Here is a 123,049-nt window from a genome sequence, read left to right on the forward strand (position 1 = left end):
TTGTAGAAATTTGTGTCTCATTATTTCCTATGGGAAAAAACATTATCCATCATATTTCATTCACAATTTTGCGTTTCATAGAAGCAAAAGCAGCAGGCATCAAATGGCACATTCCAACATGAATGTCTTGTCGTTTGCAAAAACATCTTCTTCTTTTTTTTTTTACTTTGGAAGACCTTCGAGATTTATCACAACACACACACACACATGCATGCGTATACAATGAGGCCAACTTAATAGTGTGTACACTTAAATAGCAATTAATTCAATCCCCAGTCGTCCTGATTATACATTTGGGTTACATTTGAAATGTATCTTGATGAATAATTGAGGAGGACCACTCTCACGTTGCATGTCTTTAATGTTTCACTCTTCCTCGGAGGCTTGCGATAGTCGCTCGTGCGTGTGCCAGTGTGTGTGTGTGTGTGTGTGAGGGGGTGGGCTGAGGCTGTGCCACAAGTGATATGATTCGTTAAGTGGCTGCGGTCTATTTTTAAAATTCCAAAATGTCATTAAGTGACTTTGATCAGCGGTAACATTATAGTACAGTGAATGACTCTCATTTGATGGCATGATGTTGAGAAAAAAAAATCCGCAATCTGTTCTCCTACACTCTTGATCATATTGTAATATTGTTACTTTAGCAAGTCATCAATTTAAGTTAGACTAATGCATACTAATTATGACCATTTTTTTTATGGTCATCACTATTCATTATGATACTTGATTGCCACACAACATTCCAAGAATTCCAAATGATAATGGGTAACTGTACATGAAAAATAACAAGTTTCAAAATATTATTACAGTGTTCAACTTATTTTGATTGTTATGTCCTATAGCTATGTGTTACTATGATACGGTGATTCACTTATTTTTACACTTGTATGATAGTTAAAAATGCTAAAAACTTAACAATCTGTGCAGGTTTTTAATTTATGTGTCTGTATGTATAACAATTATTGAGGGAGCCAGGAAGAGTTATAACACATGACATCATCAAGGCTGGGAAACTACAAACGAGCCCGGAGGGGAGGAGTTTTGAAAAAAAAAATAAAATTAGAGTGGATCATATGATCTGTGAAAAGCTGCTGCCCTATTGCATTGTGGGAAATGTATGGCTCTTACATTACATTACAGTTTGTAATGATGAATGAATAAAGAAACCCTTCTCCAAAAAGAAATGACTGCTTACATTATTGTCATAGAGCCCCAAAAAATCTTTAAATAACATATTTAAAACATTGTTTATTCTTGAATTAAATGTAAACAATCTTTTTTAGGGATACAATTACATCCACCATGCTTGTATTTACACAAATAACCCTTAAAAAGTCTTTAAAATACATAATGGATGGATATAATAAAGCTAAAAAACAACAACTATTATTAAATATTGAAATACTTTAATTTTGATTGCATTTTAATTGAATATAGGAGCACCAACGTAGCGCAAGATGGTGACTCCATATGCGTATTTACAACAAAAGTTTAAGAATTTATCAAAATTCATAAAGTAAAAAAAAGTAAATATATTTAATCATTTAAAAATGTTTGAATTGATTGCAGAGATGCCATCATACTTAGAGATGGTGGCATACAATAAAACCAATTAAAAAATTATTAATAGACTTTATATGAAGTAAAAGTTTGATAAATTAATATAATATAGGAATAACTTTTGTTTGCATTTGAATTTATTTGAGGGATCCCGTAGTAAATAAAGACAATAACATCCAAACACATAACATATTAAATAATAAATGATAGGCTATATTTTATATACTGTAGTAAAAAAAGAATACCAAAAAAGTTTCCATTTAAATGATTGCAGGAAAATCAAGTGACATGTAAACTGATATTTAATAAAATAACACATTAAAACAATAATTTCATAATTAATAATAGTAATAATAATTTAGTTGTATTTCAAATAATTTCCAGGAAGGCAATTTACATACAAATACCATTATGTTAAAATAGTATAAAAATAAAGTTTATATATATATATATATATATATATATATATATATATATATATAGTGCTGCTCAAAAGTTTGTGAACCCAGCAGGCATGGTCAGATTTTTTGTATAAAATATTAAAATAACCTTATTAAATGTTTAGTCATAGTGACGTCATCCATCCATCCATAGAGACGGTGATGTCCGAGCGCGTTTCCATCCTGAGAACTTGGGGAGTCTGTCGCAAAACTGACAAAACTCCCCCAAACTGGAAATTAACTACTAAAATATAAATTCGGTGTTTATCCAGGTGTTCTGGTGAATGTTTGTTTTATTTTTTTAGGGAATGCGCACCCGAGTGTGCCTCTACTGTCCGACAGCAGCCTCACTGGCACACAGACCTGACCTAGAATTGCTACTTAGAATTCGGAGCAAACCATTTGAGCGCAACGGAGAGGGGTGCTCCCGTCGGCGGTAGTGCTAGTAGACCGACGTCAGGAAATCTTGACTGAGACGCAATGGAGTAGGACCACTGGAAAAACTCGGGTGAAGGGGGGGGGAGACGTGTTTGTATTTTATTATGGTGCCGCGACCATGTTGTGATTTTGGCGTGCCGCGAAGGAGGAGGAATTAAAAGTCCCAGGTGAGTGTCATGTTTTTGGTAGTCCTGGACCAATCCAGGTGGACAAGAAAAAAAGAAAAGTGTCGCCAGTGTAAGGCACACTTCGCCTCCTGGCAACGGGGCACACGCGGGGTCCTCCTCCCGGGGACAGCTCACTCCGGTATCCGTCCGTCTCCCTCCCGAACGACACCCCCTCCCCACACCACCCACCCGAAGGCTCTTCGGCTGCTGGCTAGCAAAGCCCCGCGTCGCGTCCACAGCCGTGGCGGACAACCGAGGCGCTCCTTTTCCACGTTACAGAAGCCCCATTTTTTTCCCTCCACTCCCCCTCCTCCTCCTCCCATTCCCACCAAGCAACCAGCGCGACAAAAGCGGATTATTCACGATGGTCTCGGCATGGCGCAAAAGCCGTGGAGAAATGCTGTTTTTTTAGCCGCCGACAGCGGAGGACCGCCCGTGCTTGTTGGTGAAAATGGAAAAAAAGGATACAATGCCCGCCGCGCGTGTTGTGCATTCCACGGGAGCTCCGCGGACGTGGGGTATTGTATTTTTTTGTTCTCATTCAAAAAATTGCTCTTTGGTGTGATTCGTACACGGCCGCGGTGAGAGATTATAAAGGCCTTGAGCCTTCTCATCTTAATTGTTACATTGTTAACGGAGCTAGCATAACTTGAACAACGCACGCCCGCCGACCGAGGGCCCTCACATTTGGGGCTTTTATCTTTGTGAAGCCACGACGACACCGTGAAGGCACCTCTTGTGTTGCGTTTGGGGCCGCCCGAGACGTTGTTCTCTCCGTCCACTGGCCTCCCTCTTTCGGGGAAGACTTTGTTTGCGCTGGCCGAGAGGCTCCATGAATGCTCAAGTCCTCCTTCCACCCCCACCCCCACTTCACCCCCCACCACAGAAGCAGCTCTGTGGCGAAACAGGAACAACTTCTTTTTTTAGGGGAAAAATGGGAGAAAAAAAGTTGCTGGAGTTTTTCAAGCGCCATTGGGCTTGAATTTTTTTTGGTGTCCGCCAGGAGTTGTCCAAGTGGGGCGCTGAGATTCAATGGGGAGGTGGGGGAGTCTCAACACTCGAGACTCAAGACTGATGCGTAGCCGATGTGTGCTTTAAGTTTATTTATAGTTTGGGGTTTGTAGCCGTGTGTGTGTGTATTTTAGGAGGCAGTTTGTGAGGAACTTTGTGCGGCTTTGTGCTGTGTCACACACACTTGAAACACGCCAAAGTGTGTGTAGCTTTGTTTCTGTTGGACCTGAGCCACAGGTTCTTGTAGTGCTAGCATACTTTTTCTGATGTCCACAAATAGCAATAGTTTACGTTTATATTGTGTAACTATTTGGTCTTCATTTTTTTTTTAAACTCGCTTAAAATCTTGTTTTTCTCACAATTCTAGCATTCTGGGTGATGCTTTTATCAGGTTGGGGGCAGGTATGGGCTTTTAGTGGCATCCACAACTTAACATGCTAAAGCTAGTTAGCTTCCAAGAAGATACTATCCACAAGTTCTTAGAGTTTCTGCGCACTTAAAAATGTCCCTTTGTCACGTCTTGCTCAATAAGGGGATACACCAGTATTGAAATTGACCTTAATAATGTGTAGCCATATTTCGAGTAAATCTTGTAGGTCAATATAGAGCAAATCTGGACTCTTTGCACCCAGCAGCTTCATGTTAAAACTAACTTTTTAAATGGACACTAGTAACAGGTTTTTCTACCTTTAGCGAACATCAAAAATACTCCCCTTCATTCCTTTATAAAAATACATAAGATTTAAAAAAATTGTATTTGTAAGGTTAAAGCTTTAAGTTTGATCATATCAACATGCGCTCACCTAGAGCTAAATGCTAAAGTTAGCTTTCAATTCAATAGTATCCACAGCTTCTTATGAAGTTTTAGCACCTAGTTAGAAATGTTCCCTTTATCATTTGTTGTCTTTACAAGCATACTTAAATGGGGAGTTTGCAGCAAAAACAAAACAAAGCACTTTTAGTCTCATGTGTTAGAGTTTGTCTGTATGACCTAACAGTATAATATAATTAAAAAGATCTTGGGGTGGGCAATCATTCCTCACTGTCTTCATCTTTTATGCCTCTAATTTTATTTTAATTATTATTTTTAAAACGCACCACAACTTCTCTATAATAGACCAGAGACAGAAGGCCTGACCGAGGGGTGTTGCCAATCATTTGCCGTACCCACACAGACACACGCTGCAGCCTTACAGGACACCCAGCAGCCTCACTTTTCTTGGCTGGATTAATTACATCCAGTTAGCAACGAAAGTTAAAAAGAAGGAATTGGACAGCACTTGAAACTAAACAAGCGTAACATCACAACACTCCATCATGAATAAGTCATGCTAGCAATTTACGTTCTTACAGTGCACGTTCATGATGGTGAGGAGCGTGGTTTTGGGAGGAGTAAAAGTGAAGTGAGGCTACATTCAAATCTTGGTAGCATTTTGGATACATTGCAATACAAACTTATATGGTTTAGACTGATATTTTAGCTGTTATTTCCATTAAGAGCGACTTTTAGATTTGGACAGGTTAAAATAGCAAATCTGTGCTACCCAGAACTAAATGCTGCCAGGGGCGAGCTAGCTTTCACTTGGATAAGCAACAGGTTATTTTACGAATTTGTACACTCTCCAATCTCCATCCTTTTTCTGCCTTATAAGCATCCTGATTAAAGGGAATTTATTGACATAAAAGGCACAGCCATGACTGTTATTTTCAGCATATTTTGGGCTTACATAAGCCCAGGTCAAGATGCCACATATGGCAGCTAAGTATGCTAAAGCTAGCTTTCAGTTGGAATACCAACAATTACACTTTTTTCCCCTTGATAAATGGTTTCCCTTGTTGTTTTGTTACTTTCCAAAGTGTTCACAGGTATTGGAATTTAGTGTGTGACCTTTATAGCTATTATTGTTAAGGGCACTTTTGGGTTTATTCTTTGGCTCATTGTATCTAATCTTTTGTGTCCTTATGCAAGTGTGTTGTCTTCTAAAAGCCTACGGATAATGGTATTTAGAATACTCAGGTGTGTGTGTGTGTGGTGATCAGCCAATTTGGAAACGTACCTGATCAGTATATGTGTGTCAAATTATTAGTGCCTTTCATTGCCGATCACAAAAAACGCTCAACAGCTTGTACTTTGCAGCCTGCATCCAAATAGAGCCTGTGTGCAGTGTAGCGTCCCCTCCCCATTAATACTGGACGTGACAGACCAAACTAGTAACTGAATCATATCTGGGATGTATGTCAATTTGAAACTTAAAAAATAAAATAAAAGGGTTAGAATGTTTTTTGAAAAAAACAAGATTGCCAGACAAATCGAACGTGATTGGTATCGGCCAATCTCACTCATGGAATATTGTATCTGAATCTGCAGCATAAAACCCTGACCAAAACACACATTATTATTATTACTAATTATTATTATCAAAAGCGTCTGTGTGACTTTTGTAACTGTTTTAGGGAAAGCTGCTATCGATCAACTTAGTGCCTAAAATAGCTGTGCATTCATCTTTCAGTAAAAATAAAATACAAAAACACACTGTACAACCTGATGATACAAGTGATGGCATAGAAAAGCATCTTGACAAGTCAGTTGTTAGCTATTTAGCAGCTAACGCTAGTCCCCCATTGAGGCCGGTACTCCTTTAGGAATAAAGTGTCACACCTGCGCTGGGTACAAGAATTGATGTTTACTGAACTCATATTCCAAATAGGGATGCACGATAATGCTAATTTTAACCGATAAACCAATAATTTAGAAAGTGATGATGTCGATAACCGATAAGTAAGACAATAAGTATTTGCAAAATTAACTTGAATACAAATATACTTTCGAGTCCTATTATATGACTAACATGTACAAATACATTGTGTAAAGCACCATGAAGCTGAATTTTATTGATATCCCTGCTTCAAAGACCACCGGTAACTCATTTTGAGTTTGCCCAAACAAAACAGTCATGTTTTGAAAATGCAACAAAAAACTGCAACGGTAACATTTTGGGGAAAAGAAAAGAAAAAGAAAGTCCACATTGGAGACTGCCAAGTCGTGATGATGCATCTTCTGTGAGCATGAGGTCGCGCACATTATGACGTTACAAATATGCGACACTACCGTAGGAGAGGGGAAGGGTTGAGGAATTGGGCACAACTTGAGCCACAACTACAACAGATGGACCAACGTGGCATGTCTATTATTATTGGAGGATTTCTTTATTATCTGGTTTATCTGTATGACATAAAATTGGTCGATAATTATTGTGCATCCCTAATTCCAAATTTTCCAACCTAGGAGATGTTCAGATTTTGAGGTATCACCAAATCAGCATTATGCCGCCTAGTTGTTAAAAAGACATGTTTGTAACCCAAATCTACTGCACAAGAAAGTTTCCCTTGTGACATTTTGTTACATTTCTAGGAAGAAATAGGTATATTTGATTGAATTTAAATGTCTAAAACCCCTTTTCATGTGACCCTTCTTTGTGCCGCATTTTATGGACTATGTGTATGCTCTGTCCAAGCTTGGTTTCCATGCGCACAAGGCACACTTACTTATTTGAAGACTGAGGGCCCCCTCAATTGCTAAGCAACACCGCTGTCTGCTTGCATCATTTATTTATGTGATGCACACAGGTTCTTATTTATCTCTTCTTCCAATTCGACGCTGTCGTCTTTTCATTATAGCGACCTGTCAAATGTTTGTTGGCAATAAACTGGTAGCCGTCCCGTGAGGCTGGTGGGCTTCTGATTTGGTGAACTTTCAAAATAAAATTTCCAGTTGAGATGAACTGTATCAAAAATTTAAGGGGTCCGTGGTCTACAACTGTCTGATATATGACATTTTGAGGTTACAATGGCACACTATCAACTAGTTTGTGCAGCATCTTAAGAATGTGTGTTACATTGCCGCTATATGAACGGAACTCAACGTAGCAGGCTCGTTCTTTATTTGGACGGCATCACAAACAGATGGACGCAAATGTGCTTGCATTAGTCACAGAACCAAACTGAAGCCTTTTGTTTACCAAAAAAAAAAGGTGAATACTGGCTCCTCGAGAATTGAACACAAATGGGAAGCAGAAACCTCCCAAAATAAAACTAGTAACAGCGCTTTAAATTGACTTACCAGAGGCAACACTCGGACCCATCCCCAAAACTACATGACTCCGGGCGATCATCTCTGAGTAGCGTGACACCTAAAAAAAAATTCTCGTCTTTAAAGATGCGGGACTTTTGAGGTATCTCTGTATACAAGATGGAGCACGTGTAACCTGTCACAGGCTTTCGTGTGGTCCCTCATCGCTTGAAGTTTAAATAAGTGTTTGGTTGGAAAAGGAGCGTAAACAGTCGGTGACCTAAAACTTTGCACCGCTTGTATGTTTGCTCCATGTTGTCATGTCAACACGAGCGACTGAGTGCTTTTCCTTGCCGCTGCGCTTGTTTGCTTGTCACCCGGTGAAGCAAAGTTCTCTCTCCCTGTGTGTTGCAGGTGTGAATGACTTGTGGCTGTAGGGTGTCGTGAGTGGGCCAGCTTCCTGCAAGTGCACACGCTCGCGCGCACACACTCACACACAGCCTCCAGGGGGGAGGGGGCTGACTGCGAGGGCTCCGGCGGAGAGCACACATCAGTGCCCAGGAGACCCAAGGCCTGGTCTTCCATATGAGGCCCTGCTCAAGGGGCAGGGGGGGCTTCTGAGGTAAGTCCAATTTGACTCTGCTGCTCTCTTTTTACACCCATTAATAAACACACCTTCTCATAATGATTTTCAATTTTTTTTCTCCCATCTTTTGGAGAAACTACGATAACATTTTGCAGTGGCCAGATGTTTTTTTTTTTTTTTTAATTGTTTTAATGTGTGGTTTTTTTGTTTGTTTTTTACATTGGTTTCTTAAGGGTAGAGCATAAAATCAAACTAAAAATGCCCAATGGGAAGTAATGGAATTAATCACTTCCAAGGTGCCTGTCACCATAATAAATCATTTTTATAACTGTACAGGCAATGTTTTGAATAACTTTCTTTGCTGTCACAACAATACGTTTGCTGCTGTATAATAAAATTGTGTAATCACCCTAAACTCTGACACGCATTGGGGTGGGGATTACAGCTTTTGCTAGGGTAGAGTCTTCGTTCTTAATAAACACAAAACACAGCTGGTTTTCTGCTCTTTTTTTTTCGGTTAGTTTGATCATATTTTACTGAATAGCCAGGACAGAGAAGTTTCTATTTTTGTCATCTTCAGATTTTTCCTGTATGGTACCTTATGTGGTGGTATCACAAAGAGGCAAAAGACAATAATAGTGTATGGGCATTTGTAGACGCCTTTCATGGCGCCCAAGATCACCTTACAACAGTAATAAAAATGTAACGATAATTAGGAATGCCATAAAAGATAGGTCATAAAAATGTGTGAAAGTCAGATGACCTATGCAGATTGAGGAGCTTTAAGACCGGATTTAAATTGTGCAGGGAAGTCGATCTCTTCGAGTGATTGTGGAAATGAATTCCATGGGCGAGGGGCTACATTGCTTTTAAAAACTTCAGACACAAAATTGGGTACAGTGAGAAAGAGGCATTGAATAAGTTTTTCATGCAGTCAAAATTCCGGTTCTGAAACATTTGGGATAACACGTTTACATGCATAAAGTTACTCCCATATACATGGTCATTTTGCTCAATTGGAAAACATGATTGAAATCCCGACGCGCAGAATAGACGCAAATAGACGTCATTTCTGCTTTTAACTTTCTACGGTCAATATAAGACCTTATATTCATGTCAATCACCATGCTAAATAAAGAGGTCGGTTTCCTCCTCCTCTGCTGCGTCATCATGTTTGTTTACCTGTATAGAATATGTGGCATTGTTGTCGTAGAGACAGAAAATAACGTAAAAACAAATGTATTAGGCTCGTTTAGCAAGTACTCCAAAGACCCAAGATTCCTTGCGAATAGAGCATGCACTGAAGGCAAACCCAATCTTGTCATGTACTTAATCACTTTATAGAAACAAATGTGACTTCAATGTGAATGGAATGCGTCTGTGAATTGACACCAATGCCGGAAAAACATGTCACATGGTGCAATGTTTATGGAAGTAAATATGGTCTGGTGTGTAGCGTTCACCTCAGGTCTTTATATGAAGTCTGTGACTACGTTTACAGGCAGTCATTATTCGGGTTAAGGTGAGAATTCCGGTTTCTGAAACAATTGAGGTAACACGTTTACATGCGTGGTGGAACGAGTTACTCTGGTTTACATGCTCATTTGTGCTTGATTGGAATAATAACCCGTTTGGACCGCGACATGCGGACAACGTAATTCTGGAAATGACTTAATTTCCGCTTTTAACTTAGTATACGTTCAATAAAATACATTATATTTGTGTCACTCAACACGCTAAATAAAGTAGTGAGTTTCCTCCTCGCTCCTTTAGTGTGGTTCTTTGTTGCGAGCGTCATTTTTGTTGACAACGGCTTGAGTATTTCCGGTGGGATACACGGCAGAAGCACGGACTTGTATACTTACATAAAAAATAACGTGAAAACGCAGCGGAAAAATCAATGTATTCAAGGGAGGCTCCTTTAGCAAGTAGGACGTAAGTCGTGACTATATAGACCAAGATTCCTTGCGAATCAAATAAGCGAAGAAGAGAAGACAAAGAAGAAAATAGCGATCATGCGCACAGCGAAAAACATTGCCCCGATCGATCGAGAGATTCCGAATGCATTTATATGAGCAAGAATTCTGGTTATGAAAGGAGTAACCCAGGGTTCTTATAGCATATTCGGGTTATTGCACGTTTTTACATGGCCTTACGAAACCTGAATATTGCTAATATTCGGGTTTTAAAAGGTTTATTGACTGCATGTAAACGTTCCTCGTGCCTCCCACCAGAAATCCCATTGAGTAGTTGAGGAGCTTGACAGAGAAGCATGACGGGAGGAGGGACAAATGTTTTCATAAATGAGACAATGGTTGATGTCATTTACCAACAATTGTCATTTTGGTTAATCCCTAATCATTTGGTAGTTTTATGAATTGTTGCACTTCAGGACATTCAGTTTTGGAAAATCCACTATAAAACACAGAAGTGCAGGATAACATCTTTGTCCTGCTATATCCGATTTTGCCCGTGTTTATTCAGGTTGTCGAGTCTTTTTTTTTTTTAATGAATTTTTTTGCGTATTTTCCTGGACTGTTCAACACACATTTCCTGATGCTTTTTTTGTGTAACCCTGCTTGATTGTCGTTATCTTCCTTACGCTAGTAAACAAAGTGGTGCCTTTGTTTGATAGCTTAACACTTCTCTGATGCAACTGTGACGACTGTGGCGCATGTTCGCTCTCTTTTGACATTTATCTGCAAAGGCATCTGTAGCATTGTCGTGATGAGAGGAAGCCCTTGAGTTGTGGCATTACTAATTATTCCCCGGGAATGAGGACGTCATAGCTTGCGCTCACTTGGCTCTATCTGCACGTTGTTTGGTCTTATGCTATGATTTGGACACAATCATGGGACAAAACTCGGTCATGCTGCTCTTCCTCAAATCTCTGTCCCGGCAGTTTATTTATCTGCTATCTAATCCCTACGCATGTTAACCGAAAACCGTGGGGAGGTGGAGGACACCCGGGAAATAGATATTGATGGAAGGCAGCAGAGGATTTATTTTTTCTTCTGTTCATTGGCCTCTCATCTTTCTTTTTGTATTTGTTTGCTCTGTGGGATTTCTAATTAAAACTCCAAAGATTTGTGCTATGTTAGAGGCGGTTTGCTCACTTCCCTACGGAGTGCTTTGTGGGGTGCTCCTCTCAGTCATACAGATAATATGTGTAGAAGCCCACCATATTGATTTCCGCTCTCTGGACTCACTTTTTTGCTGTTGCCTTTGATCCATGTTAATAACATTCAAATTCAGCAGCACCAGGTCGTACACTTGAGTTATGGCTCAGATCAGTTCAGTCCTGATCAGGCTTCTGTTTACATTATGGGGTGCGGTACATCATAGCATAAGCAGTAATTCATCAACTACTGTTGAATGTTTTCTACAGTGTTTATCCTCATAAGGGTCACAAGTAACTGGAGTCTATCGCCATCAACTTTAGGCGGGACAAAGGGTACGCCCTGGAGTGGTCACCAGTCAGTCGCAGGGCACAGATAATTCACATTCACACTTATCATCAATTTAGAGTCTTTGGTTAACTGAGAGTACCGGGAAAAGACCCACGCAAGGATGGGGAGATCATGCAAACCAGGCCTTTCCCCGGCAACCCACCAGTCTTTCTTTTGCTTTGAATCATCCCCTCGCAATGCAAATCATTTTTTAAAATGTTTGCCTTTTTGTTTTCTTACCATCAATTACTGGTAACTTGATCCTTTCATTTGACATGAAAGAAGTCAGACAATTTTCTATCGACCAATCAACAGCCGACATTGTGTCTCACTCCACCCCCATAAGTGGACCGAAGTGTACCACTGCATGCGACATCATTGAAGCAAAAATTAAAAGTCAGTCTGGTCTGCTATGTCTTTACTCATACTCAGAAAAAAAACAAAAAAACTTTTACCGGTAGTATGGATGACAACACTTTGTTTGTTGTTTTTCAAAAATAAAATAGCCCACCTGTTCCAATTCTTGAGGCAATTGTACCATGAACCCAACTCGAATGATCTGAACATTTATATCTGCGTATGGCTAAAATTAGTCATTGCTGTTCCACCGTCTGTCTCAAGTGTTAAAGATTGGTAGAAGTGATAAAAAATGCTAGATTTAAAGCTTCTTTTTTTTGCGTATTCATAATATGGATTATTCCTTTGACTGTTACCACCCCTCCCAAATATTTTTTAGCAGTCTTGACATAGCTGTGCTGACTAACAAACAAACTGGAGAAAATATAACCTGCTTGGCAGAAGTAATGATCCCAAAACCCGTTAATACAACTCCATGGCTCTCCATTTGCCGGTTCACCAAACTCGACTGTCTGACCACATTCAGTTATTCAGTGGCCGTGGTCTGACAGATTCAACTTAAATGGTAACGATGCACTTTAAGACTCGGCGGGGCATTTCTTTTTAGTGCCCGTTATAATTTTTCTATGTAAACCAGCACACCCCAAAAAAAATGGCCACCTATTTTGTCAAATTAACACGTTGTGCGTCAGAGGCAGAGGCAGTGCAAATTGGCAACAACACACACTTGTGCTCACACGCACACTTTCATACATGCAGTGTAGTTGCCCACAGTGGCGACTTGCTTGTATGAAAGGCATCAAATTTGAGTTTTGTAATTCAGTGAGGATTGTATTTGATCCAGTTCTTTGCTGACCATGATGGAAATATCACCACTTTAAAACCCAACATTTGTAAATCATAACATTAAGGGAAAGCGGCCACATGAGATGTCACTCCAAACAAATGTTTTAGGGCTCTAAGGACCAGCGTGGAGTTCTTTTTATACAGTTGAGCATGCCGCTGTGAGCGGTTACATCAATAAGTAAAAATGTTTTCTATGGCAGCATTTTGTAGCGTTTTTGTGCAGGTCTCATAAGCCTATTTTTCGCCACGAAAATACACTTTAGTGCAGTGTGTGTTCTTTTTGTGGTTCCATTGTCATGTATTGGTGCCGGTGGTAATTGGAACAAATGTATTTATTGATTCTCTTCTGCAATTACATCAATGGCTAGGTACAATATGTGCATTGCCCTTTTAACAATTTATTCATTCTATCTCAGTGGTCTCTAGGCTCTGTCTACACTACTTATCTAAATGACCAATAAAATCCTGTTTATTATGTTTACCAACTGTTATGGAGAATAATTATTTAGCACGTATTAACATAAGTTTATACTGTTTTGCGGACACCTGTATATTCCTTAACAATGGGCTTTTCACTTGTACATGAAGCAATATCAAAGTGACCTTGACTGATGAGCCTGAACATGCTACTTGCTTTCCTGTCTAGCTGACCCTCCCTTTCTCCTCTCCAAGAAACTTAACCAGGCTGCATAAAAATCTTCCCATGATAATACTACTATTCCACAGCACAACATTATGGATATACAGTATGGGAGCCCGACACTCTGCCACCCGTTGATTGTTGGTCGACAAAGACTTTGTGACAACAGGAATGGAATGGAAAGAACACAAAGCATGTCATCTTGTAGTGAAGACCAATATGCTAAAAAGGAAGAACACTGGGAGATGGATGTCCTCCGTTTACTGTGTAGTGTGCCTCTCTACTAAAATCATTGGAGGTTTACACTATCTTGCTGCTATGATGTCACACTATTTATGAGCCAATTTACCAGATTATGGTTTACCAAACCAAACCATACCCTGACGACAGGCTGAACAGAATGAGTTTTACCACTTTGTGGGAACATGACTATACAGACGCTCCCCACCTTACGAACGAGTTACGTTCCGGACGATCGTTCGTAAGGTGAATTTGTTCGTAAGTTGCTTCAGTGCTATATTTTGTATTATAATTTATGTTTAAAGCCTATATAAGTATATTGAAGGTTTATATAAGTATGTTTAAGGCTTGTACAAGTAACCTGCATTGGTTTGTACTGAAAAAAACTTAATAAAATGGAGAGAATACGTACAGTACTGTACTGTACTACGTATGTTAGAGAGAGAGAGCGAGAGACACACACAGTATGTACATGTATGTAATAAGATAAATAAAATGAAGTTTAACTTACTTTTGGAAGATGTACTCGATGCTTAAGGAGATGATGGAAGAGGAGGATTTTATATCATGAGAGATTCTTCGTCGTCGCTGGAATCGGCTTCAAAAGTTATTTCCTGCTTCATGGGGACCGGCGTTTCTTCCTCCTCCTCCTCGCCACGTTGCTCAGCCTCCAATGAGCTCTCACAGCGCCAATCGTCGGTATTAGTGGCAGAAAGAAGCACTACGCGCAATACAAAATCTAACTTACAGCATTTCTTTCCAAACATTTTTCGACATACTGTACGCGCAGAAATGTTCGTATGTACCGTTGTTCGCAACTCGAATGTTCGTAAGTAGGGGAGCGTCTGTACTCAATGAGCGCATGTCAGTCGGGAGGGGTGGGCTCCGGATCTGCAGGGAAGTGACGGATCAGTCGGAATGCACACCCATCCATCATTCTGCTTTCATGTTTCTCTACTGTGATTGACAATTGAGTGACAAGCAGACTTGCCCACCTGCCCCTGACAGGAGTGATCTTCTCATGCTAGGCTGTTGTCATGTGGAAGGTCCCGTGGCCTTTGGGATCTTTGCAATAACTGCCTGTTTGATTTCGGTGATTCAGTGGGTATGATAAATTACTCAATAAGAATTCCGTTGCTTGTTTGGAATTGTATTGTTCATTATTCTTATCTTGAAGGAACAGAGACAAAATTGAGTTTGCAACATGCAGCAAATTGAGGAATTGATTGTTAGTAATTTTCTCCTTTGTTGATCAAGGAAACTTGTGGAAATGTCCATCCCCAGATTGTAGACTGGGTTCTGGTCTCCCTCCAGTTGACAATAACAAGGAATGAATCAGACTGTGGACATTGCGACAGTGTGGCTGACTCTTTAGCACATCCACCGTTCCCAAAATATGCATGGTAGGTTAAGACTCTTAAAATGTTTGTAGCGTGAATGATTGTTTGTTGATATGTGCCCTGCGATTGTTTGGCGACGTGTTCAGGGTGTACCCTACCTTTCACCCAAAGTCATCTCTGATTGCTTTCGGTACACCTGTGACCGTAGTGAGAATTAGTGGTAAATAAAGTGGATGGATGACTATTGCCATTATATAATTATTCTCCATATTCTCCATCTCTATTCCATAATGTCAAGAACAATGATGGTTCTTTGATATTTTTTTTGTCCAACTTTAGAGGTATATTTAACCCAAAAATGTAGGTTGAACTCTTACCATTTAATTTGGATTGCTTATTTTTACTGCCAAGTACAATTATCTCCTTCATACCCTCACTTACTTGGCTGTTCACAATTACCATCTTAATGACATGACGTAAACATGGAGTGACTGTTGATCGATACGGGCACATTCATACACACGGCAAGCACACCACTTTCCCACTTTTGATTTAATTTGTGGTTTTAAAACTCATCACTCCACTGAATTAATCAAGCTACCGTCAGATAAAATCATATTGATCCGTAAGTGCTGATTTGACATGTGTTCCTTAAGTACTGCATTCATTTTTCATGTGATGACATGAGTCAACTGCAATGCCTTCTGGTGTCCATCTTGATTACGGGTGCTGTTATAAGCAGCTAAATGGCGGTGGGCAAAATGTGGACTAGAATCAAACGTCTGGCAAATCAACATGTTCAAATCTTTATGCTGTCCTTTCATTCTTTTGCTACTGACTGATGACATCCAAAAGGGTGCCACTCCTTCATTTTCAATCACTCACGTCATGTCTAAAACCAGCATGTTTCATCCTGTTTGCTTTTTTACTGACTGTATATATTCAAGATGTTTATTTACTGTGCAATTACCTTTTAGTATAAGAGCATGTATTTAATGTCAAGAATCTGAATACTAATTTAAAGTTATTCCAAGTAAAAGAATAAACCCGCGTTGTCATTATCACATCCACGTGTGCTGACATGATTGATTGATTGATGGGATGACAAATGACAATCATGACACTTAGGCTACCGAATTTTTATTGTCAATAAATGTACTTAATGATAAATTGCCAGCCAGTCTAATTAGCATTTTAGTTCTAAGGTTGAGTGGCAGCTTTCTTTTATGTTGGAATTGATTATAAACCATTGTTGCTGTACTATGTTGTTAGCACATTTAGCATGTGGCGCTAATGGCAGAGCAGAGATGCCATGTTGTCGAAGAGTCTCTCAGGAGAGAAAAGAGCACAAGCTGGCAAACTCCAAGTTGCAACCATCAAAGCCATAAAGCGGCGGTACAGTTTTCAGACGTTATTAGGACAAATAAGTACCGACTCGTGGGTGTCGTGGTATGTGTGTAAGCACGCATATATTTATCTGTGCCTGTATATTTAATTGGGCAGGTCTTAGCCAGTGTGTTTAAAATTCCTCTTGAATGACACACTCGTGCAAACTGGGGTAATTCAGGGACACAGTCTGGCTCTCCAGAGTGGTGCGTTTTATGATGGCTAGGAGGTTGCACATGGCCTGCATTACTACATTAGCTGGGTTCCTTATTCTCATGGCAGTTGCTCGATAAATAATAAACACGCGGGGACATAATGGCGAGTGGCAGTAATCTGCGAGGTGCTCCGATAGTGTCCTCCAGGATCAAACTGTTGCACAACTACTGTTATATTTTAACTTAAAAATGTTTTTTGAATTTATTAATTATTGATTTGAAAATGCATACATTCTTGCGTCTACCCATTTTTGTGGTTGACTTAACCAAGTTAGCCAACTCTTTGAGCTCAAGTTGTTATATAGTGGGGGAGGGGAGACTCATTCCAGACCTCCATTTTAGCCACAGCCCAAAAATTAGGAAGAGAAAAGAAATGGTGAAAAACAGTTAAACGCTCAGTACTCAGTTTTCAGTGTTTTCACATTTTTTCAGCAGCATTTTCAAACATGTAAAATGTATTCAGAAACAAATCTTTGATTTCACTTTACAGGGACTGTAATTGATCAGTTTCCTAACTGTACTTACCTAGAAACGTTTGCATGTAGCAGTACCAGACATTAAGGTGGTTTAACAAAGCATTTCCGTCCGCTGCTTTAAGTAATGCTGCATTTTCTAGTGCGATCAGTTGGAAGGTCAACTGTTTGCATTGCATTTTAATGCACATAAATAAGCGATGATACAAGGGAATTCCCCGGCCCTCCTGTCCAAAGTGGCTTGGCAAAGTGGAGTGCCGTCTTCAACGCTCATATTTGATGCTTCTTTGTGATTTGATATACGCTGAATCAAAAACATTAACGTAAATGAATTAAGTAGCGGTGGCATGAATGTAAACTATTGACTCATGCTTCCAAGAGGTCTGGAGAGTCCCTAATGGGACTGGCTGTTGGGTTTTCTCACAATGCTTTTAGCCATCGGGAGACATCCTTCCAGCATGAGCGGGGGGAGGAATGTGGTTGGAGTGTGGGAGCAACTGTGAGGAACGAGGGAGGGAGCACGGTCAAGAGGCATGAGGAAAGTACGGGTGTGGTGGGGGGCAGGGAGATTTTCTTTCAATCGGGTTAGCAATAACTACCCAGAGCAATGGACTGAGGAACCGTGATGCATCATCTAAGTGAGCCTTACCTAGATAACGAAAGTCCAAAAAGAAAGCTATTTAATAAGTCGCAAAACACTGTTACTTGCTTAGAATTATAGCTGAACCTTTATGTTTGTTCAGGTGTTTGTTTAATTACCTCCTCTTCCTGTCTCTACAGAGAGCACTACCTGGCCAGTTGCACTGTGTGAAGGGTGCGTTGAGCCAAGAAGAAGGAACCTGTTTAAATTTCAGAGCAGATTGCGAAATTTAGTTTTGCCTCACTTAACTTGCTTGACTTGGATAGACGATTATACTTCAGGGGAGTTTACACATATCATTATGTTTTATTTGCATGTTCCTGGCTTTATTTATTTTTTGAGAATCCGTATTAATTCGATGCGATTCTCGATCGTAGAGTACATGTGATTCAAGGATGTAACAATTTAAAAGGGCAACGATTCGGTTTGATGCAATGGGATTACGATTCCATATGGTACGACTGTAGCTTTTGTCATGTTTATTAATATTTAACATTTTGTAAAAGTTCTCCAAACCCCAAACTATTCAATTTTAATTAAATTCAAATAAACATCATCATCATCATCCCTCATAAATAAACGTGGTATTTTTTAACCTTCTCCCAGGGTTTCCCCGAGTGCTTTTTAGGCCTGGCGGATCGCCAGGCTTTTCTTGACGCCACCGCCATGCTAAGCATCACCCCCTCAACCCCGATGTTTTCTAGGGCAAATCTTGTATCGCGGTGTAAGGAGTTAAGGTGTTCCGGGTTGCTAGTTTTGGAAGGAATTGGAATTGAATATTAGACAGTAGCTTTAACATGTTCAGACAGCCATTTTCCACCAAGTGGTTCAGTTTGCCATGGTTCCGTGTGAATCCAGTAAACCTTAATCAGGCTTGTGCTTCCACCGCAAGCAGCACCTCAACAAAGGCGTACTGGAAAGTGGGGCCAGATATTGTGTGGAGATGAATAATAGAAATGTGATGAAATGTATACCGCGCTGAACCATTCCGCATGGTGGAAATTGGAAACAAGGTGTTGTATCTCTTCAGAAAATCTTATAATCAGTTGTGCTAATGCATGATTTCATTACATTTCAGTTTCCTCTTTTTAGATTGATGAAAATCCTTCAAGTAATTATTTCTCATTCATTTTGGAGGTGTTTTTGTGTTCACAAACAGTTTGGTATGAATGGATGGTCTCATTGACATACGATTCAGTTTGCTCAATAATTTAACTCCCAAGTGACTGCGAGAAGGAACTGGCACTTTAAGTTGGACCGTGTTACACATGTTCGCGTTGGGCTAATTTTCCACTCGACATGTAAGGGATTCTTTGTCTTGTGTGAAGTAGCGGTGCTGGGTCCTAAGAAGAAGCCAGCACTTAGCTACAGATGCAGAGAAGGGATGCAGATGGGCAGAGATGTGCAGGGTGATGTGTGCATGTGCATGTTTGTGTGTGTGAGAGACACGGATCAGAGTGTCTGGCAATGCCAGCCCGGCTGGCTGCTGGAAGGGGCCGCCGCTCGTGGCGCCGTGCCCGGACTCCGCCAGCAGATGTGTCACTTGTGAGTCAGCTGTGCACCGCTTGTATCGCCGCGTCTGAGACACAGGCGCCCACCTGGGCTCTCAGCAAAGAGAGCAAATGGTGTAATAACCCCTCTCCTCCTACGGGGACGTCTGTGTCACACCTCCTCGCCAGTCTCTCGTTTCCCTCGCCACTTCCATCATGTTGATGGACGCATTGCAGCTTCTGTCACCATGAGATGACAAAATGTGACACTACACACATGTCTTCTCCCCAGGGATAGAAGAGCATTGAAAACCCACCAGTGATAGGCATGACCATGGGGTTGGTGGGTGGGTGGGGGTGGGGGTTCTGACAAACGGACCGAGGTAGTTAGCTAATGCTATGTTTGCGTGACCTTGCTCATGGCTTTGCTTTTTGTTATCTGTGCAGACAGCATTGTTGTTAACACACATCATACCATATTATGCATGCCAGGCCCATAGTTGGTGCTGTGACTTTGGTAATGAACGTGACGCTAATGGAATTAGCATTGGTGTAATAAATGTACGTTTTGTGATGCTTCAATAGCTCTGTGGGCCGTACTCGCACACGCCCAGACTAAACACTCTACACACATGCAGATTCTCTCGCCGGTTTCAGTATTTACACTCCATTAGCATTATAGTTTTCAAAACTCTCATTTACAAGTATAGTTTCAAATGAAAACAAGTGTACGCCTCAAATATAAAGTTGTCATTTTAATGGATTGCCAGGACAACCTATCTGTTTTCAGTTGTAAACAACCCCTCGGATTTGAACAAAAGTGATTTTCTTTTAATGAATGTTTAAAAGAAATGCTATGCGATTGTCTTACTTGGTCAGATGGACTTGTTCATTCATGTAATCCATACCTATTCTTTCATAAATTCATTAGCAAATAGTTTGTAAGGATTTCCCTGTCAATCGGGGATAATAGATTATTTTATTTAAAATTCTCTCGATTGTGTGGGGTTGATTGTTAAAGAAATTGAGGGAAATATGGCAAATTGAGAAGCACTGTTGATTGCTGTCTGGTAATAATAATTAAAAAAAAAGTAAGTCAATTAATTTCCCCATCGGCCATTAAAATATTATATTAAAATCAAATCCTTATCAGGAACTGGAAGATCTTACAAAAACAAAATGAGTATTTTTATGAACTGTGCAATCTGGACAGAACTTGGTGCAACATTAAAGCTTGTATTGCTGCATAGCAACTTAGCAAGTACTGTTCAAATAGGATTTGATGGCAAGTGCATTGATATTTGTATCCTCGTTCAACTTTATCGGGGGCAAAATCATCTATCTCTGGCGTTTTTTTTATTTTATTTTATTTCTTTTTTTTTTACTAATTATTGACCAATCTAAACTGTTGAAAATGGCTTGCTCTTTTTGATGCTGCAATGTTAATGGTTGAACAAACATTACATTTTTGGGGGTCTCCTAAAAAGTACTGATTTTGGAGGTACATAATGGATATGAAAAACGTGAAATCCATGTCTCTTGATATCTTACTATTTATCATATTCCTTTTTTTCCCAGAATGTTTGAAGCAGGTAGGCTTCAGTAGGGCTCAGGCACTTCCTCCTACTCATGTCAAGTTTGTCATGTGTGATCTCCCATAAATGTGTGTTGCTGTCGGTGTCTATCAGCTCTTCTGCCGGCATTCTTGACATTCTGTGTGTCACGTTTGAGTCATGATGCCGTGTGCAGGGTGTGGCATCGCCTCCATGGATGAGCTCGCTGCCGTTCCAGAGTTTGGTTCTCAAGTGACTTTTAGTGTGTTTCGTGGTGTCTGCCATCAATTGCAAAGGAGGAATGTGGAAAAATAACCCCCTGTTGATGTACTTGTTTTGCTAAACAGATAGTCGTCAGTCTGGCTAAAAAACAAGAAGCAGTTTGCTGTGTGTTTGCCATGGAGCTTGATTGTATTAGTGTGAGATGAATACAGGAAGTCAAAAGCATGGAACAAGGAGGAAGATGGTCTTTTTTAGCATTTCTTAATGGTGGCTTTGCAACTTATATACTATAAATTCTCAGAAAAGCCAAATGTAGCTGATTTGCCCTAAACAAATAAAGGACCTAAAGAAGAAATTGTTGATGGCTACAGAGCTTATTGAGCTGGGATGGGAGCAATATTTCTTTGCGGCTGAATTGCAAAGCGGGATTTGCATAAATAAGGCTGACGACGACAGCTTTGAAAAGAAGGCAAACGCGTTTTTGGTTAGGCCTTGCCATAAGAAGTGTCAGAAAAATTCCAGGCAGTGAGATGAATTAAAGTCGGTGGACAGTGGGTTTAATACAAGGCCAACGACCCCCTCCTCCCTGTCGATCCCACACCATTAACCCCAAACACGGGTATAAATCCTCCCATCTCCCCTCCGGAGCAAGTATGGTGACGTAGCTCAGATGGGTCGTGCGCCAAGCCCAGGATTGCTGTGACATATGCGTGTAATGAAATGCTACCATTTAGTGAAAACCCACTCCAAAGTGGAAAGAGAAGTGTGTGCGCGGGGGGCGGGGGGGTATAATTTGTAGACATTAGTTTCATTTCCCCTTAACTTGTATGCACCGATGCTCTGGTGTCTTTTATTGGAGATGAAGGAAGCAAATGCACCTTTTTATGCTGCTTTGTTCTGTCCTGTACTTTTACAGTAATTTATGACAGAGTTCCTTTACAATTTGTCAGCCACGGGATTTTTTTCAGCCAATTCAGAATTCAGCAGTTTCAGCCTTGAAGCAGCGGAGACGTAGTTGAGATGCCCACAGCAATCAACCGAATGCAATGATTTGAAATGGGACAAATTTGGGCACTTGTGTGAAAATGATCGATTAATCGTGTCTTCACAGTTCACACAACTGATACTAAATAGTGCACTGCTGAGTTCTTGACTAATTTGCTGTCTATAGACAACCAACGCAAACCTCGGCACAGCTCCACTGTAGCAACTCCTCCATGCAGCGTTATTATGCTCAATACGACACTGGCGTTATAACAGGTATTTAGAACATCCAGTGGGAGATTCTTACATGCGAAAAAAAAAAATCATAATACACTGCCTAATTCAATGAGTTAAAGGAAATTTTGTCACATGTCTATCTATAAAAGCAACAAGCAGCATGATTATTTTAAGCAAAATTAGTTTAAGGCCTAAATACTGTTGCATCCATGAATGTGCAACATAAACAGTGAGAGAGGGTGACATTTGAATAGGAAGAAAGTGAAGTTTTGTAGTAGATATTTTAAGGTTCCCCAGACTGCTGAAGTTAAGCATGTCAATACGTCTTCAACGCTGCTATCTTAGAAGTGTGTGTTTTCAGCCGTTGGACTTGCCAGTAGGCTGCTTTCACTTGTTGACATGCTCGTATTTCTTAACAAGAGTCTGTACACTCGAGTTAACTTTATTTTGTTAGCGTTGGCTTGTATATTAGAATATTAGAGGTTTGGTTCAAGCCTCAGGCCCTGATCTTCTGCCTTTTTGTTTGTTTAAGCAAAATATAAAATGGTTGTACACTGTATTTGGAATTATTGAAAAACAAACTGAAATCATGTAAATGAATATAAAAGCAACAATTCTGCAACCATTATATTGCCAAGTTAAAATCATACTTGTTGGTCACTGAATATTTCTCCATAATGCTAACATGCAGTATTGTCCAGCAATAAAAATGTCAACATAGGCTTCTTAAACGGCACTGACACAATGACCCCGTCGTGACAGACTCTAAACTTGGTCCTGGCATTTCAAATACATGTACTTATTGTTCGACAACTAATGCTGAATTCTGACCGTGATAAATGTAAGTTTTTGATATGTCTGAGGAATCTAGTCTGCATCATTACCCATCCCTCCTTTTTGAATATTCTAATCACGAGACACCACAGAGGGTGAAATATTGAAATTGCCTCCCATCTTTCTTTGAAGATCATGATGAACCACACTTCTATTTAATTATTACCACATTAAAAATTCTAAATTGCCTCTACACGACTTTTGTTCCGGACTAGATTAAATGCATGTTGACAGTGACATTAACAAACCATCGATTTTTTTTTTGGAGTTTGTGTGGGGGCATTTTGCATACATCCGATTCACTACTGATTTGTAAATAATTGTGCAACTGTATCACAGTGTGCGATCTGTATTGAGCACACTGAGGAACTTTCACTCACTGCCGCATCTCATGGTGTTTTTTTTTTTGCTTTCCTTATTTCGAGGTTTGTCCAAACAGTGTAAATTGGACACATAAGGGTTCTCTGTTCTTGTGCTCAAGCAGCCGCCTTATGCTCACGTGCCTTTGCGATACGTCCAGCGTAGACGTAAATCACTTTGCTTGTAGTAGACTGTTGAGAGATTAGTGCTGCTGCTGCTGCTGTAGCAGGAGTCTTGTTTTTCTTTCTCCTCATTCCCAGTGACAACCCCCACCCCCCGACAGAACCCCCCCGGACGCTCAAGCGTTCCACCTCCTCTTCTTCCCCAGGAGAACTCTGGTGTCGAACGTTTGGAAGCACTCCTAAATATTTTGGGGATGACAATGTCATTTCACTGACTGGGTTTGCGTTCTCATGCGATCCTTCTGCTTGCTCGCAAGTACACAAACGCTAACACACACACACACACTGAAAATATGAAAATGACCATATTGTGCACATAAGTTTCCACCTTAACAGTAACAAAATTTTATTTTATACTCTCAACTTTTATAGATATAAATAGACTTTTTTATGTCATGATTAGTGGAAAGACTTTTGACCCCAAAGAATGTTGAGGCTGTGCAAGTACTGTGTGATCTAACTTACTACTTGCTTAATGCAAGTAATCGCTTGACTCAACTTCCTTGATGTTTGCTACACTAACTTGGTAGGCTTGTTTGAAATTATAGGTTAACATTTGAGACATGCATGTATAGTTGCCATCAGACAGAATCTTCAAAACCATTATTTTGTTCCCCAGGAAATTATTACTTTTGACACGATCGGTTAATAATTTGTTAGAATAAATAAATACATAAATAAAAACGGCTCTTGTGGGAACTGGCCAAAATTTTTGACTATGCACAATAGAGGGCTTCTGACAGTCCGACAATGACTCACTCCTCTTCTTGGAAGCATGTATTGTACTTTGTCAGTTTGTCAGAAGTTTTCATTGTGTCGACAAACTATTCGACATCATTCTTAGCAGCTCTGGCTGCTTTTGTAAACTAGCTCCACCCTATTCACAGCCATGTTTGTTCGTACAAGCAGTGTACTGTATGTCAGGGAGCTATCAAAAAAAGTCTGTCAAATTAAGACATTTTAGTAATTGATTATAGAGGGGAGTTTGTAGAGTTTGCAAGATTTGAATGTAGCCTCACTGTAGTCTCAAAGCCGCACCCCTCTCACCAACATTGTGCACTGTAAGAATGTACACGGTAAGAACAAGCCGTTCTTAGTCACGACTGCTGCGTTGCTAACATGCCTTTTTAATAATGAAGTGTTTTGTGTTGTTAGCTTTGTTTTGGCTCAAGAGCTGTTCAATTCTTTCTTTTTAACTTTTGTTGTTGTTAACCGGAGGTAAGGAAGCCACAAGTGCATGGCAACACACCTCGGTCACATCTTCTGTCTCTGCAGTCTTCTCTGATTATGGTTATTCTTGTCAAGGTGCTGTGCGTTTTACAATCCAATCATCCAACCATTTTCTGAACCGCTTATATATAATTAAAATAAAATTTGAGGCATAAGATAAGGCCAGAGGGAGGATGACATCTTAACAGTGGTCAAAGTGGTCTAAAAAGCCAAAGAGAAAGCATTTTTTTTTTTTGAATTCTCTGAATGGTTGTCGACATTAGTGTCTCACATGATCTTCATGCTGAAAGTGTTATAATAAAAAGCCATAGAAAAAGCAAAATGCATGCTAAAAAAATAATTTTGATGCTTGCTTAGGTGTTGTGTGACATCATATGGCGGCCTGTCAAATCTATTTTCTTTCATCTTTAGAAGCATATTTGTCTGTCATGTTCCGAATGCAATGTTCTGTATCAACTTGAGAGGTTCTACTACCGTTGTATTTAGTTTTGCTCAGACTAAAGTCTCCTTTTCCATTTTTGTTAACAACCTCTTTTTTTCTCCCTCTCTTTCTCAACAGTGTGCCCAAGGGCCATTGAAAGCCCCCTTGAGGAGTTTCATAAATACACAGTGAACGAGAAAAGACTCCTGGACTATTGTTATTGTTTTTACACATTTTCTCTTTCGCACAAACACACCACACACAAACAAACAGGGGCGGGCGCACACACTCACATAGACAAGGACGTGAGGGAGAATGTTGGAGGTCCAAGAGGAGAGGCCAGCGGCGGCAGGTACAGCAGCGACACATTTTAGCAAGAAGGAGCGCGGCAAGAAGGAGCGAGAGGAGGCCAAGGACGGACGGGGGAACCTCAGCAACCTCGGCAATCCCGGCTCCAGGAACGTCCGTGCCAAGGCGCCGCTCGCACACGGGGGCAGTCCCCACCAGCACCTCACTTCGCCCTGTTCGGTCGTCCTGGTAACCCCATCAATGCACTCCAATAGGCTAAAAAACTCCCCATCCACCAACACACAAAGGTGAGTGGGGCTCGAGCATTTAAGGATGCTGGGCCATGACTTTGACTTTATAACCATGCATTTCTTTTTATGAAATTTAGCATAGCGTATTTATCTGCTAAGTGCGTTGAGGAAGTACATGTAACATATTTGAATTTTCTTAAACTGAAAATGGAAGAAATGTGGAGCTGGTCCACGTTTATAGCAGTAAAAGCATCCATTTTGGGGTTTTCTTCCCACATCCCTACATACATGTTAGGTTCCATTGTACTCAATTGTTTGTAGGTGTGACTGTGAGGGTGAATGCTTGTCTGTATGTGCCCTATGATTGGCTGGTGGCCATTTTAGGGTGTACCCACAGCTGGGATAAGCTCCAGTTCACCCGTGGCCCTAATCAGGACAAACACTATAGAAAATGGATGGATGGACATCAGTGAGAGTTCACTGATGTTGCAGGGCTCTAGACTGAGACCAATTTGGATGCTCGGGCACATGCAATTCTCAACTGTATGCCTTAAAAAATATGTAATTTAGGCCTTTTGTAGACTGAACAAGCAACATTAGCATGATCATGTTTTTGTTCATGTTATAGTCCCTTTCTAAACACTGAAGAAAATGTTGCGTCTCAAGCTCATGTTATGTTTTATTTAAAAAAGGACAATCTATCTTTTTTTCATTGGCAATTTGCATTGTTTTTTTGTTTCGAAAAGAGGCGGGATCAGTGCCATTGAATCTAAAAAATACCAACCGATATAATGTGCTTTATCTTTGACCAAATGGCAAGTTTTGCTGTATCATATGGCCTGGAGGAAAGTGCTCTAAATTGGAGTATTTAAGGTCGGAAAAAAAGACAGTTGTGAGCAATGAGTCAAAAGGGCTCTATGGTATTTTCTTCTTGTAGGATAATAGTAGTAAAATTGAGTTCAGGTCCAACCTCAGCATGTCCTTGTGGCCTCATGTGTGATCCGGAGATGTCCCTGAGTTCAGGGAGTGCATTGTCGTTGGAACTTTTCCCTGCAAACTCATGCTTGAGTCTCTGGAAACAGCTGTCTGGACTGCCAAAACTCTCCCTGGCGCTCCCCTGCTTTTCTACTCGCAGCAGCCCCATGTGTTTGTACATATAGTGAGCAAGGCTGCGGTTGTGCTTTTTGGACTTGTTGGCATTCGTTTCACACTGCTTGTACAAGTGTGTACGAGGGCAAGCGGGAGGGAGGGATTAGGGTGTGGCAAGAAAGTTCTCTGAAAGTTGGATTTGTCCTGCTCGACGAGACTGAGCTGCTTTCATAGTGAGCTAGTAAGACAGCAGTCATTTCTACAGGGCCGATGTCTGCAATGTTGTATTCTTTCCATGGAGCGCTGTAGATGAGGTAGAACATAAGCTTTTACGGTTAGAAGCTTTATGTACCGTATGGAAAAAAAAAAAACGACATTGAGCCCTCCACTCCATTCAGCTGGCCGATTTAATCGATATATTTAGCATTCAATGACCCAAAAATAAGTTACATGTTTTTTTATTAATTTGCCATTTAATCGGTTATCATAATTTTGTTCTGCCCAATCTCAGGATCAGGTTTAAAAAAAAAAAACCTCCATATCGGTCAGCTCCTATTAATGACTAGGTAACCTCATGTCAATGTAGTGGTTATGATGTCTGCCTCCCCTTTGAGGGGTCACAGCTTTGAGTCTCTGTTCAGGCCAGCCCTTGTGAAGTTAGCATTTTTTTCCTGTGCTTGTTTGGGCTTTCTCAGCTTCTTCCCACATTTCAAAAATATGCACATTACGTCAGTTGAAGACCCTAAATAGTCCAGAGGTGTGCCCTGTAATTGTCTGGCGATCAGTCCAGACTCCAGGGTATAACCCAGCTATCACCCAAAGTAATCTGAGATGGGTTGCCAACATAAAATAGATGGATTGGTTAGAGGGCTGTACATCTCTCCAATAAATGACTATTTGATATGTACAGCATCTTGACACTTCGGGTGTGATTCAAGGGCGGTTTATTTTGGAACTATAAGTGGAATTATTGGATTCGGTTGATTCAATAGGATTACAATTCGGTTTGATATGGTATGACTGAGTTTGAGAGGGTATGATTGAATGACATTCTTGTCATTTTACAATTTCTATGAACTTGTCAGTAGGCTACTGTAAATGTGGCATTTCCTTCACGGATATATCTCTCCAATAAAAGACAATTTGATGTGTATCTCAATATATTTTACACCCCTAAAGAGTTACCTTGCTTGCTTTCTACCATCTTTGTTTTTGTTAAAGTGACTTGAACACAGTCCTATCTGGAACACTGTGCAATCTCCTATTTTCGAATAGACAATAATCTAACTAGGAATAATCAATCACATGACTCACACAATATTTTGCTATTTAGACTCTGGAGGCGTTACGTATGCTACCTGAAAATTGTCTTAATCTCCGAATCAGGGACTTCCACTCTTTGTTTCCCCATTTGTGTTCATGCTCATGCATAACTGATTAAATATTATTGCTCTTATTTGTCTTTCTCGCATCAGCCCTAAACCTAAGACGGAGGCCATGGTACGCTCACCTCCCGTCATGTCCCCCTCCACTGCCTCCCAGATGGACTCTAAAATGCCCAATCAGGGTAAGCCAGGGAGCGCTGGCAGCCAATCGCAGCCCTCGCCCTGCGATCCCAAGACCCTGGGTGCCAAAGGAGCACAAAGCGTGGCAGGGGGTATCGGGCTGAAGAATGGCCAGAGCTTGACCTCTGGCCCCAGCTCCAAAGTGAAAGTGAAAAGGGAGCGAAGCACATCGGTGGAATCGTTCGAACAGACGGAGAGCGGAACGCCCACCAGTGAGGAAAAAGGTAAGGCATCTTATAATGGCCGCTTGATTCATGTTGAGCAGGTTTCAGGGGCCGGTATTACTCAGAGGCCTTGTAAAGATTTGCTGTCAGCACCTATGATTTTATAGGTAAATTATACCACCTTTCTTTGTAATGAAGCTTTTAACTGCTCACCGTTGGAAGAACAGAACAAAATCTGCAATGCTTGAATGCTGTTTTGTCTGTAACTCATGCTGACCCGATGTCATATCCAGTAGCTTTAGACGATTACCTCTTATTGAGGGTGGACATAATAATAGCACAATCGATCTGTGAGTGAAATGTTGATGAATTGCCTTTTGAAAACATTTGTGACAAAATGAAGTGCACTATTTGGCCTCGCTGTTGACCGAATCTCAATTAGTTTGCTGTCTAAATAAGAATAGCTTGCGTGACATTAGCTATTAAGAGTTGAGCAACACCCAGAGTTATTTAAAGGAAATACTTGACTATCAGGAAACTGAATGATGTTGACTTTATTATTGGAACCTGATTGTTTGTCTTGGATTGTTTCATTGTTGTGGGCTCAAACAGTTTTTCATATAACATTTACGGTATGACTTTACTACTGCGTTGGCATAGGCTATTGATGGGCTGTGTCACATTTCGACTTGTATACAAATTTGGGTTACGTTGTGTAACGGAACTCCCTCGTAAAAACGAGGTCCCCTTGCTGGTTTACTGTTAACTGTATGTTAAAGATCTCAATCATTTCGGCCATTGTAATGCGTGCAAAAGTTGAATCGAAGCAACTGGAATCTTGGTTGCTGAAAGGTTAATTCAGTTGTCTTGATTTAACTTTTGTGGATTTTCTGTTTATTCTGTACCACTCTAAAACTTACTGTATATACACATGCCTGCCTCTCATTCTTACTCACATTGCCATGTGTAAGATCACTTTTTTTTCTCCTGTGTTTGTGCAGACAGTAGCAGGGTGAAAAGGATGTGTGTGGCAGAGAGGAGGCAGCCTTACAGTGGAGCCGACTGGTGCTCCGGGGGAGAAAGTGACGAAGATGACAAAGGATTCTTCAGTAAGTGTGCTTCCAAGCATGTGTTGGTAGTCCATCTGTTGATCAATTCCACGCATTACTGCATTGCAACACGTCCTGAAGCCACGTCGTCTCGTCCTGTTGTCTTTCTGCAGACTGTAACTCCAGTGACGTGAAGCCACCAGATTCTGTCACCCATTCTACCTCCAACGCTGGACTCAGTCGCTCCTCCACGCCCTCCCACAATTTACTGGGAGGCCAGGGCTCTACGACGGAACCCGCTAGTGGCCAGAAACCAGGCAACAAACTCGTCTATGTCTTCACCACAGAGATGGCTAACAAGTAAGGAAGCCTGAAGTAACACGACTCTTTCTCTGAAAGTGTGCGGCGGCATTGATGACTGGACTGAAAGATGGCTGGAGTGTGTCACTTACTTGGTGCAATGAGTACAAAAAAAAAAAGCAGTGGAACATAAGGAAGTGTTAAACTAGAGTGTTAACAATTATATTGATTACAGAAGCAAATGGAAATTAAATCCTGATGCCAATAAAGACCAAATATTTTCCCACAATGGACTCTCTAAGCGGATGTGCATATAAAGTGGTCGGCTGTATTCTAATGCCATGATCACCGCCCTATCCACTGCCACTTGAATACAAATCATATATTTGTCTCTGTTTGCTGATGTCTGCTTTTCTTCTTGTCTTCAGGGCAGCTGATGCAGTTTTGACTGGCCATACAGAAAACATCATCACCTTCCACATGAAAAACATCTCCAACAGCAAAGACAAAGCTCACCTCCTGGTAAAAACCTCCTAATATCCAATACGTCGACATCTTCACCTCTCTAATCATGTTTTAGTTCTAACCGTGTTTTCTTTTTTCTTTTCTTTTTTGTTAACTGAAGAACAATGCAGCAAACGCCCTCCGAAATGACTCCAAGCCTTCCCAGCAAACGCCGTCCCATGGCCAAGATCAGAGCCACCAGCCTGGATCCAAGCCGTCCTTAACGGGCATAGCGGAGCCGCCCCAACCCCAGTCCGCAAACCAGGGAAGCCAGTCTGGCGTTCTTCCACAGGATGGCTCGTCAGCCGCAGGCATCGAATCAAAGAATCTTCCCGGCGGTAGCCCCAGCAACAACGCAGGCCCAGTTGATCAGACACCCATGAGTCAACCTGAGGCAGGCCTCAATGCTCCCATAGCAGGTGAAGTAGGGCAGGGCGTGGGCCCCGGGGGGCCGGGTCTAACGCCCCAGCAGCAGCAGCAACAGTTGGCTCAGGAGCTTTTAAATATGGAGGCCAACACAGAAGGTTTATCCCAAGAGCAGTTGGAGCATCGCCAGCGCTCTCTGCAGACATTGCGAGACATCCAGCGCATGCTTTTTCCAGATGACCGTGACGCACCACCCCCTGGGCCTCCACAGTCTCATGGTGGGCCCCACGATGGAGGCCCTGACGGTCCTCCACGGAGGTCCGAACCAGGCCCGTTACAGGCCATGATGGCACAATCTCAAAGCCTTGGACCACCAGGTGGGCCAGGAGGACCTCGCCCACAAGGTCCACCCTTTGGACCTCCCCACGGGCCAAGGGACATGCCCCCTTTTCCGCAGGATGAAATGGGTCCCCACATGGGGGGCCCGGGTGGCTGTGGAGACGGTGATCAAATGACCCCAGAACAGGTAGCGTGGTTGAAGTTACAGCAAGAGTTTTATGAGGAGAAGCGAAAGAAACAAGAAATGCAACATCGGCCGCTTCCTCCAGACATGATGATGCACCCCCACGGTCCACGTGGCATGATACGAGGACCTCCGCCGCCCTACCAGATGGGCCCAGGAGAGATGTGGGGAGGACCGAGTGGGCCACAAGACCCTTACCCTGAACGCATGGCCATGGGCCCTGGCCCCGGCCCAAGAGGCATGCCCCCCCACATGCAGAGGATGCCTGGCTTCTCAGGAATGATCAATCCTGAGATGGAAGGACCCCCACGGCCCGGAATGGGCTGGCCTGACGACATGCCGCCTCGCATGGGAGACGCACGAGGGTTTCCTGGTGGTCCGGGGCCCATGTTTTCTGGCCCCGGTGGTCGAGGGGAGCGCTTCCCAAACCCTCAGTCAGTCCAAGAAGCCATGTTCCACCAAGGTATGGGAGGAGAGAAAAGCCTTCCCCCTGGTATGATGATGGAAATGCAAAGGATGATGGGACACCAAAGAGGTGGAATGGAACCAGGAAATGGCATGGGTATGTTTCCAAGAATGCCCGGTGACGGTCCTATGAGCCCATCGTCGAGGCTCCAGGCAATGGGGAGTCGAGAAATGGGTCCGGAGTTTGGCATGGGTCCTGGTCCAGGGCCTGGACCTCACATGCACCCTTCCAAGCTACGAGATCCTCCAATGAACATGAGTCCAGATGAGATGATGAGAATGAGAGGAGGCCCTCCGATGGAAAACATGGTTGGGCAAGGCAGGGCAATGCAAGGGCCGCCCTTCTCTGAGCATCCACAACCCGGAGACTTTCCAATGGGGCCTGGGCGACCTTTCCCAGGGGGTCCCGGAGGAATGAGGGGCCCGCACGGAGAGCAACAGTTTGGCCCAGAACACAGAGCCACACCAACGGGAGGTAATGGTCGCATGAACCACCTGCCCCTCAATGCTGGCCCTCCACAGGGTCAAAGAGGGCGCAAGCCAGCAGATCTGAATGTCCAAGCAGGTGGGGGCAACTCTCCCAGCGTCAACCCACTCAAGTCACCTCCTCTGAGGCAGGTGCAGTCTCCCATGATGGGCTCACCCTCTGGAAACCTCAAATCACCTCAGACACCGTCCCAGCTGGCTGGCATGCTCACGGGTGCAGGAGGCCCCCAGGCCCCTCCAGCACCCCCTTCGTCGGCGCCAATGAAGTCACCGCACTCCATGATGGGATCGGCAGGAGCCTCCCCCGTTCACATGAGGTCTCCGTCTCTTCCCAATCCCTCGCCGGGATGGGCCTCCTCACCAAAACCGCCCATGCAGAGTCCTGGAGTGCCGCAACAAGGTGGCAAGCCGCCTCTCAGCCTCACCTCACCAAACATGATGGGGAACATGGAGCAAGGTAGAGTACACTTGTGCAATAGAAGCATGTTTATAGTTGAACACAGATAAATGTGCAAATAATACATGAATTGCGCAAATTTTACGAGACAAATTAGTTGCCGTGACAACTGCTGCTTCTACGTTCTTTTTGCGGTTAGCAAATACTATTGGTGCATTACGGCCACCTTTTTAGCTTGCTAAATAACCAGCAGTAATGCAACAACTACTTCTTCCATTTCTTTTTCTACTTTCTTGTGGCAGTTGGCAAATACTTTTGGTGCATTCCCACCACATTCTGGCCACCCACGCTAATGCACCAAAAGTATTTGCTATCCGTCAAAAGAAACGAAACACGATTTGGGAACGGGGCTCTTGGTGGCAGTTCGAGCTCAAATTTTAATATATACGAGTCACAACTGAGTCCAAGTCAAAAGACCAGACAAACTATGAAAAAAGTGTAAAATGTGGTAAAATCATTATCATGTAGTTGGAGACTCATACATCATGTTAAAAAAAAATACAACAATTAATATTAATCACTTCATCCCAGACAAGTAAATATTCACACTCAATGTCGAGTCTTCAGTGCGCTTAACATGTATGTTTTTACACAATTTATACATAAAAATATTGGCCTTAAAATATTATGAAATACATTATCTGACTGGTCCTGTTTTGAGACACTTGCCCATACTCTACCAATGGCACGTCTTAATCACAAGTTCACAGTCCACTGCCTCCATCTTGTGGTTGTACAGTTTACCACATTGTCACAACTGCCAACATATAAAAAAACACTATGCCAGCAAATCCTAATGTTTGATTCATGTTTTTTGTACTCGCACCATGCAGGTGGTAATGGCCCTGCCTCTGCCCCGCCTTCGTCCGGCGCGCCGTCTGGCCCAATGTCCCTCCCGGGCAACGTGCCATCGGGCAGCCCTTACACCATCCCGCCCGAGCCCACTCTCTCCCAGAATCCGCTCTCCATCATGATGTCGCGCATGTCCAAGTTTGCCATGCCCAGCTCCACGCCGCTCTATCATGACGCCATCAAGACGGTTGCCAGTTCCGATGACGACTCGCCCCCAGCTCGCTCCCCGAACCTGCCTTCTGTCAACAACAACGGTAATGTTGTAGTATAACAACAAATGTAATCACCCAAGGCACATAATTGTCATTACAAGAATTTAATTGCAAACTTAACAAATATCACAAAAGTATATAGGTTGCCATTTTTTAAGTGATCCTATTTTTTTGGGGGGATTTTACATCTTATGTTAATGCTCTCATATGTGGGAAAGGAGAGCCACAGTTGCACTTTTTAGCCATTTATTGCACGTTGGGTGAACAATTAAGCACACAAACACAAGAGCTGCTATCGGCCAAAGCTCAAGCAAAGACACGCTCGGCAACATCATATACCTGCCCCCGTCTTTTACACAGAGACTACCGCTTTTCTATACATGTTATGCATGCTTTTTTGTGTTCAAATTACAATTTGTTTTAAAAAGTATTTTAATAAGTTGAAGTGTGTATATACAAACATTATTTGTATATACATTAGATACTGAAATAATGAGCCGTCTCAATTTATTGACTGTGCGTGCATGGCAAAGACTTCGTGTGCATTCAAAGGATAATTGTGAAAATTCTGCCACCTAGTGGAAGAGCAATTAGTTGTTCTTTCTATTACTATATGTTACTGGCAATTAAATATAAACACATGTATATTATTCGGAATAAAGTCAAATTCCATCATCACATCACAGAAGAAAGCTTATTGTTGTAGTATGAATGGCTTGTGCTAACTATCATTTATTTTGTGTCTGTCAACAAGGTATGCCAATGAACCACCAAGGCAATCCCCGCATGATGGGACCTGGTAACTCCGGACCCATGCCAGCCCTCAGCCCCCTCGGTATGAACCCAATGGGATCCCAGCCCCTCTCACACGGAATGCCCCCGCAAATGCCCTCTCCTAATGCCCCCAACATGGGCCCCGGTATGATGCCTCACGGCATGATGATCCCCTCTAATCCGCAAGACCCCGGGATGGTCAACCCCCAAATGATGCCCCAGGGACGTCTGGGTTATGCCCACCGAAACCAGGGCTACCCGCTGACCCAGTCTCCGTCCCAGCAGGGCCCCTTCTCCCCGCACAACGGGCCCGGGCACCAAGGTTTCCCCGGTCATCCCATGGGCTTCCAGGGAGAAGGCGGGCCAATGGGAGGACGGATGGGGAACATGCCTCATGGGGGCGGGCCGGATGGGGGCATGTGTAAGCCGAACACGCCCGGAGGACCCGAGTTCAACAACATGCAAGGCGGCTTCAGCGAGGCGGACCTTCACGAGGTGATGCGACCGGGAGCGTCGGGCATCCCTGAGTTCGACCTGTCTAGGATTATCCCGTCGGAAAAGCCCAGCCAGACTCTGTCCTACTTCCCTCGCGGCGGAGGGGATAACCCCGGAGGCAAACCCTCGCACCCCTCCGGCTTCCCCATGCAGGCCATGATGGGCGATGGCCCCCCGAGAATGGGAATGCCCATGCAGGGGATGGGGGGGATGCCGGGGGGGCCCGGCGGGGGGATGGGTCCCCAAGACATGCCAATAGGCAACCCCGGCCACAACTCCATGCGCCCGCCGGGGTTCATGGGCCAAGGCATGATGGGCCACCAACCCAGGATGATATCTCCGGGCGGCCCCGGGGGAATGATGCAGGGACGGCAAATGGCCCACCCTGGCCCGGGTGGCTCCCCTAACATGATGATGTCACTGCAGGGCATGGGCGGCCCGCCGCAGCAGACAATGATGATGGGGGGCCAGATGAGGCCGCGTGACATGGACATGGGCTTCAGTCCGGGCCCTGGAATGTTCTAATCCGGAAACTTTGTATCTAGAATGTTCTGGGACGGCGTAAGAGGTCTTTGTACATGGGAGGCGTTAAGTGAGGAAGTATTATCCAAAAACGGTGGATGTACCCTGGAATCAACTGAACGGAGACACCCGCTCACGTCGCGCTCGTGGACTGCGGGGACTTTTTCCCATGGAGGTGGGAGTACCTTTTTGCCACAAGAACAATTTTGACTTATGAACTTCAGAATGTATGGAATTGTTGTGCATTGATTTTGCAAAAAAAAAAGAAAAAAATAACTGTTTTCGTGTTTTTTGGGGGACGTCTCATGAGGAGGAATCAACCTTGCTCTAAGTCAGTATAGAGATGCTACAGTACATGTCCATCTTATTTTTTTTCCTTCTCCGAATTAAGAACAAAACAAAATCATGGATGCGGTATGGAACAGGATCGAGAAGAATTAGGGCTTTGCGAGGACTTGGGTAGAATTCCATCTTGTCTCCATTGTTTTTGACTGTTTCTGTACAGTACATACATGTGAGTGTGTAGTATGAGTGTGTGTGTGCGCGCGCGCGTGTGTGTATAGGCATTCTATCAGTGACCTCTCGACTCCTCTTACCTGACTTTACTTAGGGGGGGGCGGAGGAAGTGTCCCTCCCCTTAAAAAAAAAAAAATACTGTACTGTTTACCATTGGTGGGCTATTCGAATATTAGTCTATTTTAATTTCCTTTGTAACTCCAGTGTATAACAAACCAAACTATGACCTCATTAAGATAATAGTATTATTAAAAAAAAGAAAGAAAAAGCACAAACATGGACCGCCTGCGGAAAGCGTTGTCTTTATTTTTAACCACATGAAGTGTGTGTGTAAGGGGGGTGGGGGGAGAGAACCTGAGGGGCTTTGCAGCACACAATACCACACATTACTACAATTTGTGCTCCAAAACTTCCAGGACTTCTTTAGCCAGCCTATTGCTAATACCCAGATGTGCTTATATGTGTGTTCTTGTTCCCGTTTTCACTTTTCTTTTGTTTTTCGACTCTTGTTGACTCTGGGTAAATCATTCCCACAGCAATAATCCATCCCCTCCTTCCTCCCCCATCCCTCCAATGGTCCGCAGAGTGGAGTGGGTTCAATGCTGAATCGAGGTATGCCAGGTAACATAGAACTAGAGCTAGCTAGATCTGGTGTAACGATAAGAAAAGCGAGGCCGCGAGTGAGACGGCAATGTAAACGCGCACTGCTTTTTACCATCCAGTTGACTTCCTCTCTCTTTTTCTCTGTTGTATAAGCTTGTCATGTGTTTCTCCGTTGGCTTTGGTGCAAATAGTCTACCAGGGCTGTGGTGATGGACTACAAATAAAAGATATTGTTTTGGTATATACATGTTGTCCGTTGCGTGTATGTGTGGCTGGACAGTATGTTGTGGCTCTCTCAGATGCTCGCCAAAGATCTTCACCCCTCAATTTTCTTTGCGTGATTAACTTTGTCATCATTTTTTTAGGGTACCAGTGATGGTAGCCGTAGAACAGGAAATGGAACTTGAGGCGACGGGAAAACATCTGGTTGCCCAGTGCAATATGATTAGTTGGTGGGTATCAATGAGAGTGGCGAGGAGGGCGACCTCAGCAAAGTCGAGATTGGTGTCCGGCGCTGTGCACTCCAACTCATTGGATACTGGACTAGTGTCTCAGAAATGACGTTCCGATGATGCAAGTGATCCAGGCAACCTCCCAACCCCCCTCGCCCCGGCTGGCGACGCCGCCGGAGCGTCCTAGGTCGTGGAATAAAACCGTATTTTCTTTCAAGGGTTGGTTGCTACACACAGGCACTCAGAGGTAGCTACCGTATGCTTTATTGATCCTGTAGGACAAAAAGTAGATATACACTTTAAGCCATGGCCCGACCGATTACTTTAATTGGCCTATATTTGCTCTTTTTAAATAACTCTTAAAGTCTGAAAATGGCTGGCAATGAAAATTGTTAAATAAAAGACCCCACCCCCCCTACATGAACATGCAACAGAAAACAAAGATGTCAAAGGTTTGATATGGTAAGAATTGTTCTCATTGCTGAAAAGGTGTCCATTGCATCCTAGTTAAAAGGCCAAGTCAGATGTCATCTTTTCAACTGCGAATACGGTGAGTGCATTTTATGCCTTTTCTTTTTTAACAGAACAGGTCTCTGAAAGTTCTGCACTCCTGTTTCCATAATAACACTTGGACAGAATTCTCTCCCTGCTTGTTTATTAAATACAAACACACTGCAATTGACTCATTTTGCACAAGTTCATCTGTGTATAAAATAGTCGTGTCTTCCCCTGAGGAATAAAATGACATTTGGTGTGTCAGCCAAACCAAATCATCTCAAGTGCTAATGTGGAAATAATGTGGAAATGCAACGATAGTGTTCCCGTTCAGAGTTTAGATGTGTCGCCCGTGTTGTTGCAAAGCGACTGGTAGTGTTCAATGCTGAGCGAGTAGGCTGAAAGCACCTTCTGGAATTCCTGCAGGGGGCAGTAGACACCACTGCAGCCAGGAATAAGTCGGTCCTGGAGCGAAGAAACAATATTGGTCCTGATGATGAACAAACACGGCGGTGTGTGATGGTGGCGTCGAGGCACTCGTACCTGGCCCATGTAGGACACTTTGACAAAAGCCTCCTTGGTGCGCCGGTGCTCGTGCAGCTCCAGCGTGATGTCCGAAGCGTACGGCGGCCACTTCATGTCAAAAATACCCAGTGCCATCAGGCACGGGATCAATGTGGTGTCGTGGGCCGAGTACAAGAACAACTTCCTGTTTGACAAATGCAGCCTGACATTAACAGCAGCGAACGTAGGAATATAAAGTAAAGACTATCAATGGTAAAAAAATAATCCATGGAATAAATAGGAATACAAAACGATTTACAGACAGGATTAATGATAACAAATGGAACAGAATGAGGAAAATATACTAACTAAAAGGAATACACTGTAACATTGCTGTCCAATAAGAAGCACGTACCTCCAAAATGTAGGTTATATTATCCAAAATGCTAAGAAAAAAAGTTTTTCCAAATAAAAATAAAAAAGACTGAAATTATAGTTTTGGTTAAAAACGATAATTTAGGTAAATATATTTTAGAAAATAAATTGCACTTTGCATGGATGTACTTGGAGAAAAACCAAATCTTAACAGAAATTTGTGTTCATTCCCTTTAATGGTTATAAATCCTTCAGATGTCCAATTTAAGATTATTTCCAAAACACCCCCCTGCTGACCCTCCCATGAAAAGTTCCAGCCTTTGCGAGCCTACTTGAGCCGTGACGAAATGTGCATGCGTAACCTGTTGGGCTCTGATGAGGTGCCTTGTAGCTTCTCGTCAATGTTACGCAAAAACAGATGCAGCAGAGGTCCCACGCACAACTGCAAGTTCTCCCTGTGGGACGAGAAAAAAAAAAAAAAGATTACTGCATCACGCAGTCCTTGTTGACTCTGATTAGGAGTGATAGAGAGTCATTCATAGCATAACAATGGCTGACCTCTTGCTGGGTTGGTAGCAGTAAAACATCATGTCCACGGCTCTCTGCTCCACTCGGCTTCTCCACGCGGACAGAGCGGGCGGGCACGGCAGGCCGTGAGCCTGACAATACCGGTCAGCAAAATTGCAACTTCATTACAATGATTTTGAAAACGTATTTTGAGCAAGCGAGTGTCACCTCTCTGGCGACCATGTCGTCCCTGATGAGGACGAAGTCCACGTCGGATCTGTCGCGGATGCCCAGCTCGCGCCGGATGCTCTTCAGGTCCGCCGCCATGTCCGGCAGGAGGGTCACCTCTTTCAAGCGGGGGCTGACACGCAAACGCAGTTCTCATTTGATCCTCACCAAAAGACTCGTACAGTTGCCACTTTTGCGTCATGATGCAAACCTGCTCAGCATTCGGAGCAGCTGGCATCCGTGGTAGTTGGGGTACAGAATTTCCGACTCGGCGTCTGTGGTTAATATAGGAACTATTTCTATGCAAGTGGGAAAAACAAAAGTTAAAAAAATGCCGACGAGCCAAGAACAGATGATCAAGTGAGTTGACGTGAATGCGTGTACCTTTTTGTTTTTGCTGGTAAAGCCCTGCCAAAAGGCACTTGGCAGACTCGATGGTTCTTACAATGTTGGTAGAGCGCACACTTGACATGGGGAAATAACAGATTACAATCCGCTGATGGCATTTCCTGTAAATGATGTCATCTTGCTCCAATCCACACTTACCAGACCTCACTGGAGCAGAAGGTCGCACCGAGGAAGGGAGCCTTCTGGACGTATCGGCTCCTCAGCCTCTCGCCCAGCTCGTACAGCTGCTGCATGCCCAAAGTGGTCAGCTGACCCGCAAACACGCCGCCCTAACATGGTCAACAATCAAAAGGAACTTGAAGAGCTCGTGTAGAAAGAAACTTGGCGTCAGTGCTCATCAAACGTGACGAAGGAACCTACTCACGCTAAGCGTATTCTTCCTGTAGCTGTCCTCCAACGGAGATGGAGGTCTGGGCTTCCCCTCCAGGTCCGTCACCACGTAGTTGATGTGTGTGTGAGTCGGAGGCTCCAACAGGGCCGGCACCCATTGCGCCTTTCATAAGAAAATAAGAATATCAAGTAATGTTTTTTTTTTTCCCCTGTGCCGCCGACACATTTGATAATAAAATTAACTTTTTACCTCCAACACATCAGGTATGGATTTAAGCGGAGTACGAGCGCCGTGGCGAAACAGCACTTGAACCAGTTTGAGCTCGTACGGAGACGCTTGCGAGCCGCCATCCGCGTTCCTCTGCCGCCACCACAACACCGAACCGAAGGCGATTGACACGGAGCCGACGACGCCCACTCTGGTCCAAAGTTTCCTCATGGCTGTTATGCTGAAGACAATAAAATGAAAGGTGGGCTTTAGTTTCATAGTTTTTATAAAAACAGTATTTATGAAAACGGCACATTTCAACGCATGTTTTAGTAATAGTTATGTTTTTGTTTTTAAAGCTGCCCTGCCCCTGTGTAGACAGCAAAAATATTCAGCCAGCTGTAAATTAAAAGAAGAAAAGTTTTTATTGTCATTACTGACTGAATTCAACAATGTCCAGGTAAGACTTAACATCTGACAAAGCTAGTATTATTATTACTTAGTGCAGAGGTGCCCAAGTCAGGCTTGTTCTCCGTACACACGATTACTACAAATATGACTTTGCTACTACGTTTGCGTACTTACGTACAAGCATAAGTTACGTCACCAGCGTAATGACGAAACCACGCCGTAAATCGAAAGCGCCCAGTGTAAAATCGCCAAAGTAAGAAGGTATAAAATGTTCCCCGTGTGTACGTAGCATTTGTAGTCGAGGGATGGCGTAACAAACTCTTGACGTTTCTCATCTAAAATGACAGCTCAACTACAAAGCAGTAGTAGTTTGCCAGCATGCAATGTAGTAAGTAAATCGTCAAGTTTTGTTCCCAGCCGGTTCGTTGCTAGCAGGCAGACTGACGATGCTAACGTCAACCTTTTGCGACATGAAAATGAAACTTATTGGCAAGTCAGCCGAGCTAACAATGAGCATATACAAAATGGATACGTTTAACTCACCAAAGCGTCAACTTACTTGAGAGGTAAAAGCTCAAATAAAGACTCGAGTGTAAGCCTTCACCAGAAAGTCACCTCTGCAGCCGGTTGTAATTAAGACATGCCGGGATAGAGCAGAGCGTCACGGTGTACGGCACTTGGTGTCGGTTAGAAAACTACATTTCCCGTCAGGCATACGCTACATTCAATGTTTTCGTCATCTTGAACTTCCCTCCTGTATAACGCATTCTCGTAAACGTGTCCCAAGCAGATTCCTCGAGTGGCATGTAATGATACAAATACAACGTTGCCTACTTCTGAACAGTTGAAATAATGTTATTATTGTCGTCGAACTTGGTCAACACAGTTGTGTGTCACGTGTAACGACATAGCAATAATAGTAATAAAATATTTTCAACAGCTACGTTCACTCTGTGCCAGGCAAGTTATGAATTCCTCATACATGTTACTGATAAATAGTAATGGTGCATTATTATTATTATTTTTTTAACCCATTATTTTTTTTAATAAAATGTATAACCCGTCCCATGACATTGACTGCGCCATCTTTTCTTCTTGCAGGGAGATGCGTTCTTACTGATTTTCTGCCCTCTATTGGTAAGTGAAAATATTACACACAAAAACAAGCGTGATAATTTATTGAGAAAAATTTCAGTAAATACATACTGTATCTATGAAAACGAAGTATATATATATATAAGTATACACAGATGGACGAGTGGATTGTTGCTTCTGTTATACACTAAAACCTGAAGTTACTTCGAAATGTTACTTTGAAAACGCTAATGAATGAATAATTAGTCCAAGTATACTGCATAGTATAGTAGAAAAAATAAAATAAGTACAATCTATTTGTGGACAGGAAATAAAACATTGCATAGAGACGAGTCTTTCTTGACACACAAAAGACATGAGAGGAAAAACGAAACAAGTGCAATGTCGCCACCTGGTGGCCATATATAAAACCTGACAGGCATCCACGTGTAGCCCCTCAAATGACTTCATACGAAACATTTTTCATACGCAAGTAGTAGGCTACATCACATGACTCTCATTAAGGCATATTACCTTTATGGTAACTTCACAGCTAGTGAACAGCATAAAAATATCATTAAAGTCCCTGTAAATTGGTAATAAAAATATATCGTAAATTTGACACACCACAGAGAATGGCATTAACGAGTCTGCTAAACGATTAAAAAAAAAATCATCACGTAAATGTGGCTTCAAAGTCAAGGAAAATCAAGCTGTTGTTGATGCTCCTTGAACCTGCGTGTGCACGCTCAAATCAAACCCCTTTTAGCCACACAAATATCTGGAAAACACACCATGCCTCCACAATTGATATTGTTGTTCTCAGTCATTGCAGCAATTATTTTCAAACCTATAGAAGCAAATCTCTGAAATGATTTTATATGGTCTTTGAAGAGAACATATAACATACAATTGACTTTTCAATTACTTGTACACTATAAAAATACAGCAGTTGAGTATTTGGAGTGCTTGCTCAACTATCAAGTGCAAAATTCAACAACCAAATCACGTTTTCGTTTCTCAAAAGAACGTGGCAAATTTACATAACAACTTGCCTGCGCACGTGCTAACAAATCGTGGAGCGTGGTGCCCACTGTAAAAAAAAAACATGTCAAGTACAACTGTCAGGCGTCCATTTTGCCCCCCTGCAAGTTAGTTCAAAGTGTTTCCTGAAGGCCTCTCGTCAAATTGCCAGGTCATCTTGCCTTCCTCGCCCGCTGCTACCGCTCGTCTTGCTCAGACGGCGTTTATCCTCAGCGCACCGCAAGAGCGGCGCCGGCATAGGGTGGCAGTTATTGGGCATCCCCTGGGTCGCTGGCGCCGCCTGGTACCTCCGCAGAAAGTCGTCGTTATCCTCCAGGTTGTCCCTGCTGTGGTTGCGCTCGGCCGCCATGTTGGCCGAGTTCTGCTGCAGCGCCATCCTGTTGCTGAAGGGAACGGGCGCCATGGAGGTCAGGGGGTTGACGCAGCGACTGAAATCGGGAGGGGGTGTGTGCGGGGCCACCGGGCAGTCGGGTTCCAGCGGCGTCGCCGTGACGACCGGCAGGGTGCGTTGCGCGGCCTTCTGCCGGACGCACGCCCTCAGGCTCTTCCAGCCCAGGTAGTAGAGCTCCAACACGGACAGCGCCAGGGAGACTGCGGCCACCACCAGCATGAAGACGATGAAGATGTTCTTCTCGGTGGGCCGCGACATGTAGCAGTTGACCGGGTTGGGGCAGGGCGAGGCCGTGCACAGGTATAGCGCCTTGAGGAACACCCCGTAGATCATGTACTGCACGGCGATGAAGATGACCTCCATGGCGGTGCGGATGAGGATGCTGAGGACGTACGTGTGGAGGAGCGGACCCCTGAGGCGCAGCCGCCCGTCCAGCCTCCCGCTCTCCCTCCGCTGCAGGTACTCCTCCTCGCCCTTCATCTCAACCCCGCCCTCCTCCGACTTGGCCTCCCTCTCTTCCTGCTGCCGCCGCCGGCGCTTCTCCTCGCCTCGCACGGAGTGCACGGCGTGGCCCATGTAGATGAGGGACGGCGTGGACACGAAGACGATCTGCAGCACCCAGTAGCGGATGTGCGCGATGGGGAAGGCGCGGTCGTAGCACACGTTGGTGCAGCCGGGCTGCTGCGTGTCGCACAGGAAGTCGCTCTGCTCGTCGCCCCACGACGACTCGGCCGCCGTGCCCAGCACCAGGATGCGGAAGATGAAGAGAACGGTGAGCCACACCTTGCCCACTGAGGTCGAGTGCTCCTGGACCTCTTCCAGGACGTTGCCCAAGAGGCTCCAGTCGCCCATCGCGGCTCACGGGCGCCGAGAGCACACCTGAGAGGGATGACAAGATGGAGGCAGTTGAGGTTAGGAAGGAGCAGGAAGCGGAGAAAGCAATATACAGTATAGGAACCATATTTGGTGACTTGGGTGTAAGTAATTGACATCTATCAGTCTGGAAAGGGTTACGCTGGTGGTATTGTGATGGTCTGGGGCTGCCCTGCTCCTTCAAGACCTGGACGACTTGCTGCACTCTAAAAACAGTTGGGTCAAAAGTAACCCAATTATGGATAAAAAATGGACCGATCCACTTTAAGGGCCAATTTGAACTTTCTGGGTTGTTTTATACAAAATGACCCAATTTGTTGACCCAAGTAAACAATCTGACCAATGTTTATGAGTTTTTTAATACTAAAAGACCCGTTTTTTAACTCAAAGTTGGGTCAAATTGACCCAAGTAGAGGATCGGTCCATTTTTTTACCCATAGTTGGGTTATTTTTGACCCAACAGTTTTTAGAGTGTGTGGTTGATGGAACTGCAAATTCTGCTCTTTACCAGAAATTCCTGAAGGAAAATGTTTAGTCTTTAGTTTATGACCTCAAGCTGAAGCGCACTTGGATGGTCCACAATCAAACGAGCACGAGCAAGCCAACTTAAATGGCTTAAAAAAAAAAAAGAAAAAAAGTTTTGGTGTGGCCTTGTGACTTTGATCTGATTGAATTTATTAATATCTAAACTAACAAGAAAAAAAGGCAAAATATTCAAATACTGTATATAAAAAAAATAAACATAGGCCTACGTCGAACAAGACCAACACATGAACACATCTACCCACACAAAACACATAAACATGCAAAAGCAATTACCTTCAATTTTCTTTTTTTTTGCATGATTTTTCTCTTTATTTATCATAGTTTACCCTTAAAATATAATCAATTAAAAGAGCAAAATTATTCATTTGAGGAATTCAAACAAAAAATAGAATATATTCAACTGCACTGAAATGAAATGTATAGGTATTATAGTTTATAGCCTAAAATGGTGTTTCAATGAGTATTGTGTTTTATGAAGGTTTAAAGGATAAAAGTAGATGTTTGTGGTCATGTGCGCGTTAATCATCTCCATCAAAATAGCCACTCTGCTTGCGAACTGGACTCCGTGGTATGAAAACCATTTTTCCCATCACCACTGCCAGTGGTAGAGGAAGTTCTCCAATCGCGCTTAAGTACACAAAGTGCTTGTTTTAAGAACAAATATGATGTCATCTCTTTCCAGTCGCGCCACATCTTAATTCCAGCATGTGCATGAGTGACCGACACGAGCGGGTCAAAATGCCGCCAGTGGGCAGGTCGACTGTAGACCAGTTTGCCCTTTGAATGGCACGTGCTCGTGGATGTGGCCTGCAGCAGGCGTCCGCTCCATCGCCGCAGCTTCTATCTCCTCCTGCATCCCCCAAATCATCCTCAACACTCCCTACGAGTGCTTTTTCCACTCCCAGCATTCGTGAAAGTTTGGCCCAGACCCAAATGTGGCGCCTGCGTCTGGCAATGACCCTATAAGGCAGCTTGACGAATGACCCCCATCATCAAGACAACATTGGCTGCTAACCTCTGACGCGCATGCAAGCATACATGGCGGCAGATAAGAGACGTTTACAACCATCTCCAGCAAAGTTTGAGAAAACGTCCGAATTGGGAGAAAGGTCGTGACTTACCGTTCCGCCACTTTCCATTTCCAACACTCCACTGTGTGTCCCGCCCTAGAAGGCTTTGATGGAGCTAGCTGACCACGCTGACGCTGCTTATGTGTGCGAGAGAGAGAAGGTCTAAATGACCATGACCATGTGTCCACCCTATCTCCCTCCCTCGCTCCCTCGCTCGCTCGCTCGCCACACTCTCCATCAGGCTTATATATGGCAATAAGTGTCGGGCTTTCCATTGCAACATCGCGCCATGAGACAAAAGAGTAGTAGGGACACACACACACAAAAAAAAAAGAGTCAATGATGTGAGATTAAGTTGTAATTTTCAACAGAAAAAAACTGTAAAGTTATGAGGATAAAAACAGTATGTGAAAAAAGTCATCGAATTAAAAATGGCATAGCGCTAATAAGAAAAAAGACATTTCAAGTCATAATGTAGGTGAGAAAAAATTAAATAAGAAGAAAAAAAGTAATGACTCTAAAAAGTTGTAATGACGAGGAAAATGGCTTGAAGTTTTTATAATAAAAATAAGAGTATTATGAGAGTAGTTGCCTTTTTTTGTGAAAATTGGTATTAACATGATAAATTCTGGGAAAATAGTTTTTTCTTATGAGAATAAAGTCAAGAAATTATGAAGAAAAAAGGTCATAATACTGCAACATGTTAATGTTTTTTTTCTTAGAATAATGTTTGAATGTTGTAAAAATAAAGCTCTAAGGGTAAGAGAAAAAAAGTTGTAAAATGAGCAGGGAGTCACAATATTATGAGAAAAACAAACATTATGAATAAATAATGTTACAAGAAATAATATAATTAAATGTTATTAAGAGAATAAAGTTCTGAATATCAGAATAACACAAGAAAAAGCAATATTAAAAATCAGTAATAACAATTATATTGTAAGAGAATCAAATTGTAATATTCCAATTAATAAGTTTGGAATATTATGACAATGAAGTTGCAGTTTTACGAGAACTGTGTTCTAAAATTACCATTAGGAAAAAAAAGTCATATTTCTGCGAGAATAAAGTACTATATAGCACATTTCATACACAAGGCTTCACACAATCAAAAGTATGACCTCTAAAAGCATTCCACAAACAAAGCAAAGAAATAAAAAGTAGCATTCTAAAATTACTTAACATACAGTGAAATTGATCTTTAAAAAGACCGTAATCATAGGTGTGGGGGTAAAGCATAATTTTTAAACCTGGATTTAAAAAGCAGTTGCACTTGGCATCTTATTCCATTTGCAGCAGAACTGCTAAATACTGCTTCACCATGTTTGCTTTGAACTCTGGCTTCCACCCATTGACCCAAAATAAAAGACCTAGAATTGAGTAAAGAGTAATAATGGCACAAAAAGGTTCCAATCGTTACAATAATACACAAATAAGTTGCAATGTTATGAGGTGGGGGGGAATCCATAATGTATTTCAAGAAACAAATTAGAATAAAGTCACAACATTGAGTAAAAAGGCAGAGGGAAAAAAATGGACAGTTACGAGATTAAAATCATGAAAGGTTGAAATTCAGTGGAAATTGATCCCATGCCAGCTATGTGGCCCACGACACTGCCTTTTGACAAACAACACATGGAAAAGGAAGAGCACCGGCTCACCAGAATTTAGTCAGAAAAGATTCCTCTCAATGAATCTCGTTTCTTGTACTTTGTGTCCACAATGCTGAAGCGTCACTCGGGCGGCTCGCATAAAGCCGATGAGCTTTGCTGGAAGTGAATCACAAAGAAATCGCCAGTACGAGGAAGGGAGTGAGAGTCCGCATGGCACAATAGCAGGAGGTTGAGCATGGAAACGGCCACGTTCTTATCAAACAACCGCCGGGCTTTGTTCACTTTCTCACGTCCAACAATACACATCACCGAATGGGTTCGGTGATAGAACAACCCTTCTCATCCTTATTACAGACAGGCAGGCAGAAAATTCTGCTAACCCCCCCCCCCCCCCCCACTTGCGGTGCACTTGCCATTGAAAAGTAAAAAAAAATTATACCCCAAAGAAAAGATAAAAGAGAATAAAAAAACGGGGGAAAGTCTTAATTTGTGTAGGGATAAAGTTATTCTAAAGCAAAAAGTTACAGGGGGAAAAAAAAGTAATCTTGGGAATAAAGTTGTAAATGATTCAGCAAAACTTCCACTAAGGTTAAGAGAAAAATGTATGAAGTCACAACAAAAAAAAGTGTAGATTTTATAACAATGAAGGCACAATACTAAAGGAGAGAATCATGATATGAAGTCCTAATGGCACGAGACAAAAGTCTGACTACCTGAGTACATTTGTAATAAGACCAGTAAAAAAAGTTGTAAATTTACAGGAACAAATATGGATTTGTTTGAGCAACATAGCTACGAGAAAAAGTCATGGATAGAAGATGTCGAAGTAGACATGTTACAAAAACAGTAAAAAAACAAAACAAAAAAAACATGTGATTTGCGACAATTCAGCAATTTTATGAGAATAAAGTCTTTATATAGAGAGAAATATTTATATTTATAAAAGTTGTAATATTTAGACAAATATTTTTAACATTAATTATAAAAAGTCCAAATTTTATGAGAACATTCATACAATTCAGAGAAAAACATTGTTTTTTTTATGAGAATAAAGTTGCAATACTTGAACCCAAAAAATTAATATTATAAGAAAAAAGTTACAATTTTATGAGATTAGTTGTAATATTTGAAAAAACAACAACATGTAATATAAGAAAAAAAGTTGCAGTTCTAAGCATAAAGTTGCAATATTTCGAGAAAAAAAATATGAGAACAATAATGTTTTTGTTTTTTTTAAGAAAAAAATATAACAAATTAGGGGCGTCGGCGATTAAATTTTTTAAACGTAATTAATCGCATGACTTAACTAGTTAACTCCCGGTTTAAATAAAATAAAAAATAAATAATGTTTTTTTAAAGAAAAAAATATTAAAAATTAGGGGTGTCGGGCGATTAAATTTTTTAAACGTAATTAATCGCATGACTTCACTAGTTAACTCACGATTAATCACAAATTTTATATCTGTTCTAATACAAAAAAAAATTCTAGGTTTGCATACTTTTGTTAACAAAAGTGGGCAAAAATGTAAAACTAATACAAATAGTTCAAATTCATTTTTGACGTCTAAAGCCGTCAATGGCAGTGAATGAGTTAATAAGCAGCCATTATGGCGACGCGCCTGTGCAGCGTCGCGCTGTCACGTCTATTTACAATGCGCGTTGGCAGGCTAATGGAGACATAATGGACGACGGGCACTGATACACCAAGGGTGGGAGTAATGCCACGTTGGAGTGGCACAAACAAAGAAGACGACGGGACCGCAGGCTTTTTCCACTCGCTTGCACTCTTTGTCGCCTTACAGGGAAGTGACACACTTGACGCCAAAAAACATCCAACATGTTTGGATCACTTGCGAATGAGATGTGAACTGCTGGAAACGTGTTATGAGCCGTCGCTTAGTTGATTTATTTATTTTTATTTTTATTTTTGGGTGCTACAAGACAACAGCAATCGTGGAGATGCTGGTTGTACATTTTGTAAGGCATGTTTAAAGGAACATCAGTGAGTATTTACACTGCGATGTGCCTCGTGGACAATTGTGTTATGACTGCATGATGAGTGAGAAAGGCTGATTTATTTCCTCCGTTATTTGACATTCTCTAGAGGGAGCCATGAGGCCACACAAAGTGGATGGCAGTCAAGCGGTAGCCATCGCCTTAGATGGCAACAATCGCATACATGCTGTATTTCACATTTATCTAAGGCGTCCTGTGCGGTTCAACATGAAAGTCATGCTTGAAACAGGCACGCCTTCCGGCTGGCTTATTTTTACTCGAGTTTATTTTCGGAACTTTCCATAGTTTTGCGTGAAATGAGAAGTCCTCAATGTGGTGTCAATCTGGTTGTAAAATAGGAAGCTAGCAGCTGCTTGGTACTGCCTTTAAATAAGGAATTCAAATGGAATATGACGGTTTTCTACTAAGGGAGTGTTTACTTTTATGTTGTAATGCTAAAATAAAATATGTGACAGACTCCTTTGTATTGATACTTTGAGATGCAGTATAATAAGCAACATGCAACAGTGGAGCTTATTTATATATTCAACAAAAATCGATATGCAACACTTGTTTTTGCTCCCATTTTTCACAAGCTAAACTCAAACATCCAAGACAGTTTTATTGTACTGGGAAATCATTAAAAACCCAAATCTGAAGACATAAAAAGGCATAATGAGCAATAGAAGAAAAATCATGAAATGTAATTTGAGACACATAGCAGTAAAGACATTTTGGTATTGAAAGTTTGTAATTTAAATGCTCAAATCGAATAAAAAAAAAAGAAGGGAATTCTAAATGCATGAAAGCGGATCAGGGGTGAAGAAGGTAAGAACTAGGACCAAAATTGTGTCTGTTAATATCAAATCTAGTTTTAATGTTCAAGATTTGATGGCGTCAAGAAAAACTGTTTGTCAAAATGCGAACGTCTTTGCTACATTTATCGGACCGGGGATGGATGTTGAACAAACAGCATGTGCTGCATTCAAGTAGGGATGGGTACCTTTCGCATTTGAACCGGTTTCGTTCCAATTGTGGGCGCTGGGGTATCAATACCGCTACTGAACAATACCAATTTTCAGTACTTTTATTCAGTTTTTTGTTGTTGTGGTAATTAATGTTAATTTATTTAACAATAAAATAATAATAAAAAAAAAAACTGTCACAACTTAAGACGCGCTTCGGAACATGGCACCCTTTGATTCAACGTGAATCGGTGCCGTCTTTGGTACCCCTTCCATCCGGAGTTCACTGATGCACTAACTCCCTGGTTATTTTTATTTTATTTTATTTTAATTTTAATTTTGTTTTTATTTATTATTATATTTTTTTGGTGGGGGGGGGGGGGTATCAACACTTGATGACTAAAGAGTATCAGTCTGGAAAAAAAGTGTTATTGAACATCCCTAATAAAGATACAGGCAACATTTTGAAGATGCTGAAAAAAACTTCACAACAATAAAACATAAACATATGAGAGAAAAGTCTGCGTCAACAAATGCTATACTATACTAAATAGCAAAAGCCATATTAAAATGAAACAACTTGAAGGAGAATAACATTTTGAGAATGAAAAGTGTTATAGTACACAATAGATAAAGAATACATGTTTTCAGGTGGCTGTAATAGACAAATAATATTTCAAGTAATCCCAAGGTGGCAAACTGATTTGTTATCCGAGTTTGAATTGCGTTACAAGCTTGGTGGTGGTACCATTGTTTATCTGCACGCTGCCTATTATTAACCTTTGACGCGTGCCGGGAGTGATTCCTAGTGTGTACGCGCTGCAGCTGTTTAGCAGCTCGGCCGCTGGGGTGGCAGGCATATTTCAGCCACGGGTGCCAAGACTGCCATCCAGGATGAGTGTGTTTAACTTAGCTGCCCGGTGGCGCCGTCACTTAGGCGTAGTCCAGTGAGCTACGGACCGCCGCCGTATACCCCCCCCCCCCCACCCCACCCCACCGCCGCCTGCACAGAGTCGCCTGTTGGCATCACGCGCAAGGCCGTCCGCGTGCGTATATCAGTCACACCAGCGCGGGTACGCTTCCTTACATGGCCGCCTGGCTCGTCATCAGCTGTACGCGCATCACAACAATCTCCTGATGGAGATATTGGTTAGCTGTGTACGGCTGCTCGTCTCGTGTTAGCCTTATTTGGCTACGTGAAGGAATCATCCAAATGGATCTGCGTGGCAATCAGTCAAGAAAAATGATGATATAGTGCTATCTTGATGTATGAATGTCCCAGCTTGATCGAAGTAAAAAAGAAGAAGTGGAGAGCGCACTCCATTAAACAACGGCATAGATATGAATATCAAGGTTCCTTTTGAGCTGGGCACTGCATGCTAAGCTAATCTCTATGCTTTCCATTACTTTTGATGGGACAGTCGTGCCCTCTAAAATGGCCGCCACGTATGTCCATGCTCCATGAATTACCTTTACTGGGAACTGTCGCCCCTGCCAACATGGCCGCCACATGGGCATGTCTGCTTGCCAGCTCTAGTCTACTGTATATCTGTGACAACAGCGGCACAACCAGGAAATAAGTGTAAAAATCTCTGGCCAATTCTGGAACTACCAGACTTTGGAGTGGACTTTATTTTCTGTCTGTTAAATCCAAAGTCCATTATTTCAGATCCATTAAATCGAGGTTTCACTGTACTCGCAATGAGCATGGAGAAGATGCTAACACTGAACTTGTTGCGCTTAAATTAAATGCAAAAATATTGAGGTGATTTTGTGGGCTGAAAGAGCATGTACACTCGTGGTTCAGCATTCACAAATTCTATTTTACTGATTTTTTTTATTATTATTTTTTATCTATTGAAAACTGCCGCTCTATACTGTAACTGTAAAGCTGACTCTTAAAAACGTTTACATTTAAATAAATAAATAAAATAATGGTAATTATTTTTTAACAACTAAAACTCAAGTCAAGTTGGAATAACAAATTAATGTATTTCTTCAAAAAAGTTTATTTGATTCATTTACTGTTTATTTATAATCCCTTGAGGAAAGATTTAGTGTACTGTGCAGTTTTAGATTATAATTTAATTAATGTTGATAATGAATGAATGAAATGATGTTAACAGATTTGGTTGATATAGAGTTTAATTATAGTCCTAATCATTTGAAAACTATACAAATAAAATTGTATAATTTTGTATACACACCATATAAAAAGGCACAACAAATATAATCGGGGGGTGAATATATTAGTAACGTATGATATATACTGCTCATGTGCATCTCAATTAATTCCATTGTAGAAAAATCCATTTATTTTGGTAGTTCAATTTCAGAAAGTAAAAACCGTATGTTTTATTATATTGTTAATGTAGGAATTGGGGAGGAACTGTCCTTCTGAAAAGCATTTTCCGATGTGTTTAACACATTTAATTTATTCATCGGATTCTCTCTTGTATACCATTAAATGTAACAATATTTTATTGATATAAAGAATTACAGTAGTTTGAATGTTGTATATCTATTAGTTTGCTCACTTGTGCAGCTCTAGGTTCACATGCACACAAGAAGGTAGAAGAAAATCAATTGCGAAGTCATACACAAAAGAAATCATTCAAACTTGAAATAAAATATTGATATTATTTACTGTAAAGGCTAATTTAGCCAATCATAAACCTGAAGAAAGTCATTCTTGGAAAAGGCACAGGAAAATCGATTTTTATACATTTTTTTTTAACAGGCTCATATAGGGATATAACTGCACACAATATAGAAAGAAGCCAGCCTTGAAAAGTTTCCTGAAGAAATTCACGAGTGTGATGACGTTTTGGAATAAAACAAGTGCGGCATTGTAAAAGCGTCACGCTAAGATGGTGAATAGAGTCCGGAACTGTATAAAAGTGTTCACTTGAGGTAGTTTAGTTGAATTTGAACCGTATGACCTAAAGGTAGATTTAAATATTGATCGACAACTTTCTCTTAATGCTCCTTCAGTTGCATCCTTGTAACCTGTTGGTCTTACCTGTTGTCGTCTTAGAAGCTTATTCCTGAGGAGCCTTCTTACTTATCCTCCTTATTGGTGGCCACCTTCCTTCTTCTTATTCTTCTTCTTGAGCTTTTTGTCGTCCCCGACACCAAAGTCTTCCTCCTCACTGGGGTTATAAGAAGAAAAATCAGGGAGGGGGCATCACAGCAACTCACCAAGTGGCCCACCCTCTCTTCTTTGGTTCTCTCCTCCTCTTCCTCCAGCCTTAACACCCCCCACACCCCCCCGTTTGCCTCGACACCCTTTTCTTCTTACATCCCTGGTGCTCTTTTTTTCTGCTGGGAAGCATTCTGCCGGCAACAGGAGGGGAAGTGGGATTGTTTTCTAGGATTAATGGCAATTCCGCTTCCACGGTGGCCTTCCATAGTGGACGTGCTTAAGTGTTGATTTGGAGATATAGCACACAAAAATTGGGCCCAAATGTATGTTTTTGCCTTTTGGAAAATTCTGCAAAACTCTGATGATCGATAAAATCTTCTTTTTTTTGTGTGTATGTTGCTCATCACAGATGTAGCAGCTTTTTGTTTACGACCTAGCTTGTAGAAAACTTAGCTTGTAGCTGTAACTGCTGAAAGGAGACTGATATTCTCTTTAATCTAAAGTGGAATGAAAAATGTTGGTTTGTTGTGATTGTTTTATGTTACGTTTTTTGTGTTGTTTTTTTTGTAAAGCGCTATATAAATAAAGATGACCTGACTTGACTTTTGTTGGGTCTCTCTGTGCGGCCCACGACCAAATGGCCTACTTGTCCATTGGCCCAAGAATTGGGGACACGATGATCACCAAATCATCTTCTTGTGTTCCGAGAAGAGAAATTCCTGTACAGTCTGGCCTTGCAGGCATCAAGTAACTTGTGCAACAATGCACTGTTTGAGAGGAAGTTGAAGTTTTAGCTGGAGGACATTGTAGAAGGTTACCAATAGAGAGATTGGAGTCTCTGAGTCTCTACTGGGCGGCGCATAAAAATTTCAGGATACTTGTTGGTTTGGGATGCAGATTTTTCCATACAAAATCATGGAAATTTAAATGATCTGCTTGGGAGTTGGCGATGGATGAATGGTTAGCACACCTGACAATTTGTTTTAATCCTGTCAGTGCTTTTTGAGCATAAATATGTATTGCGCATTATGAATATTCCCTCAAATTCTTTCTTCATTGTTCATAATTATTATGCAGCATGGCTCCTTAATTCTTTCTGCTGGGTAAGTACCCGTGATGATTTTGTTGTTAATTTGAAAGGACAGCATGATCCGTGGTGAAAAGTCACTTATGTAACTTTGATGTTGGGAGAGATAACAATAAAAAATTCCCCCCCATGTATTAATAGTGATAGAAGGCCAATAGAAACGAGGTCTTATGATAACCAATGGTGAAAGGGAAAGGAACTGTGACCTGGACACTTTAATGATGACACCTAATGGCCCTTTTTGCGTTGCAGACATTAGAGAAGCTTCAATTGGCGGTTGATACTAACGGATAGAAAATTTGACACTTCATACTGATAACCAGAACCTGAACGAGAGCAGTGATGGAAAACAGTCCCCAATGCCAGCACGTATTAGCGTAAACCCCCTCAACCCTCAACCCACCTCCCAGCCTGCCCTTCTGCCTGACACGCATCCGAGTTGGGCCTGGGTTTGATGGACATGTGTTCCTAAACATGCCGCCTGAGAGAAAGCCTGAGAGAGGTCCGGAGCCGGAACACAAAATAGGTTGCAAAGCTCAAGGTTGTTTCATGGGTGGGGAATTTGGAAGTACGTATGCGGGACGTCACTCACCACTGCACACCAGCGCAGACCTCCCTGAACAACACCACTGGCATGTTGTTGTTGCCATTTGAGCACTCAACTTTCAATCCGACAGTAAGAAAGGACAGTCGCTGAGTATTTCCCAGCTGTTTTTTGCTACGATACGTTTTGAATCCATCCATGTCCTCCATCCATGACATGTCTGTCGTACCTGTTAGCTAGCACTAAGCTAACCTTCATCTCTCCGGTCTTGAAGTGACGACAAAGGTTTTAATAGATAGCCTAGATGGGCTTTATTGACTTTAGTCACCACCGATATTTTTTTTCATTTTTTATTTTTTTCTCTGGAGAGCTCAGTATTGTTCATTCGGTAATTTTACCGATTTGACATGTCATCATCATTGCTCTCTTTTTTTTTTTTTTTGTATATGTGCGTGTGTATTCCTTAGTTCACCTAAAACCTATTAAAATATCCCATACCGTTCACCTAAACCGAACACTTCCCGCCAGAGTCGTGAGGCCGTCAGGAGACCTGAGGAAGGACCAAAGAAAAGAAAAGAAAGTGAAATCCAGTCACCACCGATTTGTGCACAGCCCTACCAAACACCCAAAGCCACTGCAGTCAGCCATGTCATTAAGCCTTCTAAATAAGACCAATAGCAACAATGGAATCCCAACAATAGGCCTTCTCCACCCAGTACGTGACAGTACTTCCATGAGTTCTTCTGGACTGGGAACTATTTCCTCTCATGCATATTTGGTAGCCTGCGCATTGCCCGTGTCTGCCGGCATTGTTTTCATGGACATCATCATTACCGACAGCCGGGTTATTAATACGCCTGTGCTGACAGGCCAGGCAAAGCAAATGAAATGCGATGGTCAATGGCGGTAAATGAGCAGTGGAGGCTTCTTTGCTCATAATAGAGTGACTAAGCTTCATGTGAACAGGTGAAGGATTGCAAGAGGACGACGTCAAATGTGGTTGGTGGATGGGATGTGTATTTTGGACTCCTCATTCCTGCTCTGGAATCCGTGCGTTCTTTCAAACGCTCATTGTGGATCAATGCTATTCTTACTGGATGAACTCTGAACTTGGTGGATGGCTGGAATGTCCCACACTGGAGAAGAGAATGAGGTTATGGCTGCATTAAGGAGTTGATGACAACATAGTAGCCCCTTTTGCATTGTTTTTGTTTTATTTTGTTTGCCATTTCCCGCAGTGCCATTTCGAAATGGAAAATTGACACAAATCATGTAGAGCTGAGACGAACTGAAGTTGAACAGCTGTATAGCCTGAACTCTGCCTTTAGGTTCAAGTGCTCACAGTCAAGACTGAGTTGCGGTAAAGAGTCCATTTGTTCCGCAAATCTCCAACATCAGCAATGCATTAATTGAAATCATTCGCCGCTGTTTTCATTCCAAAAGATCCTGCTGCCTTTTCTGTCGACTATCAGATGAAACCAATGAAAGCCAACACAATCTCGAAACCCAACTGTCGGTTCCTCTCCCACCCTCAGAAGGAACAGGGTTATCAAGATATGAATTGAGTCGGGAGGAAGTATGCTCTCTTAATGCCACTTCCACTACCCCCCTCCCCCGCACCTTCTCGTACCACCCCCTCCGCCACCCGTCATGTCACCAGTGTGTACTTCCAGCATCCCCGCGAGCAGCCATGGAGAAAGAACGGCCTAACAAACACAGGAAGACGGATATCTACAAGAAGCCCTCACCCAGACAAGCAACATGTTTGCATGTGTGTGCGTGTGAACTGATTGACTTTGTCTAACACTATGTGTGTGTAGACCTATGTTTTCATGTGCGCTCCATACATCCCTAAAAACAAACAACAAATGAAAGGTCGGCATTGTTCTCGGTTGACAGGGCAGTCGGTCACAAGCAGAGGCCAACATATACGTCCAAGGGATGCCTAACTTTAAAACTGCTGAGAGTAAGTCAATCCTGGTAGAAACGCAGCTGTCAGATCAAGTTCAAAAGCACAGTGAACCAGAGTCCAGGCCAGGTCAAGATCATATAACAAGAGGCTACTAAATGCTTTCATATGGTATGTAGGCTATGCTCATGAATGCTAACATGTAATGCTATATGCATCAGTTGGTTTATGTGCCAGTTATAAGAAGCTAACACCATTCCGTGCATCCAACAAAATCAAACAAAGCAATAAAAAGCCACTTTTCCATTTCCAATTCAAGCTCATCTGTCTCGGTTTTAAGGTTTACGTGGTGTAGGTTGGAGGACCCAAGTGCAGAAAAGCAAGGAGTCTCAAAAATAATTGATTTTCCACAACAAAAATACAAACACTAAGGAGAAACATGACATGACAAGGGTACGTGATAACTGACAGTGGCAGAAACAACAATGAACCGATAAAGACGGAACCCACAGGGAACTAAATACAAACAGACGAGACGACGAGATGCACCCGGACAAGCTGATTGGTAGACACAAAGGATCGGGCTGACGAGTAAGACAAGACATAAACATGGAGCAAAACTTAATATAATTAAAACAAAAATACGGATCATGTCACATCGAGCCGATGCTAAAAACATGAATGAGTCTTCTAATGCTCTGCATATTCCCAGCGTAATGAACGATAACCAATGTAAATGTTTTATGACTTCCCGTACGTCCAGGCTATTGTTCATTGGAGGAAACTGCATTCATCTTAACACACTTGCTGCTCTCTGTGAGTATGAAATGAGTGCGGTCGTGGTAGCGGTGGTGCTCGCTAACATGCGTGCGGACTGCGCCACGTCTTGATAACATTGTGTCAGACGGCCAGCCGACCGAGCGGACCCGACGGCGTGAAATCTTGCAAAAACGGGCCCTGACATATACAGGGTGTTACCCTCTGTAATCTTTCTCAAGTCCTACCAACTGCACTTCCTGCCTTGGCTGACTCGCACGTACTGTAAGCAGTATACAGGTCCTCATTACAGTGCATTTATCAGACACCTTATTTCCTTTTTTACATATTTATAGAAAAATCTCCCAAGTTTCAAATTTCATCAGGTGCATTTAAAAAAAAAAAAACATCTGTAAGACATTTTAAGGGTAATGTAAGATGAGTGTGAGATATGTATTAAAGCGGAAGTCAACAATTTTTATTTTTTTATTTTTATACAATAATATGTTCTATGCAGCCCCACTAGTCTAAACACGGTATATTTGTGATTAATATTGTGTTTGTGGAATATGAATTAAGCAGCAAAATCCACCCGTTTTTAACCTTGTCGACTGAAAATGACATCACATTTGCTTAGGGCTTGGGTAACAACCAATCACAGCTCAGCTTATAACAAACAAACAGGTGAGCTGTGATTGGTCGATGCCTGAGCAACTGTGATGTCAGTTGACAACAAATGGCAAAATGGCCGCCCCCTGAAATGGAGAAAAAACGTGTGTATTTTCGCTGCTTAACTCTAACTCATATTCCACAAGCGCAATGTTAATCAGAATGTCATGTTTAGACAACAACATTATTGTAAAGAACATTTAGGGCAAAGTTTGGATAGCAGTATTGGTTCAGCTAACTTTTCTTAACTTTGAGGGGGGATAAGGGTGCACTACATAAGCCACTTAAACATCCAATCACTCACAGCACCTACATCCTCTCTCCCTGCTCTGACCTCCACCCAGCCCTTCACTATTGTGCCACCCTGTGTAAACCCACTTGGAGAGGAAGTTGTCCTTCCACTTTCCACATACGGCTTTGAGGAGAACAATTCATGCTTCTTCTCTCACTGCGCAAGTGATCTGACGCTAACATAATGTTTAGTGGCTTGTCTTTTCCAATTGGAAAAGTCCCAGACATCTCTCGGGGCCAGATGATAATAGAAAGTGTTTTCTCATGGTTTGTTTGTAAACTGTAGCATCAATTAGCATCAGTCAGTTAAATTAGGCTGTTGAGTGATTACCTCTGACCTTAATATTCAATCTTTTTTTCATGGTTGTTGATGTGTCAGTAGCTCATAGGCATATTGTGAGATTCATATTTGTTTTCCTAATTGGGACATAACCCAATTATGTCACGGTCAAAATTCACATGCATTTGCCCTTTATAGGGTATGCAGCAGAACCCCCAAAGTTGAACCAGTTCAGCCAAAAACTCAAAAAATATGCTTCTATGGTCCAAATTTCATCATGCATGACGTCAAATGTGATGTCAGCAAAGCACGTGGGACTTTAGATCACAAAGGTTGATAGCTTTCCTGTGGCTTTATCTATTTTATGCCGCTGTGGCATGGCCCAAAAATCAGATGGTTTTTCAGCAGGTTCTTATGTAATGGCTGGAAAGCAAAACCCTATTGGCATTTCACACCACTTTTGGCGCCTGCTGGGGCGCCTGGTGTGCAAGGGTTTTGTGACCATTTTTCCTGGTCCTAATGACTCGAGAACGGAAAATGTGTGTGTTTTTTCTTTGTTGTTTTCCCCTTAAAATTAGCTGTTAGTCAACCTTCAGAAAAGTGTCATTTTAGACAATTTTGGAGTCAGAAAGGAGCCCCAAGTTGGTTTAGAACGGGTAAACAAAAACAAATCTGTAAGGGTCGCAAAAGACATTTCCAAGTGAAAATGGAAAAACTAGGACAAATTTAGCTTAAGAAGGTGAGGTAGCACAGCAAAACACACCTCATATGTTATGATACGATGAGGATGGTGATAATATCCAGGTTACAAGTTTAGCAGATTTCAATGATAAAATTGTACTTAATTAGTAAAGCTGTAGGTTATTAGTGACTCGAGGCGGAACACTTATTTAAGCAGAGCGACGGGCTAGCCACCTAGCTAGCTAGCTTCCACCATAGTAGTCCGAACGATCGTGACACTGTTTTTGTAAATATTATTTAAGATTGAGTGAATACGATCCAAACAGTCACCACTTAGCCTACTAATTTACCCCGTGCCACTTTTAATTAAACCGGACGCTTTAGGGGATCTCAACACGGCCAATTTGTTACTTCATTGACGTCAGCTCTGCGCTGCCCTTTGGCATTTTCTCATCAACATACCTTTAAAGCTAACATGAAGCCCCATAGCCCAAATGAAAATCACCTCATTTGCTCATAATAACAGGTTCATCTGTGTGAATGGCAATCTAAAGTACCACAGTTTTGAATCAAGTAATTAAAAAAATCTCTGTATGCATGGAAACGGTTTGTTGGCTTATTTTTTCAAAGGCCGTGATAGCAGCATAAAATCAAAGTGATTGTGTAATCAAAGCCTCTAAAAAGTAGTAATTTATGATTGTTTCAGATCCTGGTTGTGGGTATGGAATTTTACAAAGTTGTTTAAAAGTACCTCCCTGGAAATGTCATATTTCTTTGCTCAGGCTAGAGACTCTGAAAAAATTGTTATTTTGTAAAAGAGTTATAAAATGTCCAAACATTGACCCTGTGACAAAAAATTACATTTGGTCTGGTTAATTTTTACTGTTTAGGTCTGGCTGTGACCTCTGGTGGAAGTGTAAAAGAGGAGCCAAAAAAGCTGAAACTCTAACCTCAAAAGTGGCTTTTTAGGCCATTTTTGCTGCCGGGTGGCTCTAATTTGTGAGTGAGCGGTAGCTTTCTTCAGGCAGCAACCTAAAGGAAAAAGGTAAATCGAACTCCTTTTAAAATAGGAAAATCTATGCCAAGGAAAAGCGAAATTCTTTTAAGGTCGTTTTGTTTTTGTTGGTGTAGAATACTATACTGAAAGTGGGCCACAAGAACACCCTGGCAAAAAACACCAACTGGATTTTGTGCAACAATGAAAATCAAACGGCCAGGAAAGAAAGAGGCATTTTTAGGCTAATTCTGTGTCTGGTTGAAGTCTCTGGCATAGAAGTGGAACATTTCTTTCTTTAGCCTTTCTGACAGAAAAATGATTATGTAGTACCAAGTTCAGTTTTACATTTATTCTTAAAAAAAAAAAACAACTCTCCAACATTCTGATGTGCAATTTCTCCACCAAATGGCTCATCGGTTTGACTGTTATCCAACTTTATAGCTATCATAAAACTCGAGCCAGCGGACATGGCAACAAGGATCATAAGAATTGTGTTTCCCCAGTCCTAATTGTCCCACACTTTGGTCAGAGGGGCACGATCATGTGTGCCCTAAAGCACCGTGTTTTTATCATTTGTACTCGCCAGTCATGTTCACTATGTTTCCTTGATTTGCTAAATAAATAGATGGGTTGTTAGATTGTTGTCATGTGTGTGACTCAGCCAGTACTTACATTTATGGAGCTGCCTTTGCTATCTTGCATAAAGTATACAGCTGTAAGGGTCTGAATCTTTATACTTAACCATCTTTATTTATTTATAAGCCCTATAACTGTACCCCTATTATGCACCCCTGCTTAAAAAGTCTTTTTAACTTACTTTTGAATAAATTTTTTTCACTATAAAATTAGAGAATTCTTATTATTTAAAAGGTGTTATACCCAAATACAGTAATGGAATAATTATGTTAATTCTTGATCTTACAGCATCCAATTATGTACAATGACACCAGTCAACTACAAGGGGTAGAGAATTAGTTCAACTAAACGCACTCTCAAAGGCGGGCCATTGGTGCAGACTGGTGCCGTAACAGGACATGGAAGGGGAAACCTTAAGTACAAATGCAGGTAGTGAGTCCAAACAGTGCAAAACTTCTCACCGTTGAAACACACGGCTCACTTCTGTAATCTTACTTACCATCAATCTGGACAGACATATCAGAACACAATAGCCGGTGAAAAATATTTACTGAGAAACTAAACTTTAAAATTTTATCATCACTTCTCAACAAGACTACATATTTATTTTTGTGTGTTTTCAGAGCTGTTGTACTTGGTGTTTTTTTTTTTTTTTACCAAATAAGATCCATTTTAAAAGCAGCCTTGTCAATACTTGAAGTAACACTAAGGTAAAATTGGACTTTAAACAAGCAACTTTAAAACGAAAAAGATGCTTTTGCTTATTTGGTTTTATGAATAGTTGATCAATGTATTGCCGACTTTATAGTAAGATAAAATAGAAATGAGGTATTCGCTGCAGGCTCCAAAATGTAAGACAATTATCCGATTGTTTCGACAATAACTGAAGTGATTACTGTACGTCTGTGGTCAGCTGCATTGGTCATCCCGAGTGTACCACACATCATGAGACCACTAAGCACACAGACCATCCACAACCATGCAATAAGTCAAATCCGCAATAGAGAAATACCCCATTTATACTTCTTTGGTATCTTGTTACAGCGTGTATGGCAAATGCCCGCTGGGCATTGCTCAGTGATGTTGACTATATATTCCTAAATAATCCAACTATGGGTAAAAAAAATTGACTGATCCTCAATTTGGGTCAATTTGACCCAATTTTGAGTCAAGTAATTGTTTTTTTTTAGTGTAAAACAACTCATAAATATTGGTCAGATCATTTACTTGGGTCCAAAAAAAAAGCACATTTTGTATAAAACAACCAGAAAGTTGGGCCAAATTGGATTGGTCCATTTTTTTATCCATAATTGGGTTACTTTTGACCCAACTGTTTTTAGAGTGTAAAATTAACCTAGAGCCAACACTTTCTGTAGGTATAAAATTCAGGGTTGAAGAGGATTTATCATTCAATTATCTTCATCAAAATTAGTCTCAGCTGGAAATAGGCCTTCTTTCTGTTTTCACTCTTCTTCATTCAAATGCACACAGTATTAAACAAAATAGTGTGCTGCCATCTAGTGGCCAAAAGTTTAATTACACCCAAAATAAACTGCAGGCAAAACAAATTTGAAAAGAGTATATTCCAAACTCGTTTTTTTGGGGGCTTTGAATATTTTATGTGTATTTAAAGTCTCTTTAAATTGTTTATTTTGAACTATTGCAGGCGCCTGGCAGGTATCCTCCACGATAAATGGATATACTGCTTCATAACTGTAGGGGGAACCACATAGCCAAAAAAAACAAAAAAACGTATTCCTGACACTTTGATTTTAATTGAGTTGCCATTGTACATGCATCCATTCATTTTCCACACTTCTGAACCTTTACAAGGTCACGTGGAGTTGCCAGTATTTACTCAGCAATAATAAAAATTATGTTTTTTCCCCCAAGGGCCGCGCACTATGACAGGAAAGCACAAGCTGCTATATGCAGGAAGTGAGGGGTCAGCACATAGGAATGTTGGAACCGGCGATGCAGGTGAGAAAGTCCGTGCGACGGCAATCACATGGCCGTCTCGTTGCGCCACTGCCCGAAAACACAAAACAAGTGGCTCCAAACAGATGAGTGGTGTGAAAAAGAAAGCAAAAACGCAACAAAGAGCGGAGATAGACGGCTTTTGTCCACGGCCAACACAAAGACACGCATGCACTCACAATTCAGTTTTCAAGCTAAACCAACAAGCTCATATCTGTTTGTCTTTAAGCACAAACCTGAGCGCCGAGGTCTCAGTGTTGCGCTGTGTCACGGGGGGCTCAGCGCTGCCCTCAGGTCACGGCCGATAGCATCTTCTAAATCTCACTGTGAATGCTTCCTTTCTGTACATGCGTGGCGCGCACACAGTGGAGGTCAGGTCACTAAGTAGGTTAAATAGACGCCAGAAACGATGATCTTGTAAAACCTTTCTGCTCTTAATTTGCGCCGCAAGCTCGGATGAAAGAGCTAAATTGATGTCACCGTGTTTTGTTAATAGGACGTTAATATGCTTGAATAACACAAGAGTGTTATTATATTGAATCACGTCGCCATTATTGGAAAGCATCAATACTATGAAATTTAACAGCACATAACTGTATAACATTATAAAATAATAATAATAATTAAAACTCACTAGAGATGCTGATTCTTAAATGTATTAGTGTGTGCAGATTGCTGCAGATGTGTTTTGGTCATTTGCTTTACACGATCAATAGTTTTCGTCCGATCACCGATCAATATGTTTGACAAAAACGATAACTGACCACCGATTCGATTAGAAGGTGGAGCAATATTAGCCTGGAAGTTCAAAGCCGCGAGCGAGTCTGGTCAACCGTCCTATCAGTCACATTTCTGAGGCCGGACAAACCTGAGCTAACAGACAGTGGAATGAACCAATGAACAAAGAGCGGAGTGACGTCAGAAAAGTGACTCGTTGAAGTCTTTTTTTTTTTTTTTCTTCGGAGACAAAGTAAAAATTCAACATCCAGCCAAAGAGAGACAGTTGTGAATGATGTCGTTGCTGCGGGAAAAACTTGAAGAGTGAAGACGACGTCACGCAAATAGACAAATTTGATTGGCCGACCTGTTTTCGGCCGTACCGAATCGCTGTCTATGGACGCCTGTCCAGACCCAATTTCTCTTTCAAGAAAGCTGGTGTGGCTTGCCAGGCTAGAGCAATATATGTATTTAGACAACTTTTATATTCACTCTAAAATCGGCCGCCGCTATTTGCGGTGGAAAGGGACTTTCCAAGAATAGTGAAAACCTACGATGCCATTTGAAATGCATGGGGGAGAAAAGCCCAAAGAATTCTTCAAAAAATGCTTATAAACATTAAACATAACATGTAATGTCTTCTTTTGTGGACACACACACACACACACTCACACACACACACAAATCACAGAGTGAGTGAGAGAGTTGGTGCTGACTCACAATTTTGTTTTCTGAATGAGCGGTTAAGAAAATGGATGTATGGATAAAAACATGCACCCCTGACTGCGACTAATCAAAGCTAGGAGATGCCTTTTCGCCTAATAAAGTAATCACATGAGTTAAGATGTCCGCCACTTCCTGTCTTACAAAGAGTCCACTGCGAGCAGGAAGCGGCCGGCAGCGCGGATCTGCAGGCAGATCACCCCACGATATGTTTGTTAGCGTGTTAGCATTCTGGTCAGCGGCCAGTAAGTGCCCTGCCTCAGAGGTCTAATCTGGCCTCGCGCCTCACTGCACGCGCTCAATAGCGTCCACGCCCTGCATCATGACATCATGTCTTTGTGTAAAATCCTAGTTCCATTCATGCGCCCACTGTAGGGCTTAGCATCCAAACGTCCGCTATACCAACACACGGCTCTTTAAAGGGAAACCCGGTGGATAGACCAGAGCGCCAAACATGGCCGCCGTCCTCCGACACAACACAGGCCTGCCTGTGGGCCGGAAGAGAGGGAGGATGTGGGCTTTTCAGATATTTAGTGTAGTTCATAAACTACTTCCTGATTTGTGTAGAGTAAAATGTTTACATTTGACACACGGGCCTGTACCATTTTCATTCACGGGCGGAGCCATCTTTCTATTTTGACTGAAAACGACAAAAATAAATTGCTTTGAACGTAAGTGACAACAGCACTTTATTTGCAGTGTGTATATTTACATCCGATGTTTAGTTGGTTTAAGGATGATGTAAAATGGAGGGAGTGTATTTTTGATCGTGGGTCGAACAGTTACATCATAGTGGGATTTTTTTTGTGACTTGGCAAAATCTGATCTTTTTTAACATTACAAAATGTTTTTACAACAGTACCAAATTTAATCAAATTTGATTAGAAAATGTTGAAAGAGAATCACGGAGTGCCAAATTCTTGTACTTCCTGGTTAGACTGTTCCATTTTTGATTCTGGAAGAGGGGGAACAGTTCCATTGGGACTCAAACAAACAAATTGACAAAACAAATCATGTAATATTTAGTGATATTTATGTATGATATTTGCTGTAGTTTTAAACTACTTCCTGGTTTGTGTGTGTGTGTGTGTGGGGGGGGGGGGGGGTGTAAGATTAGGACTGTATCACTATCAATTGCCTTTGAGGGTTAGTAATGTTTTCATCCCAACTCAAAATGGCAAAATCTGAAAAAAAAAATCCCTCTAACAAGTGACAACTTTAAATTGTCTGTAAGTGTGTCAGTGTGAATGGCTGTTTTTCTCAAGGCTACTAGGCTGGCGACTAGTCAAGGGTATACGCCTCCATTTTACCAACAATGACCCTAATGAGGATTAGAACATAGACTAGCATGACACAATATGGATGGATCATTTTCTTAATTTTCACATACACTTCTTTATACAGTTCAATGAGGTGAACCTCAAATTGACAGTAATTGTTAACGTTTCAGGATCAATTCAAAAGTGCCGTTATTTGCTTAATGTAAATGTCTTTTTCCAGAAATATCACAAGACCGTAAGACAATTTGAGCAGTGGAATCCAACTTGTGGAGCACAATGAAGCGCATACATTGGGAGGTGGACTTAGCTCATCGAGCTGCCGATGTCACAAGGGGAGGCAAATGTGATTGGCTGAGCGGTAACAGGGCGGAGCTTAGCGAGATGATCATAGTGTTCTCTCAAAGGAGTCATGCACCACTGCTGGCAAAAAGAGATGAGAGAGATGAATACACACTTTTTCATGGTTCACTTTTGCATTTTTTTTTTTTTCAAATTGCTTGCCACTCCCACATTTGTCAAAGACCACCTGTACTTTAAGTTTAGAGTGTACTTTTAAAGTGCATAGTCCGACAAAATGTCTAGCAAACAGCACCTTAACCATGAATTTCTTGTTCCTTGGATGGAAAACATACAGTAAGGGGTTCAGTTACTTGTGCTCTTTTACGTAGAAACAGATAGAAAACTGCTTTATAAAAAAATACTCTGAAATCTGATCTCATCTCATCCATAAATCTAAGCCCTCCACTCACAGCTGGAACCTCTCCCAACAACCTTGGTCACATCCAGATCTTTGGTTCCCTTTATATCCGCTATTCACTCTTCTCTTCACTGGTATCACTCTTTCAGTACTCCAAACTCTTCATTTTTGTTTTTTAATTCTTAAGAAAATAGCCACTGGACTCCACTGTTTTCCCCCACACCACAGTCGTGAAAGTTTCTGTAAAAAAAATAAAAAAAGCAGCTGATTTTTGTTCCCTTTTTATTCTCATCCTCCTCAACCTGAGGGCGTCATTTGCCACTAATTTGCACAACATCTTCCTCAATAAGCTTCCCCCCATCAGCCTCGGCTTCCATTCATTCCTTAAATACTGCACTCAATTCATCCAGCTAAAGTCCTTCTCATCCGAACCCTCCCCAGTCACTTTAGGTGTGCCCCAGGTCTCTGTACTGTGGCGTATTTTCCCTTTTTCAAACGTTTCTAAAATATTAACTAACGTAAAATCCAAACTTCCATTGGATGTACACTCAACGTAACGTGTAGGCGGTGACAACTAGTGGTGTGCACGTGTATTCAGGCATCATAAACAAACTGTAACCATCTGACCAAGCTGCCAAACCGGAACGTTTCAGCAATGGTGGACATTCCACACATTCCAGCTAATATAATGACACACACACACACACACACACACACAATTGAGAGGGCTTGCAAACCCCACAGTGTGAAAACTCACGCAATGTTGCTGTATAAATATCTCAATGCTGTTATTCTCTAGTGAGGCTGGACGGGCTTCTGCCTGATGAATACTGGATTGTATCATCATTTATCTTTTTTTAATGGGTCACAATGACCTTCTTCTACAGCTAATGTTCAAATCTCCCCCCATCCTTGAGGAGAAACTCATCCAAATAGCCAATGATGTTAATAAACCTGTATCAAGTAAAGCAGGGGTGGGAAACCTATGGGCAATGGGCTAGATATGGCCTGCCAGAGCATTTATTCTGGTCTGCTTAAAAAAATGAAAAATCCAAGAAACTGCCCAACAACGTTTTATCAAAAAATGCTATGATAGCATATAATACTTTTTTGTTTGTTTGCTCCTTGCATTTTTCCATAAATTTAGTATGATCGTCAGAGGACTTCATAAGAACTGAAATGGCCCCTTTGTCAGTAAAAGGTTTGGTCTCGTATTGCTTTGGTCGTAGTCTTAATATTTTCATCTCCTTGTCTTGGTCTTGACATGGACTGTCAATTATTCCGTTTCAGTCTGAGTCTTGTATTGTCTTGGTCATGGTATGCTCTCCTCTGCTCAGAATCCTTGTCTTGATTCCGTCTTTTATTATCTAGTTTTTGGTATTAACAAGGTGTATCTTCTCTGAGTCTTGGGTTTGCCTCAAGTCTTGTTCCTGACTTGGTCTCATATTGCCTTGATCTTGGTTTTGACATAGTCTCATTTCCTCAGAGTCTTGATCATGACTTGGTCTCGTATTGAATTGGTCTTGACCTTGTTTTGTATTGGTTAAGTCTTGGTCTTGACATTGTAACATCACTGTGGAGTCTTGGTGCTAATTGACATAATCTCGTCTAAGAATCTTGCGCTTCACTTAGCCTTGGTTTTGACTAATACTCTAAAACAGAGTTTGTGTGTGGACAAATGATAAGTTTTTAAAAAAATACCCATAATAACACTCATGTTACCCATGAAGCCAACTGTGTACATTTTGTTGTCGGCTTGGTTATTTATATTTCATTAATTTCCATCAAAGAAATCAGTGGTGCTCCCTTCTGCTAGTTCCCGAGGACAACCGCTCTCCTTCATCCGGACATGACGTCCCTAACATTTGGCATGGCCGAACAACCGCAGGCTCAGCAACAGCATGCAGGATGTTTTAGGAAATTGGTCGGGACCACTGTGGTGCGTTGGACCCGGTGGCCCAGTGGTGCGGCGTCCATGCTGCCATGGCAGCCTGAGGCCTGCTCCCCATACATCCCCGCTCGGGCTCTGTTGATCCTATTGTCTCTCTGCGTCACCACACGTCGCCCCGGCAAATAAAGGCCGTCTGGCTCCAAGCTTAAACATCGCAGCAAACTCAAAACCAACCATCAGAGCCGATTCATTCACATCTGCTCAGTGGGGCGACAAGGACAGGGCTTTAGGTGGGAAAGAGGGCAGAAAAAAGTTCACTTTTCCCCGCCGGGTGCCAAGAGAACGGGACAGGACTCAACTTCGAGGGAGCCGCAGCTGTGGCAAGTTGCCCATTTCGTTCGTTACATTTAATGTAAATGCGAGCATATGGAAGATCGGCGGCTTTCGAGCTAATAATGTATTTATTTTTTGTTACATGTTAAGTTTTAGTTTAGTTGTTGTGGTTTGGACTTGTTTGACTGCTGAGACGATAAGATGTAGCACGCTGCCTGTGGTAGTCAGAGTTTGCACTGTGAACTGTTTCACAATGAGATAACCAACCATGCTGGTATAGTTTAATTGACTCACTTTCATTTTCAAAGAACTTTGCTTGTCTGTGATTGAAGCTTAGTTTTACGTTCCCAATGGACAAAAGTTCAGTGCAGTAGACCTGAAGTCATCAGCGGTATCATCTGGTGACACAATATCTTTGGAATTTCACTTGTGTTTTTTCCAGTCCAATTTTTCGACATTTTCTTACATTTGACACTCTATGTGTGCCCCCTACACCCTCAACCCTCCCCACCCCACTTATCGGGCCTGCCTACCCCACCCTCTCTGCCCGTCTGCACCCTCCATGTGTCTCCCTACCCCACCCTTTATTCCGCAGTGCTACGGACCGATCATGGGTGACTGGAGCTTTCTGGGAAATATTTTAGAGGAAGTCAACGAGCACTCCACGGTGATCGGCAGGGTGTGGCTCACGGTTCTCTTCATCTTCCGCATCCTCATCCTGGGCACGGCTGCGGAGTTCGTGTGGGGCGACGAGCAGTCCGACTATGTGTGCAATACGCAGCAGCCCGGCTGTGAGAACGTGTGCTACGACGAGGCCTTCCCTATCTCCCACATCCGTCTGTGGGTTCTGCAGATCATCTTCGTGTCCACGCCGTCGCTGGTGTACGTGGGCCACGCCGTACACCACGTGCACATGGAGGAAAAGCGCAAGGAACGCGAGGAGGCGGAACTTAGCCGGCAACAGGAGCTGAGTGAGGAGCGACTCCCGCTGGCACCTGACCAGGGGAGCGTCCGCACCACAAAGGAGACCAGCACGAAAGGAAGCAAGAAGTTCCGATTGGAGGGCACCTTGCTACGGACCTACATCTGCCATATCATTTTCAAGACACTCTTTGAGGTGGGCTTCGTGGTAGGCCAGTACTTCTTGTATGGCTTCCGCATCCTGCCGCTGTACAAATGCAGCCGCTGGCCCTGCCCTAACACCGTAGACTGCTTCGTGTCTCGCCCCACAGAGAAAACTGTCTTCATCATCTTCATGTTGGCCGTGGCTTGCGTCTCGCTCTTCCTCAACTTTGTGGAGATCAGCCACCTGGGCCTCAAGAAGATTCGTTTTGTTTTTCGCAAGCCGGCCCCCGGCCCGGCGCAGGGCGAAGGCTCGGCCACCCTGCCGCCAGGAAAAAGCTTGCCCCCTTTGCCAGTGTCCTCGTTGCAGAGGGCCAAAGGTTACAGGCGTTTGGATGAGGAGAAAGCTCCCCCTATAACACACCTCTACCCACTGGCGGAAGTGGGCATGGAGGCCGGCAGAGGGGCCCCACCCTTCCACGGGCTGGAGGAGAAGGCTGAGGAGGAGCTGCCTATGGGGGACATCCCCAAGACATACGACGAGACTCTGCCCTCCTACACCCAGACCACTGAGACATTGCAGCAGGTGGATGCAGCTAAGGGGGCGCCGCCAGCGGGGGTGGAAGGTGGAGAGTGGCAGGGTGCCGATGCGGAGGTGGAGGGGGCAGTCACCAGGGAGGGAGGGGGCGCGTTGGCCCAGGCAGGAAGGAAGGCTTCGGATACGATAGAGGATAGCAGACCTCTGAGCCGACTGAGCCAAGCGAGCAGTAAGGCCAGGTCGGATGACCTTACCGTATGAACATGTGACGGCGAGCACATGCATGTACCACATAACCACATCTGGGAGAGCACACACACACATACACACACTTCTGAAGGGGCAAGTCAATAAATCGAACCACAGATCTTCGCCATTGAGATTTTTCACTGGGAAATTGTAGAAAATTGTCTGATATTGGAATTGTTATGAAATAATGATATGAAAAAAGAAATCCCAGATCTGCACCTGAATGAAATGATTTCTTACTTGGTGCATGTCCCTCCCTTCTAATCTTGTATGAAATAAAAGAAACAGACACTAAATACATTAGCGGAGGTAAACGAAACAAAAATGTAAAAATACAAATTGGGACAATAATGGCAAGCGTTCATGTCAAATGTGAAACAAACTGTGTGTTCTTGATATTCAAAAAAATGCTGGGCAAACATGTTTTTACTTGACAAAAAGAAATCATATGTTCCATTTTTAAGTAACATCTTTTTTTTTAAATCTAAGGTTTTAATCAAATGATGGAGACGTTTTTACAAACTGGAGAGAGTTTTAGTATACTTGTGTGTCTGCCAATCAGTAACTTTGCTGTAGTTCATTTCCCATTCAACCAGTGCCATAATGCGAGTGCATGCCACACATACAAGTGCCTACTTTTACATTTTTATACGACGTGCGCAGCTCTTTGTCACCGGCAAAAGTCACATTTTCGGGGTCGAGAGGAGAGCACCTTTTTGCACATGCAGAGGTTCACACACTGTGCAAGGCTTTTTTTTTTTTTTTTTTTTACACCTCAACGTTGCATCTCTTTCCACAGGAATCTTTTCAAGTACAAGCATCTCATGTTTATATAGCAAGCAGTGAGGGGGAAAACTTTTGAAAGACCATATGCCTGAATGTCTTTTTCAATGTGATCCTGTTCATATCTGGTCTAGATTTCTGCAACCTTTTTGCGTAGACTGTGATACGGTTTTGGAAGAGAGCGGGGCTGATTTTGCCCCATTAGAGAATGAACTATAGAGCCACCTCAGGCCAAATCCTCTCTCTTTTTGCGCTGTACAAACAGGCGTGCGGGTGATAAAGATCTTGCCCCATCAGCACAAAGTATTGTTGGGAGGCGGGACAATAAAAGAAACGGGGGCCATCAATGAAAACAAGCATCCTTAACCTCGTTTGTGGGGGCAAGACAAATACTTGATTTAGTTTGACCAGGGGAGAAAACACCAAAAGATACTTTTGCCAAAAGTCTGAGAGAAAACTGTACATAGCGCCAATATTATGTCTCATATTGTACATACTGTGCTGTTTTAGGTACTTGACTGTCTAGGCTGCTTACACATTTGATGTAACAATGTCAGAAAATAGCAAGGCTCCATCACGGATGCTATTTGAGAAGCTAAAATGTCACTCACCAGCAAATATTGCGATACCAACGAAGAATCAAGCCTTAAAGTTTTACTTGTTTAATCTATTTTATTCTTGTCTATTTTCTGGAAGAATGTGAACTTTATTTAATTTTTTTTGATACAGCGACATGATGGAACCCTACGAATCTCGGAATTTTGATTTTTGTATGCAAAATCGAAATTGTGGATCAAAACACACACACAGACACGCGCACACACACTCACACGCACACACCTTGCAGGGTACAATAGGCAGCTTTGAACCTTTTGTGAGCTGTCAAAAAACCTAAACATGTATTTTTTAAAAATCGTCACAAGGTCCTTGTTTACACCTATAACGTGTTATGACTGCTATTGTACGACTGTATTTTTATTTAGACCGTTGCATTGATTGTGATGTTTGTAAGAAGACATGATTAATATATATACAAGGAAAAAAATCATTTTTACTAACTTGTAGTCTTCACTGATGATAGTTGTGTAGTGGCAGTGTATTCTTTTTAAACGAAATTAAAAAAAAAGTCACATATGGTCAAGCTGTGTTGCCTTTCTGTACAACCGAATGCACACACACACCATACTGACATTGTTCTACGTGACACAACTCCAATAATCATGCACACTGTTATTAACCACATTTAACGGCAAATTTGATAGAGACAGCTTAAACTTGCACTTGTGTCCACACGACAGTACGTCCTCCTTTGCTGTGTAAAGTGATGAAGGGACCAGCAGAGGTCCCTGTAATCACACGTTCCAGTTTCTGCTTGCAACAGTGGATCACTAAACACAATACACACGCATACAGCACTTACTCTCTATCGTTCATAATTATAAAAATGCAACAGAGTGAATACTGTATAATATAATTGTAGGTTCAGTATCAACACCTTCTCATGGTCACTTGTTGCTAGGCAGAATTCCTAACCATTGAAATGTTGCCATTCTACACCGTCTACTTTTTACTCGCCAGTTTTAAATCGCACAGCAGAAAAACAACAAGGCCATTCAGTGATATAAAAAGTCTACACACCTCTGTTAAAATGCACACCTTGTATAAATTGGGGATGTGGCTGTGTTCAGATTTAACAAATCACATTCAAACTTATGTTAAATGAGTCAGCACACACCTGCCATCATTTAAAGTGCCTCTTATATAACCCCAAATAAAGTTCAGATGCTCTAGTAGGCTTTTACTGCCATTCTTTGCTTTCTAATAGGGTGAAGGTTTTGTGACAAGTTAACAATTACTGGTATTTGGAACTGTCGCTAAATCCCTCCACCTTGATGAAGGATCCAATTCTAACTAAATAATAAATAAATAAAACAAGGATGTTTGCAGCTCCTTCAGTGCTGCTGTCAGCCTTCTTGACCAGTTTGATTCTCAAATGTCCATCTATTTTGACGGCACGTCCAGTTCTTCAGTACATGATGTCATTTATGATGTCAATGCAAAAATGTCAGGAAAAGCCTTCTAGAACATCTGAGCTTTATTTGGGGTTAATCTTTTAGATTAGCTGCCCTACCGTCAAGATGTTTTAAGTTTGAATCTCACGTGTGGCTTTCTTGTTTGTAGCTTGTATGTTCACCCCGTGCTGGCTTCCTCCTGCAATTCAAAAACATGCATGTTAGGTTAATTGATGACTCGGAAATTGTCCATTGGTGTGAATGTGAGTGTGAATGGTTGTTGGTCTGTACCGGTTTCTGACCTGAGATTGGCTGAAACCTGGTTGTACATTGCCTCTTGCTCTCTTGCTTAGAACAAGCACTAAAGAAAATGAGTGGTTGGGTAGTAATACACATTTTTACACATACATACAGTGTACATGTTGCAGTGCCCCAAAAGCAGAGAGCACAAGAGGAGATGAGAGGAGATAATGCATCTGTTAGCTGCGTGATTCACTTGTACATAAGAGCGCAAATGCTCTGTGAGGATTTAAATCAGCGGCAGCCAAACACACATTATTTGCCGGCAGGAGGCAAAGACATTGTTTGTTGAGCATGGCAGCGGAGGCAACAAATGATGCTGTTTGTCAGATGTGGTGCTCGTCTTCCCACGGCAGCTTGCACAAGATAACACATTTCTCACTGTGCCATGCGTTAATTTATTTATTTATTTAGCCCATGTCTGTTTTTGTCGTTTTTTGCCCACAACAAGGTGCTCTAAAGAGGCCACACCAGTGGACTTTCCAAAGGGAGCATCAGCATGCATTTTCGGGATGTAGTCAAAGCTAACTTGCTACCTGAATATCAACAATACAATAGCAGGTAACCTCTAATAGCAATACAATGGAAGTGAGTTGAGTCAAACCAGGCAGATTGGTAAAGTACGTAGTCAAAAGGCATTTCATCCCATTTTAAAATCTAAATAATTCTCATAAATCAAATTACGGCCCAAAGTCCAATGATTTTCAATGAGCGCCCTTTCACCGCGTACTGCCATTTTGATTTGTGGAATTGTACATAAGTTCTTTAAGTGGTTAAAATCTGTTTAATATTTGTTTTGTATTTGTTTATTTAAAAAAAAAAAAAGTAGTAATATTGGCTTTTCCGAGTCGCAACAGATACTTTATTGTTCAGTCCGCTGCAGATTTGTTCCGTTTAAGAGTCCCTGGCTCTCATATGTGTAGCTAGCTAGCTGGCTAGCTAGATGAGGACTACAGTCATTTTTTTATTACCAACCACGTTAACATTATGCGTTCATATTCATGTAACAAAGTGCTGTGTGATGAAGCAAAACCATCCAAATGTTTTTTTTTAAGCTTACCTTTAGCTTAGCGTTTTCTCACATGAAGTACAGTGGTACTAAAGGGTCTAAAAAAGGTGGTGATGGTGGTGGTGGTGGGGGGCAGGGGGTTCTTTGCATCTGAGATAATGCTGAAGGTTTAAAAAAAAAAAAAAAAAACAATAATTTATTACAATAAGTGTCATGTCATGTTTAGCATAAACAGTACCTACCGGACCAACAGATATTAATATAATACTTTACCACAAACTAGTAGACTTAAGTTTTTTCGAGTGATGCAATTTGGCCCACAAGGGTCAAAATTAAGAAAATACCTTATTGTAAATTTAAAATACTTTTGCAGACCACATGTCACATCATGGTGAAGTGTATGTACACAATGAATTATATTTCGATACATTTAAATGTAAACACATCCTCCTGTCATTTAAAGCATTTTGATACCAGTCCGGCTTGCTAGTGGCTCATCTACAGTCCACATGACAGACAGTACACATACCTTCTTCCTCCTCCTCCTCCTTTTTTTTCTTCTTCCTCCTCCTCCACCGTGCATGAAAAAAACAGACATTTCCATTGGCTCTTTAGCCGGGAGAGGAGGAGAAAGACCGGAGGACCTGCTCGAATTCCTCCAAGCAGCTCAAATTTCCTCCAAGCCGCGGTCCTGCTTCTTTTCACGACCCGACGAACATCATTCTCTCCTTCGCCAAGCACCAAGCAAGCTCTTAGCAGCTAAAACGGTAAGTTACTGAAAAGGACGCGCGACTATAGTCGTTTTTAGCATGACTTAAAAGTAGGTTTAACAACAACAACAAAAAATGCTGTTTCTAGCTCGGTAAATCTGACTTTTTTTCCGACTCACGACCAGATGTTACGCGGTGTCGCTGTGTTCCTTCTGCTCGTTCTGGCTCTCTCCCACGCAGAGGTAAGTTTGTACACTTAAACTTGTCCATTTTTACATTGATTGTCTAAAAACACACGCCGAAACATTAAGAGCTAAATTTCTGATGGCGTGATTTTTATTCGCGTTTAAAACCGTGTTCTTGTCTGGTTTTCCCAAAAAATATCCCCTAAATGTTTATGGAGTTTGGAACCAATCAACATTTCCCTCCAAATCCTTTATGTAAAACCAATAAGGCTCCTTTTGTAAAGTTAGGCTTCTCGGGAAACGGGACTATATATAAAAGAGTGACACATGAATGGCAGGCAGCTGTGAAAAGAAAAGGAGGAAGGTAGTCCTTGTGTACATTTCATCAGTGCTGCTCCACCTACACTTTTTTGCACTTCTGTTGGGGGATGCTTTGGGTGCAAAAAAATGCTGGGCTGCCCTGGCAGCTGCTCTAATGGTGTCCAAACAGCCCATTTGGGTGGTCAGTGTGCCTTCAAGAATGAGCTGAGGAATGCGAGGATGCTTGCTTTATAAGTCTCACACAGCTAAGAGAAGAACCTCTGAGTAAACATGGGCATGTTGTGGCAGCGCAATGGCAACTGAACACACTAGTAAAAACAATGATGACATTTGAGGTGTAGTGTCACTTGGGTGGCATTTCATGGCTCCACTTGGCACAGCTGGCTTTGGGTTGGATACCCTGTCAACCCGGAGTCACTGTCAGAAGATAAGCTGCTTTTCTTTTTAACCCCTAGGCGTTATTGTGACCCGTTTTTGGCTTTTTGTTGGTTATGACCAAGCCATTTCAAAATAAAATACTGCCCACGGGTTAATCAGGTTGTTATCTTATTATAAGAAAGATAGAAAAACACTAGAATGACAGGCTGTGGGCCTCTACTAATGATTTGCCCTTCCTGGCTTATACTGTAGAGGGGATCATGGATTCACGTGATCCTAAAGATACGACGTTTTGAGCTAATACATGGCACCAAATGAGCTAGTTTCCGCAGCAGTATAAGAATATGTCTCTGGATTAAGTAAATTTAAGAAATACCCTATGGGTGGCCGGCATGCGCATGACGAATGAAGGCGACGAAGATATCCACCATCTTTCGTGGAATCAAAGTTTCCTCAGTGATAAATAAAACATGTAAGGGGTCCCACCATTTCCCAAAGCAGTTTTTGTTGTTTTCTTGTTAACACACACACACACACACACACAAGCAAACACTTAAACATTACCTCCTTGGCAGAGGTTATAAAACAGAGACTCAGCAAATTGTCTATAACACCAACCTCTTGGATGGTGGCCATTAATGACGCAGCCCTTTTTTTCCCCCCTCCCCTGCTGATCTTCCATTGCTTCCCCCCCACCTTTGCCTGCCCGCCATGGAGAATGAACCATTGTATGCACGCCTTATACAATTCCTGATCGCGATCTGCAAGGAATGGCTTGCTTCGGCCACAGTTTATCCGATGAAGCCGCTGGCTACTTAATGGGGCGGCATCTGCTCTCCGAAGGTAATTACCCTGATAATATACGGCCTGTTGTCTGACCATGGGAAGGGCTTGAACCGGCATACCAGTGTGCTGTGTAAAAAAAAGGTCAACAAGTTGCAGCAGAAGCCTCATTTACTATACGTGTGTCAGACGAGCCTGCGGGCTGTGTTTGCTATCATCACAGACACTTTATAAGATGATGGTTTTGCATTAAGTGGAAGTTATTCAATTCTGGATATCTGTTGCCCATGTCCACACAAACTTTACAGTTCTGTGAGGAAGCTTGAAACACAGAATGGAGGACTAATTAATGCCACAAATTTTCATCAGGCATCTCTTTGTTTTTGGTGAATCCGCAGGGCCTTGAGTTTGACATCTGTGCTTTATACTTTCAGAGGTCTGTGTTTTCATCAGTGGTGGTTGTAGCAGGCAGTCAAGAACAGATTCTGTTTCAATGCATTGGAGCAGTGGGATAGCTTCTCAAACTGGTGCTGAACTGCAGTTTATTTGGGGACAGAAAAACGTCTTGCCAGGCAGCAATTTTGCAACACTACATACATGACAGTATTATCAATTGGTGTGCCATGGGCAAGGGAATGATCTGCTTACAAAAACTGCAAAGTTGTCAGCATTGGTAGCCTGGATGATACCTGAAATGAAATACAAAAAAAAAAGGAAGTTTATTATGACTTGTGGGGCAATTTGTATGTTTTCAGGTTAAAATTCTTTGTTTTTCACATGTACAAACTCAGGAGAAAATATATCATACTTCTTCACAATTAATTACGCAATTAATTTGGTAATTATTACAATCACGAGTAGGACAATCATTTGTTTTTTGGTACTAAACAAGAAAATGTTTAAACGTGTAAAAAGTATTAAGACAAATTCATTTCTTTGAAACACTATAATTATGCAAGTTCCTTTTGAACCAAACAAGATTATTTGTTTACGATTAAGCCGATCTTGTAATTGTGGAGTGTAAAAATTGAAATTGTAATTTTTATCTTTGATTGATTTTCTCAAGTTAACAGAGAATTGAGATTGACCCCTTGTCTTCCAGGATCCTTATGAATACCTATGAAAAGTCGTTTCATAAGGTTTAGAATTTAAAGTATTGCACTGGTCGCTGTAATGTTGACAAGCGTTAGCGCCATTTTTTTTTTTTGTGTTAGTCGAAATGCCGTTGTCTACACAGCCAACAAGGAGAGTGCTTGAGCTAAAAATTGCATCACCTTCGACAAGAGGCTGAGATATAACACTTGTGTTGTGCGCAGTGTGAAATACCGAGCCACACAAAACAGGAGGTTGATATGCAAAGCGGACCAGGATGCGGGCCTGTGCACCTCTACATTCACATCTATTATCCTGCCTTTTTTTGGGTGGTGACAGAGTGGAATGGTTACTTTATCTAGAAAGGCCAGCAATGGATCATGAAAATTGCAGTTGTCAAGGCAAAGGCGCACACGAGCGCTATCCTCTCAGGCTTCAGCAGGCAAGAGAACAATGAGGACATGCCCAAGTAGATGTTGAGTCCCTTGTTGGCGCTCCATAGGCGGTTCTCTTGCATCCAAGGTGGGCTAAAAATATCGGCCCAGGTGGAGAGAACATGGGCATGTGGTGGAGGGGAGGGGCTTTGTCCTCTGTCTTTATCAGACCGCTCTAATTACTGCATTTCGACATGTCGTCATGCAGCCCGGGCAGGGACTAAACAGAATCGGGACAGAGTCATGCTCGTGCAATTGTAGAAGGATGAGGTAAGACTTGGCTGTGTATGGTGGAGGGTGGAGGGGAGGTTGTATTTCACATCCCCATGGTATGTTCTCTTCAGTATTGGATTTGCTTGAAAAGAGGAATCGTGCAGCTTTAGTAACTGGACTGGTGGCTTATCCATTACATTTAAACAAAATGACAATCAGAACAATAATGTACGCACTGATTGTCAGCCAAATCCAGTCTAAGACACTTCATTCAAATGTTATCCTTTGAAGAAAATGTGTTCTAATTTGTGTTAAAAATCGCTTTTCTCCCTCTTCTCTGGGGAAGTTAAATTTGTTCCACACGGTTAGCGCGCTAGCAGGCTTTGTATTGTTGCTTCACTGTTAAACAGAAAACACATGAAGAGCAACATCCGGCGTGACAGATTCTGTCCTCTGTGGCCCAGATTACAAAGACCGTAGCAGTGAAGATTTGACAGTGAGATCAACTATGACATTGAACAATTGGTAAACGTGCGACCAGTCAAGGCTTCAAGACGTGTGATCTTCAAAGCTTGTCTGACAAATGCTTGTTGAACTTTTCTTAAACAAACTACTCAGTTGTTCCAACCATAAATAATAAATAAATAAATAAATAAATAAATAATGGCCTCATTGAGGAAGCGGAGAGGAGGGCAGGGAATGTAGTCATTGCTTTGGATCGAGCCTCGGCGCAGACACCTCCCGAGCACCCTCCCCTCCTGTTGGAAAAATGCAGAGAACAGAAGAAAAAGGAAACTGAACATATTGTAACAGGTTTGACAGAGACTGACTAAACTGAAGGAAGTTGTAGACACAATGGAAGTAGGTCAGGTGGTTGGCGAAAGGGGGACGCCATTTTCCCTGTGGATTTTTGTCGTCTATAGCCGTCAATGGCACCGAATGAGTTAATTGAGAGCAGATGTGACTCAACCCAGTTAGTTTTTCTTTGGTCTGTCTCACTGTCTTTGTCTTTGTCTCCCATTGTCTTCACCTTAAGTTACAAGGTCTTGGAGATGAGCGGAAAACGAGAGGCCGCAGACGGGCGTGACCTCGTCTTATTTGTCGATGCATTCCTTTCACACTGAATAAGAAGCAGGGTGAAGGCTAACAGGCAGATGGGTGCTAATACTGCTCATTACCCAGGATGCTTTTGTTTCTGCGGGGTTAATCTCAGCCCACGCCTGTCTCTTAGCGGAACGCCCAAGACCACCCCAACTGTTTATCTTGACTGTTTTTCTTGGTCCTCATTATTTCAGGCCATTTGCCGTATCTGACATATACAGCACATTCTCTAAGCAAGGCTATAAGGAAAGGGTAGATTCTATTAGAACATGCTTCTGTCCTCACAAAGCTGTCAACGACACAAGAAATGACTCTGAAGTCTGATTTGAGATGTATAAAGTTAATTAGATTCGGAAAGAAGGCAACAACATCCAGAGGTACTTTAATTATTGAGGGCAAATCCTCCAGCTTTAATGACTCCAGTCCGTCAGTAACAGATGAAAAGTCGTCCGCTTGTGATGCCTCTCCCTCGTGCATTTGGATTTAGGCACAAGTTCGCATATATTTTTCAGCAGGAAACTAGTTCATACTTAGCAAGAGTGTTTCATTTGTCTTGAGTTGTCTTTCGGGAAGGCATCGTGAAATGGAACCTCTGCGCACTGAACCAATGTCCAAAAGCTGGAGAGGCAAAAGAAAGGCAGGAAATGCAGGATAAGGAGAGATCAGAGGGCAACACTGACCTAGATACCGACGAGATTTTGGCTCAAGACGAACCCGGTCAGACCCCAACTGAGGCGCAACATTGCTCAGGAATGTACTGCCCTACTCTCCCGTTCTGGGTTATGTCAAGTGTCCCTCACCTCTTCACATTTTAGTGCTCAATTGAGTTAATTCCTCTGTAGCTTTTAAACCAATTCACTAAAGACTGGAGCACATTTTGAAGTTTGGAAATGATTGTGCTGTTATTCATCTCTGGCGTCCAAATGTCTTTCTGTGGCTGTCGAAATCACTCGGCCATTTTGCTGATGAAGAGGCACTTGATTAGGTTTTGACCCAATTCTGACGTGCTCATTCAAACAGATTATATCATCGATGTTGCTAAGTTTATTGGAACCTATAAAATCCTACTCAATCGACTCGTTTCTGAACACCCCTTATTATAGTCAGACCTTCTTTAGAAGTGTCACAAGAAAAAGAAAACATGAGTCAAGTGCTGAACTGACCCAAATTTAACCTTTTGAGACTCTTTATTCTGAGGTTGACATGCCAGTAGTTTTGCAGTTTCCCCCAAAATCTAGTTTCGATTTGTATGAGCTCCAGGACTTTTGATGTTCTACTGTAGGTGGTAAAAATCAATTATTCCGTTCGGATGCAAAAAGTTAGAAGTGATAGAAGAAGGCATCATTACTTCATGAAAACAACTTGTTTCAGAGTACACTTCGAACAAATTGGTGTTTTTCTCCCACGAATCCAGCAACTTAGCTCACTTATGGCATGATTGAGAGCTTGCAGTTCAATCGAAAAATCTTTGCATTTTGTGCTCCTCTTTCTTTTGTCCAGAGTAAACAAACCAACAAACAATGAAGGCTCTCTGTCGAATATCACATAGTGCCGTTCTGTACCACTCAATAGCCACTTCAGCCATGATGAGCTGTGTTGAATCACAAACTCAAGACAAGATTGAAACAAAAAAAGCCTGTGATGATGGATTGCATTTACTGGGGCTGAGAATAGTCATCTTTGCTATGGCAACTCATGACAGGATTTTTTTCCTGCTCAATTCCTGACTGGTAAGGAAAAGCTAAACATATATTCAGAAAACTTAACGATATTATGGTTAAATTGTTTAACTTGACGAGATGAGCAAAAATCCATTCTTATATTTTGTGGTGCATTTGGGATTAATTTATTCCACATACAAGCCATCATAATATTTTCTCCACGCTAACGAGGAGAAGGGCAATCATGCGAATTGATCCCAATTGGCTGCCGAGCGACATTGGAGCTCGAGAGCCATTGATTGACCTTCTAACTCATCGGCGCGTAGCAAAGATATGCGCACACCTATGCACGACAGCCTAAATGTGCACATACGAGTGAATGCCGTTATCGTGTGCCCCCTGCTGCTATGGTAATCATTCCTTATCAGCAACGGGAAGAAAGAAAATACATTTGATGTCAATCGCAGCAACAGAACAATTCAACTCCATCAGCGTTATCGTCACCATCTCCTCCCAATCTCATCATCTTTTTTTTCTCCGCTCACTCTTTCCTTTTATTTTCCTTCCATTAAACAGAACAAGCTGGTCTCGGTCCAATGGCACTCGGCCCTAAAAGGACAATACAGTGGGAATAAAACAAGGTGACGGGGCACGTCCGGGCAGAAGTGCACCAGAGTTGTAGAGATGCCATGCTGAGATGGCAAGATGCTGCAATGAAGCTTCTTAGAAAAATCATTGAAGTCGATGAATCTCTCCAGAAGTTTTTTTTTTTTTTTTTTATAGTATTACATCAAGAAACAGGAAGAGGGCAAGGGCTGGAGGCAACTAAGGTCAAATATCTTATTTACATGAAAAGTACTCTAGGATGGGCGTGACTTCATTTCTTAGGATATTGTGATTTATATTTAACTGGAAACCATCAGTTTAAAATGTGATTCATGTCAAAGAACACCAACAGAAGTGGAAAGAGTGATTTTAATTTGTGAGAATTTTTAATTTGGTACATGCTGAAATGTACTGGTTTGATGTTTCCTGACGAGATATCATCTATTAATTTTTAGGAGTCTTAAGACAGCTTTCCTGTTTTAAATGACTATTTTCACATACAGTAGATTGTGCCGGATGTGCACGGCCCTGTGATTGGCTGGCGACCAGTTCAGGGTGTACCCCGCATCTCGGCCAATGACAGCTGGGATAGGCTCAAGCACGCCTGAGGAAAAACGGATCAGAGAATGGATGGATAGATGGTGCACGAATACCCGGGAGGAAGATGCAGTTACAGCAATATATTTTCATTGTTTGTTGTCCTAGACACATAATGGTAACGCCAGTGTGTACATTATCTTCCATAAACCAGGAAGTAGCCTGCTAATTAAAAAACAAATGGACTCATAAACACAAATCAATACAGACGCTCCCCAACTTACGAACGAGTTACGTTCCGAGCGATCGTTCGTAAGGTGAATTTGTTCGTAAGTTGCTTCAGTGCTATATTTTGTATTATAATTTATGTTTAAAGAGAATACGTACAGTACTGTACTACGTATGTTAGAGAGAGAGAGCGAGAGACACACACAGTATGTACATGTACGTAATAAGATAAATAAAATGAAGTTTAACTTACTTTTGGAAGATGTACTCGATGCTTAAGGATTTGATGGAGGAGGAGGAAGAGGAGGATTTCATATCATGAGAGGTTCTTCGTCGTCGCTGGAATGGGCTTCAAAAGTTACTTCCTCCTCCGTAACTTCAATGTAGGAAGAAGATGAGGGTTGATGAGTATCTTCCTTGGAGGATTTACTAGAAACTGGCCGAAAGAAGCGATCTAACGACGATTGCACAGTTTTCTTCTTTTTTCATCATAAATGATGCGGTAGCACTGTATGGCATCATTCAATTGATTTGCAACCTTTGTGCAACGTTCAATATTTGGGTCTTGCTGCTCGAAGAGTGCGATGGCTTTATCTATGAGCGACAGGCGTTTCTTCTTCTTCCTCCTCCTCGACACGTTGCTGAGCCTCCAATGCTGGGTGAGCTCTCACAGCGCCAAGCGTCGGTATTAGCGGCGGAAAGAAGCACTACAGTACTCGGAAAAAGTTGCGCAATACAAAATCTAACTTACAGCATCTCTTTCCGAACATTTTTTGACATGCGCGCAGACATGTTCGTATGTACCGTTGTTCGTAACTCGAATGTTCGTAAGTAGGGGAGCGTCTGTACTTTTGACAACAATTCGGCCTTGGTAGAGGTTTGTGCTGTACTGAGTGGCCAAGTATCGGCTGGGCTACTGTTTTATAACTAGGTGTATCTATGCTGATATTTGGCATTTTGACGCTTATGGCATTGGCATTTAAAAAAAAAAATCTTCTAGCTGATAATAGATCATCCTCATTGGCTAAAACCTCAGGGAATTATTTACCGGTAGTTGTTTAAGTTTTCAGTTAACGTTCAAAGAGATTCTGCTGAGCCTGGAAACTGTTTAGGAAAACCTTTATCATGTTGAAAAGCTGTTTAATAAACATGCTTAAAGGCACTCAAATGAAGTGTTGCCATTTGTATTGTTCAAAATTTTGACATAAATGTTTTCCTTTTTTACTGCAATCAAATATGGGCTATCAGTAAAAACATATAAGTCTATCTCTCTATGTTCAGCATTACGCAACCGTTGACAAAACTTTGTTCCTTGGGTTTTTATAGTTGACTTGTTGTCTATACTGTTGCTGCTATAGGTTAAACATAAGCTATCCAAACTCAAGAAGGATGTATTTTCATATTTGGTGCACAGACCGTGAAATTATTATTGAATTTCACATATAAGTGGCCCAGAAAACGTATATTTATTTTTTATAGTATTAAGATGGTGAGGAAAATAAGGTCACACAATAGAGTTATTGTTTACTGTATATTATCTTGAAGATCATAGCTCCTTTGCTGTTTTTAACTGAAATGAGTAATGCTGTTCAAATCTGGCAGTATTGGGTTTTGTCCAGAAGGTACTGTTTGTGTGATTATTGAGTGTGTTATTTCTTATCTTATATATAGATAGTTAGCCCCTCTCTCGCTCAAAAACAAATTGTTTTCGCAGTTGGCAGTGAAAACGGTCGAGCACCCAAATGGTTTGTTTTTTAACGGTCTGTAAATTGTGGATTTCAATCTATCCTTGCCTCAAAAATAATAATGAGTGACAATGGCAATGTTGAGACGCACTACCTGGATGTGGCGAAACATTTTGCTGTGACATGAGGGTCAACGATAACATCGAAACGAAAGCTGTGATCTCATTATGCCACTTGTGGTCTCTCCCGGTACTCCCTCTCACTATAGCAACAGCCCAATGTAATTGGCTGGTGAGTGGAAGAAAAAAATGGCCCCCGTGTTTCTGCGTTCATTAGTTGTTGTCTGCTGGTTGCACATGGATGGACACAACACATGAGTCATCTGCAGAGCTCAAAATTCCCGGTGGTGGTTTCAGTGCTATAAAAACGGGTTGCAAGCTTGAAGCCACGGGGATTACTTTGAAGATCCCCCCCCCCCCCCAACATTGGATTATTACGTGTGCGACTTTTAAATCATGCATAGAATTGAACCACCTTTTTCCCTCAAGCTCTTCTCGCCACTTTGAGGTTAAAGTCTGCTCCACTTTGGCATGTGACTTCAAGCTTCCCCCACACCCATTATCCATCTTGTTACATTCAATTATTGCTGAGCTTATGTGAGTCTCCAAGAATCCAGCCCTTGTTTGAGTCCGCATACCAGACCCAGAATGTGGACCGCAAGCTCACGTGTGCTCAAGCACAGGAACGGTCAACTTTTTTCTGCCCCGCTCTCGTTACAGGAAACAGCGCCTTAAAAGAGGGGGAGGGAAGTGGGGGGAGAATATTGTATGGGAACAGGCCCAAAGAAAAACACACACACAAGCCAGACTCCAGATGTGGAGACACCCTGTACACACACACACACCAAGACACAAAAAGGCACACAGATGGAGAATGGAGGAGGTAATGAGGGTCATAAAGCAGTCTGTGAGTGTTTGCTGCTTGAGATTGGGCGTTTTTTGTTTTTTGGCTAGGAGGAGCACAGGGTGACACACCAGACAAGCGGACAACAAAAGATAAAAGACAGAAAAGACGTCATCTTGAAATAAACAAAGTGGGTGGGGGGGAAAAGCTGCTCTCATCCTGTTTACTTGTCAACACGCAGTTCCATAGGAGGTTTTAACTAATCTGTCGAGGCTGAGTCTGAATCATAACCCACTGAGTTCAAGCAGCTGCTCTCACATCATGTGATGTATTGCCACCTAGAGGAGAAACTCCATCTAACTATGCAGCGTTTCATATTTGCCCGTAGCACAGATTAGTGATTTCCTTCTGTCAGATTTGTGGTCAAGGGGAAAAAATAGTATAGTTTGAGTTGTACAATACGAGTTCATATAAGGTTCCAGATAATGACAAATAACCCCCAGTGATAATGTTCCATGATATATTATGCCATTTGGAATATATAGCATTATCTTTTACAAAAACATAACATTCCATTTGTTTATACTGGAGTTAGATAAGACGTATGATCCAAATCTTTCCGAGCGCTCCATGACGCAATTCCCAAATTATGCCTCTTGAGAGCAAAAAAAAGTAATTGTCACTTTAACCATGTAGTATAAATCCAGCCTTAGAAGCATCCAACAACTATGAAATAATGCAATTATGGTGATATTATCGTCCTTGAAGGTAAATCTGCCATAATGTGCTGTTGCAACATTTCACATCTGTTAATGTAAATGTGTGTGAATTGTGAAACCACTGTTGTCCTCTTTTATTTCAGGAGCTGCAGAGCAAGAGCAAAGTGTGTGCCAATGTTTTCTGCGGGGCAGGGCGAGAGTGTGCCATCAGTGAGAAGGGGGAGCCCAGCTGTCTGTGCATAGAGGTGAGTGAGTGAGTGAGTGAGTTTCCACGTCATAGTTTCCGTTGCATGTCCCTCATTTTCTTTTGTCCGTCCAGAGCTGCAAGCCCCACAAGAGGTCAGTATGTGGCAGCAATGGTAAAACCTACAGGAACCACTGTGAACTGCACAGAGACGCTTGTCTGAGCGGACTGAAGATCCAAGTGGCCTACGATGGGCACTGCCAAGGTACCTTTAGATGTTTACAACTCATGTCAAGTGAAAAGTTGACTTTAAAAAATAAATGAAATTAACTTTGCAAGTGGTGACAGTTTACATTCTTTGGTAAGGTCTGCTGTTTGAGAAATAAAGTTAGTCAAAATAGTCTCAGCAGTTAACTCTTGAAGGTCCGTGTGTAAACAATGACGATAAACTGAAGTATTTACACTTTGTTTTGGTGAAAATTGAGGCATCTTTCTGAGGAGGTGTCAAATGCTATTCTAACTCAAAAGTCGCCAGCAGAGGTCGCTGTGACTCAGCAAAGCTCATTTGTGCCTTTATCTATATATCAACAGATTGTAATATTAGCATCTTATCAACTCAGGGATGAACTTTAACTGCTCATCCTCTGTAAAGTTCAATTTGCACTCCTGATAGTAATATTAGCATCTTATCAACTCAGGGATGAACTTTAACTGCTCACCCTCTGTAAAGTTCAATTTGCACTCCTGATAGCCTGAACGTTGATCTGAGCCATGTCACACAATTTCTTCACGTAGGCCAGTTATGTCACCTTGTCCCCTTTTTCAGACCTTTGGCCAAGAAACCTATATCAGCACTAAACATAATAACTGGTCTTGTTTTTGTTTTTTTTAAACACCTTTTAGAGAAAAAGAGCGAGCAGGCAGCCGCCAGCCCAGGTGAGTGTTCCATCCATTTTTACATTTTGCTGTGGCTGTCTGTGTTGGTATAATTCTAAAGCATGGTCAGAAAAACAAAAATACTTGGCAAGCAATAAAGACTCACAATGAATTATTCATCAGCATTAAGCTATAGAATGTTACTCGTCCCGCAGTGGTGTGCTACGCTGCAGACCGCAACGAGCTGAGGAGCCGTGTGATCCAGTGGCTGCAGACCGAGGTTGTCCCAGACGGCTGGTTTGTCAAGGGTTCCAACTTCTCTGACCTCCTGCTCAAGTACTTCAAGGTGGGCCAACCAAGCCGGGGTAAACACACAAGATCAGAGTGTTTGATTACTGCTAGTCAGCAATTTACTCGTTTTGACTAACACGGCAAACCACATATATAAAACATCTCCTCCGAATGAAATGTCAGGTGTAGTAACAAGACTGACCTGTAAGAGGCAGCGTGGTGAAAATGGGATCCTCCCTCCAGAAAATACATATAAGAAACGGTATCAGTAGAAGAAGAGATAGCTGTAGTTAACTTTTAATTGCAAACTTTTCTGTGACAAAAGTTGAAACACTCAACATAACAATTCGCTTCGCTATTAACCAGAGCTTGACAGACGGATTTACGGTTCTAAATATTGAACAGGTTTAACATTTATTGACACCCCAAACCATTTTACCAGCATGTAGCAGCATGCGATTTGCGACTCACAAGTTTACATACTCAGGATTTTATTTATGTAATCTTTTCTCTGACATTTACCGAAAAACTCACCTATTCATTGTTTTTGCGCTCAGCAATAAAAGTATGGCTTTGGTGCCACCTTGTGGCATATTAGTGCTAAGGAATTATGTTGCTGTGAGTTGAGAAGCTTCATTAGAGAAAAGTAGTTGCAGCAGGTCTCGGTTCCCACCCCCGCAAATATCGGGGAAACATTCAAATTCGGTCTGTGTACCCTGCTTTAGATAACTTTTCGAAAACAAAACTTTTTAAAAGTATAAACAATAATCATGAAAACCATTAAGTATAGCAACAACTGAGCATACATGGAAGTTCTATTGTATCTGGAATAAACAACACTGAAGCCGTTTTTGTGCATCCTATTTTTTTGCAGTCGTACGACAGCGGTGATTCCGTGCTGGACTCCTCTGAGCTGCTCAAGTTCATCCAACACAACGAGTCTGTGGCGACTGAGATGCAGTCCTACGCTGACCAGGAGAGCAACAAGCTGCTTCGGTTAGTATCTGCTTGCATGATGGCTGTTGAAAGATAAGGCTAATGTTACACATTCCTCTTTTTTTTTTTTTTAGCTTGTCAGTTATTTGACCTTTGTGCTAACTTTGCAAGTAACCGCGGTAATGTTTGCACATGCATATCTCTACTATGTGCTCGAGAGCTATTTTTAGGTACGTCATTGAACTCTATCCATTTTGGTGTAAACTATACTAGTGGGGCACTCCGTATGGAAGCCCGCAGTTATGTTTCTATTAAAAGTGTGTTTGCACTATCCAGGAGTCTCTGTGTCGATGCCCTCATTGAGCTGTCTGATGAGAATGCCGACTGGAAGTTGAGCTTTGATGAGTTCCTCAACTGCCTGAAGCCTGGATTCAACCCGCCCGAGAAGAGTGAGCTTAAACCATCCATCCATTTTGTATAGACTCTATTGACGCATATTGACAACCATTCACACTCACATTTACACCTATGGGAAAATTAAGAGTCTTAATTAACCTACCATACATGTTTTTCCCAGCTAGACTCAAACCCAGAACCTTTTGACTGTGAGGCAGACGTGCTAACCACTACCGCCATGTGCTGAACAGAATAAAGCCAACTAACGTTTTTGTCAGATGAGCATCATAAGTGAATAAATGCCACAACGAAAGTTGACTCCTCACTTTTTTCACAGAGGGGGAAAATCTGTAAAGCTGGCATATGTGGTGAAGTTGAAAGAGAACACGCTGCTGTAATTCAGCTGCTGGTTGCATCAGTGTACTATGCTCAGATGTGGGCTAAAGTTCAGAACATTGAACCCTGGGGTTTCAGCAGACTCAAGGCCGTGTGTGGTTATTGAGAAACTTTAGGATTACCCCAAACCCATCAAACAATTTTCTTTTCCCATTCTGTGAGATAAAAAGAATCCAAACATTGCTTAAGTGCTGTTTTTCCTCGTATTGTGGCCCGTGGGTGTTTATTTACTCAACTAGAAAAATGTCAGGTCCTTATTAGGTGGAAGGCCTTTTCTTGGACAAATATACGATTTTATAATGCTAAAAACTAGGATTGACATTTAAAAAAGGAGAGCGAGAAATGTTAAAGAACCTAAGCAGGCAGTTTATAGTATACGACACTGCAGAATGAGTTAGATGAAACAGAAATGCTATTGGCCACATTAATTTTCACATAACGGCATTTTAATAGTATGCAGGGTTAGTCATTCAGTAAGTGCTGCTGTTTTGGTTGAAATGGGTTCAGTGGTAAACGATTACATCAGTTCAAAATCATAGTTACTGCAGACATGACAAGGCATCCAAAAGGGGTATGCTGTTATTGAGGAGATGCCTTTGTCGTGACGGAACATAAATAAATGGAGTCACAAAGGCGACAGAGTTGCTAACTGTCACTTTTTTTAATACTATGCAAGGATGTCGGTAGTTGAAAGCTGGCAAGAAATGTGTTGCTGCTGTCTTTGGGGGCATCTATTTGGAGAAAAGCACTTCTTTGTTTAGTTTAATAAAGACTTTGCCCCAAAATATCTTTACAATAGCCTTAATGACTGAAACATCTAATTAGTAGATTAACACCTTAGCTGTCCTGGCCAATAATTTTCAGACTGGATTTGCGTTCGCATTTCATGTGCGCAATGTGTACATGAAGATGGTGTGTGCAGTTTCATTTTTTGGCCACAGGAAGCAGTAGCGAGTCAAAATTGAAATTTCTGCATTCAGTATTGTTAAATGGAGACCACTATTTGAGAAAATACGGTATCTTCAGATTAGTTGATATGCCATAGACAAAGTTATTTGGGCATCTGGCCATTATTGCACTTGCAGGAATTCAAAATGAAAATACGTTCAACCTGTGCCGTTTGATGGGGTTGAGGTCAGAGGGTTTTCAAGTTTGTTCATCCAAAACTTATCCCAACATGCCTTTTTTTTTTTGACCTTACTGTTCCCACTATGTTTACAGTACATAGTTATGGTGGTGTCTGAATCGGAAAAATAATGCTCTATTATCTAAACTCCTTGTGTTGTGTATTTTCCCAGAATGCGCCTTGGAGGATGAGAAGTATGAGGACGGTGCAGAGACACAGGTGGAGTGTAACCGCTGTGTGTGTGCATGCGGCAACTGGGTATGCACGGCTATGACCTGCACAGGTAAGATGTAAGATATTCGTTTGGTTATTTCGTCAGTATCTTTGTACCTAATCACATTTGACTCACTTGGTGCAGACAAGACAGCTGCTTTGGATGAGTCAACAGATGCTGATGCGGAGATGACAGAGGAGGATTGGGACCTCCGTGTGGCAGAGCTAAACAAACACCAGGTTGGCTTTTTTAATCAGTTAACCAACAAGCCGAGCGTGTTTCTTCGGATAAGGGAAATGTGTTTTTCTTGACAAAGGAGATTTGTATTAAACTGCGCAGCCCGTGAAACAACATCCTCTGTTCAAATTTGTCGACGTTAGCTTTTCTGTAACAGAAAAACATGCCAGGAAAGCTTGAATCAGCATATTTTGAAGAGGAAATTGTCTCAAAAGAGCGTGAGCGTGTTGTAATTAGTAGAATGCTGGCAAAAACATTTTATTACACAGCACTGTATGAACCAATGGATAAATGCAGTTCCTTAAGGATTAGATTACACTTAATCTTAAATTCAGTTTTTGGGAATCCGTGAGAAATAAATAGTTGTATATATTTTCTTCACAAATTAATAATGAAATAATTGTTTAAGTACAGATGTAGCACAGTTTGCTAACTTTAAAATGGAATGACTGTAAAAAAAAACAACAAAAAATACATATATATATATTAGGGGTGTTAGAAAAAATCGATTCGGCAATATATCGCCATATTACGGCGCGCAATTCTCTAATCGATTCGACATGCGGCCGAATCTATTTTTAAAAATCCATTTTTTATGGGAATATTCAACAAAACGTCTTACTTACGGTTAGGATTCACACATTAAGCATGGAAGAATGTTATATTAATGGAACATTAAGCCTTAATATTTTATTTCAGTGCTGTTCAAACATGAAACAGACTGCAGCCTGTTTGTTAAATGCAGTGGCTCAGTTATAAGCCTGAATTTTCAGATAAAAAAATACATTTTCATAAAAATTTTACAGTTTACATGTAAAAGTTTACTGATTAGGATTTTCTAAATTTGAGGAAAAAATCGCAATAATCAATTTATAGATTCGTATCGGGATTAATCTGTATCGAATCGCCAGGTACTAGGCAATTCACACTCCTAATATAGATTTATATTATTTATTTTTAGTTTTTGAAAAGTCAAGTCTATGAATACTTTCCAGATGGACAATCTAACAGCGCGACACTAACAAAGTAAACAAGGGCAACTGAGTCAGCTGAGCTATAAATTACTTCTTCCAGAACTTTTAATGCTACTGCTTTATTTTTATATGAGTGCAATGTCATAAAATTCCTTCATGTAACTACGGTATTGATCCTCATTTTTGTGTTATTTTACTACAGGAAACAGTGGAGAAAATGAAGGCTAGCACTAAGGAGGCCTAAATTAGGACACAGATGAAGAGAGGATGCACACTACCACCCTTCCTCTATACTTGACTTACCTTGCAGCCCGGGTGTTGTTACGACTTCTATGTTTTCTCTACTATTTTAATTATTATACATTTTTTACAGTGTTAAAGTGTTTATGTTGACGTTGTTTGATTCCAGGGACAATCTTATGATTCCCTTTTATTCAGTACTGTCATATTTGATTGTATTAACTACTCTTGTACACTTCTATGTATTTTTGCAGTTCTTGAGGACAAAAAAGAATGATGTGACTCTGAGATTGAGCAGCGTTGGCTTTATGGTTAGAAGCAAAGAAGTGGGAGGGTTCGCCTGCTTGCGATTTATGTATACTTGACCAATGCACTCGTTTTCTCTTTGCTTTCTTGGTTCATCCAAACCAACCAACCAGAGGTGTTTTACATCCTGTTAGGCATTTTGCAGCAAAAAAACAAGCTTGTATGTAGTTTGTTGGTGCCATTGAAGTTTTTAGCTCAAAATGTTCCCACTCAGATACATTGTATGGGCTTAAGCATTAGTACATCGACTTATTACTTTTGTCCTAGATCTCGCTCCAGGGTCTCTCCATCCGGTTCTCATTCACACAGAGTTCCTGCATCAAAGACCCAACATTTATCCGCCTTTGCATTTTCCACACGCCATTTTTTCCCCCACTGTGTTGCTAAAGCGGTGTGGTACCTGCGTGTAAGACAATGGTAGAAAAATGGGCCAAAAGTGTGAAGTTTAATAATACCTCACACTTGAAAGCAGTTGTCACGTCACACCAGACACTGACCTCGTCACACGTCACGTCACGTCACGTCACACCAGACAGTGACCTCGTCACACAGCTAATTATCTGTCACAAAACGGCAGTAATATCCTGCTTTCTCCAATTTGTGTGTGAAATTTCTTAATTCTGTCCCACCTTTCCGGCATCCCTTTCACACAGAAGACGTTCAGCCTCTGTTACGGCTCCCAAAAGAGTTGCCACTTAACGCGGGGAGGGGAGCGGGCAGTGCTAAAGGGACTGCAGGCTACCCTGCAACTGAACATAGCATGGGAACTTCTGAAACCAAAGATGTGCTGAAGATGTTTTGAATGATGTATACAAATCTCCAGGTAACACATTACTCTGGACCCAGCAACAACATTATACCTTTCAGAAACACTCTTTACAAAAGAACTAGCCTTGCTCATGTAGTTGCATCACTAAGCAGATTTGTGGATTTTGTGTATGTTTGAGAGAGACAGTGTGTGTATTAAATGTGCTTTTCCTTTTCTTAAGTGTGATGATTTGTTAAAACCCTGCGTCTAAATTAGGACAATAAAAAACATAGTGCCTTAGACTTGCAAACAGTATTTGCCTGCACAACGGTTTTTACCACACAATGAGTGTGGTTTTGTGATGTTTGGCTGGTTTGTGGCTTGTGTCTCATGCTGAGAAGTGAGAAATGCCTTGTGGAGATTTTTGTGGGCCACTAAAAGTGACTGTAAGGAATATGTATGGAAGCCAATAAATCTTTGTACACCACGGAACCTGTGTCTCAATGCGTTTAAACTTACATCTACACTCATACGGCCATGGCTGAGCTGGAACCAATCCCAGATGAATTTGGCCAAGAGTTTGGGCACACCCTGGGCTGATTGCCAGCCCATCACAAATAGACAAACGACCGGCCACACACAGCTATCACACGTAAGTCTTCAATTATTTTAGCATGGATGTTTTGAGATGTAGGAGCCAGCCAAAGTCCTGGAAGAAAACCCACGCAAAGGAAAGACAAAACATGCAAACTCCACAAAACTGCGAGACAAACGTGCTAACTACTAATCTACCGTGCTGTTTGTTAATAATTTGGCATAGGACATTAAAAAAAATAGAAGCAAATTATCCTTTTCTTCCCATGCCATGCTTGCAGTCTTGCATAACCGTGTAATCGACGTCTCGTGTTGCGTAATTTCACTCGGGTTTGCATGATGGACCATCATCATGCGAGTGCATATGGTGCAGCGCTGTGAAAAGCACTGTGTATCTATTTATGTATTAAAATTATTATTATTATTAAATAAAAACAATATAGTTGAATACATTAAATACATTGCATGTTACATGACAGATTCAAGAACCAATAAAAAACGAGCTAGGCGGGGCTTGGAGTCAGGTTCGACCAATCAAAACGCGGGTGCAACCTCGGCGAACAACTACAAATGTAGCCTGCATAGCGTACTAGCTGACGTTTTGTTGCGTGTAATGTGCGGTTTTCAAACAGCGAAACGTGGTTTAATGTTGTCGGGAGGAGAGACAAGTGTGTTAGTACGTGAAAATCAAGCGGGCGTGACGTTTGTGACGTTGTCGTCCAAGCGAAAACTTCCACACGGACTTCACTCGGACTTTGGAGAAAGAAGAAAAAAAAGAATCACCCCCAAAATGGAGCTTGACGGCGGGGCGGCGGCGGTGGGCAGCGACGGCGTGCTCGACTTCTCGCGCTCCAACTTGAACACTTTCACCGCGGGTGACGTGAGCGACGAGAAGAAACGAGACACGAAGCAGCTCTACCTGAACAACAACCGGCTGTACGCGTTGCCCTCGTCGGTGACCCACTTTAGCAACCTGCAGTTGCTGGACATCAGCAACAACAGACTGTCGGCCATCGGCGAGGACATCACGCGGCTAGCTAAGCTCAGGACGCTCATAGCCAAAAACAACCGACTGAACGAATTCTCGCTGCCCAAGGGCTTCGGCTCCTTGCAGCTGGAGGTGTTGAACTTGAGCGGGAACCGCTTCGAGGAGATCCCGCTGCAGTGCACCAAACTCCGGCGTCTGCAGTCGCTATCACTCGGCGGAAACAGACTGAAAAGTATTCCAGCCGAGATTGAAAACCTAACCAGGTGGGTCACCACGAGCGTGTTGGCAATATAGAAACGTAATAATGTTGCTACCGTTACGTCACATGTGTCGAGTATGACGTATATCCACGTAATTTGGTTGCTTCGGTTGAGGCCCTGCGCTTCAAAAGCTAAATTCGCGAGCCATGCAAGGTTACTTCAGGTACGGCTCGGGATTTTCAATCTCATGACAAGGTCCACAAAAACGGCATATCACCATGGCGACAGGGGTTGTTGAGGTCACCTGTGATGAACGCATCGCCCTTTGACCCACCATTCATCTTTTTTTGTGTGTGAGGACAACTGGTCAGTGGTTCAGCTGCACGCAGTGTGTGGGTGATGAATCAGGTGTTTTTATTTTCATTAAGTGGGGTTAAAGGTGAGTACTTGAAGGTCTCTTTTAGGTTACTGCAATCGAGACAATTCTTTTTAAAGTCAGTGATACTGTAAACTAACAGCAAAAAAATAAAAAAATATATATATTGTAAAATTGTTTATTGTACAGATTAATTTATTGCTTGTCTTTGTTAAAAAAAAAAAAATACGGCTATAGACGTCCAAAAATCATTTGAACGATTTCTATTAGTTTAACATTTTTCCCACTTTTGGTAACAAGAGTATAAAAACCTAGATAATTTTTTATTTTTTTTTACATTTAGAACAGATAACAAATTTGTGATTAATCATGAGTTAACTATTAAAGTCATGCGATTAATTACAATTAAAAATATTTAATTGGCCGACGCCTCTAATTTTTGATAATCCTTTCTTTAAAAAAAAGAGATTATTTTTAAAAAAAATGTCTAGGTTTTCATACTCTTGTTAACAAAAGTGGAAAAAAATGTTAAACAAATAGAAATAGATGTTTATAGGCGTCAATGGCAGTGAATGAGTTAAAATGCAATCATAATATGGAGGGTCAATTATTTTCTAAACCATTTAGGCCCGATAGTAGTATATAATGTATATTGTAGCTATACCTCACTGACAAAATGTTCACATCATGTAAGTGTGAAGAGTCAAACCACCAATGTTACTGTAAAAAAAAAAAAATAAATAAACACACCACCCTTGATAACTAACGGGCAATCCAATTGGAGCTTGCAAGTTCTTCCCATGGATATTTTTCTTCCCTTAACAGTCAGGCTGGTCCTTCTTTCAGAGTAAGATTAGGAAATGAGCCGAGCAAATGCAAAAGCTTAGTCCTCATTTGAACTGCGGTCTCGTGAGCTGTATGCTGAGATTTGAGGACGTCCTGTATAACTGAGCTCATCTTTGAGGCATGTATTAACCCAACTGTTTGGCTTGCTTGGAACTAAGCAACTTTTTCTTGCATTTGAATTGAGAGGCTTAGGCTTAATTATTGATGACATCAGCACAATTGACTGTGGCAACCTCAATTTAATCAAACTTGTCTTGGAATGTTCTTTTTAGAAGGACATCTGACAGTCCTAATACGCAGCAATCCATTTTCCAGACTGTTATATGTAACGACAATCAACTGTGTGTTTGAGTTTCTCAACATCAAAAACAGATGTTTTTGTCAACAACATTGCTTACAAAACAGCTTTTCATGAGTCACAGAATAAAAACATCTGCATCTTCAAGTGGAAGCAGGACTCACAAACACACTACACGCAATGTTTCGCAATCGACAGTCACAAGTCTCTTCCCGCAAAACCAGAATTGGCAAATAAACAATCATCAAATGTATTTATGGAGAACTCATTCGGATTCAGTTTTGGTCATTGTCTTCCAAAATAAAAGCAGTTGTTTGCAAATGTCTTATTTTGATTAAATCACAAAAGATCACCTGTTTTCATGCAGGACTGCAGAAATCAGAGAATTACTGTTGTAAAATCAGAGGATTTGGACAACAGTGGTTAAAAAGGATTATGGGTACTTTATTAATAAATTGCTTGTAAGTGTATCTGATCCTTGATTAGGTATCACTTACTTTTGCATCTACATGAATTGACCAAAAACTTGTTAATTTTAGTTTTGACTACACAATTCATTAAAAAAAAAAAGAACAATGCAGTGAAATGCGAAACCTACACCTGTTATTTCATACAAAAATAAAATTCAGATTGAGCAACAAAACCAGGTTGAAACAATTAGAAAATCCAAATTGTTGAAGAGGTTCACGAACTGCATGACCTGCAACAATGATTGGTGAGATTCATTTATCTGGACCAGTGAATGTTTTATTGTCTTGGAGTTGATTAGCGCGCCTCAGTGACCTGGTGCCCGGTGAAAGATCGGACCTCCACATCTTATCATATTGATCACGCATGATCCGTCAGGCGGTGCGCTAGACGTTTACTTCAACGGATAGCACTGGCTAGCAAAAAATACATGAAAATGCTTGCAAGTGAAAGTTGTTGAGTTGCAAAATAAAGTTGGACTCCTGCTCCCTCTCCTCTTTGACACAAGCATCTACGCATGCACCTTTAGCTCCCCCTTCTGGTTGATTTGTTTTTATGGCAGAGAAAAAACTGGAATTTGTCTTTTTTGGACACATAAAGGGAATGTTAGAATTACAATTAAGTGATATTTGTTTTTTGTTTTGATAAAAATGAGATGTTTTATTTATTAAAAAAAAAACTCACATACCGTAGTATGTGATTTGTGTGTTTTTTGGGGGAAATGGGTTCATAGGTTGCATTTTTCTAAAAATGGTCATAAGAGTGAACTACTCCAGTATATATCCATCCATCCATCCATCCATTTTCTTGGCCGCTTTTCCTCACAAGGGTCGCGGGGGTGCTGGAGCCTATCCCAGCTGGCTTCGGGCAGTAGGCGGGGTACACCCTGAACTGGTTGCCAGTCAATCGCAGGGCACACAGAGACGAACAACCACACTCACATTCACACCTAGGGACAATTTGGAGTGTTCAATTAACCTGCCATGCATGTCTTTGAAATATTTTTTTATAATTAATAATTTCATTATTTATTAAAGTTATTGTACTATTAGAATTAAGTCCCATCTACTACAATATAAGAATATTAATTGCCAAAATCAGAAAATGCTTTTACTCCTTTTTTTTATGTTGGTAGATGTACATACTAGTTATAGTATGTACATCTAATGTGATGGTTTCCTGTAATATGACAATGTTGTTGTTTATTAATACTTAATATTACAAGATTTTAAAAGTAGTAATATGAATAATTGTGATTTTTTTTTTTACATCACCAGAACAAACTCAGTTTTAGAGGTTGTGATTTTTCAAGAAGTATAGCATTATTTTATTTTAGAAAACAGATAAGATCAACTTATTTTTATATGACAGGAATAAAGCTGTGATGTTGAAAATCTTAGCATCACTTTTTTTTTTTTTCACAGGAAAACATTCAATCCTGAGAAGAAACTTTTAATTTTACATGCATGATGGAAAAGCAGTGGCAATGACGTGTGCTTATAAATGTATCATTTCCTGTTAGATGCCAAATAAGATATATATAATTAAAAAAAAAAAGCGAACATATTTGCATTACAAAGACTTCCTTTATATGACTCTTAATGTTCTATCTTTATATAATGTTGTCCTCTCTTTCCTCTTGCAGTCTGGAGTTGTTGTATCTGGGCGGAAACTTCATCTCAGCCATTCCTGCCGAGATTGCCAACCTGCCTTACCTGAGCTACTTGGTGCTGTGTGACAACCGCATCCAAAGTGTCCCTCCGCAGCTCACCCGGTAAGTCCAGACCGCCTCGCGTCACCCCGTCTCGCCGCTGAGGTGAACCTCGCCTCACCCTGAACTTTTTGCGCGACTTCAGGCTCCACTCGTTGCGCTCGTTAAGTCTCCACAACAACCTGCTGACGTACCTGCCGCGGGAGATCGTGAGCCTGGTGCACCTGCAGGAGCTCAGCCTCCGCGGGAACCCGCTGGTGGTGCGCTTCGTCAAGGAGCTGATGTACGACCCCCCCTCGCTACTGGAGCTGGCCGGGCGCACCGTCAAGAGCAGGAATGTCCCCTACTCGCCGCCAGACTTGCCCTCCAACCTGCTCAAGTACCTGGACCTGGCCAGCAAGTGCCCCAACCCCAAATGTGCCGGTCAGTTGTTTCCCGACGCTTGTTTGCTTCCATACGAGTCTCCCGTAGAAAATAACATCGGGAAGGCTGATAATGATGATTTAGTTTTTTTGAAGAAAAAAAAAAGAAAATTGTGAAAACAAATTTTAATGTCAAGACTAAATTTTGATTTTCAGATAAGGCCAGTTTTAATGCAAATCAGCAAGTCCTGTGAGAATTCAGCTGAGTGAACATCAAAAGGATGACCTCCACATTTTTGCTTTTTCTTTAGAGCAGGAAACTGTAGTGGTGATGATGAAAGTGGCTTTCTGTCCTAGCGGTTCAAAATAATCTAGCTAAATTGACAACAACATAGCGCTGCTCGATATATGAAGAATATTCATCACATCATAATTTAGTAATAATTGTAATCACGATTAGGACAATAATTTATTTTTTGGGCGTTATTTTATTTTGAAATGGCTTGGTCAGAACCAACAAAAAGCCAAGCCATTTCAAAATAAAATAACGCCCAGGGGTTTTAAACATGTAAAAAAATATATATATTAAGACAAATAAATTTCTTTGAAACACTGTAAAAAGTTCCTTTTGGGTCAAACAAGATTGATTAAATTAGTCATTTTAAAATAAAAAGGTGCAAATATATAAATTTAAACAACTCAAAATTAGTATTGATAATTTTTTATTTCTGTAGCCGGGGATCAGACCGCCAAGGTCCTCGCCCTTGGCTGCCGCCCAGCCCACTATGCACCTGACCCCTTTAGCCCCTCCCATTGGTGGTGAGGTGAATTTCGATTAATTGCACAGCCCTACAACAACATTAATAAAAGCAGAAGACGTAATATTCATCAGATATTGAAGCGACTCGCCTCCTGGGTGGTGATTTTTCCCGCTCTTTGTCACCGCATGTGTCTCGTCTTTAAAATGAAGGGTGAGTATTTTTTGCTTGTCAGGCACAGCCTATTAGAACAGCTGAATTTCATTTAGTGTTAATCTGATGCACTTTAAATGGTGACTTCTATATCCTAACACAAGTTTAAATGTAATTGATTAATTCTGAACACGGCGTAATCCCTAGTTGTAAGAGGGTGTGTACACTTGTGCAACGCCATTATCACATTTGTTTATTTTTACGTCCCCTTGAAATTTTTATTTTTAATTAGGTGGAAAAAGTTTTGAAATGGATTAATTTGTTTGACCTTCTGGCATTGATGATTTTTATATCCTCTGTATATTGCTCTTACAATTCAAGTTTTTTTTGACGGCGGCAGCATGGAAGCAATTTTTCCAATTTGCCTTATTTCCTATGAGAAAAGAAAATGAGCAGGCTCCATCACTGTTTTTTGTTCCCTTCCGCAGGCGTCTACTTCGACTCGTGCGTGCGTCACATCAAGTTTGTGGACTTCTGCGGCAAGTACCGGCTGCCGCTCATGCACTACCTGTGCTCGCCCGAGTGCACCACGTCGCCCTGCAGCTCCAACCCGCAGAGCGACGCCGACTCGGAGGATGAGAACAGCGTGCCCGCCGACCGCCTCCAGAGGGTGCTGCTGGGCTAGGAACCACACTGTCGCCATTGTGCAGCCCCAACTGTATGCTATTCCGCACAATTTCTACTTCTACACACCCACTTCAGCTTTAAAGGAGGCATATATGAGTTGTTTTCGCAATTTCAAACCGTTCGTAGACGTATCCCAGGTACACTACAAAAACTCACTCAAAACATAAGACACATAAAAACATTTCTGTTTTATGTTCAGGGACGCTTACATACCGATGCAATCAAAGTTGTTTTTAAATCAGAATTTCTACTTTGAGATCTGTAATGTATCTTAGCTGGGAGCTTTTAAACAATCTCCTTGATTTCCGCAGATTAGACGTGAGAATGTTACAGTGGCACCTAAATGACCATATTAATAGTTTCTTACTAATGATGTCTTTTTAATACTGTGTGTGTTTGTGTGCGTCAACCAATGTAATATATGTACCCTGAAATGTGACAAGATTATTAGGATTTTTTGTTTTTGTATTCTCACACAATAAGTGGATGTAACCAAATAACGGCTTTTCTACCAATCATTTGACAAAATTAAAAAAATGAACTCTAATAACCTGCAGAGTAGCTTGCACTTAAACAGAAAATGTATGTAGATACTTTAATTTGTATATGAATATAATAATAAAAAACATGCATAGTACATTCACTGTGTCGTATTGTTTATTCAAGTTTAAACTATCGTATACATTTGATTCAGATTTATAAAGCGGGCCCCTTTTTTTTTTTTGAGTTTGTGTGGAACACCAAAAATGGCAAATTTCTTCAATTTGAATGACATTTTCCCACATAAATTCATTGTCGGTCAAGAAGATAATTTTGGTACCTAATTGTTTTTGCTTTTTTATGATACATACATAGTACCACATTGTCGTGGTCTGATGAATGACCTCTTTCTCCAATTTATGATCATTTTTAACAAAATGATTTTTCCGCCTATGTATGGTGAACTTTAGGTCAGGAGCTTGTTTCTTTTGTGCTGCTGTCTTTTTCACTTTTCTCTCGAGCGTAAGCACTGCGCCATTTTGCACGTTCTTCAGGGAGTCGGCTACTGTTAGTTTATTAAAATAGCAGCTACTGTATATGGAACATTGACACAAAGGCCTCGCACATGACAAGTGTTGAATCAGTACGCATGCTCAGCTGAGCCTTTACACATGACAGCCAGCCTAAATCCAGTCTGGCTTGCTGTAGAACAATCAAGACTTTACAAAGTTACTGTGATAATCCGTCCATTATGTATGCAGGTCACCCTTACAGTATACAGGGAAACCTATAGTAAGCATTTTTAATGGGATGACATTTTTAAAAAAAATTGACCGCTTTTGGGCTAAAAAGTCCAATTGTCCCACTGATGTCATTATTACATACAAATGAGTTCTGAGCGGGTGAAAAAGTTTTAATGTTACAATAAAGTGGAAATATGGTGAAAAGTCAAATTTTCTAGAGGAATTGTACTTTTTAGAAAGAAGTCTGTTTTTTGTTTTTATAAAGCAAATGTCTAAGAGGAAACAAAAGTCCAATTTCGCAATAAGTTTAATGTTTGAGGAAAAGCTTAAGACAATGTCATATTTCGGAGAAAATGTCTTATTTGACAAGTCTGTTTTTTCATTAGAAGTTCATATTTAACAAGACAATGCCATAGGTGAAGAAAATCCATATTCTTTTAGATAAATGTAATATTTATTTGAGGGAAAGGTTTAGAAAATTCATAGGAAAAATATTTGAGGAGATTTGTTATAGCATGTCTCAAGAAAAAAATATAAATGTAACTAAAAGATCTTAGTTTCATGAGGAAAATATCTTGTTTTTAAAACAGTTATAATTGAGAAAATTGTATTTTTAAATGAAAACAAAAGAATTAAAAAAGTTAGATTTAGGAAATACAAAAAAAGTTTTCCACTTTACCTACTTTTTATTTTTTTATTTTTTTAACTTATAGCAGCCTTATTTTATCTTCTCAGTTGTTCACCATAGTACTTTTTTTATTCATTGCAACTTCATTGTATTATTCATTACGTTTTTGTTTCTTTTCCTAAAGTAGTTAAGTCTTTCTTCATCATTACGGCACTTTTCCAAACGCTAGAAAACATAAAATAATTGTGTTGTGTGTGTTTTTTTTTTTTTTTTACTTTTGTACTAACCAAATAAAAATAATATATAATTGTTAGTATTATTTACAAAGGACAGTGCATGTTAACAGTGTAAACAGAAATATTGTGTAGTGAGCACAATTGCTAATTAACACCTTTTTCGTTATGATTGCTTTTCGTCACTGATTGTCTGGGACAAATCATATTGTTTTGCTACATTTATTTTCAAGCCGGCCATTTTTCACTGAAGATACTAAATGTAGTTCCTTGCTATGCAAAAGGTCTTTTCAACATGAATAGTCTTTCAACTCCAGCTGTCATGTATACAGCTCAGTGACGGTTTCTGGTATGTGCAATATGTGTGGCCACACAGGGAGCTATTCAAGATGGATACTTATACAATTGTAGCATCATTGTACCACTTGTACTTTTTTTTTTTTTTTAATTAAAAGTGACAGTCTGAAGCTTTACCCTTCAGTCACCAAACCGCAGTCAGCGCCCCCCATGCTGCAAATCCTCTTCCAGAGCAACCGGACTGAAAGTGAAAAATTGTCTCTGGTTCGGTCTGTCACTCATCAAATATGGACTTGAGATTCTAAATTCACCGTTTAAAACACTGGAGAACCCAAGAACCCTTTTCTTCTTTGGAAAATTATGAATTATACATTAAATGACTGCTATAAGTTCACTGAACACCAAAATATGTTTTTTTCAATTTGAACCCTTTTAGCTAGCTTAGAGTTGCTAATTTATCAAAAAAATATATATAAAACATACTCTTAGGCATTCTGCAACATGATATGAAATAGATTAACAAAAAAAAACACAATTTTACCATCTGATGGTTTGCTGAGAAGATGGTTTTGTTTGGATTGATTTCCAGCTCAACAAAACAGCATTTTGCCAGCCATCTTGTCACCACCACTCTGGCTCATGTAAGTGCAATATTCATCCACTAGATGGCCCCATGCAGGGGTCAGAAGTGGCACTCTGGACTTTTGAAGTTAAATTTGTAAAAAAGAAAAAGGTCTTTGTTATTTGAGTAGCAGAATTTATAGGGGCCAAATTTGACCCCGTGGGTTCTCCAGGGTTAAGTTGGGTAAAATAAAGTCACTGCAATGCGCGGGAATGCTGGGAACCAATCTCATGTTGATCATTCCATGGCAGGAAACTGTGGTGCCAGCTGGAAAATTGTTACGTTATAAAGGTTTCCAGATAATACAGATCGGAACACTTCATTAGGCACACTTGGTTGAATTGTGCCTTTACAAAGACAGGAATAAAACGGCAACTGTTATTTTTCTTTTCAATGAACAACCTTGATGATCTGACTTCTGCTCTGCGTGTCAATGAAATATTCAGTCTGTTAGTAATCTGAGCGTACATCGTCATCGCAAGCGGCCATGCGACTGCTAGCAAGTCCATCTTAAACCTGATCTTGAGAGGCACGACAAGCGTTTCATATAACAGAGGCGCTTTTGTTCCTCAACGAGACACAAGCGTGCTGTCATCAGATCCCAAAGCACTTGCAACACCTTGACGCTTGCTTTTATTTCTTTTGGGGAGTCGATTTCCACTGACTTGCACTGACTACGTACAAAATTTCATATAATGCCTCAATATCTTGTTTTCTTATCCAGACCCTCAACCAAAAAGTTTTCCAAGATGTAATTAAAAATGTAAGGATTTTATTAGCAAATTGCATTTGAGTTGGAAAACATGTCTCTCCATTTAAAGAGGAAGTCAACCCCAATTTTATTTTATTTTTTTACAGGAATATGCTGTATGCAACCCCATGAGTCTAAACAAGACATTCTGATTAATATTGCATTTGTGGAATATGAATTAAGCAGCAAAATCCAACCATTTTTCTCCATCTCAGGGGGCGGCCATTTTGCCACTTTCACAGTTGCTCAGGGCTCAGGCAACAGCAACCAATGTTTTTGTGGCTGCAATTTGTTCCTAATATTTTGGATACCTTCAGAGAAACATTGTTGAATTATTTTCTACCTCCCTGGCTGTGGTGATGTGAGAATATTTTGAACATAATTGTGTTTATGTTACGATCGTGTCTTGGAGTGTCTTCCCATCTGTGAGCTATGTTGACACGCCCTCATCAGGAATGACCCTGTGTGTATATGTGTGTGTGTGCTCTTGTCTTTATGTGGCCCCGCCCGTGACATCCCACCATTATTGTGTGGACGCCGCTACAGCAAAACAGTTGGATGACATTTTTTCACCTTAATAAATTGTTTGTGTGCAGGCATTGTAAATCTTGCTGACATCTTAATAACACCTTGATGCAACCAAATGTTGTTGCATCACCCAACGCACTCAAATCATCTGGTTTGTGTGTGTACGTGTATTTCTTTCCATTCAAACAAGCCTATTTATTTGCATTGTAGCCTCCTACATGTGCCACCCTGTCCCCGAGGACTCTGTCACAACCCTTGTCTACCACATGGGCCATCACAGTTTAAACCGGATTGGCTCGGGATGTGTGTGTGTGTGTGAGAGAGAGAGCCTCACGCACACACACCCTTCCTGTGACACACGCACACACACACACCTCCCTCCTCACTAACTCTCAGTGTGCCGAGCTTCTCCTGACAGGAGCTTATGTGGAAAGTTTGACGCGTGCTTGGAAATGGTGGGATTCTAAATCAATCGGGAGGATCTAACGCGAGGCCATGTTAGCTGTCGCTTCTTCATCCAAGCGTGTCGGAGTCATGTGCCATGGAAGCCGCAACGGCACCAGACGTCGGGATCATCTTAAGGTTGGCTTTATTCGTTCACAGCATACATACATCCACATTGAGCCTTTACTGGATCTTTTGTCATATTGGTGAGTTCATGTCTTGCTTGTGTTGACAGCATGATAAACACTAACTCATTCACTGCCATCAATTCATTAAAAAAAAAAAAAATCTTAAAAATTAGGGGCGACAGGCAATTAATTTTTTTTATTGTAATTAATCGTATGACTTCACTAGTTAACTCACGATTCATCGCAAATTTGATATCTGTTCTAAATGTACAATTTAAAAAAAAATCTAGGTTTTCATACTCTTGTTAACAAAAGTGGGAAAAAATTTTAAATTAATAGAAATTGTTCAAATGAATTTTCGACGTTATAGCCGTCAATGGAAGTGAATGAATAAAAATAAAAGAAAAAAGATTATTAAAAATTTGGGGTGCCAGGTGATTAAAATTTAAATTGTAATTAATAGCATGACTTCACTAGTTAACTCACGATTAATCACAAATTTCATATCTGTTCTAAATGTATAATAAAAAAAATTCTAGATTTTCATACTCTTGTTAACAAAAGAGGAAAAAAATGTTAAACTACAGGGATGTGATTTTTCCGCTAATTCGCGGAATTCCGCTTTTTTTATCTCCCCCCAAAAAAAAAAATTTTTTTTATTTTTATTTTTTTTATTTTATTTTATAGTAGTTCATTGTGTATGTATTGTGTATATCTGACTCCGACAGATAACATCTTCTGCTATAACAAAGACATTTGTGGTATGCTCTAAAATGAGTTACTTTTCATTTGGTCATGATACAATTATTTGTTCATGAAATTTGAACTCTTCAACATTATTTATGTGTTAACTTAGTAATTACATTAGTTAGATATGATGATATTCTCAGTGATCACATCCCTGTAAGCTAATAGAAATAGTTCAAAATACTTTTTGACGTTTTTAGCTGTCAATGGCAGTGAATGAGTTAATGTAACTGGAACTACCATTAACTGCCAACAACCCCCCCGACCCCCCCAACCTAACAATAATGACCAAATTAAATAGTATGTAAAGAATTAAACAGTTGTATCCTCTCTTTTTTTTTTCAATTCAATGGACATTGTGCTGCTCCTTTTGGTCTGTGCTCCTTGGCCACCAGGGGGCAGAGTAATACTGACTTAACACACAAAGAAGAGATTCACAACTGACTTTGTAAACTACAGTCAAATTGTCTGTGTACATGTGCAGCACGAACCATTTAGGGTATCCCTGATTCAATACTAATAACTAAAGTTTTATGAATATTAGTTAAGATCCCTCTACCTATGCCACATTTCTATAAAGTACGGTGGTCAGTTTTGACTCCCCCTCGTTTTGGTTTGGCGCTATAAGGCAGTCAACAGCGCTGCAGCAAAATGGAGACTATGGACTACACTTAAACTTTATTTTAGTCACTCACTCCTAATAGCTGTGATTTACATCAGCCATATACTATCGACGTACATTCTAAAATGAGAATTGTTGAACCAATTTAAGATTACAAATTGGATTGTTGACCAAAATCACTTCAATTGGCAACACACGATTGAATTAAGTTAATCCACAGTGAATATATTAAATTTAATGAACTCATAATTATTATTATTATTATAATTGATTCAACAATTATCTGTTTAGAGTGTAGAACGCTCGGGACCCCGGTCGACCAAGTACCAGCAGTAGAACCTCATACTATCTCATTGTATGCGTCCCACAGAGTTGACTTCTCCAACCATATTTTATTCACCCTCCCTCCAAACAGCAAAATGCACCACCATGGACCCAGAGATTATCCCCACTAAATTGCATTCTAACTCAGCTTTGAGAACAAACTCCTAAAGGGAGCGCTAGGCGAGGTGGAATGCCTCAATATTGGCCCCTCAACCCGGATTTACATGAGGCCAGCAGCCACGGTTAATCTTAATCTTGAAAGTGGGGCGATTACGATACAGGGAAGCGGGGTTGGATTCTCTTATACATAATCGGGGCATTTTCCCCCCCTCTTCTTTACGATTAAAGTCAGCAAAGGTCTAATTGTTGGATATCTCTAAAAAAAATAAGCCTAAATGATTATCTGGTGATGTGGGGGGTGTTAGGAGTGATTTCTCCACTCTGACCTGCTCCAAAAATAATGGCGCTAACAATCATCAATGTTAAACTGTTCAATATTTACGACTACAAATCCTATTTTTGTGGTCAACACTGACATACACATAAGGAGTTGTGTTAATAAATACTGCAGGTCTAACATTACCAATTAAAAACTCACAGACTTTAATCGCAAGGGAGGGAAAATGCTTACATTTAGCGCCATTGTCAGTTTGTGTGTACCCCCGCTTTAGTCAAGCGAAGCACAACTACAAGGAGGAAGTGAGCCAAAGTAAAAGTTAAAACTAAAGGACATCTTATTCAAGTATTCCAACAATGGCCATAAAAACCCTCGCTGCCGAATGTCAGCCCACCTTTGTCGACCGCTCCACAGCCACAAAGTGAGTTTTTGGAAAAACGGCGAGGAAAGGCCTCTTTCTAGCAGGGGGCTTTCCTGCAGGAAGCGGCAGGAGTGCGAGCTAAACTCGGAAGAGTGACGAAAAGACAAGAACAGGAAGTGCAGACATTTCCCAGATATGCCGCTGCATTGTTCTCTCGACACCGTTAATTTTGTGGAAGTAGGTCACTGAGGGCTGTGCATCAATTTCTGATGGAAAGTCAATTCTGCTGCTTTATGCTTTAATGGCCCTCTATAATATTCACAGCGGTCACTTTGGCATAATAAAACAGTAAACAATAGGACAGCCATCAAACTTTGTAGAATAGAATAAATTGATCTGAAAAGTATGTTTAGTAAAATAAAAACAAGCACGAAAAGCCTACTAGAACAGCTGAACTGAATTTGGTGTTAATCACAGGCACTCTAAATCTAAATATGTTAGTCTTTGCAATTACTACTTTCAGGGCTTTGGTGACGCCTTGTAGGATCACAGTGTTGCGTATTTGCTGAGACTTCATAAACTCAGACAATAAGCAGATGCCTGATGCATCATGTTGCTCAGGTAAGCGGCGGTCTGTGCCACATGGGGCTGACTCACGGTCGGTCTGTTTGTGAGTTTCAGCCACGCGAGCGCATCTACATGTCGGTGCAGAGACAAGCTGACATTGCTCAGTCCATGTCTGTGTTTGTCACTCCTACATTTTTTTCTTTGTCAGAGGCGCAAATTACAGCTTTGGTGTTGCACGCTCTAAACTCACTGTAAGAATAAAAGAGAGAGATATTTATAAGTGTAATTTGAAATAAGTTCAGAGACATTCTAGTGTACACGAGCAGCAGTAACAATACACAAAACATATATCAAAGCAAGTGTTATGTACAAACGCGGGTCACAGCTATAATAATAGTAAGATACATTTGTGCTTTACTGTATGTGTACAATAGTTTAATGACATCACTTCGAGAAATAATAAATTGTAATAATAACCATGCAGCCTCAACTTCAAGTGCATTTGCTCAATATAATGAGATCCAATACAATATCAAAAATTAACTCTCGCAATAATAAATTTGTAGATATTATTTAATTAATAATAATAATAAGTTATGGAAATTATTAATCATGATTATTAGTGAAAAACTGTCAGGTATGAAAGTAAAGCACCAATATTAGTACAAAACGACAATAAATATGGAATTAAACTAACATTGACGTACGTTCAGGTACAAAAAGTGAAGTACTACATTAGTAGAAAAAGTGACTTTTTCCTTTTCATTTCTTTTTAATATACTTGTGTATGTAAATAAGAAACGGACAGCAACTAAGTTATGGAATTGGTAGAAAACTGAATTTGTTAGGGGTTACAAAATAAGATATAAAATATATAAAACTATTTCAGACTATTTTTAAGGAACGATAATGAAACCACTAAAATTAATATAAAACGGACTTATCTTTAGAGCAAACAAAGGTACAAGGTTTTTCAGTCGTCTAACATTGATTCTGTATTCATTTCCTAAGTGTACCTAATGAAGTGTCTTTGCTGTTCCCGGGCATCTCGTTATATGATAGCACCACACTGTGGATACTTCGTGTACTGCGATTGTAAAGTCAAATACTGTACTCCTTTCTGTCTTACCCCCAGGATGTGCACCTGAGACTGGACTGACCGAGGCCAGTCATGGAGCCGGAATGGAACTGCAGCTCCCGCTGTGATGCTCCATTATGCCTCAGCCAGGCGGGTGTCCACAGGCAGGAGAGCGTGGAGGTGTTGCAGAGACTGTGCGGCCTCAGTAGGGTAATGATAGGCACCGGCTATATTTGAACATCTATCTGGTTATGTAACCCTATTTCCCAAATAAAATTTCGAGAGCAAAAATATTTTATTGCATTATGGAAGGCAAAAACAACAACATATGAAGCAGGTTGAAAATGTTTGCGTGTGTTCTCAGATGGGCGGGGACCTCCCGAGACGCTCACTCTCCCCGGTGTTGAGCGCCGTGGTGTGGACGCTGCTCTCCTGCGGCATCCTGCTGGCCTTCTGCTTCCTGCTCTTCACTCTGCGCTTCAAAAACAACAGGTGGCGCAACACTTGCGAAGCTCAATCACTAATTGTAGCACTCGTTAGAAGAAAGTGGACTTTTTTTGATTTTGTAATTAGTTCAATTAACATTGACATATTTTCAGATACAAACGTTATGGTACTAAAATGTGTTGACAATTCTTTACAGTAATGTGTTTTATGCAGCCCCACTAGTCTAAACACTGTATTCTGATTATATTGTATTTGTGGAATACGAATAAAGCAGCAAAATTCACCTGTTTTTATAAATTTTGGGCGGGGGGGGGGGGGGGGGGGGCGGCATTTTCTCACTTAGAATGACATCACAGTTGCTCAGGGAACAACTAATTACGTCTCAGCTTTAGAAAACAGCTGAGCCATGATTGAACAACCAATTGAACGGCCAATCACAGCTCAGCTTAAGAAAACAGCTGAGCCATGATTGAACAACCAATTGAACGGCCAATCACAGCTCAGTTTAAGAAAACAGCTGAGCCATGATTGGTGATCGTTACCTGAGCACTGTGATGTCATTTTCAGTCGATAGCACGTGGATGGATAAACTTTAACTCATATTACACAAACACAATATTAATCAGAATGCGGTGTTTATACTAGTACGGGCACATACAACATATTATGGAAAAGAACATCTTTGAGTTGAATAACCATATTTGTCATTTAATATTTTTTTTGCAACGTCAATAAAAATAAAAATAACTTTTTTTTTCTACAAGGATAGTGAAGATGTCCAGTCCCAACCTGAATGTCCTGAGTCTCTTTGGAAGTGTCCTCACCTACAGCAGCGGCTTCCTGTTTGCTGTGGACCCACGACCACACCCTCAGATGGAAGCGTCTACAGTTGTACTACATGTGAGTAGCTTTCACATCTATGGATTTTATATGTCCATGTACTAGTATGCTCTTTATTCTCACTAATAAGACAATTATTTTTATATTGGACTGGTAATGGTTTTTGATCCGTTACTAGTGCATGGAGCTTAACCATAAATGCTCAAACAGATTATGCATTTTATTTTTTGTCCTTCTTTATTGTAGGCTGTCTTGTTCTTAATTTATATATATATATATATATATATATTTTTTTTAAGAAAACTTGATGTATTTGCATTTCTAATAAAACATTTACATAATCTGATTTTGGGGGGTAACTGGGAAGTCTTAAGGTGATATTGACTCTCAAATACACAAACAACTTTCATTATTCATTGCCATGTCATCAATAGTGATTACTGCATACTTATTCTTACGTCTCGCATGCAGGCTCGGGTGTGGACCCTTTGCCTTGGCAGCACCATGGTGTTTGGACCCATTTTAGGGAAAACATGGCGGCTGTACAGAGTGTTCACTCAGAGAGTGCCCGACAAGAGAGTGGTTGGTACAGTAGTATTGTGCAGCTCATCTTATTAGAACCCAGTTGTTTTTTTGTTTTGTTTTTAATTGGTCCTAACTGGTGCTCTTTTGCACTCCTATATGCCAGATCATCAGAGACATTCAGCTAATGGCCATGGTGGCTGTCTTGATCCTGGTAGACCTGCTGGTGCTGACTGCCTGGAACCTTTCAGATCCCGTCCGCTGTTCTCGATCGCTGGCTGCAGTCGTTAAGGTAGGTCACATACAGTTGAATTGATTCTATGAAAAAGTGAATGGACGACATGCACATTGTTTGGGTGTGGTTTTCCCCTCACACAAGTAATGCTTTTCTTCTGTCTAGATGGTGGAGAAGGACGTCTCCTATTCTTTGTTCCAGCTTGAGTCCTGCTCTTCTGTGTACTCAGATCTGTGGGTTATCATTATAGTTGTTAAAAAGGTAGGTTAAAAGGTATTGAGGGCTCATTGGATTCAAACTTTAGGTATACTTGCTTCCCATTGAAGTAATGGTTGGGCCATATGAAAAATATAATAAAATAATATTACTGCACTAAATAAAGTCAGAGAATTATAGGAATACAGTTAATTTACGTGAGTAAAGTTGTAATTTTATGATAATACTGTACATAATTTCTACAGGGGAAACACTGTGCTGTTACAGGAATGAGGGTGCACTTTCAGCAGATTAGATCATTTTATGAGAAAGGAGGAAAAGTAAGAATTTTTCAGGGAGAATGTCTAATGGTGAAAACCAAAATGTTACAAGACTGAATTCAGAATTCTTCCAGAACAGGAGTAATATTACCAGGATAACGTTGCAATTTTCATAGTCATATTGTTGAATGAATGAAGTCTCAAGTTAACAAGACTTTTTTACATAGCGTGAGAAAAAGTCATAATTTGAACTCAAATTAAAATTACAGGAAAATGTTGTAATGTTAAGAGAGAAGAAGGCGGCATTATTATGATGTTAAAGATATTATTTTACAATATAAAAATTTAATACTTTTAATTATCATTTTATGGAGAGAACTTGGTCATATTTACAGCAAAACCATTTTTGACCCAAAAACATATGACAATAATTTTTAAAAACTCATATTAAAAGAACATTTGGAAGCTTACGCCATTTTTTGATATGAAAGGGAAAAAAAACTTTTTTTACTAGAAGAAAATGGTAAAAAAGTCTCAATTCAAGCCCTTATTTCACAGTAATCGAAATTTATGAGGCTAACAATTTATGAGTTGCATAGAGGGTACAAGTCATAATTTTCACAGAAAAAATGTTAAAATAAAAACAAGCAAAAATTGAGTTTTACCTCCACTAAAACAGTCTGAGAAAAAAAATAGTAGCCTATACATGCTTCAAAGTGAGAACTGTTGATGATCTTTGTATCAATTGTGTGAGACTTTCAAACATTAAAACTACAACTTCTTCCCTTGTAATTTTACCTTTTTCGTGTGACCTAAATACACCATTATAAATTCCTAAAACAATGTCTTCACCCTGTGCTTCCCTCAGGGGTGTCTCCTGCTCTACGGCACATATCTGGCCGGCCTGACCAGCAACGTCAGCCATCCTCCGGTCAACCAGTCTCCCACCATCCTCACCGCCGTCACTTTGGTCACCATCTGCGCCGGAGTGGCCGTCCCGGTGTCCGTCTTCATGCCGGCTTGGCCCAACGTGGTCTGCAGCGCCGTGGCCGGTGCCATTTTCATCTGCACGCTGGCTACCAACTGCATGCTCTTTGTGCCCCAGGTAGGAAACCTCATCGTTGAGCCTTTAACTTGAGGGGTTGCAAGTGAGCGACGGTATACATCGCCACCTACTGCTGAGCCAATGGCGAGTCGGGATTTTTGTTACCATGTTTTAAGGCAAACCCCTCTAGTCATGTGATTGTCTGGAATAAAGTAATCACACAGACACAAAGTGTGATAAGTGAATTGGCTGCACTACTTTCTCATTTTGTCTTGAGTTGGTGTTATCACTGGAGGGTGACTCACATAACGTTTGAGTCAAACAGGCAGCTTTATGACCTACCAAGTGTCTGTCTGTTGATGTGGGTTTATGTTTTGATGAAGGAATGCATCTGAAGGAGAAGGAAATATTTTGGCGGTGAGCTGTTTGCTCCAAACACACCTGGTCCACCCCCCACCCCCCACCGTTCCTGTATGCAGTCATCATCCATTTTCCATGGGCTGTAGGAGCTGCTGCGTGTCCCTGTCCAGTAATCACCCCCCCCCCACCCCCAACCAATCAAAGGGGTTACAGTCCAGACTACTACCACAATAAATGAAAAAAAAAATGAAAATGAAACATAGCCATCACTCTTTGTTGGAGTGAAAAGCAAGATTACAGTGGATGACTTTCAGTAATTTTCAACAAAAACTAAGCTGTGCTGGAGTACTTCCCGTTTTGTTCTTCCAAATTTACACACTCATACTAAATAGGTGTGCCACCATCTAGTGGTTGACAGTGGAATTACACCAGATATAAAGGAGACCAAAATAGACTTTCGCCTCTCTAACGTGACTCTCAACAGTCTGGCTACGATAGATTAAATGCCTTGAATGAAATGGCCTGGATGAATGACAATATTTAGTAAGTAAAACTACAATTTAGAGTCTTCAATTTTCCAAGCATGTTTTTGGAATGTATCTCGTCCAATAAATATTTTTTACCTTTACTTTTTTAGGGGTGTCAAAATGAGTGCATTAATTTTGAGTTAATTTAAAGTTCCTTTAATGCCACTAATTTTTTAAACGTCCCTTACTTGGAAAGCCTGTACTGAGGTCATTTCAGTCGCATTGCACCTGACACATCCACATCAAAATTTAGCAGTAAAAAATTTAATAATAATGCATATATTTGTGGAGACTGGGGTCAAGTTGTATTTTATCATTTTTAAAATGTGCAGAATCTCACAAGTTACTTCATGTTAAAGATTAGGCCGCGCTTACTATGAAAAGAGAAATGCACTGAGCTGTCACCATCTTACAAATGCAATTATGCCATCTAGTGGCATAAAAATGACCAACACAAATCAATATCATGTTTGTTTTTTTATAGCACAGTAAATCTTTTTAATTTTAACTCAATGTTATGAATTATTATGAAATTACTCTATCAATGACTAAAAGATGCAGCCATTGCCTATTTCTATTGATTTAACCATTTTTTTCACTTTTATGTTAACAAGAGTATGAAAACTACTATTTACAGAAAAAAATTGTTCATTTTATTGTACATTTAGAACGGATATCAAATGTGCGATTAATCGTGAGTTACTATTGAAATCATGCGATTAATTGCAATTCAAAATTTGAATCGCCTGACACCCTTACTTTTTTTACTTCTTTCGCCGTCACCTATACGAGCAGCTGACCGAATGGAGGCATTTCGAGGAGGATCACAACAACCCGAGTCAGATGACCAAGTACTTCAGCAGCCCCAGTAAGAGCCAGCCTTCAGTCTACAGCCAGGAAGATGTCTACTTCCTCCTCGGGGAGAACAACTCCATGAAGAAGCTTCTCAACGAGGTACTATTAAGCTACTTGTTTTATTTGTTGTTTTAGAGCAGGGGTGGGCACACTCGGTCATCGAGGGCCGCAGGTTTTGGATGTTTCCCTTCTCCAACACAGCTGATATATGTCAAGCTCTGCATTAGCTTGGTAACGATCCTGTTGATTGGAATCAGCTGCGAAACCTCCAAAACCTGAAAGACACCGGCCCTTCAGAACCGAGTTTGTCCACTACTGTTTTAGAGGATATAGTGGCACTGTGGTAAACTAGCGGTGGCCATGTCTACCTCACAGTTCCAATGCATTCGACACTCAGACCCTTTGGTTGAAAGGTAGTCTGGACTTGCTAAATGATTACAGGACTAACAAGACTGTCAAGCCATCCATCCATGTTCTGTACTGCTTAGCCTGTTCTGGGTCTACTTTGTGTAAATGGGACAATAACATAAGTGATGGGCGTCAATGAGACTCATGAATATTCATGCTCATTGAATAATAAAAAATAATGGGAATTGTAGTTTTGGGATTGTCTGGAAACCAATCAAGGATGTACCCAAAGTCAGCTGTCTATTTTGAAAATGGAGGGATGGTGAACGGACAACCATTTTGGACTGAAGCTCTTGAAGCACTAAGGGATAACTTGATGTTTATTTGCCGTTTTCCAGAAGGACGCCGTGATTGACAGCTTGCAAGAGCAGGTGAGCAACGCCAAAGACAAACTTCTGCGTCTGGTGTCAGCCAGCCAAACGTCAGACGAGCAGGAGGCAGACAACCTCCAGTCCTCCTCCACTCAGACTACAGAACTTCAGTCCTGTCAACTTCCAGCTTCTCTACCTCATAACGACGTCAAGTCCAGACTCTCACACCCGCCGCCTCCTCCCTCAACATCTGCTGGTCCAGGATCTTATGAACGCCCCCCTTTGCCGTGTTCTGTAACCCCCACTGCTGTCCCCTCTCCTGTTTCTGGTGGCTTGGACGCAGACCCATGCGAGTCCATATCGGACCCACTCCGGTCTTCGGGCTTTCTTAGGACAGCAGAGGAGACGGCTCGCTTTGTCACTTCCCTGCAATCCTCCAGACTTTTTAAGCCTTTTGAGGTTGAAATTTCAAGTAATGGGCCAACATCCCCCTTGGGAACAAACGCCAGACCGGCTGGTTTCGTTAGTAGCGAGAAGTTGCAGGAAATCCTCCAAGAACTGAGTGTGGACACTGCCTTGGAAACAGTTCTAAAATCTGCCAGGAGGCCTTCTCATAGATTTACTGAAGACTCCTCACTTTCACCCATCTCTCTGCGGACACCGCGTTCCCTTAACCCTCCTTTAGTCTCTCGCTACCCCAGCATCTCCCCCTACGCCATGAGAAAACGTCGACCGCCCTTCCACTCGGCCAGACGTGGTTTAACGCCGCCTTGTCCTTACGCAGAGAGGCGGATGAGGGACAGCCGTCATAATCGAAGGAAGCAACCGGAGGGAGTCACCCTGAATAGGGGAGTCACTATGGAGGGTACCAACCTCCAGATTCCCAACTGCGACCTTGACTTGCAAGATGAGGAAGTGGGTGGTTTGGCAGCAAGACCTGGCGGAGAATCTCCAGAGCACATCGATAGATCTGGCGTGGAGATGGGCCAGGAGAACGCCCGCGGGAACTGGGATTCAGACTCAAGCAGCTCTACGGACTACTGCTTCTACCACCGACCCTATTGTGACTCCTGTTTGCAGCGAGGCTCGCTGCTGTCCTCGGAGTCTTCAGACTCCGAGGACAGCGAGTACGAAGGTTACGACCTCTACCGCTCTGCACATCCAGTGGTGTTCAAGGAAGACCTCAAACCGACGTTTGTGTAAAAAACCTTTGTGGCAACGTTTTCACAAGCCCGCATCCCACTGAGCGTTTGCCAAGGTAGAGAATGTTGATTTCTCGTCAGGGTTCGTTCAAGGTTTCAAACACTAGCTAGACGTTCGCCAACAGTTCTAATGTTTTTTCATGATGCAAAGAAATATTTCCTTGCCACAGGAAACATTTTGGCGACCATTAAAACTGTTGGCGGACGTCTTTGCATTCCTTGCATTATCCCAGATGATGGGAAATCACCATCCGCTACCCTCGCAATCGTTCGTCCCTATACGGGCTTTAAGGACAAACTCCATTGCAGTGAAGCTCATTGGTATTTAAATTGACTTAATTTGATTACATTTTGTATTTAAGTGTAATTACATTTAAAGGCACTCATGTAAAAATTAACTTGCCAACTTTGAACTCTGGCGGAAACACACTCACTAGACATTGGTGCACACAACTCACGCACGCCAGAAGTGGAAGTAAGTAATTGTTTTGCAAGTCTCAAGTCTTTGCCCTCAAATCCCAAGTCAAGACTGACAAGTCTCAAGTGATTCACAAGTCCTACACTTTGAGTTTCAAGTCCTTTGGAGTCATTTTAACAACATTGTAGATTATATTATTTCGGGTGACCATCAATGTAGGAGTCAGGGACTCAGGGAGTGAACCCAGAGTGGTGCAACAGATTGCCGTGTTTGCAATGTGTTAACAGTGAGTTTACAGTCTCATTAACTATGCAGCTAGCAACAATAATTAGCCGATAAACAACTGACATGATCTTACTTATTGTTCTTTGTGCAACTTCAGAGGTTGAACGAAGTTTGAAGTTGTTGCCTCGCCGTCAGCGATCCAATCTTGGACATACTGCAATTCATTTTTTGTTGACCACCTCAACAAACCTGGTGCAACGGATCACAAAAGTCATGGATCGGATTGTTTTTTAAATACATAAATAAAATGAAATCCGATAAATAGTACTTTGTCTTAATTTATTTTATAAAATGCTTTTGCCCATTAAATAAAAAAAAAATATATAAACTCAAAAGGTCTTATATGGCCGTTAGGATTTAGGAACACAACTTTAAGTGCATTATAAGGCAAGATACATAATTATTTTATACATGGTGCATGTATAACAAGGTATCCTACCTTACGTTATATTGCACTTGTATATATGCACTTGAAGTTGTGTTCCCAAAATCCAAATGGCCATATTGGATATTTTGAATGTATTTATTATTTTATTTTTTTTAATTTTAAAGCTAGTTTTATAAAATAATTTTAAATGAAGGCAAAGTTCTATTTACTTATACTTGAAGTTGTGTTCCTAAAATCCAAATGACCATATTGGACATTTTGAATGTTTTATTTTTATTTTTTTAAAGCTAGTTTTATAAAATAATTTTAAATGAAGGCAAAGTTCTATTTATTTATTTTTAATCATGAAAAATACATCTAAGCGTAAAGGCACCTTCCCTTCGTTTAATTAAACAGGGAGAGTGGATTACAAAGTAGCATGTTAGGTCCACATAATTGAAAACAATAAGAAAAGCATGCGAGCCAAGCAACAGCTGTCAAACTACTGTTGGCAGCCAGGCACCTAATGCTAACGCTAACAGTTAGCTACTAGACACAAACGCCAGAGACTTGTACCGTATCGTGCAATGACGGCGTAATTAACTTGCGGTTTCTTCGCGTCCTAAATTAGCTATTTAATATACTTTTGGGGTGGCATTAATGGTGATAGAAATATGTAATTTCAATAAAAACGTCGATAACGCAAGCCAAAATGTTTAATGGGAAGTAGTCAAGCTAGCGTTCATGCCACCATGCAGGCAGACTTCAAAGTAAAATCCACCAAGGCTGTTGCATTGGTGTCAAAAGTATTATTTGGTCAGCTTTATTTTGAAGTTTGTCTGAAGGAATTTACTCGTTTACATACATTTTAACCTTATTGTTTTGGTGGAAGAAGCAAGTCTTTTTAAGTCAAAGGGCTCAAGTTTGAGTGAAGTCACAAGTTATTGTTGGTAAAGTCCAAGTCGAGTTGAAAGTCTTTTAACATTTTGTCAAGTCAAGTCTAAAGTTGTCAAATTCACAACTCGAGTCTGACTCAAGTCCAAATCAAATGACTTGAGTCTACACTTCTGGTGCACGCTACCCTCAGATGCCTAATTGCGTCGCCCATTTCACTGTGCATGTGCAACTTAACTTCTCACGCAAGAACATGATACAAAGTGCATTTAAATGAGTCAGTGGTTAAGAATAAATCACTTTATGGCCGTTTCTACATGATTAGCAGTTTTGTGTCATCGCCATTTTACAAAGTCGTATTTTTGTTGCAATTAGTCAACACTTTGCAATGTTTAATGTGTTATTGTATACGAACGTTGTGTTTCTATTCGTGTATTAAATTATTGCTTCCTTTGGTTTTAAATTGCGATTTTGGTAACACCCTTAATGGTCTACCTTTTCACATTTTGTTCTAGTCATAAGCCATCTTACAAATATCCCAAAAACCTTATTTAAGCAGACTAAAGTAAATAAAATAAAATAAAACTTTTTAAGACAACAAAACCTCTTGCTTTTGGTGAACCAGTCAGATCCCAAGAACATCAGCTCTGCTCATAATTATTCAATGGTGGTCATATCTGTCTTAATTTACAGCATTTTGTCTCCCCTCATTTTTATCTTTCATCTCATTCAAGGTGACTTAAGGTCACGAGCCAGCTTCTTGCATTTGTAGCCTCTCACGCTGTCGCAGTTCTCCTCATTCCAACGGCCACGGTCAACAAAGAGGGAAAGACAGTGTTTAATGTTGTCATCAGGGTCACCTGGAAAGAGACGAGATTTCAAGAAGCGCTCCGTTTCTCCACATTGTAGCCTACCGAGATCCATCACTGAGGTTTACAAGAATCTGTGCTCTAGCGTATGTATCTCATCGGAAATTGATCGCTCCACTGCCAAAAGCGGCCAATGTCGTGGGAGAAGCCGCTGATCCACAGGTAGGTCCCGCTCCTGCTCACCTGAACGTAGTCTATAAATGACAGAAAATTACCAGCTTGGGGAGAATTTTGTGAAGAATCGTCATGTTTAATTTTTGATCCCATCTTTGACATGATTCTAAGGTCAAGATTCAATCAATGGAAACACGGACAACATCAACAGACAGTAAACCGGAACTTACAACTGTTAAAACTTCTACGTGCTCAAATTAAAAGCAAGACTAGCACAAACACCTGACCACACATTTTGTTGTGTGCAATTGTCACCACTAGATGGCAGAAATTCTCTATCCAAAATGGAGTACTTTGTGCTTCAGTACTTTAATCAAACACACTTATACATACATGTGAGAAAAAGGTGTGTCGTTTATGAAGTTGGGGTGCAAATGAAACAAGACAATGATATTTAACAAAGACAACCACCGCAACAAAAAAAAGAAGAAGAAAAAAGATTCTCACTTTGTATTTGTGGCTCGGATCCAGGCCATTATTGACTCCAATAGAATTGTAACAAACACAGATAGCTTTTATTTCTATTGGTTAGAGTTGAAAATCTTTCAAAGTAATGCTGCTAACACATGAAAAAAAAATCTGGTCATCATTACAATAAATTCCCCCCCAAAAAAGAAAAACGAAAAGATATATAATATTTAGCATTTATCGTATCAAATAAAAATAACACCGTTATCCAGACTTTTGTCAACTTATACCATGTGAGATGAATCCAACTTTTATGTCTTTACCCACTTGTCATTGACGTACATATGGGCTACAATGTACATACGCTTCTTCCAGCCTCATGATATCACGCACCACCAATGCACAAGTTATAAATGCTTAGGACATCAACAACCTCAGCCTTATTAAGGCCATATCAGTTTTGCCTCTTGTGGTGGGCACGTGAAGCCCCATAAATGTGCACTTAGGCTTTCAGGCTCAAAAATGCTTCACATCACTCAAAGGTCCATTACTCGGGGCGTCATTGAGGTGCTCAATGCTGCCCTCTTTTGTTTCAACGGACATTACAACAAAGCATGTCATGTTTGATGAGACTTCATTTGATTGTCTGACATTGGCCAAAGTACAAGTGCTGACACATTGGCATGTCGTTTTGCCAGTGATGCTGTAACAGGGTATGCAGATGCAACCCCAAATAAATTCCACTTTTTTAAATGACATTAAAATAGTAACGTTAAGGGATAATGTGGAGCGAGACAGTTGTGAAAAGCGCAACTGAGCTAGCAAGCTAAGTTTATTTCCCCATTTTAGCATGCTAACATAAACAGTATTGACAATTACAATCTCACGTCACAATTTTTATGTCAACTTGTTTTGATTTTTTGATTTGAGTGAAATCACGTTTCACATGCATAATAAAATCACGCTCATGATTTGCTACTTTGAAAAAAGGTGATACATTCTTTTGTTTGAATATTTCCCTTTTGGGACACCAAGCCCATGTTGTCAGTCAATTTTTACACTTTATTTAACTTGTGTGGGACTACAGAACACAAAGAAGTCCTGATGACCCTCAACACTCGGCTGTTCTTACGTAAGCCTCCCCTGCATGAAGAAATCAACACAAAGTATACAAAACTGCCAGGGGGTAGAAACCAGACTGTGTTTGTTGTATGCTTCTTTGCTCTATGCCTTGTTACACTTTAATCGTTTGGTTTGACAGTGAGGGCATTTACTTTGAACAGTATGAAGTGGGATCATTAAAATATTTTTTCAGCATCCATTTTTTTTAATGTACAAGAATATCTGCTTATTTTGGTCTCCCTGCTGTATCTCGCATTATTTTTGCTCGGTTGCCTTATTTCTGGGACACGACTTTTCTTTTTGCATATTGAAGCACCGAAGGGCAGACTGGGAGGAATTCTCTTTGTAGTGTACAACGTCGGCGATACAAACCACACAAAAGGCTCTCCGCCAGCTTTTGTGTGTGGGAGGGAAGACCAACTAAGATTAGCCTGGTACATTTTTTTTTATGTGAAGGCCACTGGCACGCTTAAACAGGAATGGTAGCGTAAAGACAGCTACGTGAATACAGCTCACAGATGCGAGAAAGCAGAACATGCTACCCAATCATTTCCACATTTTAATCCCTATTCTGTATTAAATATAAATGGAACCAATTACCAGCTTTACCATAGTTTTAAGAAGTCAAGGTTTCAATAAACGCTAATATTGGCTATCACCAGTAATGAGGTATTCTTTTCTTATTTGAGGGGACTTAAGGGCACATTATGATTGCCTGATTGGAGAGTTGAGTAGAACAGCCATCTCTTTGAAGTTAATTATCGGCGGTTAATTTTTTTGTCCTTCTCAACAGGAGAGAGGGGAGGGGTGAGCAATTACACATGCAGGAGGAGGATCAGGGAGCAAGATGAAAAAGACACTGTGCAACCTTGGATGCATTTTTGCTCTGTTGATCACAGAGAACAATGGTACCATCAGGTACTAGTTTGCCCCAAGGACAACATGAGTAGCCCACGGCTGTGTTCTGAAAATAGTTCACCAGTGATGGGACACTGAGATTTACTAAGAATAATTATAACACAAAGAAAGTCAACATTTATTTATTCAAACTTAACATAGTTTCTTCCAATAATACCAATAATATTTTATATAAAAAAATAAAGTAGATTGTGTTCAATGAAAATAAATATCAGTTTTATTTACCCAAATATATTTTTTTAAATTTCATTTTACCGCTGAAGTTTTAATACTGTGATTTCATGATATTTCCCCCCACTGTCATCATACTTTCAGAATACATGGATTGAGTCAACAGGAATGCAATCACAAAAAATAATGCTTAATGTTTTATTTAAATCGTTGTTGAGACGCTAAGAATAGCCTACATCATTATGTACTTTTCATGTAGGCATCCACAATTTTAGATTGTGCAAACTGTAGGATGTACCTAATGAAGTGTCCTGTGAGTGCACCGTTAAGTAATTTAGAACAGTGTAGCAATGTATTTATTTATTTTAATAGCTATTGAGTAAAGTGTCCTAACGACACATAGTTAACTTTTGTGCTT

The 123,049-nt window shown here is 41.1% G+C and overlaps 7 protein-coding genes across 23 annotated transcripts; 5 read left to right on the forward strand and 2 right to left on the reverse strand.

The window, feature by feature from the left end:
- The first annotated feature begins 2,446 nt into the window (after window positions 1-2,446).
- bcl9 (BCL9 transcription coactivator) lies at window positions 2,447-37,096 on the forward strand. Of its 2 annotated transcripts, none has more exons than XM_077579067.1 (10): window positions 2,447-2,605; window positions 8,100-8,307; window positions 25,509-25,966; window positions 28,474-28,787; window positions 29,729-29,836; window positions 29,950-30,136; window positions 30,505-30,598; window positions 30,702-32,877; window positions 33,711-33,983; window positions 34,696-37,096. In XM_077579067.1, exons 3-10 carry the CDS (start codon window positions 25,686-25,688, stop codon window positions 35,733-35,735), a joined length of 4,473 nt encoding a protein of 1,490 aa, XP_077435193.1. In that variant the 5' UTR covers window positions 2,447-2,605; window positions 8,100-8,307; window positions 25,509-25,685; the 3' UTR covers window positions 35,736-37,096. The 2 variants fall into 2 exon arrangements, with proteins under 2 accessions (XP_077435193.1, XP_077435192.1); XM_077579066.1 differs by lacking the exon at window positions 2,447-2,605 and adding an exon at window positions 2,630-3,123.
- Window positions 37,097-37,551: 455 nt separating this feature from the next.
- On the reverse strand, window positions 37,552-41,493 carry acp6 (acid phosphatase 6, lysophosphatidic). 5 transcript variants are annotated; one of them, XM_077579069.1, is made up of 11 exons: window positions 41,329-41,493; window positions 40,401-40,599; window positions 40,185-40,313; window positions 39,959-40,089; window positions 39,797-39,876; window positions 39,624-39,711; window positions 39,413-39,545; window positions 39,236-39,336; window positions 39,040-39,132; window positions 38,342-38,507; window positions 37,552-38,263 (listed from the first exon to the last, which is right to left on the reverse strand). In XM_077579069.1, exons 2-11 carry the CDS (start codon window positions 40,587-40,589, stop codon window positions 38,129-38,131), a joined length of 1,245 nt encoding a protein of 414 aa, XP_077435195.1. In that variant the 5' UTR covers window positions 40,590-40,599; window positions 41,329-41,493; the 3' UTR covers window positions 37,552-38,128. The 5 variants fall into 5 exon arrangements, with proteins under 5 accessions (XP_077435195.1, XP_077435196.1, XP_077435197.1 ...); XM_077579070.1 differs by having other exon boundaries at window positions 41,313-41,452; XM_077579071.1 differs by lacking the exon at window positions 41,329-41,493 and adding an exon at window positions 40,948-41,296.
- LOC144060007 (gap junction alpha-8 protein-like) lies at window positions 40,510-72,700 on the forward strand. 10 transcript variants are annotated; one of them, XM_077579078.1, is made up of 6 exons: window positions 40,510-40,620; window positions 40,718-40,818; window positions 41,871-41,906; window positions 60,593-60,747; window positions 63,229-63,315; window positions 69,549-72,700. In XM_077579078.1, the coding sequence occupies exons 5-6, from the start codon at window positions 63,265-63,267 to the stop codon at window positions 70,812-70,814; spliced, it is 1,317 nt and encodes a 438-aa protein (XP_077435204.1). In that variant the 5' UTR covers window positions 40,510-40,620; window positions 40,718-40,818; window positions 41,871-41,906; window positions 60,593-60,747; window positions 63,229-63,264; the 3' UTR covers window positions 70,815-72,700. The 10 variants fall into 10 exon arrangements, 8 of the variants coding, with proteins under 8 accessions (XP_077435204.1, XP_077435202.1, XP_077435200.1 ...); XM_077579076.1 differs by lacking the exons at window positions 40,510-40,620; window positions 40,718-40,818 and adding an exon at window positions 40,927-41,157; XM_077579079.1 differs by lacking the exons at window positions 40,510-40,620; window positions 40,718-40,818 and adding an exon at window positions 41,013-41,030.
- Window positions 41,996-53,580, reverse strand: gja5a (gap junction protein, alpha 5a). 2 transcript variants are annotated; one of them, XM_077579084.1, is made up of 2 exons: window positions 53,363-53,580; window positions 41,996-44,157 (listed from the first exon to the last, which is right to left on the reverse strand). In XM_077579084.1, exon 2 carries the CDS (start codon window positions 44,128-44,130, stop codon window positions 43,027-43,029), a length of 1,104 nt encoding a protein of 367 aa, XP_077435210.1. In that variant the 5' UTR covers window positions 44,131-44,157; window positions 53,363-53,580; the 3' UTR covers window positions 41,996-43,026. The 2 variants fall into 2 exon arrangements, with proteins under 2 accessions (XP_077435210.1, XP_077435209.1); XM_077579083.1 differs by lacking the exon at window positions 53,363-53,580 and adding an exon at window positions 45,819-45,920.
- Window positions 72,701-75,462: 2,762 nt separating the features above from the next.
- LOC144060888 (follistatin-related protein 1-like) lies at window positions 75,463-93,878 on the forward strand. Its single transcript, XM_077580811.1, has 11 exons — window positions 75,463-75,673; window positions 75,802-75,858; window positions 86,606-86,707; window positions 86,782-86,911; window positions 87,550-87,582; window positions 87,738-87,868; window positions 88,688-88,809; window positions 89,086-89,198; window positions 90,840-90,950; window positions 91,026-91,120; window positions 92,295-93,878. Exons 1-11 carry the CDS (start codon window positions 75,488-75,490, stop codon window positions 92,334-92,336), a joined length of 1,122 nt encoding a protein of 373 aa, XP_077436937.1. The 5' UTR covers window positions 75,463-75,487; the 3' UTR covers window positions 92,337-93,878.
- A 648-nt stretch (window positions 93,879-94,526) lies between these two features.
- On the forward strand, window positions 94,527-101,464 carry lrrc58b (leucine rich repeat containing 58b). The gene is made up of 4 exons (XM_077581023.1): window positions 94,527-95,231; window positions 98,802-98,930; window positions 99,013-99,290; window positions 100,629-101,464. The coding sequence occupies exons 1-4, from the start codon at window positions 94,594-94,596 to the stop codon at window positions 100,823-100,825; spliced, it is 1,242 nt and encodes a 413-aa protein (XP_077437149.1). The 5' UTR covers window positions 94,527-94,593; the 3' UTR covers window positions 100,826-101,464.
- A 4,052-nt stretch (window positions 101,465-105,516) lies between these two features.
- On the forward strand, window positions 105,517-118,066 carry gpr156 (G protein-coupled receptor 156). 2 transcript variants are annotated; one of them, XM_077579065.1, is made up of 10 exons: window positions 105,517-105,691; window positions 109,835-109,987; window positions 110,142-110,269; window positions 110,989-111,124; window positions 111,536-111,646; window positions 111,753-111,878; window positions 111,987-112,082; window positions 113,166-113,402; window positions 115,025-115,183; window positions 115,831-118,066. In XM_077579065.1, the coding sequence occupies exons 2-10, from the start codon at window positions 109,871-109,873 to the stop codon at window positions 117,004-117,006; spliced, it is 2,286 nt and encodes a 761-aa protein (XP_077435191.1). In that variant the 5' UTR covers window positions 105,517-105,691; window positions 109,835-109,870; the 3' UTR covers window positions 117,007-118,066. The 2 variants fall into 2 exon arrangements, with proteins under 2 accessions (XP_077435191.1, XP_077435190.1); XM_077579064.1 differs by lacking the exons at window positions 105,517-105,691; window positions 109,835-109,987 and having other exon boundaries at window positions 110,170-110,269; window positions 110,994-111,124; window positions 115,831-118,064.
- Window positions 118,067-123,049: the final 4,983 nt, after the last annotated feature.

The sequence above is a fragment of the Vanacampus margaritifer genome, chromosome 11, assembly GCF_051991255.1.
Source record: "Vanacampus margaritifer isolate UIUO_Vmar chromosome 11, RoL_Vmar_1.0, whole genome shotgun sequence".
NCBI classification, from domain to species: domain Eukaryota; kingdom Metazoa; phylum Chordata; class Actinopteri; order Syngnathiformes; family Syngnathidae; genus Vanacampus; species Vanacampus margaritifer.

Excerpts from the sequence above, each read along its gene's own strand:
- lrrc58b (XM_077581023.1), top strand. The coding sequence starts at position 94,594 with ATGTGCGGTTTTCAAACAGCGAAACGTGGTTTAATGTTGTCGGGAGGA. Across the intron at positions 95,232-98,801 it reads GAGATTGAAAACCTAACCAG|TCTGGAGTTGTTGTATCTGG; the intron begins GTGGGTCACCAC and ends TTCCTCTTGCAG. Across the intron at positions 98,931-99,012 it reads GTCCCTCCGCAGCTCACCCG|GCTCCACTCGTTGCGCTCGT; the intron begins GTAAGTCCAGAC and ends GCGCGACTTCAG.
- bcl9 (XM_077579067.1), top strand. The coding sequence starts at position 25,686 with ATGTTGGAGGTCCAAGAGGAGAGGCCAGCGGCGGCAGGTACAGCAGCG. Across the intron at positions 30,599-30,701 it reads AAGACAAAGCTCACCTCCTG|AACAATGCAGCAAACGCCCT; the intron begins GTAAAAACCTCC and ends TGTTAACTGAAG. Across the intron at positions 32,878-33,710 it reads GATGGGGAACATGGAGCAAG|GTGGTAATGGCCCTGCCTCT; the intron begins GTAGAGTACACT and ends CGCACCATGCAG.
- acp6 (XM_077579068.1), bottom strand. The coding sequence starts at position 41,104 with ATGAGAAACGTCAAGAGTTTGTTACGCCATCCCTCGACTACAAATGCT. Across the intron at positions 40,600-40,943 it reads GACGTAACTTATGCTTGTAC|CATAACAGCCATGAGGAAAC; the intron begins GTAAGTACGCAA and ends TATTGTCTTCAG. Across the intron at positions 39,712-39,796 it reads TTACCAGCAAAAACAAAAAG|AAATAGTTCCTATATTAACC; the intron begins GTACACGCATTC and ends CCACTTGCATAG.
- gpr156 (XM_077579065.1), top strand. The coding sequence starts at position 109,871 with ATGGAGCCGGAATGGAACTGCAGCTCCCGCTGTGATGCTCCATTATGC. Across the intron at positions 109,988-110,141 it reads GACTGTGCGGCCTCAGTAGG|ATGGGCGGGGACCTCCCGAG; the intron begins GTAATGATAGGC and ends GTGTGTTCTCAG. Across the intron at positions 112,083-113,165 it reads TCATTATAGTTGTTAAAAAG|GGGTGTCTCCTGCTCTACGG; the intron begins GTAGGTTAAAAG and ends TGCTTCCCTCAG.
- LOC144060888 (XM_077580811.1), top strand. The coding sequence starts at position 75,488 with ATGAAAAAAACAGACATTTCCATTGGCTCTTTAGCCGGGAGAGGAGGA. Across the intron at positions 87,583-87,737 it reads GCAGGCAGCCGCCAGCCCAG|TGGTGTGCTACGCTGCAGAC; the intron begins GTGAGTGTTCCA and ends CTCGTCCCGCAG. Across the intron at positions 88,810-89,085 it reads GAGAGCAACAAGCTGCTTCG|GAGTCTCTGTGTCGATGCCC; the intron begins GTTAGTATCTGC and ends TGCACTATCCAG.
- LOC144060007 (XM_077579074.1), top strand. The coding sequence starts at position 41,110 with ATGACAGCTCAACTACAAAGCAGTAGTAGTTTGCCAGCATGCAATGTA. Across the intron at positions 41,158-41,870 it reads GTTTGCCAGCATGCAATGTA|GGAGATGCGTTCTTACTGAT; the intron begins GTAAGTAAATCG and ends TTCTTCTTGCAG. Across the intron at positions 41,907-69,548 it reads TGATTTTCTGCCCTCTATTG|TGCTACGGACCGATCATGGG; the intron begins GTAAGTGAAAAT and ends TTTATTCCGCAG.
- gja5a (XM_077579084.1), bottom strand. The coding sequence starts at position 44,130 with ATGGGCGACTGGAGCCTCTTGGGCAACGTCCTGGAAGAGGTCCAGGAG.